The sequence below is a fragment of the Meriones unguiculatus genome, chromosome 8 (genome assembly GCF_030254825.1).
Source record: "Meriones unguiculatus strain TT.TT164.6M chromosome 8, Bangor_MerUng_6.1, whole genome shotgun sequence".
NCBI lineage: Eukaryota > Metazoa > Chordata > Mammalia > Rodentia > Muridae > Meriones > Meriones unguiculatus.
This window is the reverse complement of record NC_083356.1, coordinates 5,321,131-5,463,323: the sequence shown is the minus strand read 5'-3', so window position 1 is coordinate 5,463,323 and position 142,193 is coordinate 5,321,131. Positions and strand designations below refer to the sequence as shown.

The window sequence follows — 142,193 nt, the reverse complement described above, 5'->3', positions numbered from 1 at the left end:
AAAAACATGCAACGAAAAGGAAATGCTTTTTCTTTCCTGGCTTTCCAGAACTCTGTGAGGACTCTGGTCTCAGGGCAAGTTCCAGATACCTTCCCCTAAGTCACTGTGGGTGACTCCAGGATCTTTTCACATTCTCCAGTGCTGTTCTTAAAAGCTGCCCTGCAATCCTAACCACATTTCCAGAACAATCATCACATGCAGGACATCTCTCTACAGTTTCATTCCTCTTTCCTGATCTAGGGAGATGCACTTCTGATAACTTACTTCATCTTTGAAGTCTTCGTGCTATCGTGTTGCAGCCCAAACACTGAATCCAGAGGGCTGTCAGCATAACGTCTGTCTGCTATGATTACTCCCTTTTCTCCCCAAGGGATGGGCGATCTTTAACACCAAGCATCTACCTACCTGAATTCCATCTTAGGAGCCCAAACTCTGTAACAGTCTCCTTAGTCAGGTCCCATTTATTCTTTAGAATGGTTTGAATCTCTCTTGGAAGATGACAGTGGTTCTTAACCATAAGATAGCAGGAGGCACAGCTTTGGGCAAAGCTGTGATCACAGCTGGGTAGGTATAGTTACATCACTTTGGGGCTCATTGTTTATGCAGGAGGTTGTGGTTCTGATGTTGAGGAAAACTTCTGTGCAATAACATTTGTAGTTGCTCCATCATCATTTTTTATTCTTCTGTCTTAGGGTTTCCATTGCTGTGAAGAGACACCAGAGCCATGGCAACTCTTATAATGGGAAGCATCTAACTGGAGTTGGCTTAGAGTTCAAAGACTTACTCCATTACCAGCATGGTGGGAAACATGGCGGCATGCAGGCAGACACAGCGCTGAAGAGGTAGCCAAGAATTCCACATCTGAATCAGCAGACAGCAAGAAAGGAGTGCAGTGCCACACTGGGCCTGGCTTGAGTCTTGGAGACCTCAAAGACCACCGCTGATGACACACCTCCTCCAAAAGAGCCACACCTGCTCCAAGAAGGCCACCTCCTTATAGTGCCACTCCCTTTGAGCCCTATCAGAGCAATTTTTATTCAAATCACCACATCTTAAATGCATCTGTGAATCACTTCTAAGCTGCCCACTGGTATTTCTTTACATACACACAGTTTTAGCTCAGAACAAAAGCTGTAAGATAGATTTATAGGTTAGCAATGAAGAAAGTCAAACCATCCTGTTTGAGGGACAATGAAATGCAATGATGTGGAGAGGAAGCTGAGGGACAGCAAGGTTTTGCCTCCAGCCTGGTTCAGAGACCAAGAGGAGGTTCTGAAGTGGACAACTGTGTGTCAACTCTCTGGTCAGGCAGCTTTAAGAGCCACAACAGTGCAGAAGCTAAAGGGAAAACAGAAGCAAAAGAGATGTATGTTAAGTGATGCATTTAATAGGACGCTAATGCACCCTATTCGCTCACAGAGTTTTGTTCATTGATAGTGTGTGCTGGCTGGAAGTGGTCCTTGTCCTACTCCACGGTTGATGCTTTCAGAGTAGAGGGTACAGGAAAGATCAGAACATGGCCCAGTAAGAATTGCCCACTTATAAATGGTCAAGGGATAGGCCTGAAAAAAAAAATGGCTCACTCAGGTCAGGCAGATGCCATGGTGGATAAAAACAACAACTGGAAGCTTGGGTGAGATTTTGCATTTGGTCAGCCATGGGACATGGGACCAAGAGGACGAGTAGCGGTGACAGTGACCCAGAACAGGTAGAGGCAAGAAAGGTAAAGGAGAGGTCCAGCCATCGCCATTCTAGCTCCTTGGGCTGAGTAGGTCACAAACTAGGGCACCAAAAAAAAAAGGAGGCAGACAAAGAGGAAGTGGTGTCTCAAAGGTATGGTGAGCTCATACAGAAGGAAGAGTATGAAAGAGAGTGAGACTAGCTCATCCGGTCAGTCCCTCCCCCTGCTGTGTGTTTGTGTGCATACCTATCAATAATTTCACTTTTTTATCAGTCTGCCACTTCCACACCTAAAACCCCAAACAAGTCCCTGTTGGGGGTCAGTCTGGATATCTATTCTAATATTAGAATATTTCCTCCTAAAACCTGCTTGTTACATGTACCCTAGATGACTTTGCCTCTCTGTTTAACCAATACAATGCCCACACACCTTGGCAAGGTGGAGAGAAGGTGTGGCCAAAGTTCTTGGGCTTTGGGGAGACAGGAGAGGATCATGGGAGAGAAGAAAGGTGGAGGAGAGAGGACACAGCTGCTGTGGGATAGAAAGAAAACCACGTGGGCTGGGAGGAAGGACTCTGAGGGTGGAAAGAACAGCCCAGATGAAGATAAGCAAGAATTTATGGAATTATGGACAGGAAGTAACCCACAAAGAAATTATTAGAGTAGACAGTGTGAGGTGGGGGCTTGAAGATAATGAGGTAGCATAGGTGGAATTATCTGCCCAGCCCAAGGTGAAATAAGGCAAATCTAAAATCTAACAGGTAGGTCTGTGTCTTTATTGATTGTAATAATGGGTTAGGATAATACTGCCATGATACATATAGCTAATAATAAACATTTTTAGCATGTACTTTTAAAATTACCACAAGTCTAGAATTTCAAAATTCTAGTAGACAGAAAAGCAAATAAAATAAAATAAAATAATACCTACAGGCACAATATGAATGATAAAGAAATGTCACAGAGCTAGCGGTGAATGCCAGATAATCTCCGCACAAGGGAAGCTGAGAGAAGACAGACTCTTCAAGTTCTAGGACAGCCTGGGCTTCAGAGTGAGACCACGTACCAGAGCATAAAACCAAAAAGGAAAGAAAAAAATTATTAAAAAAAGCCATTGTGGCAGCGGCCTGTAATCAGCCCTTGGGAAGTGGAGGCAGGAGGAATATGCTCATCCTCTGCTATACACTGAGTTGGTGGCTAGCCTCTCAGGGATCAAAAAATAAAAGAACTGGAACCACTGACTGAGGGATCATCTGAGACAAGAGGTAGAAATTACTTTACTGAGCCTGGACCCTGTGGCGCTTGGCCCTGCAGGTCTACAGGACATCCCGGCTGTAGATTCAGAAAGCGTAGGAGCCTGGTTTGTTGAGCCATACCATTTCCACCCAATGACATCTGTCTTGGGACCCACCTGTTGAAGCAGAGACCCGGGAGCCTTGGTAAGCCTCCAGAATTTTGGTGAAGTTCTGTGCTGCAGAAGGAAGACAAGAGTATCAGGCCACAGCTTTTAGTGGCCCTATGGGGCGCCAACATCTCGGTGGCAGAATCAGCGGCTCTGCTCACAGCTGGTCAAGGGCTCCGAGGAAGCAGTGAGAATGAGTGTGGACCACTGCTTTGTGACTGGCAGTAGGGAACCTTGTGGTACCCACAGGACACTGTGTTGAGCCAGTGGGAGTGGTACAGGTGGCCACAGGGACCGTTTGTTCCAAAGAGCTCTGAATGAACTAAGTCTCAACCTTCCCCTCCTTAGATTGAGTCTGGTGACCAGGAGCTTTCATGCTCTGAGGTTAGCTTGGTGTGAGACTGTGCCTCCTAGAAATGTCAGAACCTACAGCAATAAACTCTCACCAACATGATTACATAACCATGAGTTGACCAAGGACGAGATACATGCCAAAGTAGATGAGGGGAAAGAGCACGAGAGCTCAACCCTACACAAAGACAGATGGACAGGCATCTAAGGAGTGATGAGAGCAGGAGAAATAGTTTCCTCCAAGGAAGAGCACAGCAATTGGTTACCCAGCACCAAATGGTCAGTCCTAAAAATATATATTATACAGTCCAACCAGGAACTCCAGAGCTGCTCCAGTCAAGATGGAAGCGCCTTAGCATTTCCTGTCTTCCTGCTTTGGGCCCCCATGACCAGAAGTACAGCTGAGGGCAGTGCTGAGAGCTACAAAGACACTTCAAAGTGGAACCACACCCTGACCTGGAAGAGTCTTCGTGGTACATTGAAACTAGGCACAAATCCCGGGGGAGAGTCCTCGAGAATCAATAGACCTTTCTTCCAGACACCCATCCAGATGGTCAGGGTCCAAGTTCTAAGAGACTTCCAGGTTTCTACATTCAGGTAGCCTCAGCTAGGCTCTATCCATCACCTTGAAGCTTCCTTCAGGCTTTTACATGCAGGGATTGGTCAGAAAGAGGAACACGCTGGCAGCTGGTCAATGTTCCAGGCTCCTCCCAAAGAGGAGATCCAGAGATTGGTCAGAACGATGCAGGGCAAACCTTACACCTGAGTTTCAGATTATCATCCACTCTACATGCTTCAAACAGCAGAAGCATCCCATAAAGCATGGGAGAAGTGGCCTGGTAATCTAACAGGCTAGATGAGAACGAGACTCCTCAGAGCTCATATTTTGGAGAGTGATCTGTGGATCCCTGAACAAGCCCCCAAGATGTTGCTGCATTATTTTCACCTGATGAGGTGTCCCATAAGCTACAAAGAATAAAGCTCACAGACTTGAAAGAGCATCCAATGAGCAAATTTGCTCAAGAGCAGTGGTATTCAGCCTTTCTAATGCTTTAATATAATATGACCCTTTACTGTAATTCCTCACATGATCGCCAACCATAAAATTATTTTGTTGCTACTTCATAACTGCAATTTTGCTAGTGTTATGAACTGTAACGTAGATATCTGATATGCAGGGTCTCTGATATATGACTCCTGTGAGAGGGTCTTTCAATCCCTGTGGTGGTTTGAATAGGAATGGCCTCCATAAACTCATGTGTCTGAATGCTTGGCCTATAAGGAGTGGCACTATTAGGAGGTGTGGCCCTGTGCAGGAAGTGTTTCCCTGTGGGAATGGGCTTTGAGGTCTCATGTGCTCAAGCTACACCAAGTATGGCACACAGTCTCCTTCTGCTGCCTGTGGAGGAAGATGTGGAACTCTCAGCTCCTTCTCCAGCACCATGTCTGCCTGCACGCCGCCATGATTCTCGCCATGACGATCATGGGCTAAACTTCTGATCTGTAAGCCAGCCCCAGTCAAACGTTTCCTGAGTTGCTGAGGTCATGGCACCTCTTCACAGCAATAAAAACCCTAATTAAGATGACCCCCCAAATGAGCCCCAACCCACAAGTTGAGAACTGCTGCTCTAAAGCAACAAAAAGTCCTGCTCATTGGAAGAGGCTCCAAAAGTGGGAAAACCATTTGAGCAGAGGGTCTTAGGGATTTTTCACTCCTTGAAGAAAACTGGTGGGGTAAAGGATCATTGTTTTCTTCCAGGACACAAGATGGGTGACTTCTTTCTGCCCCCAGATTTCCTGAGATGGATTGGTAAGTTTATCAAAGGGCCATTTTGTTCAGGGCCCAGGAATAATGAAGTAGGGCTGTTTGTTTTCATTTTCTTATCCTAGGCTTACGGGAGAAGTTTTGTTTGTTTTCTTGAAGGTTTTTGTTGTTGTTGTTGTTGTTGTTTTGTTTTGTTTTTGAGATGTGATCTAGCTACACATCTCAGGTTGGCCTAGGCCCTCTACACTTACTTTACAGTTGTGTAGCTTGATTTTCATGTGTGACTCCTAACAGTGCGAGCAGGGGCTATCTCGGACCCTGTTGTCTGCCTTGGGACCCTTTCCTCCTACTAGGTTGCCTCGTGCAGCCTTAATCCGAGGGGCAGCATCTAGTCTCCCTACAACTTGACCTGCCATGGCTGGTTGACATCCATGGGAGGCCTGCTCTTCTCTGAAGAGAGATGAAGGAGTGGATGGCTAGGGAGGAGAGGTGACGGGGAAGGACTGGAAGGAGAGAAGGGAAACTACAGTTGGGATGTAAAATAAATAAATACATAAATACATAAACAAGAACTTTAAAAAAATTCAAGATCTTCCTTCCAGTGCTTTCCAAGTGCAGAGGTTACAGGCATGTGTGCTGAGGAGGTAAAGGCCACTTTCAAAGAATCAGTCCTCTCCTTGGACTTCCTGTCTCCATGTCTCCTCCCTCAATCTCCCTTTATGCATAAAAGATTTCTCCCTGGTTGGCCTTTCCTGTCTTTCAAGCCTCATCATTTCTTGCCTTCCTTATTCTCACCTCCAACACGTGTTCTCACCCTAAACCTATTGAAATTCCCCAGCATCCCCACAAAAACATGTTCTTTATGGTCTGTCTCCCCTTGTTAGTCAGTAAGGTAATGCAAGTAGGCGCTATCTGCCTCACATATAGATGTACTGTCAGAGTGGGGAATGACCCAGCACTTCTGTGATGACTAGCTGAATTAATGAATGGCCCAATGCCTTTGCCCAGGCTCTCTTTCTCTATAGAAGATATCCTTTCCCTCAGCCTTCACTGCTTAAGTCACATTTCTCTTCTAATGTTCAGTTTAAATATAAATTCTTCTGAGAAATCTTACTGAAATTTCCTGTTCCTCTCCCACCACCTACCCACATGTGTACCTACGTACACACACGAGCACACATACACACACACACACAAGGGCGCACAGTCAACTGGGTTTCTTTGTCTTCTGAATTGTCATTACACTCCAACCTCATGCATGTGTGACAGAGACCAGTGGCCATCCAGAAAACAGCTGCCTTTCCTGGTTCAGAGCTGCTGTCAGAAAGTGGCAACCTGACCGGGACCCTCCCGAGGCCAGTATGACCAAACCCTGACCAATGACTCGTAGGCATCCTTTCTAACCAGCCCCACATCCCTGTCCTGTGTGTCTGGCTTCCTCTCTCTTACGCCTGCTCACCAACTTCCTGGCTCTGTGGAGAAACTTGGTGCAGACTGCCTGCCAAGCACCCCCCACAGTGCTCTGAAGTAAGAACCAAGTGGCAGAACCGTGACTCATAAGGCTTTGGGGGCTGCCATCATGGCCTCTACCCCGGCCTCACATACGCCTACCACAGGTCAGAGGACCATCCTTATCCCTACATCTGTCTCCTCTGGAGAACTTGTTTCTTGAGCAGGTGGTGGAGGTCTCTGCCCTACATTTCCAAGGCCTATAAGGCTACTGTTGGAACCTGGTGAACAGCGACTTGGGGAACTGAGAAAGGCTCCAGGAAAAAAACAAAAACAAAAACAAAACAAAACAAAAAAAAGCCAGGGGCCTTTTACCTCAGGCACATTTTGTTTCCTGGATTATTTTTGGGTGTGATTTCTGTGCCTCCTGCGACAAACATTTACAGTCAGTTTCTTAGCCATGTTCTTGCTGGATGCCGGAACATAGCTGTAGACCTCAGGTTGGGTCGGTGTGCCTGAACGCGGATGTGGCCTTCTGCCTGGCCTTTGGGCTTTCCCGGCTACACTCTGTGGTACGTGCCAGGCGACTGCGTCCTGAGAAAGTTCTGGGAAAGGGCTGCTCTGTTAATACTTAGTGTGTGCTATTAGTGTGGATTCACATGTTTTTCTGATCATGGTTTTTAGAACTCAAACAACCTTCCTCAGATCACTGGGGTTTTATTTTGTTTGTTTGGTTTTTGTTTTGTTATATGTGTCTAGAAAAGTACACTGATGCCGAAGAAAGTTTGTCTCCAGCATTATGCTGTCGTCCGCCCCATTTTTTAGGGTCCTCAAATCCCAGGTCTCACAGACAGATGCGTATAGGTGGGTGAAAATTGGCAGCTGCTGTACCTGGCAACTGGTGCATGACTCCAGAACACAAATGGAAACCCAACTCTTGATTCCCTCCCTAACATACCTCCTCACATAAGTTCCCACCCCACTTCCTGTGACGGATCCCTCACATGTATTTTACCCTGGAAGATCATTTGAACTCACTGCTCCCTAGGGAGAGACCTTAACATTCTGCCCAGGACCTCTGCCCTGTGGACCTTCTTAGCAGGTAGCTCAGCTTTCAACCTCCATCCAAAGATCTCATGGATGAGAATGGCTTTTGAAAGCAGCGTCTCTGCCTGAGGCTGATCCTACCCTCCTCTAACATGCTTTGCTTCGTTTGGGTTTTAAATGGCACCTCTTCCCATTAATGAAATAAATGCTGTCTACTTTCCTTTCTCCCGTCCAGCCTAAACAAATCATTACTGACTCTGAATTAGAAGAATTTATCCTAGCAAGTTCTGCCTTTCATCGAGAGTCTGAAAAGCCGAGGTGGGCATTAATCACATTTCTGAAACAAACAATAAACCTAAGTAGATTCTGGGATTCCACATAGAAGTGGACTTTTTCATCCCAAGCTCGTGTCTAGAGCGACAAGCAATGTCTAGGTCCATCATGCAGGGTCAGAACAAAACAGCTGTGTAGTTGAGGTAGAGCAGAAGTTGATTTCTCATAATTCTGAAGCCTTGGAATTCTAAGACCAATCACATAGGGTCAGCACTACTCAATAAAACATTTTCACAGAAGGAGGGCAGGACCTCTCATCCAGATAAGCATCAGCTGGTCTTGGGCAGCCAACAGCATACCACAGAAGAGACATTCTCTCCATCCAGTGAAGTACAAAGAGAGCTCATCACTTCTATCTGTCATTCATCAAAGGAGCAATATTGTGTACAGTTGGATAGATGGGGACTCTGCCTTATTTAGTTCTCCATAACCTACAGTCTCCATCCACGAGCTAGCCAGCCTCCTCATGCTGAGCTGCTACCACCACCACAGACTTCTGAGCATCTCCCCACCCCTGACGGGCTCAGAAGGGCTAGCTTGCATGACTTGACCCAACTCAAGCCCAAGGATTGCACGGCAGCCCACTACGCCTGGCACTGAAAATGGCTTCCCAGTTCTGAGAGGTTCTAGCCCAGCACTGTGGCCCTTGTCATCAGTCGCACCTGGCTGTGGAAATGGTCCAATATGTTTTACATCACATACTATGGGGTCATAACTGCCCACCCCTAGGTCAAGGTTAGTCTTTTTTTAAACTCTGTACTTCATCATGTATGTCTTCTGTGAGTTCTGGCAGGTCACCAGCACAGCACTTGGCTTTCTGTTGACTTCTCCCTGGGAGCTTCACACAAATCTTGTCACATTTGCCTCAAGTGGACAGACAGGACACACTTCTTCACTTCTCTATTTGTTTTGCTCTTCTCTCATCCCACTTTAGTTTCTCTCCTCACTCTCTCTCTCTTTCTCTAGCAGAATGCTACCTGTCATGTCCTTGTTTTTTAAGTAAGAGAGAGAAAAAGTTAGTGGGGAGAGGGGGCCCAGATCCCTTTACTTCTTCTGGCTAGTTACAATCAAAGGGTTCTTTTAGGGTCTATCCCAATCTCCGTCAACCGCAGACACAGATAGCAGGCTTCTTCATGCCGCTGCACCCTGAAGCTGTCTCCATCTGTCTACTTCAAACTGCCACACAGCCTCTGGTCTCTGCATTCTGCTCCATGCCACACACCAACGCTGAAAGCCACACTGTCACTTTCTCAGCCTTGTATTTATACTCTCAGAGTCCTAGACCACGACTCTCCCTGTGCCACAGGTGGAAGGCTGTTACCACCTTCTGCAAAGACCATGCCCCACATCCAACAATTAGCTATGGACAAATGAGCCCAACTAAAATCCAACTTGGGATTAAAACAAAAGTATATTTACATAACATACAAAGAAACAAAAACTTTCAATACCTCTCTCATTCTCTCTCTCTCTCACTCTCGCTCTCTCCACATATCTGGATGTCAGTGAAAAACTTGTGGGAGTCAGTTCTCTGCTTCCACCATGTGGGGTCCAGGAACTGAACTCCCAACTGTGTCCTTTCAAAGGGAAGACCACCATGCCCTCACATGGCCAAAGAGCTGGAATGGCCTCCCCAGCCCACCAGCCCTACAGGAGCAAACCACAACTTCCATCACTGTTGCACTGAGGCTCGTGAATCTGGGGAGACAATTCAGACAGTAGTGCGTCCTTCATTTCCTTCTGAGACATCATGAGAGAAGCCTTTATCATCCCTGTGTCTACAAACATTCTACTTGTGTTTATTTATATATTCTTTAGAAGATGGGAACTTTCCTGCTTTCCTTTTCTCTCTATCTCTCAGCAAATTCAACTTCAAAAAAACCCTGTCATGGAGGGCTGGAGAGATGGCTCAGAAGTTAAGAGCACTGGCTGTTCTTCCAAAGGTCCTGAGTTAAATTCCTAGCAACCACATGGTGGGTCATAACCATCTATCTGGTGCCCTCTTCTGGTGTACAGGCACACATGTAGGCAGAATACCGTATAAATAATAAAATAGATTATTTTTTTTAAAAAAACCTTCATGGCAGCTCTGGCATTTATCAGTGCTGTGTGAAGAGACACAACATGCGTATCTACTCACCCCAGACAAAAGCCCACAATGGACCAAAGTACAGATACCATCAAAGAGCAACTTGGTGAACCAATGAGTTTTATTTACCCATAGTAGTCTTCCCTTTCAAGGCCACAATTGGGATCATAAAGTACAAAAATAACTAAAATGGGTGACTAACAGGAGCAAAAGTGATTCAAAAGCGGCTGCATCACCAAAGCTTACACCAGCATGGGTGGCTGCTCACAAAAGGGACCCGGGAGCACACTGCGCAGCCTGCAGGCACCTCAACAGTTTGGAGAGTGTCCTTTCTGGGGGACTCAGATACTCTAAACCTCTCCCAAGCAGCTTGGCTTGTCTGAGGCGGACTCTTACCAATCTTTATTGCTTATTCTGGAAGGGAGGGGCCTAATGAATCTGGTTAGTTTCAGGGACTTCCTGAAGCTATTTTGAGTTGTTTACCCTCCATTTTAAGGAGCTTCTCTGGTAGAGGGAATGTTCCAATGCTGTAGGAAACTGCTATGCAAAAATAAGCATTCTTCCACTAAAAATGCCTCTAGTCTCTCCACATTAGCCAATTCTGGAGACATTCAATAATTTTAAGTATTTATCTAAGTTGCTTTCCACATCTGGTGCCAATTTTCTAGTCCTTCCCAATCAGTTCCAACAACCGGGGACCAAGATTCAAATCTATGAACCTCTGTCGGCCATTCTCACTCCGAAGTGACTGATATAACACTATCTTGTCCTGATCTTACTCTGGTTCCATTTCATGTCCACTCAGGTGATTTTCAGCCCGTAACACCCTAAACAGTCACATCTGTCTTGGTAACACATTTAAGACTTTCCATGACCCTGAACATGGCATAACCAGCATCTCTGCTGGTCAAGACAAATGTTACCAGGTACTCCAAACCTGCACCTGTCAATGCTGTCATGTGGGTCTCGCCTTGAAGAACACACTTAGCTGTGGTGCTGAGAGTCTGTTAGGGACAAGACTTTGCTGTGTCTGTAGTTAGTAAAGGCTCTAACTTGGCCCTATGTGTGTGGTCGTCTGTAATTTTCTCACCAGAACTATAATAATTCAACCCACCACACTGGGTGACTTTAAAAAGAGGAAAGAAATTCGTCTCTTAAAGTTCTGCATTGCTGAAAGTTTCAGGATCCATGCATGGGCAACTCAGTGTCCCATAGAGCACATTTCCTGGGCTGGAGAAAACCATTGGGTTACATAGGAGAGCAAGATTTGTTCAGTTTTGCTTTGTTTTGTCATCAGTATTAATGGCATTCATGGGGGTCCCACCCTTGGGACCTATTCACCTCCCAAAGACCCATATCCTAACACCACACACTGGAGCCAGGGTTTCCACATACGAATGTCAGGGTAGGAACAATTCCACCATAACACAATAACACCACTGAGGCCTCAGAAGGGCTTACCTGATGAGCCCCCTTCACCTGAAAATGTCTATCATTAGTTAAGAAAACACATCTGCTTTCTGCAGGCTACATTACCTCAAAGCAACTGCTTTTTAAAGAAATGTTTGATTAATGTATTTAAAAGTCACTGATGTGCCTTGATTGCATCTGAAGAAATATGAAAGAGAAAGAAGTGATGGGTTCAACTAGGAAAAAAAGAAAAACTTAAAATAAAACTCAGTCATTCCCAAGGGGCAGCTTCATGTCAGTTCAAACTGTGCAGCTTGATTGATGTAAATCTGTTTGTCTCCCCTCAAGTGCTGTACACAGATACTTACCTCAGCCCGCCACACTCTCCCAGAACAGTTTGCAAAATGTGTAATTATTTCAGCAATTAAACCTAGCAAGTACTAAAAGTGACTTAGAAAGCAACCACATGGAAATTGGATTCTGAAGGATTTAGAAGATAAATACTTGATGAAGAAAAAAAAAAAAACAGAGACAAAGACAGAGAAAAGAAATGAGAAAGGCAACAGAAAGAAAGACCCAGGGACATGTGTGGAGAGTAGATTTGAGCCTTAAAGAAGGATGAAGAGGAGGCTGGGTCTCCTGCTGGTCAGCTGGGGCTCCCTCCTGTGGGCGGTTCACTTTCTGTTAAATCTCTAAGGTCCCTGAAAAGACAATTCTGGTGGTCCATGAAAAACAGTTAAACAAATAGTCACATTTTAAAACTAAAAACTCATTTAAATTACTGTTAATGTGCCTAATATCTGGATCCTCTTTCTGCAGGTCTGTGCAAAATAGGAAAACTTATGTTTTCCTATTTTGAAAGTACCAGAAACACCCTGCCAGGCTTTGCTTGATTAATTTTTTTATCTCCCTCTGAGTTCAGGGATCTAGAGAAATCTGGCAAGGCTGGCTCCCCCATTTGCTAATACTCTGACCTAGATTGGGCCTATTTCATTTAATAAACAGGGAGAGTTGTAGCCTCAGGCTGTCAATTCATCTGAGGCCGCTGTGGGCCTGTGGTTTGTTTATAAAGGATGTTTTAGCCCGAAGTAAATCAGGCATCAGCTGTTGGTTTCTTCTGAGGTTATAGAAATAGACTGAAATCTGGAGAAAAACTGTAGGCTCTTCAAAAATGCTCATGAAGGTGTTATTTTTGTCTCTTAGCATACTCAGAAGGGGAAAAAAACTGTAAATGTCTCCCCCAGATACCTTTGACAGTTCCTTTCCCCTTCTTATAACTAACTAGAGGCAAAATACATCACCCATAGCATTTAGCACTCAATAAACCATCCTTGGCTCATCCATTCCCAAATCTCCTGGATTCATCCTGACGCTATTACACTACAAACCCACAACTGCAGTAGGAGCCAGCCAGCACGGGTCGGGTGTTCTTTAGCAGACCAGGTTCAGGGCTAAGCTCTTTGCCTTCATTATCGCATTTAAGGCATGTAAGAATGCTACGAGGTAGATGCCATCACCGCCCCACTTTATGGCTATCCAAGAGCACATATCTAAAGTAAAACTACCACAACCAGGTTTGTCTCGCTCTGTGTAGACTTACCTCATTACAACTGTGATCTGCAGGGCACCAGGCCACAGGGCCTCAGTCATCATCACGGCTTTAACCTGGCCTGATCTTTTTCCTGGCTGTCTTACCTGATCATGATCCTTGGCTCCTCCCTAGCATGATGTAGCTCTCGGCTCTGGAAGGCAGTTGTGATCATGTTCAATGTTTCGAATGAAGAAATTGAAACTTACAGAGTTTGTGTGACTTACCCAAAGTAGAACCGTTCACTTGTGGAAGACTGCTCAGACATGGGTTTAAGCCAATAGAAAGTCTTTATTAGCCAGTGGTGAGATTATTGGGCATTCTGGATCCCAGAGTAGCTCTGAGCCTTTCTCAGGGTGAGCTTTTAAGCACAAAAGCCATGTTCTGGGTTGACATGCTTCAGTTAACAAGGAAAGTTAGACAGAAGCAGAACTACAGAAGCCAAAAGGTAAGGTTAGTACATTAAGAGTCTTTCCCAGGACTATGGGCTTTGTGGGATTAGGTCTTTGTTTTGGTTCTGGCAGGTGGTGTTGTCTACATGCTGAGTTTTACAGCTTGGATGGTACTTCCATCATGGAGTCAGTTGTGCTAAGGTCTGGGGCCCATTTAGAGTGGGGAGAGAGGGGTGGGCACAGAACATCTGGCTAAATTAGAATTTCAGATAATGAGCAATATTTGGATTGTATTTATACTAAAAAACAAATATGATTTGTCTGAAATTGAATGTCTTGTGGAACTGGTAAATTCAAAAGTAAGTACCAAATAACCTCTTAGTATAAATGCATCCTAACTCTTATCCAAAATTTAAATCTAGCTGAGTGTTGTGTATTTATAAATCAACCTTATCCTAAACTAGATTACTGGAGAGGCAATGCTGAGACTGTGAGATGGGTTTTCTCCCCAGGCTCAGGCTTCCATCCCACCAAGGAGCTCACATCCCAAGAAAACAGACTTTCACCCATTAGTCAAACAGTCATGTAAATTAATATTTTTTACTACAGATAAATTGACCTTAGAACAGGTATGAATCTCGTCTATACATGCTGGGGTCAGAAACTGTAAATTTATTTTCTATAACATAACAAGTTTCTGCTTTGTGGCCTCCTTCTCCTGAGCTGATGGAAGTACCGCTGTGAGTCAGGGGCGTTCTGACAAACACGGCTTTGGGAAAAGTCCCCAGTGTGTAGAGTGATCGTATTCATTATAACTTCCAGAGTGTGGACTGCAGGGTGTTAAACGGAGAAACTGCAACATATAAACCTCTTGTTCTCCAAAGCAGGACTGCTGTTACCATGTGGCACAAGGCTAATTTCACACACTAGTGGGTCGTTTCTCTTCAAATGTCCTTGTGTCTCTCCTCCATCAGCTGCTCCCACTTACTTCTTACTCAAGGAAGATGGAGACCTTGTCCCTGGGCTGATCTTCCGTTCTGGGTCTTACCTGGTGCCAGGTGCTTTGAGAGAAGAGTCCTCTTGGGTCGGTGTGTAGTGGCTGCTTGTGACCCTTGAGTCCTGCAGAGCACACGTCAGGAATGATTGGGTTGCAGGCCCCCGCAGAGCCTCTGGGGGAGTCTAGCCACTGCAACCTGTGCCTGGAGGACAGGCCATTGGCCTCTTTTTCTCCTCTCACCTCACACTCTCTCCCCAAGCTAGACACAACCTGGAGTTTTTCCTTCTTCCACTCCTTGGAAAATAACACTTTTCTTCACTCTCTGGTCAGGAACGTTTGTCTATTCTTAGAATCTTTTCCATGTTCCTTGTGGTTTGGACATTCTAAACCAAAAGCCGGGGGCTGGGGGGGAAGCAGGGAGAAGGAAACAGAAAATTATATAAAAAAGCAATGATACAAAGTATTGGTTCTTTGAAAAAATAAATATGATTGAAAAACTTTTAGCCAGACAAACCAAAAAAAATAATAAAAATCAGAGGTAAATATGAAGACATTATTACAAATACCAATGAAATACTAAAAATCACTAGGACTTGCCTTACAAACATTAAAACTCTTCAAAATTAGAAAATCTAAAAGAAATTAGTAAATTTCTAGCTGCGTCTATTTTATGGCTTTTATCACAATGAAACCAAGATGTGATAGTTTAAGTAAATCTATAACAAGGAACAGGATTGAAGTAGTAATTAAGCACACACACACACACACACACACACACTTCCAACTGAAAAAAACTCCAGGCCCAGAGGGATGCCCAGATGAATCCTACCAGACGTTTAAAGATGAACTAACACCAATGTTTCTTTTTTTTAATTTATTTTCTTTTACAAGGTTCTGCCTGCATGTACACCTGCACACAGGAAGAGGGCAGCAGATCTCATTATAGATGGTTGTGAGCCACAATGTGGTTGCTAGGAATTGAACTCAGGACCTCCAGAAGAGCAGCCAGTGCTCTTAACCTCTGAGCCAGCTCTCCAGCCCCCTTACCAATGTTTCTTAAACTATTCTATAAAGTAGAAAAGAAAGAAATTTTACCAAATTCTTTATATGAAGCCAGTATTTTCCTGATAATAAAACAAGATAACCACAAAATAAAATTTATAGACCAATCTCCCTGCTAGAAAAATATGCACAATCCCTCAATAAACCAAATTTAATAACATATCAAAGATGCTATTCATTATTTTCAAGTTGGTTTCATTCCATAGTTGCAGGGATAGGTCAACATATGAAAGTCAATACAGGTAACATATCACATAAACATGATTATCTGAGTTGATGCAGAGGAGGGTTTTGACAAAAAGTCAACATCATGATAAAAACCTTGAAAGTAGCATATTTCAACAAATTAAAAGCTATATATGATAAGTTCATAGCAAAGATTACACTAAATGGGGAAAAAGAAATATCTCTCCTAGAATCAGGAACAATGCAAGAGTGTTCATTTCTTTGCTAAATGTAACACTTGAAGTCTTTACTGAAACAGTAAGACAAAAGAAGAAAATAAATTCATACAAGTCAGAAAAACAGAACCTAAAATATCTATTTGAAGATTATATGACTCAAGACACAAGAATCCTTAAATATTCCACCAGTAAATTCCTACAGCTGACAAGCCGTTTCTGCAAAGTGGTGGTAAACAAAATTAGCACACACAGAAAATAATGGTCACTCTGTACAGCAACAGCCGTGTTAAGAAAGAAATCAGAAAAACAATACCACTCACCTAGTCTCAAAAGCATAAAATATCTGGCTAGTGACCACTGGTTGCTGACTGGTGACCCGTTTATGCTTTTCCTTCTAGCACTTCTTAGCCAGGCAGTGGAGGCACTCCATTTAATCCTAGCACTCAGGCAGACGCAGGCAGATCTCTGAGTTCTGAGGCCAGCCTGGTCTACCAGTTTCAGGATATCCGGGACTACGCAGAGAAACCCTGTCTCAAAAACCTAGAAAACAAAACAAAAAACTTTCTAGCAATTCTCTTGTTCTTTGTGATTCCACCGACCTGCAGAACCTCTCAAAAGACCTAAACAAAAAAAAAGAACAGTTTACGACAAGACCACAGCCAACATTATCATAAATAGAGAGAAACTCAAAGTATTTTCACTAAAATCAGGAATAAGTCAAAGCTGTCCACTTTCTCCTATACCAATTCAATATGGTACTTGAAATCTTAGCCAGAGCAATAAGAAACTGAAGGAGAACAAGATACAAAAAAGGAAAGGAAAAAAAAAAACAATGTATCTTTACTTGCAGATGATATGATTTTACACATAAAAGGGCCTTAATGATTTTACTAGGAATCATCTACAGATAATAAACAATTTCATCAAAGTATCAAAATAAAAAAATTCATAAAATTCACATGGAAACACGAAAGAGCCTGGATATCTGTAAAAGTATCTTTTATTCTCCTAAAGTAATTGTTGCCTCTGAGGCTTACTGCCTCTGTCTGCTAACCTAAGCCTAGTCCTGGAAGCTTCTAGCCTCCATACAATCTCATCTAGGCCTAGAATGTTTTCAGCCTCTGACTTGCTGTTGAGTAAGCTCACCCTTTCTAGCTCTTTCTAAACTCTGGCTGGCTGGTTCAACTCAGCTGTTCTGGCTCAAAACTCATCTCCAAGATGACTGATTCAATCTGGCTTTTCTAGTTTCTCACTGAATTGCTCTGCTTGACCTCAAACTAACTCTAGCAATCTCTTCTAGGCTTCCAGCTCCTTCTCATTCTCTGGCTTGTTCTGTCCTCACCTGTGTCAACCTGCCTGTAAAATTCTCCAAGTAAAAACTGCCTCTGAATCCCACAGACTGAACTGCCAGGAATTCAACTCCACGGCATTGCCTTTCAACTCACTGACTCAACCGAGCTGCCCGAGCAGAACTCAGAGATCTGCTTGCCTCCGTCTCCTGGGATTAAAGGCGTGTCTATATTCCAGCCAGAGTAGTCATGCTGCTGGATTAAAATCCCTCTATAGATACCCAGAGTATTTTGGTGCAAAAAGAACACTAGAGGTATTGCCATGCCTGACTTCAAACATACTGCCATACTAATAAAAACAGCATGGTGCTAGCACAAAACAGATAACCAGGTCAGTGAATACAGTAGAAGACCCAGAGTAACACATGTATACCTATAGCTGTCTGATTATTTTTTTTGGAAAGTTGTAAAAAGAAAAAAATACAGCGGCTAAAGGACAAATCTTCAACAAATGGTGCTGAAAACTAAATATCCACATGGAAGAAAATGAAACTAGTCTCCTATTTCTCACCCTGTATTTCAAAAACAAAACAAAACAAAAAAAAAACAAAACAAAAAACCTCCAGATGGATCAAATACCTGAATATAAGACTTGCAACTCTGAAACCATTAGAGGAAGAAGTAAAGAAACACTTCAAGGTTACAGGCATAGGCAAAGACTTTCTGAATGGGACTCAAGTCACAGGAAATAATGCCAGCAACTGACAAATGAGATTTTATGAAATTAAAAAGCTTTTGCATGCCAGGTGGTAGTGGCACACACCTTTAATCCCAGCATTTAGGAGGCAGAGGCAGGTGGATCTCTGTGAGTTCTGAGGCCAGACTGGTCTCAGGCCAGAGCAAGTTCCAGGACAGCCACGGCTACACAGAGAGACCCCGTCTTAAAGAAAAACTGTTTTTGCACAGTGAAGGAAGCAGTTAACTGAGCAAATAGCCTACAGAATGGGAGAAAAATCTTTGCTAGCTACACATCAGACAAAGGATTAATATCTAGACTATACAAAGAACTCAAAAGCTAAACAAGACATTAAATGGACAAGTGACACAGACAGACAATTCTCAAAAGCTGAGACACAAATGTCTATCTAGTAAACATGAAAAATTCTGACTCAGTGGCCACCAGAGAAATGCAGATCAAAGCAATGGACTTATACAACAAAAACTGAAAAATAGCTAAGGTCGTGGACTGATGCCAACCACGAGAGCTTGAGGCTCAGAGTTCTCTATCGCCACGTAGTGTCCTCAGTATTGGACCCATAGCCTCTCTAAGTGTTAGCCAAACAATCTTCTGGTTATAAACCACTCAGTCTCTGCTATTGTAGCAGAAAATAGAGTAGACAAGGGCTCAGACACACAGCGGCTGGCACCAGCTTGGGAATCCCAAGAGGAAATCACAATGGCATCAGGACATGGACTCATAACAAATGGCAGTTTGTCCAAATTCGACATAAGGTGCCAAAAGAAAGTGTTTACCCCTGGGCCCAAGTTTCAGTGCTTAATCCCGCCCCACCCGCCTGTTAGCCAGGCTCATCACTACGAGAGGCATCTGGGCATGAGTTCTCTGGGGGAAATCAAGTCAGGCATGCTGAATCCCACCACACTTCCTCATCTGCCGTGCCTTCTCAGACCCACAGGGAGGTCTCTGCCCGCGCTGCCTGTGGGCAGTTCCTCCACACAGCTCTTCCAACAAGTATCATTCATTGCACACGGGGTCAGAGCCAGGGACCAGGCTGGTAGCTGCTGGTCTTTCCCAGCACGCTCAGCGTCACAGGCGACCCTGAGCTCTCAGTTCACTCTTCCCCTTCCAGGCCTTGCTTCGTTGAGAGTCGATGTACTCGTTCAAAAGGAAGCCGGAAAGACTGGCACTGTTGTCAGTGGGGTTGTGGCTTCAGAGCCTATGGGCGGAAGGGGTACCGGACAGCTGCTGGGTGAGGGCTTGGCTTCGTCTGTGGCTCAACATCTCCCCCATAATAGGAAAGAGGACTAAAGAGCCTCAAAGCCACACAGATCTGGTCAAGTGTGTGGAGCAGGGGGAGCCTGGGAAGCCCAGACAGTGGCAGGAGCCCCGGAGCCTCCTTTTCAGTAGACTCGGGCCTTGAATGCTCTTCCAAAAATAGGACCTAAAAGCCAGAGGGCTCCCAAGTGAAGGAGAGATTTAATTTAGATAGCACGGCAGAAAGAAGCATGAAATCGGAACTGACAGCAGGCAAAAGGCTAGGCTGCTCCCTCCAGGATGTGACCCTGACTCTGAACGTGACTCTCCACCAGAACAGAGCGTTACAGTCGTCGCCAGCCTTCCCCATCCTGTGTGCCCGCAGCCCCACTCCGAAGCTCTCCGCTGTGGGTAGATGAACAAGAGCTGCTGGGGGGCATCCTTTTGGTGCTGTGTCAGTGAGGACCCTCGTCATCAAGGTTCTTCCTTCGCTGGCTCGTTGATTTGGGTCATGAGAAGGACTGGTTGCTTCTGGCTTCTTAAGTCTGCCTGAGAAGGGCCTCACCTCGTCTCGTTCATCAGTGGCAGCACCGCCCACACGTCCCCTCTCAACATCTCACTGCATTCCTCTCATGTCCTACACAAGGTGTGCTCACACCCAGTGATAAGCCCCCACTGGCTCGCTGACCGTTTCTCTTGCTATGACCGTGACCAACAGCAAGTTGAAGAGGAAGACGGCTGGCTTCCATTCACAACTTACAGTCCAGCATGAAGAAAAGCCAGAGCAAGAACTCAAGAGAAACCGGAGGCAGGGACTGAGGCAGGGGCCGGGGAGGGGTGCGGCTGCGCTGTTTTGCCTCCCATGACTTGCTCCGCCTGCTTTCTTCTACAGCCCTGGACCACCAGCCGGGGGGGGGGGGGGTGGCACCACCTTCTAGAGCTGAGCCTCCCACCCCATCGGTCATTCATCACGAAAATGCCCCAAGCTTGCCTCAGTGCCAGTCTGATGGAGGTATCTCCTCAGTGGAGATTCCTTCGTCCCACGTGACCCCAGCTCAAGTGGGTGGGTGTGGGAACTAAACCCCATGCCAAGCATTTATTTTAGTTAAATAATTTTTTTTTCCTTTTTTTTACTCTATGAAGTGGCATTTTTTTTTTTTTTAATTGGCAGTTGGGGAACTTTGGGTCACTGGCCCCAGAGCTGGGGCTCAAACATCTGAGTCTTCAGTCTAAGCTCTCTGATGTTGTTTACTGCCTCCTTAGGCAGGATACACAGAAGCAGTGATGTCCTCCATTCATTCGCTCAGGAAATAGTTACTGAGTAACTACAAACCATTCTTGCCGGGTGAATACAGTAAGCAAGTGGGATTGCTATTTTAGAACATAGGGAAAAAAAAAACATAAGAAATGAATGCCCTGATATGTAAAAAAGCTAAACCGTGTCACAGTAGGATGTGAATGAGGGGAGGCAGGAGACAGTTAATTCTTAAATTGCCATATAGCCAGGACTCTGGATTGGACCACACTGGCGCCCAGCTGCTTTCGCTTCGATCCAAGGTGGGCTGCTTTCCAGTTCTTGCTCAAAAGAAGCCCACCTTTCTAGGCACTGTTTTCACAGGTGGGTTTTTCCTCTGTGGGGATTTCAGAGACCCTGGCTCTTGCCTCATCCAGTCAGGTCCCTGCTGTCACTTAAAACGGCCCAGCCCACAAAGTGCGGACTGCCTGGTTCAGTTCAAGAAGGAGAAAGAAGTCCTGGCCCTGGTCCTTACCCTACAGAATGTGTGTGTGTGTGTGCGTGTGTGTGCATGTGTGTGTGTGTGTGTGTGTGTGTGTGTGTGTGTGTGTGTTGGGGTGGATGGCCTGCTCACCAATGCATCCTCACTTGACTGAAGGCACAGATCTCCTCAGTCTCTAAAGAACGAAACCTATACAAGACACAGAAAGGACCCTTACACCTCTTGACTGTAGTCCTCATTTTTAGGTCACAAATTCTCAGGAGCCAAGAGATCCAGGCCTGAGTGGGTTGGGGATCGTTCGAAGAGTCACACCGGCATCCCAAGGACAATGGACAACAGGCTTAAGCCAGCCTAAACTCGACATAGTTTGCTCCAGTTCATGCCCTTGGGTGAAAGGCTTTACCAACTACCCCAACCACACACTCAGCACAGGAAGCAAGCACTCCGGCCGGTGTGTAAGTCCACCCTGCCTTGTCTCCCCATCCACATGCTGCCGTCAGAGCCCTTTCCCATAGAGAAGCTAATTAAGGAAAGCACACACAAAGCCTGGAAGAGCCGATATGCGCCAGAGAAAACTTTCACTGACTCTTGGAGATATATCAGAAATGTATTCACTGAGAAAATTGAGTCTATTCATCCAGCTCCTTAGCCAAATTCACTTTTGTGCTAACATTAATATATGCTGCGACAGTCCAGCTCATAGCCGACAACTCCGAGTGCATCTGTGGGCCTCTCCCTGCTTTCCCCTTCCCGGCTTGCTCTTATCTCCTCTTCCACACCTGGGAAGGCCCTATTCATCTCTGAAGGCCTCGCTCACATACCATTCTCTGCGTAAGGCTTTTTAAAGTCTTCCTCCCATCGTCCAGCAAGAAGCGCGTCATTCCCCATCCCAGCTCTTCGTGCTCCCTCCGACATCACCCGCGCTGCAAGGCCAGTGGCTCATGCTCTCTTGGGCTGACACTAGCCCATGATCGGAGCGAAGGTGAGAGCCCTGGTGAGAGCCCCGCCTCGTTCACGCTTGTAGCCTGGTGCTGTGGCATACAAGTTTCCCAATGACCTCCAGGCCTCAGCTGCTCCTCTGCCTCATCCTCCCTACCTCACCAGGAGCTCTCCTGTCACTCACCTCTTCGACCTCCCAGCATCCTAGAGAACAGAAGGCAACCCTGATGTCATGGAGGTTAGACCTCAAATCAGGGAGGAGAGGCACATGCAAGCAGATAAGGAACTATGGCAGAAAGTGCCAGAAAGCTTGCAGAAAGTGAAACAGTGTTTAAGCACTTTTTTTTTTTCACCAGTAAGAGTAGTTAGGCGCTCTGCTCTCTCGGAGGAGGTAAGCTCGGGGCCCTGAGGTGATATGAGACAGAGCTAATGAAGAGAAGAGGGACTGACGGTGATGGGGATGTCGTGACGCATGGGAAGAATAGACAAGAGTTAGTGGCAAAAGCAGACAACTCGTAGGTCATGTGGAGACTTAGGACACTATAATAGAGAGCCATATTTGGGGGCTGCCATGGTCAAGAGCAGTTGCAGAGAACCCCACGTTGGGTTCCCAGCTCCCAGCAAGTGGCTCACTACCACCCATGACTTTAGTTCTAGGGGATCACGTGCCCTCTTTTGTCCCTGATGGGCAGCAGGAACACACACGATGAACATACATACACATGGGCAAAACACCCACACACAGGAGCTTTAATTACTATTTTCAAACGCTTAAAAGAAGGTATGTTGTACTAAAAGCACATGGCAATCCTCTTTCCGAGTCTCTTTCTCTCTTTGGCTTTCTGAGACAGGGTTTCTCTGTGTAGCCCTGGCTGTCCCGGAACTCACTCTATAGACCAGGCTGGCCTCGAATTCAGAGCTCAATCTGCCTCTGCCTCTGCCTCTGCGTCCAGAGTGCTGGGATTCAAGGCTTGCGCCACCACAGCCAGGTAACTTTTAGATTCTTAGTCCAGGAAGTGGCAAAAACAGATTTGTGCTTTTAGATGTTTTGTGGTAAGTAGGTAAAAAAGATGCTTGCTTGCCATGAAAGCCTGACAAACTGAGTTCTTTCTTTCCCCAGAAGTGGGACCTAGAAGCGGAGAGGCCAAATAGCATCCAATGGCAGGCTAGGGAGATACTGACTTTATCTCCTGGGTGGAGAGAAGGGCTGGAAGTGCATCTGAGTGAGCGTCAGAGAGGGAACCAAGAGGATTTAGGAGAGGCCAAGGGCAGTGAGGAGTATCTCTCACCATCCAGGTTGCCCTATTGAAGTACCAAAGACTGGCAAGTCTGGAAGATTCAGCGACTGGTCAGAGCCTATTTTCTCACATGGTATCTCTTTACTGCCCCCTTGTGGTGGGAAGGAGCAAGGCAGCTCTCTAGGGCTCTGTCCTCCAGACCTAATCTTTTCCTTTATCTCTTTTCCTACTTGTGGTGCTGCGGTGGTAATTGACAGAGGGAGGATTTCCCTCGAGAGGACACTGTTCACTGTGGCAGCAGTCACAGCCCGGCAGTGGGAGACTCAGGCAAATGCATGTTATATAGCATCAACCAGGAAACAGCTGGCCTATAGCCCTCAAGATCCAGCCCTGTATACTGTCAGCTAGGCACAGTGTCCAGAAGATTCCACAACCCCCCAAAAAAGGACAACCAGGTGGACACCAAATGTTCCAAAACATGAGCCCGCAGGGGACGTTTCACATTCAAACCGTAACATTTCCCAAAGCCAGCCTGTCACCTTCGAGACCCCACAGAAACGTGTGGGGGAAGACAAACAAACAATAATCTCGCCTTAAACTTCTGGGTAAGATTAAGTACAGAATGGGTTTTTTTTTTTTGTTGTTGTTGTTGTTGTTGTTGTTTGTTTGTTTGTTTTTTGTTTTTTGTTTTTTTTTGTTCTTTGGGTTTCTGGGTCTTTTGGGCTTGGGTTTTTGTTTTGTTTTGTTTTGTTTTGTTGTTTGGTTGGTTGGTTGGTTGGTTTTTCAGTTTGGTTTGGCCTTGGCTTGATTTTTCTGGTTTTGCAAGACAGGGTTTCTCTGCGTAGTCTTGGCTGTCCTAGACTCACTTTGTAAAACAGGCTAGCCTCGAACTCACAGAGATCTGCCTGCTTCTGCCTTCCAGAGTGCTGGGATTACAGGTGTGGGCCACCACACCCCGCTCAGATATTTTTAAATGATTAACTGTCCATGCGGTTTTGCCTAGTTTAACTGCTAAGAACAACGGAAAGGTCGTTGTATACAGATCAATATAAGAAGGTTCTAAAAGCCTGGTGCAATGGCACGTGCCTTTAATCCCAGTATTGAGGAGGCAGAGGCAGGTGAATCTCTGTGAATTCCAGGCCAGCCTGGACTACAGAGGGAGATCCAGAGCAATATGAGACCTTGTCTTAAAAACAAGAAAAAGGAGAAGGAGGAAAAGGAAGAGGAGGAGGGGGGAGAAAAAGAAGCTACTGATAAAGTAGAGAAAAGAAGGCAGACTGGCTAGGAACCTTGGGATATGAAGGCTACCAGCATCCCAAATGGAGGCTACAAACATCCCGCACATCCCAAATGGAGCTACAGAGGCCAGCGAACTGGAGACACCAGTGGGCACGTGCTGAAAGCAAGTGCTAGAGTCGAACTCTCCCAGCCAGAGGACTGGCAAACAGGCCCGAGCAAGGCAGGAGCTTCCAGAAAGCAAGCCCTCTACTCCAGGCAAACACCACAGAAAACTCTGCGGCCCCGCTGTCCTCCACGCCAGCAAAGGTAGAGCAGACAGCGAACACTCCTGCGGTTGTAAGACTCTAAAGCAGAATTCTCACACCCATGTGGACCTGATGGAGCAGCAAGGAGCAAGCAGTGTCCCTGCTGGCCAGTAAGAAGCACCTCAGGCCTCCCACGGTGCACCTGGAGCCATGCCCTCTCCAGTAAGTAATGCAGCAACCCCACCCCCCCCACCCCATTCCCAATCCGACAGGGAACCAACCCAGTCAGGACTTTGGCAATCACTCAGAAGTGAGGTGAGCAGAAAGATCCGGGAGAAGTTGAGAAGAAGAAAATGTTTGTATGAAATTAAAAAAAAATAAAAAAATAAAAATGGGTTTAAAAGAAATAATGAGGTCATCCCCTGTCAATGCATCATTGGCGACCATATGGAAAAACAGATGCCTGGTTCCACCAATCAGCAGTGAGGAACCTGCAGCCTCCACCCACTCCACCCAAGCTGAACCGGATCGGGGACTTCTGTGGCCATGTGAAAACTGCAGGGAGTGACAACCCCTTTCTTGAAGAAGATACGGCACATTAAGTCAGGTGTCTGTTTACATTTCACTGTGTGTGTGCATGTGTGCACATGCGCACACACATATGTCCAAATGTGTGAGCATACTTCCATATGTCACAGAGAGCGTGTGGAAGTCAGAGGACAGGATACAGACGTTGGCTCTCTCCTTCTGCCACTTGGTCACAGTTGGCGGCAAGTACATTCATTCACCTCACCAGCCCTAAAACAGTTGTTTTTTTAAAAATAAGGTTTGAATAAGATTTGAAATTCTATTAGACTATGGAAAAAAATCAGCAAAGAAACTTTTCCAACTGTGTCATGAAGAGACAATTAACAAGATGGCTCAGTGGTTAAGGGCAGTGGCTGCTCTTCCAGAGGACCAGGTTCAATTCTCAGCACCCACGAGACAGCTCACAAAGGTCTATAACTCCAGTTCCAGGGGATCCAGTGCCGTCTTTTGTCCTCTGTGGGCACCAGGCATACACACAGTATGCAGACACACATGCAGACAAAATACCCCTACACATAAAATAAATTAATTAACTAGTTTGTTTTTTTTAAAATCTCAGTGAAGGGAGCTGGGGAGACAGCTCCATCAGGAAAGTGCTCTCCATATAAGCATGAGGTTCTGCTTTCAGATTGCCAGCACCCAGATAACAGCTGGGCATGGCAGCACCTGGCTCTAACCCAGCACTGGATGCTCTAACCCAGACTGGAGGACCCCGGAGAGAAAACAGATGCAGGAAAAATGAACAGCCTCAAGGACATGCAGGGCTGTAAGAAAAAAGCCAGGAGTAGTCTTTGGGGTTGCAGAAGGAGAGGAAATGACAGCGAGGCTGAAAAGGTATCTAAGAGGAAACAGCTGAAACCATTCCAAAGTTTGCAAGAGATGCTACAAATGCAAAAATACGAGCAATCCTCGAACGTGATAAGGCATACCAGATCTATGCCAACACCCATCATGATTAATTGAATTAATTAAACTCACTAAAACAAACAAAAATCTACTTGAAAGCAGCCCAAAAGAGATGGCAGCTCACCACAGGGGCAAAATAAGAGCTGTCACGTTAGTCACTGAGGCTCAGAGGGCAGCAGGGTGCATAGGGAAATTCCTCAGCCTTGGAAAGGGAAGCTGTCAAGAATTCTGAATCAAATCAAAATATGATGCATGTAACACATGCTTGTTTTGGTTTTAGAGCCACATGTAAGTCCACATGTAAGTTTCTGAGGAGTGGTGGGTTTTGAAGTTTCTATTTTGGTACCTGAACATCGAGTACCATCTTGTGTTCGTTATTTGATTGATATTAAAAATAAGTAGATCCTTTTTACGAATGTGTATGACCCCATTAACTACAGCTCGAGTTTTTCCCAGTGTTTTAATGTCGTGTAATGTCAACGGACAGTCATGTAGAACACCACCTTACGGACTCAAGGGTTTATGGCGTAACCAGCCAGCCTGAGACTTCTCACCCTGCTTAAATGAAAAGCACAGTGCCATCTCCTGGTCCAGAAGCTAGCTGTGTCACCATTTAAGGGTGCAGTTCTGGATTCACTCAAAGAGAAAACAATACTAGCTCTAAGCAGGGTAATCTAATTAATCAAGAAAAGGAACCTCTTTGTTTTTGTAATAGCTCATGTAAAGGTCAACACAATTATAATCAGTGTCTATCACCGTACTAGGAAAATCTTGGTCCTGAGTTCGGGCCCTCTTTAGCTAGTTACATGACCTTTTAATAGGATCTTCAGGCTTGATCAAATTCAGGTATCAGTGAGTGTGTCATAAGGTTGGTTTGTGAAAGCTTACTTCTGGTGCCTTGATCTACCATGAGTAATGACAAATCACGCGCCGAGGAGTGCTGTGGAAGGCATGGACCCTAACTGTAACGTGGAATGACTTGGCCGAAGGAGTCTGGGCTGAACCTGGTGACTGATGTACTCAGATTATCCAAGCCAGGTTTTTGAGGGGGAGATGTGACAGGGTGAGTAGGTAAGGGCAAAATGAAATCCCAGGCACACACTGAATCAGGCGCTGCACTGAGGTACAGGAAAAAAAAAAAAAAAAAAAAAAAAAAAAAGATAGAAAGCCAGGTGGTATCCATACACACTTTTAATCTCAGCACTCAGGAGGCACAGGCAGGTGGATCTCCGAGTTTGAGTTCAAGGCCAACCTGGTCTACAGAGTGAGTTCCAGGACAACCAGGGTAACCCTGTTTAAAAAAAAAAAAAAAAAAAAAAAAAGGCTCGTGGATGCATGTCAGATCCATTTTCTGTTCACAGCTTTGTCGTTTCCTTGGGAAGATTCTCCCAAGGGAATCTTGGGAACATAGAATTCGCTCAGCCAAGGGCTTATCCTTTTGTCTGGGACGGCAGGGAACCTGGGAGCACGTCCCGCACATTGGCTTCAGGTGGAGATGCATTGAGCCCCTGCAGAGAGCAGCGAAGGGAGGAAGGAAGGAAACCGGTTTCCATGTTTGCCGTGGAAGGCTGGCTCTGAGGCGGGTGTTCGTGCAAAGCAGCAGCCTGTGGAATACAGGAACTCTAACCCCAACACTGAAGCTCTCTTCTGTCCCATAACACCCAAATGACATCCCCAAGGGATCAGAAAAACTGCTGTGTTCTACTTCTGGTGTCCTTCAGGTTTCACTGCTGTGAGGAAACAACATGACCAAAGCAATTCTTAGAAAGGAAAACATTTAATTGGGCCACGTGTACAGGTTCAGAGGTTCAGCCCTTTATCATCATGGCGGGAAGCATGGTGCTTGCATGGTGCTCTGGAGGCAGACATGGAGCTGGAGGAGCCAATAGTTCCTCATCTTGATCCAAAGGCAGCCAGGAGGAGACTATAGCTGATTCCACACTGGGTGGAGCTTGAGCATAAGAGATCTCAAAGCCCAGCCCACAGTGACACACTTCTTCTAACAAGGCCACACCTACTCCAACAAAGCCCCACCTCCTAGTGTTGCCATTGCTTGTGCGCAAAGTATTAAAATCAAACGTAGTCAAACCACCACACAGCGTCACCTGTTCTGGGGTCTGAATCCAGGTTATTGGAGGAGAAGGAGGAAGAAAAGGAGGAGAAGGAGGAAGAGCAGGACAGAGAAAAGGAGGAAGAGGAATAGGAAGAGAAAGAGAAGGAAGAGGAGGAGGAGGAGGAAAAGAAGGATAAGGAAGAGCAGGACAAAGAAAAGGAGGAAGAGGAGGAGGAGGAAAAGGAAGAGGAGGAGGAAGAGGAACCTAGGGAAGAGGCTTTAGTGTGACCACAGAGGACACCACTTGCCACCATGGAAGACCAACACGGAATAGTCAGGACCAATTCACACATATGGCCCAAGAGGATTCCTTTGAGGCATATGTGTGAACATATGCAGGACAGTAGGTGCTGCTGGGCCCCATTAAATCTGGTGGCGTCTGGTTACTTAAGAAGAGGCATCAAGGGCCAGGGAGATGGGTCTGCGGGTTAAAGCCCTTACCGAGAAACCCGAGGATCTCAAATCAATCCTCCGTCAATCCCTGAAACCCAGGCAGTGAAAGGAAAGAACCTAAGCCTAAAATTTGTTGGCCAACAACAAGGTTGTGTGGCTCCCCCCACCCCTTCTCTCATACCCACCCATATATATAACAACAACGATAAAGTCTTAAAACAGGCCAGGAAAAACTAGTTCAGCAATTAACTATTTTAGCAGAGCTTGCAGAGGACCCAAATTCAGTTCCCAAGCATCCACACTGGACAGCTCACAGCTGCCATGAACTCCAGCGCCAGGACCTAATGCCCTCTTCTGGCCTCTTGGGCACTGCACTTATCCAAACACAGACACACACGTGCACACACACACAGTTTGGGCACTGCACTTACCCAAATATGGACACATACTCACACACAATTATTAAACATACATACATCTTTTTAAAAAAAACAAAGTTCTCTTCTGATCACACACACACATTGGAACACCTACAGCTCAAACATGCATACACACACATCCCAATAATAATAATAATAATAATATGATGATGATGATAATTCTTAAAAGAGAACTGACCACACTGTAATCAGAAAAGTCAAAGCAACAACCACAAAACCATGCGTCTTTTTGGTCTCTCTAAGCTGTTTGTCATTGCAAATAACTTCTTCACCATAATTCGAAACCTGCCTCCTTACAATTTTGGTTTGATGACATGCATATTCATTTACCTCAGTGGGAATAAATACCAAACTTACCATATTTCATTATTTAAATGTGCCTCACAGAGTAAACATCACAGCAATTTGCTGCTGCTGGAAGTTGAGAGGCGAAGGAAGCAAAGAGGAAGTGGGTGTTTCTAGGTGACCATAGCTAGAAGCCCTGACAGCCAGGAGTGACATTCAGCCATTGTCCAACCCGACCCCCACCGTGAGGAAACAGCCTTTCCACATGCTCCTGCCTGCCTTCATTTTTATAATATCTCTATCTTTCCAAAGTTCAGTCTGATGTTTGTTCTAAATCTGGGAGGCGTATACAGAAATACCGGGGGGATGCTTCCCCCAAACACCCTCCAGGTCCCTAAAAAGACATGGTACACATTTACCAAAGAGGTGTCCTTTGGGGCAAGCAGATGGCATGCCTACCTAGCTGTGGCTGGACACTGGCTATGAGTTGTGAGCTGTGTGCCTGTCTGGATAGGCCATCATGAGGCCAGCATCTCTGTCTGACCTGCCTATGGCCCAAGGTTAAGGTGAGTGGCCTTAACATGGCCCTCCTTCTGTGCTGACCATTAGGTCACACGACCACAGTGACTGGCATAGGGCAGCTTCCGCAAGATGCCTCTGGTGTGAATGAGTCAACAAACTGCTTCTGTCGCTGCCTCTACAATCCTCCCACTGCACCTTGGCCTTTTTCTGAAAAACACATTCAAAGATCATGCCCTAATTTTGGCTGTATACATGCAACAGATAATCTTGTTTGTCAACTTGACTGAATCTAGAATTAACTAAAACCCAGACTACTGGGTACTCCTGTAAGGGATTTCCTTCCTTCCTTCCTTCCTTCCTTCCTTCCTTCCTTCCTTCCTTCCTTCCTTCCTTCCTTCCTTCCTTCTTCTCTCCCTCCCTCCCTCCCTCCCTCTCTCTCTCTCTCTCTCTCTCTCTCTTTCTCTTTTAGTTCTTCTCTCTTATATTACATTCCGCACACAGTTTCCCTTCCCTCAGGGCTTGCCAAGCTCCACCTAATGTCTGACTGTGGGACTCTGCATCTGTTCCCACCAGGTGCTGGGTGACGTCTCTCTGGTCACATTGATGATGATTTCGATGGGCTCCAGTCTGAGAGCACTCTCCAGTCAGGATGAAATATCGGTCGCAGGTTCTGCGGCTGGGTTGGTGTCCCGATCTTGAGAGATTTTCTTATTCAGGTGAAGTGAAGCGGGGAGGCCCGCCCTAAATCTGGGCCATGTTTCTGGTGGCGGCTCACGTAACGGACACAGGAGGAGGAAGCTTTGCCGTTTGCCTGCTTGTCCCCACTCTTGCTGGCAAGCTCATCTATCCTGTTGCCGCTGGATACATCCTGCTTCTTTAGCTTTTCAACACAGACTGAAGACTGGCAGCTCTCCAGACCCTCCAGGGCTCCTGCACCAGATCAGAACTGCAGAGACATCCAGGCTCTGGGGCTGAATGACAACCACATTCTCAGTCCTTCCGTCAAGACAGCCATTGTTTGACTACCAGGACCATGGGCTGTAAGCCAGCCTAGCAAATCCCCTTTCATACTCATTTTATGCTATTTTATTTTAGAGCGCCCTGACTACTGCTACCACACTAAAATAAGATCTACAAATTCCACAGCCGGTGTTTCCTAAGAAATGAAATTCACTTTCACCATGGCTTTCAAATGCTGGCATAATGTGCTGCTGTTTTCTAAAAGGCCAGCAGGTGGAAGTAATGCCACCAGAATGCCAAGCGCCAGCCTGAGGGCTCCAGCTGCTGTGCCTTTGTGTTCTCATGGCACCCAGTGGAAAAGAAGAAAAAAACACAACAGTCTAAATCACAGTAGCCTCTGCTTGACCCCCAAGACTACCTGTCCTCGGATGCTTTTCTGGGATTAAGCATTATATGCAAAGCCCTGGTACAGTGACTGGCACTGAGTTAGGAACTGTATAATGTAATCGTTCCGCTCATTTGAAGTGCTACAACACACAAAAGAGAGTTCTGCTGAGAAACAGACACGCAAATCCTATCCCTTCGTACTCACTCAGTGTTCCAAACATGTTTGGGAGGAGCAGCTCTCTGAACACGATCTTGTAAAAGAGAACTGAACCAATATCCATTAATGATGAGGAAGGCCTTTAATGTTCAGACAAGGGTTCTGAGAAGGTTCAAAAGCTTTCCATCTGGAGACCTTGCTTTCATTTGATAGCATTTGAATTCACTCGGTGTTCGTTTATTTCTCAGATAGCCAACTTCAGATCACAACTAAGCACCGCCCTCTGGAAGCCATCTTTAATGTGACTCTATAACCACAGAGAGAGCAGAGTCATTCTACTTCCTGCCTGCCTTAACACAGGCTTTAAAATAGACAAACAAATAAATGGCATGTTTGTTTTGTTTATTAAATGTTTGTCAGGGTGCAAGAAATGACCACAATGTCGCAGACGCTGTGCCTGGTGAAGGTCCCTTGGGTTGCAGGTGGCCGTGTCTCTGCACTCCCACTGTGTAGAGGAGAGAGTGAGCACAGAGCAGAAAGAGCAAGCTGTCTCCTGTCTCCTCGTAAAACCAACATCTCCTCAGTCCAGCCTTGAGACAAAGGTTCCCAGAGGCCCCATCTCCGAATGCCAGAAATTGAGGCTTCTGGGCTTCCGTGTGCAAATCTGAGGTGGACAGAAGCTTTCAAACCCATAGCACCGCCCATCACACTCAGTAAAGTCCATGCACTTAGAGTCTCAGAGGGGCCGGAGGGAGGTTTGCGAAGCGAAGAACACTGAGTGACGCACTATTTACGTGACTTTGGTTTAGCTTCTCCATACCCGTTTTCCTTTGCTAAAGACAACTGTTGTGAGCGTCTCACTGGACATCTGCAGGGGCTAATAGGACACTGTGATGTGCTTTTGTTCGGCCCTTGTCTGTTTTCCCTCTCCAGCACCCAGCATGTTGTTGCAATCCCTACATTTCCACTGTGGCCTAATTCTCTGGGACAAACTTCCAAACGTAGCTCAGGGACATTGTAATTGTGTCCTAGTCTGTGATCACGGTAGCAACAGAGAGAGGTCTACATCTGGCTACAGGATGGTGGGGGGTTGGGATTTGGGCTTTGTTTTGTTTTCTCTTTTTTTTTCTTTTGGGATCTGGTTAACTTAGAATTCAGAGCGCTGGGGCAGCTGAGCTAAGCGATTCTTACCATTTGGCAAGTACAGAGAGCCCAACACGGCTCTGCTTGGGCAGCTTGTTCTCCACACTGAGGCAGAGAGGCAAGGCTCCATATCAAAGGCCAGCCAGGCTAGGGCTTCAAGACACTTTTAATGTATTGCAGTGACAACGGAGAATCCTTTATTATTGATGACATTTCTGCGTGTTCTTCAATTTTTCTGGTAGCTTTGTACAGCCTTTATTAATCTCATTTTCCCCCGTTTTTTAATCTTCTTCCCCAACCCAAGGATCAGCACAAGTTTCATAAAATAACGTTTTCCCTCAGTGTCGGGTGATCACTCATTAATGTGTTCTCTGCCTTGGGTGCTGGGCTTGGATTTAAAACGCCAGTTAGCAAAGCAGACAAGAAGCCAGATATTAAAACAGGCCTAGAACTTAGGCACGCCCCTTCTGTACTCCCAGCGAGGCAATAAACCCAAACGTTGAATCTCATGGGCCTAAATATCTAGCTTTATTTTTCTTAACTGCACAGACATATTCCCCCTTAATCTCCACTCCAACCCCTCAGTTTGCTATTTCTAAAGCAGGAAGCTAAAATTGTGACGTACCCTAATATAAGACCCTCGACAGGGGCTGTTGAGATGAGTCCGGGTAAAATCTCTTCCCAGACAAGCCTGGCCACCTGAGTTCCACCCCTGGACTCCACAGAAAGGTGGAAGGAGAGAATCAACGCCGTAAAGTTATCCTGTGACCTTTACGCCCACTCTGTGGCACATTCACCAACCCCTCACGATCTACCCAGAGCCAGTCACGGCAAAGGCAGGGTGCAAGGCTGACTCTACTCCACCGGGAACCAACAGGCTCCTCCCCACATTTGTCTGATCCACTGTTGACCAGAGAAGTCAAACCAGCAAAGGAGCATTTCTGCTTACACACGTTCCTTAGACGAACCCCCAGGGCCCCGGAGGAGGAAGGGCCAGGGAACAGACGCCCCCTGGAGGCCCAGTGTGTTGGCTATTTTTCCTGCAGAGCTGAGCCGAGCAGACCGGTCAGGGATGGCGCAGACAAACGTTGGCCGTGTTGCTGATATAAAACAGGTGTTCTACAATTATCTTTCTCCGATCGGGCTGCTCTAACAAAATACCATAAATTGTGTAACATAACAACAACAGAAATTTCTCACACTCTGGTGACAGGGAAGGCCAAGCTCAAGGTAAAGGGTGTCCAGTGAGGGCCTGCCTCCTGTGTGAACTCACAGGGCACAGGCAAGGCAGCTCTCTCTGGGGCCTCTAACCTGGTGACCTGGGCACAGCCACAAAGCAGCTTCTTCATGAGGGCATCACTTAAGTAGTTAAGTAGTTGGTTTTCCATGTATGAACCCGAGGACACACAATTCCACCATGATATACATATATACATACATATATACGTAGCAAATGAATATTTATTAAACAAAATTACCCATGGGTCTTTTTTTTTTTTTTTTTACTTATTTTAACTGTTCTCCCAAATTTTTAAATTAATCTCTAGCATATAAAGAAACGGGTTTTCACACCATGTATCATTGATCGTTACGGTGTTTTCATCTGTCCCCACTGCCTGTCACCACGCCCTTCCCTACACTTCCTGCTGCTCCCTTTTCTCCCTCCTGACAGTCCTCTCTCGGCTTTCATGACGTAAATATCCCATTACTTTCTCTTGTTCGCGTCTTCTCCCTCCCTGTAAACCTCTTTCCTCTTACCACAGTCCCTTCCCCACTTCCACGCCTGACGTCTGTGTGGCTTTACATCTAGACTCAGTATAGGAGAGAAAGCAGCGGTATTTGTCTCTCTGAGTCTGGCTTGTTTCATTTAAGATGACGAACTACAGGTCTCTTCGGTCTTTGTGAATTTCACAACCTCATCCTTCTTTCCGGATGAGTGAAATTTCCGTCGTGTGTTCGGACCACGTTTTCCGTCTCTACCTGCCTACCACCGAACACCTACGCCGGTTCCATATCTTGGCTACGCTGAATAGAGCAGCAGTGAACACGAGTGTGCCCCCTCTCTGTGGGACATGAGTTAGAGTCCTTCGTGTGCGTTCCGAGGAATGTAAAGCTGATACACAGCTTCTGGAAGAATCCCCTTGCTGATCTCAGTAGTGGCAGCACCAGTTGACAGTCTGGCCAGCAGTGAAGAGGGCCTTCTTTCCCCAAAGCCTCCCCAGCGTTCGTGGTCACGTGTTTCTTGATGCTGGACATTTTGTCTGGGATGAGATGGGATCTCAAAGCAGTTTGGATTTGGATTTCTATGATGGTTAAGCATGTTGACTGCGTTTTCAAATATTTACTAGCTAAATTTGTCGCTTGCTTTGAGGACTGTCTGTTTAATTCATCAGCCTTTTTATTCATGGGATGAGTTGTTGTTTGGGGCTTCTATTAGAGATATAGCTATAGATTCCAGTGCTACCCTTGGCACAGTTTCTCTCATTCTGTAGACCGCCTTCCTCTAAAGCTGGTTTCATGCAGTCCCTCTTCTCTGATGACTCTAGCTTGTGTCAAGCTGACATAGAACCAGCCAGTACAACTGACCCTTGTCAACCTGACGCACAAACACATCACTGTTAAAAGCCACAACCTTTCCTTTCTTATTCATCCCCAAAATTACACATTAACATCAACATCACAATATGAAACATTCTACAAACTTAAAAAGTCCCACAATCCTTACAAATGAAAATTTGTAAAAGAAAAAAAAAATTTAAATTCAGTCTTTTGAAAATTCAGGGTTTCTTTAAAAAAAAAACTAAACTTTCTTTTAAAATTTGATTTCTCAACTGACGACTCCTACAAAATAAAAATAAAGAAATAATTAAATACATCCTTACTTCAAGAGGGAAGAACCAGGCACAGGCACAATCAGATGAAAGCAAAACCAAACCCCACTAGTGTAAATAACTCAATGCCCAATCTCTGGGATCCACTCGGGGTCTTCTGGGCTCCTCCTTGGGATTTGGGTCACTTCTCCAGCTCTGCCCTTTGCAATACTCACAGCTTGTCTTGCTCTATTCCCCACTGGTCATCCCATGGTACCAAAATCTCCGAAATGCTGGGATCTTCTGCTGCAACGGGGCTGCACTTTCACCAACAGCCTCTCACAGGCTCTCTTCCTGGTGCCAAGCCTCGACTTCTCTGCATGACCCCCTCTGTGTGACCCCCTCAGTCCTGGGCCTTACACTGCCACTGAGGTTGCAGCTTCCCCAATGGCCTCTCCTGGCCTCTCACAGTGCCAAGCCTCGGCTGCTCTCCACGACCCCTTCATGCCTTCAGAACCGGTACCACCTGGGTGACTCTTACACTACCAGGCTCGGCTGCCAGCGTGAGGCACAACCTTGGCCTCCTCTGGAACACAGCTTCTGTGTGCTGACTCTCTGGAAACACATCCCATAAGATCTCACCCCAGCGATGCTGGTCTCTTCTTCATCAGCACTAACTTCCCAGATCCAGCTAATCAGCATCGATTGTCCAAGTAAAGCAAAGGTTTCACTGCAACGGTGCCTGGCACATGCCAATCACAGCTGCCTTTTCAACCCCAGCTGACCAGACATTACAAATTATTCACGGAAAATGCACAGTAGGGTTTTTAATTCTCTCTGAAACTTCACAAGCCAGGCCTCCATCATCTGCACTGCTCTCCACATTCTTATCTCCCAAGCTCCCACCGAACACCCCACTGAGCTCTCAACACTCGTTGGCTTTTCTAGCCCAAAGTTCCAAAGTCCTTCCTCAATCCACCCCAAACATGGTCAGGTCTGTCACGGATGGTACCAGCTTGTCTTGGTTAGGGTTTATAAAGCAAGCTGGGGAGGAAAGAGTTTATTTGGCTTACACTTCCAAGTTGTTGCCCATCATTGAAGGAATCCAGGATATGAACTCAAACCAACAGAGTAAAAACCCGGAGGCAGGAGCTGATGCAGAGGCCATGAAGGGGTGCTGCTTACTGGCTTGCTCCCCCATAGCTTGCTCAGCCCGTTTTCTTGTAGAACTCAGGACCAACAGCCCAGGGATGGCACCACTCACCATGGGCTGGTCCCTCCCCCACTGATGACTAATTAAGAAAATGCCTCCCAACTGGACTTCATGGAGGCATTTTCTCAATTGAGGCTCCATCCTCTCTGACGTAAAACTAGGCAGGACACACTACAACCTGAATGTGTCCCAGCTCACCAAAATGCGAGGACGTCTCCGTGTTCACTGACCTGGACCAGCCATATCATGGTTCTGAACAGAGGATGAGGGTGAAAAAGAAATAGACAACAAAAAGAAAGAGTCAAAAGCTGGGGTCCGAAGGTCTGATCACCCAGGACAGCAAGTTTATCAGCAATTCTTTACATATAAATATACATATATATATAATTTATTTTTTATTTCATATGCATTGATGTTTTGCCTGCATGTATGTCTATGAGGGTGTCAGATCTTGGAATTACAGACAGTTGTGAACTGCCATGTGGGAGCTGGGAATTGAACCTACATCTCCTGGAAGAATAGTCAGTGCTCTTAACCGCTAAGCCATCTCTCCAGCACGGCACAATTCTTTTTGTACTCCTCAAGGGGGAAGCAAAATGCTTGTTAGTAAAAAGCATCAGACAGTAGAATTATAGGAGCTAAGACTATCCCAAGTTCCCCCTTTATCAAGACACATTATGGGATGGTAAACAAAGCATTTCATATCTCTGTGTCTGGAACACATAACTACATACATGTGAGGAAAATGTCAAGTATCAGCTTCCAGACTACTGTCCCTGCACTCCAGGCCCTGTCGTCAGTCTGTAGGTGGCCTTGCCTGGCACGACCCAGCTATGCCAGGGGCAAGACGGCCACATCCTGTCATCAGGGCCGCTGGACAGTCTCCAATCCAGTCTAGTGCCCAACAGTTCACCAGTGCCCTGGTTACTTTCCTAATAAAAGATTATAACAAAGGCAACTTAAAAGAAAAAGAAAGTTACTTCCTCGTAGTTCAAGTCCCTTGTGAAGGGGAAGTTAAGGCAGGAGGAGCTTGAAATAGCTGGTCCCACAGACATCCAAAATTAAGAAGCCGAGATAATGCGTCTGCTCCTTGGGTTCCTTCTCCATGTCCACACTCCGGGAGCTCAGCCAGTACAGTACAGCCAACAGTGGGTGGGGCTTCCCACCTCAAATAATAGAGTCAAAATAACCCCCTCAGCCGTGCCCGGAGGCCAGACCCTCTCCCAGGTGGCTCTAGGCTTCACGTTGAAAACTGAGAAGAGCCAAAACCAGCCTCATGAAGCCTTCAAGGACCATGGACAAATAAATACCTGATGGTACACTACGAGACTTGGCCAGGAAGACCAAGAAGATCGACGGTTTCCTGCCTCCTATTTTATGTTTCTTCATTGGTGTGTGCGTGTGTCTAGTGCACATGTGGAGGCCAGAGGCTGTCCTGTGGGAATCAGTTCTCTCCTTCCACCCCGGGTCTCTGAAGATCGAACTCAGGCCTGGCAGCAAGCACCTCCATCCCCTGAGCCGCCTGAGCAGGCTTTGTATCTTGGGTATTGCGTTGAACAGACAAATAGCGCCCACTGGATGCGGAAGATCAAGTATTGAGATCTCTTCACCAATCAGTGCCTGGAAATGGTTCGCTCTCCTTGGAGACACAGTAGGTAGGTAGACCAGGAACTCTTCAAATGCTAATTTCCGGAAGTTACTGATTCCCTTGATGTTTGACAGCAGAATGGGACAGGAGTGGGCAAGCGGGTGTAGTCCGTCTAATGTAACAGCCCCCATGGAGGCCTCCAGTATCGGGACCCTTGGCCATACAAAATAGTACAGTCCCTGTGCAGGATTCAGGTACAGGGACTCGTGGGTACAGACAGCCAATGGTGCAGCTTTCTCGGGCTCTTCTGACAAGAAACAATGCAGATTCTCTTCTCTGGCTCCCTGCAGTCTACTCTATCTTGTCTCCTGTCTTCTGTCTGCTTCCTCCCTGGCCTCCCTTAAACTCTTCAAATGCTATTTGGTTGTTAATGGCCAAGACTTACGGGTACTTGCCTCTCTGGAGACAGCATATGAGAGCCAGGGTATAGATACTCAGGATCTGAGGCATCTAGAGGAACATTCAGGAACTGGATGCTGAACAGGGCTGGGCTCAGCCAGGCATCTACTGCCACAGAGCACAGGAACCCAATGGACTGACGTGACTCCCAAGCAGAATCAATGCAATAAGTGGCCCTGCACCAGAGCCACAGACGGATGTGAGCCCCAGGTGATACTGCTAGGGCTGAGGCCTCTGCTGGCAGAGGCTTCTGCTGCTGCCATACGGCCACAAGCCTCCAAGGCCCATGTGCCACTGCATCCCCAGCAGCCCAACAGTGGCTGTCAGCGAGCTGTGCTGGAGAGCCAGGCCTGAGGCTCACGATCTGGGCGGCATCAAGTCCCAGCGCTGGGTGGTCATGGGCCTCTCCAGTGTTCAGCTGTCAGGCCGCGAGGTAGTGCTTGTGGCATCCATGCTGCTCGGCTCACAGTGGCACCTGCAGGAGCATCACCTCCCAAGGCCTGAGCTTTCCCAACCATCCAGCTGCTACCTGAAACCAGCACCCAGGCTGGCGCTCATCCCACTCTCGGGCCATGCCTGCTGCCACTGTCGCCATGGCAGCCATTCTCCACCGTCTCTGCCTTTTTTTTTTCCCACCAGCTCAGCCCGTGCTCCCAAAAGTAGGCAAAGAAGAGGCTGCTCAAGAGAAGTCTTTATTACACCTGTAGTGGCAACACCAAGAGAGATGGCACAGGAGGTTCCCAGCAGCCTAAGCCACCAACTAACATGGTCCAAGAAGGGGTGCTGAGACTGGTCGCTTTCTCTGCCCACCCGAGCTCTGAATAATGATGCGGGGACTTGCATTTATTTATCATATCTTTACGCCTTAGCTTGGTCTTGCTGCCAACTACCTCTTATATTAACTTAACCCGTTTCATTAAACTGTATTTTGCCATGTGGCTGTTACCTGTCCTTAGCTTCATGCATCCGACTTCCTCTGTGTCTCGGACTCAGATCCTTTCCCAGAGTTTCTATCTCTTCAGAAGCCCTGCCTATTCTCTCCTGCCTTTGCTACAGGCAGTTTGGCTTTTTATTCAACCAATCAGAAGGTGATGGAGAACAATGTTTCCAAAATACCGAGGCAGACGATGTTTCCTAAAGATCTGAACACCAAAGTCCAGCCTGTGCTCAACTCTCTGGGCCCAAACATCAGCGTCTGAATCAAACAAGGGCAGTCTTTACACAGAGCATAAACAGACACTTGTCATGGTAGACCCTCCCGCAGGGGACATGCTCCTTCTCTGGACAAGGTGGAAGGAAGTGTTTTTCTAGGCTGTGATTGCAGAGAGCCTAGCACACACGGTTTCTAACAGCCTTGGCAGAGGCCGTGTGTTCAGGAGCCAGGGCAATCGGCACCGCCAGGGCAGTCTTTCACGTGGTTGTGTCAAGGGATCCATGGAGTGTTCCAGATGGCCAGTGCTGCCAGAAGGGGAGCCAGGCTGGCCGTTAGACTTGCAGTCTTCTGCTCAAGACAGTTCAGGCTGCACAAGAGCCCTGTAACTGCGCCTCAGATAGTCATGTGACCCCATCCCCATTGCTGGTGCTTACATATGGGAAAACAAATATAAGGATGCTTACAAACAGAAAGAACTCCTAGGGCCAACAGTGAGGTTCCCCCAATGGTGAATTAACAGCTTTACACCTGCTGAGTCCCTGGGGACAGCAGGATCCCAGGTCTGTCCCAGCCCAACCTTAGGCAGGCACTTAAGGCACCTGTGCAACTCAGCGACCACAGGTGATAAGTGACCGTCACTCACTCCCTGGGACCAGAGAAACCGCCCCACCCCCTGCCCATCCGTGCCTGTTGGTGAGTAGGTTTTTGCTGAGGTGAATTAGGATATTGTTCATGGTCCCATCTGTGATATCCACCCTAATCCCAGCAATGTCCCTCCCAAATCCCAGCAATGTCTGAAAATCTTGGGAATCTGATTGATCTCGGGATCCATCTGTCAAGAGGTTTTTGTGCCAAAATGAACACAATTTTCTTTTTGTAAATAAAAATGTGCAATAAAAAATCAATTAAAGCCCACAGCAAATGGCAAAACCAATGCGCATTGAACCGAAGTTAAAAATCATTGAAGGTAAATGAAGAAATAGTTAACAGATGAGATAAAGAAAAGGGTGGGTGGGAATGCAGAAGAGAATCAAAGCTAAAGAAACCAATAAGAAAAGTAGAATATTAGGAAAGAAAAGAAAAAAGAGCAAGATCAGAAAAACTTAAATTAGAAGACAAAAATCACAATGAGAAAATTGGTAATCAGAAAAATGAAGGGGAATTTTAAAAAACAAACAAACCATAAATCCTTTTTACAAACCACAAAACCTGGGGCTCAGCACTTAAGAACATGTATTGTGCCTGCAGAGAAGCTGAATTAAATTCCCTGTCACCCACATCAGACAGCTTACAAGTACTTACAACTCCAGTTCCCGGGGATGTCCCTAAGCTGAGGCACATGCATATATGCAGATACACACACATGTGCATGTAAATATATAATAATAAATTAATTTTTAAAAACCGTAAGATAGTCAAGTATTTAAGAAAATGAAGAAACAGAGGGAAGGGGTACAGGGCCTAGGGCAGATGTGGGGGGGGAAGAGTCACAATGACTACTCAATAATTTAAGTGTAAATTGGTCAAATGTGTGAAAAGGAACGAAAAATAAAAATATTTTTAATACAATCCAGTAAAAACATTAGCAAGTATAGTTGTTGTTTTGTCAAGGATGGTAAATGTAGGGGCAGAGGCGTCCCTCTTCCCTATGGTTTATGCTGCTGCTGAGCCTGACTACAGCCTCCCATGTCTGCCCAGGCTGTCTTCACTCCAGGAGCATCCGCTGGTGTCTGTCAGGGACCCCTGCTGGTCACACTCGGCCTTGCTGGCTGGGCAGGCGCTCCTACCCTCCCTCAGGCTCCCCAGTTCCTCAGCCCTGTGCTGAGGAATGCAGCTGAGGGCGCCTCCCCAGGGTTAGGAGGGTGGGAGGGGCACCTCCCAAGGGTTAAGAGGGTGGGAGGCAAGCACAGCACTGAGACCAGCACAGGCGGACGTGTCTCCATGCTTTCAGGGTCAAGCAGCAACCGGCCTGCTAGAGGGCCACAGCTCTGCCTGTCCAGAGTTGTGGCTTATGAGTTCCGGGGCTGCGGCAGTGGGGTGGAGCCTGCTGACTTCAGGCACAGGCTGTCACACCCGCTAGTCTCAGTCGATGAGGTCGCTCCCAGACACCAAGGGCAGTTACCTTTCCCTAAACCATCCGCTGCCTGGGCCGACCTTTACCGGGCCATCCTGCTCTCCAGAAACATCTCCCAGGAGTGTCTCTGGTCCTGGGGCCTGAGCCTTCAGGCTGACTGGATGGCTCCCCCTCTTAAGCAGGTTCCCTCTCAAGACTGCAAGCGGCCACAACCTTCTCCACGGCTGACCTGTCTCAGCGTCACATCTGGAGCTGGGTCTCTTGAGCTGAGGGTCGAGGTGCAGTCTCTTCCCCAGGCTGCCCAGCTTCTCTTTGAGACAAGGCTTCTGCTTCCTCGCCTGACAGGACGCTGAGGCCGGCCCTGTCTGATTTGGCCATCTTCTGGGTGTCACACTTGTTCCTTCCCAGTTTTCAGCTCTTCCTTCCGTGGAGTTCTACAACCCTTCCTCTCTTGGGAAAAGGCTACTTTATTTTACCCAACAGTCGTGACACCGAGAAAGCAGCTAGCCCACCACCTTACCACATAGCCCAGGCTGGCCTCAAAGCATCTATGTAACTGAAGATGACCTTGAACTCTTGATCCTGCTCTCTCTGCCTCCCCAGGACCACAGGTTTGCACCACGTCTGGCATTTCGCTGACTGATCTTAAACCTGGTAGAGAACATCAGTTGCTGAGGTTTCCAGGTATATCAGGTGTTCCTGTGTTAGCTGTGGCCTTTTCCACCCAGGAAAGGAACGGACTCCTTCTGCTCCCAGGTGAGCATGTGGGCTGCGCGCTGGACTACAAGAAACGGTCATCACCAATCTAGTAAAAGCCTTAGGGACAGACGTGCCGCTGTTGAGGCCAAGGTGAAGTGTGGCTATCTATCCTCAGATGCAAGGGCAGAGCGTGTGAGTGTGTGTGTGTGGTTTTAAACTTACCTAAGCTCAACAATGTGGAAAAGAACTTGTACTGTCTTTTTTTTTGCCCCAAATTATTCAACCATCGGTGTAAGCAAGTGAGCTACACTATATATAACCTCAGTTTTCTACGTGATTTCTCTTTAGAAGTTGTGGAGTATAATTAAAAAGTGAGTTGATTTGAGGATCCTTTATAATGAATATCCAGAGTGGGAAAAGGAACCCAGTAATTCTACCCTATGAGACAAGTGATGGTAACTTAGACACATCAATTCATCAACACTAACTTCTGTCCTGTACAAGGTCAATTTTAGTACTAATGACATGCTTAAAAAACCTTACGATACACAAGCAGCTACAAGTCTAGCATGTAGCCAAGATGTATACATATGAATGAAAAACTAGTGAGAAACAAGTCAAAAGGGGCACAGTGGTGTACTCCCATAACCCCTGCAGCTGGGAGGCAGAAGCAGGAAGATCAGGAGTTCGAGGCCAGCTGTTTTCTGTACTTTGGTCTCCTTTTTCCCTTCACTGGGCACTTTAAAGACATTCAGGAAGTGACTGGGTGTCTCTATCAATGCCATCAATCCACGGAAGTCTCTCTCCTCAGCACCACCCTGTACCCACCCTTCCTTCAAGAGCACAGTACACGAGGGTAGCAAGCGTGCAGCCTCAAATCAGTGTCTCTGCTCCAATACTCATTCATCGGGTGACACTGGGCAAGGTAAATAACCTTACATATGCCTCCATTCCCTTACTTGGAAAGCAAAGCCCATGGCTCCTGATTCCTTTCAGAAAACCTCCCTGCTGTGGCTCCCACCCTCATCCACCTCCCCACACATCCACTGCTGCCAGCAGATCTCCCACAGGGCCGGGGCTCCCACTCCTCCCAGACTATGCTTCCTCCTCGAACTTGATTGTTCTTCCCAATCCTTTCAGTCTGAACCTAACGTCTCTTCCATCTTCGCGCTTGTGACCGTGACCTCTAGTGGCCAGGGGCTTAGTTTACCCTACACAATCAGTTTTCAGAGAAGAGCTGCTTGGCCTCCCTCCAGTCTTCTAACAGGCGGGAAGTGGCCACGTGGAAGCACTGCTTAGATCGCCCTTGACCTGGGCACACAGACCCCTAATGCTTGTTCTTGCTATTTCTGCCTCTGGGGACTCTGCGAAGCACTTTCCATGGACCACTTCCTGCAGCTCCCATATAAGGTAAGCAGAGGCTTAGGGCCAAGCCACACCCCAGTCATTAGACTTCCAAAACAGGCAAGGGTTAGGGCATGTAAGGGGCTTGCTCCAGGACTCGCCACCAGACACATCGATGCTCAGCCGCATCTGACTCCACAGTGTAACTTCCAAGTCTAGTAAGCTGTGAGCATCACAGAACAGAACCCCTCCCAGGAGGGGAGAACCCCGTGTTGGCCCCACTGTCGGTAAGTTGGTCTTTTAGTTTAGGTGCAGGGGAATGGACGGAGGCAATTCTGTTATCTATTCAATGCTCTCTCTACAGAAATCACTTTATTAACGTGGTAATGAAGTAGCTTTGTATTGTGATTACAAAAATTCATGAAAATGTAAAAATGCTACAATTATGAAACACTGAGGAATATAACTAAATATAACATTTAAAGTTATTTATAAAATAAAATACTGACCCTTAAAAATATCTCATCACTTATATTTTTATTTTCATAAAAACTTAGTTTATTTGAAGCATTTCTCACTAGTTAGGCAACAGCATACTTTACAGTGAATTAACATCCATCCAGAGAGAGGAGAGTCTTCCTCAGATGTGATTTCATTTTCTTAAAAAGCCAAACAAAACACTTGATTTCAGTAAGAAAAATAAAGTACACATAAAGGCAAAAACAACATCAGTGATCTTAGAGGTCAGCCACTGTATCTTTTCTTGAGTTCTTCAATAGAATCCTCCAATTCTGATTTTTCTAAGTGATTGAATAATACGTTTATGACTGAAAAAGAAAAAAAAAACTGTATATCACTCTCATTTTATAAAACTATGCAAAACATAAACTCAAAAGATAATCTGACCTATCAAGTAAAATTGTCACCAATTTTTACTAATAATTACCATTTTTCAAAAATTCTAATTTGTACATTTAAGAATGTTTGTCTTTGCTTTTTGAGATAGTGTTGCTTTATGTAACTATGGCTGTTCTGAAACTCAATCTGTAGGCTGGCCTTGAACCCCAGAGATTCACCTGGCCCTGTCTCCAGAGTGCTGGGATTAAAGGCGAGTGCCACCATGCCCAACTAGTTTGTGTATTTAAAAAGTAATCTAAAAAGAAAAAAGCTATATAGCAATCCGATAGTATTTCTCCAGACAGCACATCTTGCCAACAGCACAGATCCCCGCATCTGCACGACACTAATCTAAGAGGGCACGCTCAGCCCCGGGAAGCACCGTCACAGCCCAGGCTTCTCTTTTTTAGTGTATCAGTGTTTCACCTGCATGTACATATGTCACCATGCCTGCCTGGTGTCCACAGACAGAAGAGGGCATCACAGCCTACGGAGCAGTTACAAACTGTTGTAAACCACCATGTAAGTGCTGGGAACTGCTCTCAAGTCCTCAAGAGCAACAGCGCCGTTAACCACTGAGCCTTCTCTCCGTCCTAACTCGACTTTAATCCTTAACTGCTGTCTACTTCCCAGTGTCAAGCTGTCTTTCTCTTGCTGCTGTTTACTGTTTTGTTTTTAAAAGGGTCTTCCCTGTTGTAGTCTAGGCTGGCTTCAAACTCCAAATCCTGGCTCAGGCCCCAAGGGTTAAGATCACAGTGCATGCAGCACCACATCCAGCTGAGTGCCTACATAACGACTCAGCCTTGTGCGTCATGACTAGAACAAGGACCTAAGAGGAGCTCAAGGATGCTCAGGGCAGAGAGTACCTCAGAAAGGCATACTGAAGGGCTGGAGAGATGGCTCAGAGGTTAAGAGCACTGGCTGTTCTTCCAAAGGTCTCGAGTTCAATTCCCAGCAACCACATGGTGGCTCACAATCATCTCTAGTGAGATCTGATGCCCTCTTTTGGGACACATTCTGACAAAATTCTGTATCTGCCGATTTTTTCAAGGCAGGGTTTTTCTGTGTAGTCTTGGCTTTCCTGGAACTTGTTCTTAGAGCAGGCTGGCCTCAAACTCAGAGATCTGCCTGCCTCTGCCTCCTGAGTGCTAGGATCAAAGGCATAAGCCATGATTTCCAGCTTTTGCTAATTTTCAAAAGTAAAAAGAAAACTGGCATTCTTTGTTATGCATGGGGGCACATTCCTGTAATCTTAGCACTCAGCACTCATGAGGACTGCTTCAAGGTGAAGTCAACCTGGTCTACTTGGTAACTTCTAGGCCAGCCAGAGCTACACAGGAAGACCACATCTCAAAAACAAAGCAAGGCCTGGAGAGATGCCTACAGGTAAAAAGTACTTGCTGCTCAGCAGATGACACAGATTTGGTTCCCAATGACTAAAACGTGGCTCACAACTGACTCTAGCTCTAGCTCTGACCCCATCTCCCCAAGAATCTAGCACACACATGGTACGCATACATATAAAAATTTTTAAAGAAAATTTGCAAAATAATTGCATCCTTATAATCAAATGATTCATCTTTTGCCTAAAAATATAAACAGACCCCAAAACTCTGAGCAACTGAAATTTTAGAGTTTGATTTTTATGCCAGACTGCATATAAATAAGGAAAGATTTCAGGGTCATCCTTTGCCATTCTTGACCCCCACCCTGGACTCCAGCTGCACTGCACTGGTAATGCTCTGAATGCTACTAGTGTGTCTGTCCAGAGCCTCCAGGGTGTTGATCCCTCTGGTGGAGGCCTCTATTCCCCACCCACTTTTGGTCTTCTGCACTTTAGAATTCAGCACATTTTAAACAGACTCAAGGGCAGAGCTTTCCAGACGTGCTCAGACACACCCTAAAGCCAGCTCTGTGGTGGGACCCTCGGCAGAACTCAACCTCTGCACCACTGATACATTCCAAGAAGAGTCCAGGTTACAGCTCGGCAGCCTGAGCTCAAAGCTCTAGTATGGTTTCCTAACTGTGTGACCTCGGCAAATGCCTTTAACCTGCCCATGCATTGGCTTCCTCTTCTCTTTGAGGAGGGCAGTAACAGTACCTACACTTGAAAATATTGCCAAGAGGGCTGGAAAAATGGCTCAGCAGTTAAGGACACTGATTGCTCTTCCAGACAGACCCAGGTTTAAATCCCAGCACCCACATGACAGCTCACAATTGTCCAAGATCTGACAATTTCACATAGACATACATGCTGGCAAGACACCAAGGCACATAAGATAAAGATGAGTAAAAATGGGAGGGAGGAGAGAGAAAATACTGCCAAGAAATACAACCCACTTTAACTATATAGAATTGAACTGTATAGAGTCAATTATTTAACTTTAGTATCTTGCACATGGTAAACAGCAGGTGGTTAAACTTCAGCCCAGGAGGATGAGAAGCGGATAGAAAGCTTGCTTTCTCAAAACTTACTCTTTCTCTCGGTTCCAGACATAAACATGACTGCCATGTCAAACCTTTTCAGTTGAGAAAGTCTTTGTAGGACTTCAAAGATGAGAGATGGCTTTTCCTTCCTAAAACAGTCCAAAAAGAAACATAAACGATCAGCTAACGGCAGCTCTTCACCTCCAGTAACAAGGTCTTCACTGTCCCCACGGTACGCCTGTATTTAACGGCACAGAGAAGTATACCCCGCCAACCGCAGACACTGCAGTAGCTCAAACGGGAGTGCACATGGCACACGGCTCTGCTCTCACTGAGCTCTTCATGCACTGCCTTTCTCTAGAAGGAAGTCCTTCCCTCATTTAGACTTTCCCTCCATCACTGTTCATCATCTCATTTCCGTAACAGTAAATCGTACTAGGAAGTTAATGTTGCCATGTACAAAATATTAAGATCAAAGAGAGTGAATTTTCTAAATCATTGGACATAACATTATAACGTGAGAATACAACTAAAAACTTCAACTTACTCAATGTAGAAGTCATGTAAGATTTTAATGATTTGATTGAATACATCTGGATCTAGGTTTCTCTGAAACAACTTCGGATACAAAGATGGTTCGATTTTCTTGGGAAAATAAGAGTTAGAAAGTTAAATTTGATAACATTCATATTACATTATTATGCAATAATTGCTCAGGTAAAATATTATGAATAATTACTAAACACCACTACTTAATGAGAAATAGGTTTTACTTGGACATAACTCTGAGAGGAGGGAAGTGATAGGGACAGAAGATAATCAGGGCTCCAAGCTGGAAGGTGCTCAGGATCAAGGGTGCTGCTCCCTGTTTGAGCAGAGGACTGGGGTTCAACTCCTAGCACCCCATGGTAGCTCATAACTGCTATGACTCCAAATCCAAAGGGTCTGACACATTTATATGCGCGCGCGCGCACACACACACACACACACACACACAATTAAAAATAATAATTAAAATAGAGAGACCCATGAACTGAAGAGATAGACCCCCTATGATAGAGCTCCCAAACTCCAGCTACAAACAGAGATAAAGGTGGACTTGCTTGAGGTATTACTGGGGGTCACTGTTGAAAGTGTAAGGCAGTGTTCCTACACTTGAAAAAGACGCTAAGTTCATATGATTTAACTTATGTTCCTGACGCAAGTAAAAGCTCACTTTCAAGAAAACAACTGTCCAGATTCTGTGAGCACTGCCCAGTACACAGAAGACCTCAGGATTTCAGTTTCCTTCCCCCTCTTGAAGAATTAAACATTAAAGCTCAGGATATAAAATATAAAGTTAGACTTTAAGTCATTTTAGGCCCTGGAATTTCACATACAGCTCACTTCTCAAAAAGAAAATCAGGTTTCCTAAATAAAGGACAACGTACACCAGAAGGGAGAGGCATTTTCTGCAGCTGTCTTACACAAAAGGCAACAGCGCTGAAGCGCGCAGAAGACTTTCTCTGACTACTTCCAGGAGCACGGTGGGGCCCCTCCTGCTTACCTGCAAGTACTGATACAACATGTCTGGGGAGCTTCTCAGCTGTCTGAAATCAGACTCGAGCTGGAAGGAGTTGGCAGGAACTGGAGGCAGAACAGCAGTGGCAAGCTGACCCGGCGTCTGCTCTGCCTTCACAGGCATCTTCTCACTGAGAGGCTGACACACGTCCTGCTTCAAATCACCCTGTGGTCTGCAATAGTCAACCAGCAACAAAACAAGCAACCAAAACTCAGTAAAGGAGAGAGTAATGGGAAACTTCTAACTTCCACTTTGTTAATACTGTGTTCTCTACCTGCATTCTGACAAAGTGCACACAACATACATGTTTATGACATGTATGTGTATGTTCTTTCAATGTTTGCGTAAAAATATACAACATGTATCTTTAAAACTTGTGCATATACCTTGCAAATCTTCATATTCTAGCTATGCAGTGGCTGGGGATGAGTGGGCACCCTTTGAGAACATCATCTCTATCTAGCAAAACTCAGCCTTTCAAAGTCTGAATTATCACAGCTTCAAGATATTTCAAAAAGGAAGAAATACTTCACTTTAAAGCCAACCCTTCAGCATTTCTGAATAATCCACACAATATCTTAAATAAAACTTCTACTACAGTCCAGTGTTTAACATAGACAAACTCCATGAGTTTACTGAGTGGCAATGTAAGACTACCCAGAAGCCCAAACCAACCCAGTAGGCCTGAATCTTCCCCAGCCATCAGTAAGGGAACCATGTGACCCGAACTACCTCCCCCCTCCCTCTCTCCCTCTCTCTCTCCCTCCCTCCATTCCTTCCTTCCTTCCTTATTAACTCTAAGTTAGAACTTCCATTAAGGCATTTTCACAGAGACATATCATTATACTGTGTTCTAATTCACCCAACCCCTACCACCACCCTGCCCCCACCTCCCTTGCTGAGGTCCCTCCTTCCTTCCATATTTGTTTTTGGATCTTAATTCTAAACTATATTTATAGAGTGCTCAGCATTCTTCAGTATTGATGGATATAATGGTAACATTTAAATTCTTCATTTCTTATGGTGCTTCCTTCTATCAAATTTTCTCTCTTTCAAGCTCTGTCTTGCTAAACAGTAAAATAGATGGAAGATCTAGAGAAGAAAATGAGCAAAATCAATCTGATTAAGAGTTAAAACACAGCCAGGCAGTGGTGGTGCACACTTTCAATCCCAGCACTAGGGAGGCAGAGGTAGGGGGATCTCTCTAAGTTCGAGGCCAGCCTGGTCTACAGAGCAAGTTCTAGGACAGCCAAGGCTACACAGAGAAACCCAATCTCAAAAGGAAAAAAGCCTGAGAACACTTTGTTTATCTGTAAGTCACCTGTAGTCGCCTTTGGTAAAGGAAGGATGATGTTCCCTAGGCAAAATCTCACCGTGCAGACGGAAAAGCAAACTAGATCCCTCAGGTAGTTACTGCTCAGATGTGAGTGATAAGGATGAGTCAGAGCTCTCTGCAGTACCCCTGCCTGTGGGGTCACCGTCACTACAGAGATGTCACAGGGCTACTCACAGTGGGGCCGAAGCGTCACTCATTTCTTCTATTTTCAACATTTTAGCTCTGGGAGTATCACCTGCAGGCAAAGGGTCCCCCTGGCTTGAATTCTTCTTGCTTGGGGTGCCCACAGCTGCTGGTGGATTTGCTCGGTCACTCTCAGGAGCAGTGGCAGTGCTATCTGGCGCATCAATAGTCTCGATTAAATTGCCAATTTCTTCAATAGAAACCTTCTTGAGTGCTTTCTAAAACAATTAAAATTGACTCTTTAAATCAGTATATTAAAAAGTTTTCCCATCTTAAGGTCACAAATTTTAAAAGACTGCTATGTCCTTACAGCTAACATCCCAGTTAAAAGTAAATTTAATTTGTTGGCCAGACAGACTTAGGACTTACCCTGTCTGAGAATACAAACAATAAACAGCTATCTGCCTACCAGGGACTTCAAAATGGGAAGTAAGGGTGTACACAGTGACAGCTGCAAAGGTGAAAGCTAAAGTGTTGAGAGAGGAGAGGCAGAGCAGAAGGCTGTAAGGCAGGCCATGGGGAGGAAGGAGGGAGCCGTGCAGACGCCTGGTGAGGGATTGAGGAACCTGTGTGCACATCACAGTTTGGACTCTACCTTCAAGACAATAAGGGAAAAGGATAGGACACCCTAACAGCAGTTCTGTGGGCTGAGAAAGAACAAGAGTAGACTAGAACCAGCACCACATAAGAAAGAGTCTGGCTCGAAACCCCAAGTACACTCTTCAGGTGTGTGACAGCCCACACTACAGACTTGCCAAGTCATGCTTAAGAAGGTGGTAGGGGCTATCCAAAGTGATGTTCCAGCTTAGTAAGTACCATCCACTGTTGACCACGTAAGCACCAAACAGGCAGTTTCTCTTGTTTCTGCGGCTGTGCTGTGCTCTGACAGCTGCCCGCAAGCTTCTGTCAGAGTGCTGGGACTACGGCTGTTCTTCACTGATCCAGCTTTCCATGGGTTCCAGGGAATGAACCTGTGTCCACAGCCTGCATAGCTGTCCAGCCCTCTCCTGGCCCGACTGCCCACTTCTGTTTCTAAGACTTCAGTCTCTTGTTACCTTTGTCTATTAGGAGGGTCACGTGGAGGTCAGAAGACAACGGACAAGTCAGTCCTCTCCTCCTATACAGATCCCAGAGATCACACTCAGGGTGTCAGTGGGTGACAAGCACGTTCACCCACTGGGTCATCTTGCTGGTCCCTCTCAATCTTTAAGTGTTCTTGCCTTATTCTTTAATTTTTAAAAAGCTTTGCCTTATTAGTATTTATACTTTTGTACTGTGTCAGCTGGTTATAACTTGTATCTCATTGGGAAGGGCATTTATGTCTGTCCTGCTTTCTCTAAACCTAATATGCAGTACTTTCTCTACTGCTTTCCATACCTCCCATAATCTCTTCCTCATTCTTTAACCCCTTTTCTGCTTTCCCATGCCCCTTATTCACTACTTAAATGCTGAAACAAAAATGCTGTAAACTACATTTTCCCAGCCAATACCCTAGTGGTCTCCTGGCCCTGAGCACAGAGAGATGCCCAGTACCTTCCCCTGCTGTCAGCTTTCTCCTGTATATAACAAGCAGAGACAATCCATCAGCACAAACAAAAGCAGGCGGGGGAAACCAAAATCCAAAGAAGCTTATGTCCCAATGACACACAAACACAATAAAACAAACACCAATTCTGCCACAGCAAGTTCTCACCAAGCTGACACCTTCTTGATAAGAAAAATAAAGATGACACGCCTGGAACGCCAGAAAAAGCTTCTAAAAAGGATCAGTGATCATCTAAGGGACCCAAATATCAATTCAGAACATAGACAAGAAGTTACCAAAGAGGATAAGTAATCGGTAACATGAAGGAAAAATTCACCAAGGAAACTGACACTAAAAAGGCACCAAACAGAAATTCCAGAAGTGGAAGATCAGGAAGCGTCAATGGACAATGCCAACCAGAATTTCAGAGATGGAAGACAAAGTTAGACAATAAAAAAATATAAAACTGACTCAAATTCCTTTATATAAGAAAAATGTAAACATGTGTAAGTGAAACATACGTTACACAGAAATGAAGACAGGTGAATTCTCCCTAATTTTGTCAATAAATTCTATGAGGCACTTATTAAAAGAGAATTAGACAGGTACATCAAGTTTTTCAACATTTTTAAGTTTACTAGTTCAAAGGTTTGTTTCCAATTCTAGTAATGTAACAGTGTAACACATTAACGGCTGGGGGAGATGATCAGCTTTACTTACAGATGGCCCACGATCAGCTGGGTAAGCTACAGGTTTTATCACGTTGTGTCTCTGTGTGGAGTCAAGAAAGACATCATCCCAATGTCCTTTCTCAATTAATTCCTTGAAAACAAATTTGGAAAGACTATGAAAATAGTCTTGAGTTAACTGTATAACCAACAAATTCATGTATGAGATAGTAGAATACTTTGGTGAAGAAAGTGTTACCTTTTTAATTTTGGAAAGCTCGGTCACTGCTTGCTTATTTCCAGGTTCCAGAAGCAAAACAGTTTCAAAATCTGAGAATTAAAAAAATAAAGTAACAAAATAGTAAAATTATTTTAAAGATGACTTCTTTAGTTAATAATCCCTGTATTTATTTATTTATTCATTTATTTATTAACTTATTTAGGCTCTTTTGTAGCCCAGTTGTCCTTAAAGCAGCTATATAAAGATAACCTGATCCCTGATCATCCTGCCTCTACCACCCAAATGCTGGGATTATAAGCATGCCACCACACCCAACAGAAATCCCATTTTTATCTCAGTGAGTTTTACTTGGGACACTAGGAGGGGAGCAACAATAAGAACAAGTGTTGTTAAGCTGCCCACATGAATTTTCATGGAACTCTACTATACCCTTGAACTGTAGATGACACAGACTTACGGAGCCCTGAACTTAACCACAGCTCACACTTTAAAATGATGGAGTTCAGACGGGATGAGGCATGTTCAGGATGTGCAGGGATAGAGAGGGAGAATGTGAGGGAAGGGCTCATCAATGCCAGGCCCAGCTTGAGACCCATGCAACGAGACGGAGCCCACTCCTGACACTATTAATGATACTCTGCTATACTTGCAGACAGGAGCCTAGCATAAATGTCATCAGAAAGGCCTCACCCAGCAACTGATGGAAACTGATGCAGAGACCCAACATTAAGTGGAGCTTGGGAATCCTGTGGAAGAGGGGGAGGAAAGATTAAAGTACCCAGAGGTGTCAAGGACACCACAAGAAAATCCACAGAATCAGCTAACCTGGGCCCATAGGGGCTCACAGAGACTGAACTGCCAACCAGAGAGCATGCATGGGACTGACCTAGGCCCTCTGCACATATGTAACAGTTCTTCAATGGAGAACTCTTAAAACGGAAGGAGGGGCCATCTCTGACTACATATGCCTGGTCTTGCTGCAACTTGATATGCCAAGGCTAGCTGATATCCATGGGAGGCCTCCCCTTCTCTGAAGAGAAAGGGAGGAAGGATTGATGGGAGGAGGTGAGATGACGGGAGGGACTGGGAGGAGAGGAGGAAGGGAAAGCTGCAAACAGGATGTAAAGTAAATAAATAACAACAAAATTAGATAATAATTATCATAATTTTATTATTATTACTATTATTATTATTATCAGCAAAGTGATGACATAACTCCCTTGAGAGAATACCATACCCTAAAATATTACTCAGTTTTTAAAAGGCAATGAAGCCAGATGTGGTAGCACATTCCTATAATCCTAGTGCTTGGGAGGCAGAGGCAGGACTGCTATGTTCAAACCTAGCCTGGTCTACATTATCAATTGCTGGGCCAGCCAGGGCTAACACAGCATGCCCCTCTCTGAAAACCCTGAAGGCCAGTAAAGTTGCTCAGCTGGTACAGGCACTTGCCACAGCCCGGCTGATCTAAGTTCTACCCCAGAACCCACACGGTGGAAGAAAAGAACTAACTCTTTGCAAATTGGCCTCTGACCTCCACCTGCGTGTCTGTGACATGTGGGAGGGCTTTGCTCACTGGAGTTTCCTCTTCCCAAATGACTCTGGCTTGTGTCAAGTTGAGACAAAACTAGCCAGGACAGATTTCAAAGGAAAACCAACAGTGAGAAAAAAGAACAAGTGAAATCCAAAGATGAACGAACAAAGGGCAAAAAGCAATGAAAGAAAACACAAGTAACAGAACCAAGTTAGTTTTCTGAAGAGTGATAAAATGAATCCCTAAAGGACAAAATCATAAAGGAAGAGGAGATGAGAATGAGAAAGAATGAGAAAGGAGGGGCTAGAGAGATGGCTCAGAGGTTGGGAGCACTGCTTGCTCTTCCAGAGATCCTGAGTTCGGTTCCCAGCAAACATACGGTGGCTCACAGCCATCTGTGGTGGGATCTGGTGCCCTCTTCTGGCAATCAGGTGCACATGCAGGCAGAACATTGTATACACAATAAAATGGATAAATGTTTAAAAAAAAAAGAAAAAGAAAACTACGCTTAAAAAAAGAAAAGAACAAGTCATTTATTTAAAAAAAAAAAAAGAATTAGAAAGGAGAGCCAGGTGTGGTGGTGCACACCTTTGATCGAAGCACTAGGAGACAGAGGCAGGTGGATCCCCACGGGATGGAGGCCGGCATGATCTACATAAGAGACCCTCTCCCACATAAAGCAAAAAGAACAAGAGAGGAAATCACTATAGCCGTCATGTTGGTCTCAATGCTGCAGCTGCTGATTCCCTCTCTTCTCGACTATTGTTTTTCCTATTCCTCTTCAATTGAAATGTTCCTTTCAGCTGGCGATTAACCAGAGTATGTTATTAATAATCCAGCACACTATGCACGGTCCAGTTTTCAAACTCACCCTTGATCGCCAAAGTGTGCTTTGTTTCCAGGTCCCTTCTACTGTGGGAAACTATGGGAATCTTTGCTTCTACTCTTGGGAGTCTTAACAGGCTGAACATGTCAGTTATTAAATAGCCGTACCTTGCTTGGCCTCAGTAATCTTTCCCAAATATGTTCTTGCAGTTCCTCTTCTAGCAAAAGCTTTTGAATATGAACCATCTAGGAAGATCGCTTGTGTGCAGTCTCTTTCAGCTTCCTCATATCTATTGAACACAATAAAATTACTACCTGTAGCTTATAGAAAATATAATACTGGGTCCGGCAAGATGGCTAAGTGGGTGAAAGTGCTTGTTGTTAAGGCTGAGGACCTGAGTCTGTTATCTGGGACCCATACAGTGGAAGGAAAGAACCAAATCTCAGAAACTGACCTCCGTCCTATGTTGCCATCACACACTCAAACACACACACTCTCACCTACACACAGACACATACACCACACACACACAAATAAATAAATAAATAAATAAATAAATAGAAAAAGGAAGAAAACAAAATACAAGCTAAGCTTTTCTTGTTTTGTTTGAGTCCAACATCTTATTATGTCGCCCAGGCTGGCTTAGAACTTGTATCCCCCCTCCCTTTTCGGCCTGGCATATATAATTTCAGTTAACAATTCCTAAGATTCTGTTTAAGAGGAAGGACTATTTTAAAAATGTCTCATCCCCACTAAATCTTTGAATCACCTGGAAAGGAAGGAAAGAGTACCCATCTAGGGGCAGTCAGAGAAGGGTGGCGCCTCGGCCTTATAGCAGACAAAAGAACCCATTGCTGCAAGACATCTTTCCAGCCCTGGTGTACAATGGGGCTATATGAACGTCACAAACGGCACCACTGGCTTTCTAAAAAACCTTGTCATTGTCCAGAACAGCTAACTTTGTTTTTTTTTTGTTTTGTTTTGTTTTGTTTTGTTTTTTGTTCTGTGTAGCCCCGGCTGTCTTGGACTCACTTTAAAGACCAGGTTGGCCTTGAACTCACAGAGATCTGCCTGCCTCAGCCTCCTTTGTTTTTACCTTCTTCTTCTCTCTTCCTCCTTTTTTCCCCTTTTTTTCTTTTTTTTTTTTTAAGACAGGATCTCATGTAACCCAGAATAATCTTGAGTTTCTGATGCTCCTGCTACATGCTAGGACCACCACACCCAGCTTCTCTGATTAATTTTCTTCACTTTTTAGCAAAATGAAGATCATCTGTCTTCAAGTTCTAGTAACCTATTTTCTGTGTGAGTGCGTCAGTCTCCCATTTTGAGATGCCTGCACAGGACCTGCACTTCTGAGGATGCCAGTCTTTAGAGTACACAGTGAGGGAGCGGAGTCTTCTCCTGTCACCTCATACAAACCACTCCCACCCACACCAACCCTAAACATGCAGCCAGCAGCTCATTGTTTCACCTCACTGGTGCAGGCTGCCTAGGCAGGGCTTTCCTCACTGCGGCTCCTCAGCTAGGTTCCGCACGTCCTCACACCTGTGCTCAGGCCTCCTCCGTGTCTTCCAGCCTGTGTCTCATGTGCCTGCCCCTCAGCATCATGTAATTTAATTACATGTAATGTAATTTAATTAATTACTGCCTCTTTCATGCCTCCCCCTCCTTTAAGAAACTTCATGTTTATTAAAGTAACTGAACATTTACTTACTATCTGCATATTTAATACCTTTCATGGTGCTACAGAACACCTGACACATTTTAGCTCAATAAATGCTTGCTGTATACATAAACCACAAAACCATACTGTAATTCAAAGAAAATGAAGAAGATAAATGTTTAGAAAGAGAAGGAAAAAAATGTAGAAATCAGACTAAAAATGTAAATTCTCTAACAAGACGGATGGCCACTGTTGTCAACAGACTCATATGAATCATTTAAAAGCACCGAATATCCCATATGTTCTGCAAGCATAAGCTCAATTTAGTAACTTTCAATTCATAAAACCTTTGGGATGGTGGGAAAAACTAACTAATAAAAAATAAAGACAGTTCACAGAGTGACGAAGTCTGTGCCTAGCTGTGGACACTCTTCTCCCCTCAGTTGGGTCTGCCTGCTCTAGACATCCCACAACACAGGCGTCCATCCCACCTGCAGTCGGCAGAAGTGACTGAACCAAATCATGGCGGACTTCAGTTCTAGCAAGCAAGGGTGGCTCTTTTGGGGGACCAATTCCTAACCCTGTTTCCTGTAGCTAATAGTCCTTAGTTATTTGTTTTACTTTGTTTCTTGAGACAGGGTTTCTCTGTGTAGCCCGGGTTGCTCTGGAGCTCACTCTGTAGGCCAGCCTGCCTCTGTCTCCAAGGGCTAAGATTAAAGGTGTGCACTACCACACCCAGCACACTAGAGTTCTGGTACCTCAAGACTAGGACCCAGATTTGTTGTGGATCTACTCTGTTCAAGTACTGACGTCCTGCCTCAAATGTCTGGCCACTGTATTTGTTAACTTGGTGCCTCCTTAGCACTTCTGAAGCCAACCATTTACCAAACTACATTCCACAATTTGCTGCTTACAGACCTTCCCTCACTGTAATTCAAGGTTGCTTTGTTCATCTCCCTGAAATCAAATAGGGATACAGCTACAGTCTCAAGATATAATCTTTCTGATCTACTTTAGCTAGCCTAACAACTTGACTTTCTTTCTCTTTCTGTGTGTGGCAATGTGGAAGGCAGAAGTCAGCGTGCAGTGTCTGAACCCTCTCCACCTTTATGAGACAGGATCTTTTGCTCAGCCTGGGGCTCACCAACTGACTGGACTACTGGCCTGGCAAGCCCGTGCTCCTCCTTCTGGGGCTGGGATTTTAGGCGTTGTGCTATCATGCCCAGCTTTTTATGTGGGCTCCAGGGATGCACGCTCAGACTCTCCTGCTGGGAGCTGAACTAATTCTCCCCACCCAGCCCACTGTCATTCCTAGTTCTCCCTGTTCTGTTCCACCCACCTCATCAGCATTAACTTGACATGGCTGTAACCAAGCCACAAGACTGCTACCTAAACAAAGAGTTGTTGAAGCCTGCGGTGATGCTTTGTGTTCTACATTAGCCTAATACATACCACACACACATAAGTAATACACAGTATACCTACCATCAAACTGTGCAATGTCTATTACAAACATAAAGACAGTAACACGCACATGACCGTACCAGGCCACATGTACACACACTCTCCTTGTCTCTACTCTCTCATTAACTTCAATGTAATGCCAAAGGATAAGTCAGGCAGCCGCAGGCTTGGCTCAACAATGGAGCACTTCTGTAGCATGCAAGAGGTCCTGGATTCTAACTCTAACATCATTACCAAGAAGAAAGAAGAAACTAGAGAAAAAGAAGGGAGGAAAAGAATCCAATAAACAAGTACCATGCATGGAGATAACCTAGAACCCCTGCACAGATGTAGTCCATGGCAGTTCAGTGTCCAAGTGGGTTCCATAGTAATGGGAACAGGGACTGCCTCTGACATGAACTGATTGGCCTGCTCTTTGATCACCTCCCCCTGACGGGGGAGCAGCCTTACCAGGCCACAGAAGATGACAATGCAGCCACTCCTGATGAGATCTGATAGACTAAGATCAGAAGGAAGGAGGGGAGGACCTCCCCTATCAGTGGACTTGGGGAGGGGCATGCATGAAGAAGGGGGAGGGAGCGTGGAATTGGGAGGGGAGGAGGGAGGGGCTTATGGGGGGGATACAAAGTGAATAAAGTGTAATTAATAAAAGTTAAAAAAAAAAAGAATCCAATAAAGAGATAGACAACAAAAATGCTAAATCAACTGAACTTAACTTAGTTAACTGGTTAATTACAGATGCAGTCTCTAGTAAATTTTACCCTGAAAGCAAAACATAAGCAATACTCACTTCTGAATCTTAAGATAGGCCATTGCTCTGTTGGCTGGAAGTAGGGCATTGGTGCCATCTGCTGCTATCCCTCTAGTGTAGCATTCAATTGCTCTCTCGTATTTTCCCTCTTTGAAAAATCCATTCCCCTATTATTTTAGAGAGAAGTATGAAAGTCAAAACATGCTGGAAAATTAATTCAATTCATATTTTAAAGAAACATACCAAGCTGGGCATGGTGGCACATGTCTTTTATCCTAGCACTCAGGAGGTAGAGGCAGGCAGATCTCTGTGAGTTGGAGTCCAGCCTGGTCTACAACGCGAGTCCAGGACAGCCAGGACTCTGCTACACACAGAAATCCTGTCTTGCAAAACAAAACAAAACAAAACAAAAGAGTAAGCATGAGGACCTGAGTGCTCACGTCCAGAGCCCACATTACTCTACTGCTTACACAGCAAAGGCCTAAACATTACACTGACTCTTCACTCACATTAGAATTTGACAAAAAATGGGCTGGGGATACAGCCCAAGACAGAGAGTTTGCTATTGTGCCCAAGGCCCTGGTTTTGGTTTAGCACTGAAAAGCAAGAAAAGGGGAAGAGAGGGGAAGGAAAAAGGAATGAAGGAATAAGGAAGAAGCAAGGAATAGAGGAGAGAGAAGGAAAGTATACAAAAGAATTGCAAATGCAATTTTCCCCACAAGGAGGTGGTTTTTGGAGACAAGATGTCCTATAACTAGACCACCTCAAAACTCAGCAGGTAGCTGAACATGGCCCTGAACTTCTGACCCTCCAACCTCTCACCCCTAAGAGCTAAGATTACAGACATGCACTAACACGGCCAGCTCCAAAGTCAATTTTATGGAAGAACACAGTAGTAAAATTACATAGCTAACTCTTAATAGTAACATTCCTAAATGTAACACATTTTGAAATTGAGATTTATTCATTTTTATTTTATGTATGAGTGTTTTTGCTGCATGCTTTGTTTATAGATCATGTGCGTGCCTGATGGCCATGGAGGCCAGAAAAGGGTATAATTTTCTAGGACTGGCATTATGAATTGTTGTGAACCATGATATGGGTGCTGGGAATCAAACCCAGGTCCTTTGGAAGAGCAGTCAGTGCTCATAACCAGTCAGCCATCTCCCCAGCCCCAATATAAGCTAAACTACATTGACACAGACTTTCTATTTAGATCATTCAAATAATATTCCAGCCATTGATTTCATAAGAATATCTTAGGAATCCTCTGTGGACCCACAAAAGGTGATAAATTCATTAATTTGGGGACTAGAGAGGTGGCTCGGAAGTGTAAGGCACACATGCATACATACATGCAAGCAAAAGTGTAATTTGTTTATGAATATGCACATAAAATAAACATTAAATTAATTTTCTTCTTTTTTCTTATTTCGGGATAAGGTTTCTCTGAGTAGTCCTGGCTATCCTCAAACTCAGAATCTGCCTGCCTCTGTCTCTGTCTCCTGAGTGCTAGGATTAAAAGTGTGGGCCACCATGCCTGGTTACCAAATTTAATTTTAACTAAAATATAATTAAATCATTTCCCATCTAAAAATTCATTAAATCTTCTCAATTGAAAATTTATAAAGAAATTTCAATCAGAAAGTTTTGTAACTTAGGTCTGTATTAAATTTGTAATTATATATAAATGTATGTAGCTTGTTCTCTAAACCTAAATGCCCTTATAATTATTTCACATGTGATTATTCTTATGAATAAATCATCAATAACTCAAATTTTGAATTAGTAGCCACCAAAGGTTTTAGTGTACTTAATTTCTACTTCCTACACACACACACAATTTATGTTAGAGACAGAAATTTAACTGACATACAAGAAACCAGGAGAAAGCATTTCATTGGACATACTCATTACACATCAGAATCCCACTGGATTACCAGATCTTTCTCTGAAATGGCCTTCTGCTTGTTCTGGTGATCTTCAATTTGTTTTTTCTCTCCTTCAGTTGGTTTAATTACTGTAGCAGCTTCCTTGGGACGGGAGTTTTCTTTGGATGTTAAAGCCTACGAGACACAGCACTCAACTAAAATAAAACAAGTAATGCAAGACGCATCTATATTAGGTTTACAATGTAAACTATTTAAATATATTACAATTTCTGTTACACTCATAATTAAAATACTTTCTATTATAATTCATTCTTTCTACTTATTAAAGGTAATATATGTCTATATATGTAAAATAAATTTAATATGCTTCCTCTTTCAAGTAAAATAAGTAGTATCCAGCAAATAAAGTTTGTCATTTACTTAATCTACAAATATTTGCCAAATGTCTACACAATCCAGGCACATTGCTAAAATTTCCCAAATTTATTCAGTTTCTATTTGACCTAATATACAAGAAAATATACTTTGCAACTATAATGAAGTTGATTATTTACCAACAATTTTATGTTCAGTAAATAATAGTTAAAATCCGATTTCTCCAATCACTGTTACTTTTTTACAATATGCCAAATGGCAAAACAATAGCAGCTTTAATTAGTGACAGGAGTATGCAGCTGCTGTCTATTGTCTGACCACTGTTTTACGTTTAAGTGATAACTAGTGTCTATTTTTCTTTTAAGATGTGGTCTCAGAGCTGGCCTCACATTTGGGCTCTCCTGCCTCTCTTGGTCCAAGTGCTAGAACTACTGGAGTGAGCCATCGTGTCTGGCTATCCCCTTACTGTTAAGAAGTTAGTATTTTTACTAACATACAGCTTACACAGCACAGAGCCACATAATATACAAGCATTCATCACATAAGAGCACACAGAAACAGTCAGTGAAACAATTTAAAAAACTGGGCGGGAGGGATGGTTCAGTGGTTAAACGTGATTGCTGCTCTTGCACAGGTTTGGGTCCCAGCACTCACATCAGGTGTTTCACAACCACCTGCAACTCTAGTTCCAGGAGGTCTAATGCTCTCTTCTGGACACACATGCACCTAATTGAAAATAAAATAAACTAAAAATTATTCTTTTTTTGTTTGTTTGTTTTGACACAGGGTTTCTCTGTGTAGCCTTGACTGTCCTGGAATCACTCTTTAGGCCAGTCTGGCCTTGAACTCACAGAGATCCACCTGCCTTCGCCTCCCTGAGTGCTGGGATCAAATATGTGTACCATCACATTCGGACTTTTTCTTTTAACTATTTCCAATTAAAAGAAAGGAAGAATGAATGAATTTTAAAACTGCCTTTGTGTGAAAAAGCAATAGTCCTGGAAATCTCAGCCAACTTTTTCTTAGAAGCATATTTTATTTTATTTAGCAATATACTTAATATATGATAAAATGATTTGATGGAGTTTTAAACAGAACTTAAAAAAAATAAAGAAATTAAGAATCATTTTTCCTAAGTGGGTCAATGTTAGCCAACTTATAAAGATGCTTACCAGTTAGGGTCAGTATCACTGCATCTCTGCCTTACCACTCTGGCTAAACTGTGTGGTACAGGAAATAAAATTATAAAGCCTCTGTTTCGCTCCAGAGCTTGGAAGGCTAATGCAGGAGGACTGCCTCAAGTGTGGAGCCATTCTACACCACATACTGAGACCCTGGGAGGAAGCTATTGGGCATGAGGGCTAACAAAATGGCTGAGCGATTAAAGAGCACTGGGTGGTCCTCCAGAGGACCCAAGTTTAACTCCCAGCACCCACATGGCAGCTTACAACCATCTTTAACTCTAGTTCCAGGGCATCTGATGCTCTTCTGACTGTCACAGGCACCAGGTAAGTACATGCTGCAAACATGCAAACAGGCAAAATGCTCACACACATAAAAATAAATATTTTTAAACATCTATAGTATAGGGGCTGGAGAGATGGCTCAGGGGTTAAGAGCACTGGCTGCTCTTCCAGAGGTCCTGAGTTCAATTCTCAGCCACCACATGGTGTCTCATAAAAATCATAATGAGATCTGGTGCTCTCTTCTGACTGGGAGGCAGAACAATGTATATGTAATAAATAAATAAAATAAATCTTAAAAGAAAAATCTATAGTACATACAAAATCTAAGCAAAAAGTTTCACCTGCATGATATAAAAGCCAAACCTAATGCACTTAAATGGCTATAATTTATTTATTTACCTGATCAATTTTCCTGAGTTCATTTGTTGCTTCAAAGTTATTTGGTTCCAGTTCTAGCACTTTTTCATAATCTAAGTGAAACAGAAGACAGAGCATTTCTGAAAAGATTGTTCAACAACTTCTACAAAACCATAGCCATTTGCTACATGTGACACAAAAGCCACTATTCTATGACATGAACTATCGACAGCTATTAAGCCACTAAACATACTTCACTGTCTCCCAGGGCAGACAAAACCCTAAGAAAATCCCTTCACAACCCACCCTCCGCCAGCTCCCAGGTGGCCATGGCATCAGAATGCGTGCGCCACTAAGGCACCCAGGGCAAACGCCATTCAACTTCAGCTTCTTCAAACTGTAATTATTACACAAGTCTTGATATGGAATAACAGACAACAATACTAATATTAAAACATGTTGTGTTTGCCTCCTGCCCACAGCGAACAAGATGACCTCATCGTTAGTTTGCAGATAGACACCAAAAGTCGGAAGACACGGGTCACACACGCTGCGGTCATGTTAAATTAGGCAAAAATCTGAAACAAAGCTGACTGACCAGTGGCAAACAAAGCACTGTTTCCCAAAATTAGAAGAATCTTGTAAGCTGCCAAAAAAGGGCTGTGAGACGGCTTATCAGGTAAAGGACCCACCCGCAAGCCCGACAAGCTGGCTTTGATCCCCAGGACCCGTGCACTGCGTGGAAGGAGAGAACCGACTCCCTTACGTTGCTCCACTTCTGTGCTGTGGCTCACACACATCCAAACATACTTGTATTTTTTTTTAATTGTAAACAAATATTTTTAGTTGCCAAGAAAGCGAGCTTTGTTCAAAGCAGTGTGTAAAGGGGGCTACACTTACTTAGTGCCCGCTGTGTGCTAGTTAATGACTAGGGACATACTTCGGTGATGACCTGGCAAGATTAGTACCTTTCCTGGCATCCTCCAATTTCTGCAGAGCAAACCGAGCAGCACCTCGTCTGGCGTAAGCCTTGGTGTAATTCCTGCTTAATGCAATTGCCAAATTACAGTCTGACTCGGCAACAGCGAATCTACAATTAGAAAAATAAAATAAGTAAAATTATAAATATTATTTAATAAACAAAAACTTCAAAATTTATTTTTTAAATTTCTAAGAGAAGATTTACTTCCCAGGTATAGGAGTATCTCCCATTTTCTTTTATTTAATTAAACTTAAAAATAATCTCTTCTCTTACCCCATCCCATGCTGGGAATAGAACCCAGGACCTTGCATACACGCTACTACGCTACACACCAGTCCATAAAAGCAGTAATTTTTTTCTTTTCCTTTTTTTTTTTCCTGAGACAGGGTCTCACTGTATAACCCTAGGTGGCCTAGCCTAGAACTCAACATGTAGACCAGGCTTGCCTTGAACTCCCAAACTCACAAAGATCTGCCTACCTCTGCCTCCTGAGTGCTGGGATTAAAGGTGTGTGCCACCACGCCAGGCAATTTCTTGGTTTTATGGGATTTCAAGAGTCTATAAGAAAAAAAAAGACAAGCTACAGAACTGTCAGAAGACAGCTTTTATAAACAAATGTCAAGCTGGTCATGGTGGTGCATAGCACTCAGGAATCAGAGTTATAGAGTGAGCCCAGGACAGCCAGGGCTACACAGAGAAACCCTGTCTCAATCACAAAAATACATAAATAAATAAATGTCAAAAAGTTAAGTTTCCAGAATAAAGAACTTTTAAAAGTCAATATGACCAAAAAAAAAAAAAAAAAGTCAATATGCATTTAACAGGAAATGGGTAAAATATAAAGCAGGCATTTCACAGAAAAAAAATTAAAAATTTTAATTTATAAAAAAAATTATATAAATATACTAAATATAGTAAAAAAAATTAGTATATTTATATACTAAATATATAAAAATATGTCCAACCTCATTAACAGCTTAAAAAAATACTTAGGCTAACCCAGGCATGGTAGTACATGCCTTTAATCCCAGCACTCAGGAGGCACAGGCAAGCAGATCATTGAGTTCAAGGCCAGTCTGGTCTACATAATTAATTCCAGGTCAGTCACAGTTACATAATAGGAACTTATCTCAAAACAACAAAAGAAAAGGAAACTACATCTACCACCAAAACAAAACAACCCACAGGCTTGACATACAGCTCACCAAGAGTGCTTGCTTGCCTATCAGTACGCATGAGGCCCTACACTGAAGGCTTCAGAGGAAGGACATGAAATCAGACATAACAGAGGGGCTAGGAACATAGCTCACTTGCAGAGTGCCTGACTACCAAACACAAAACCTGATTCAACGGCCAGCCCCACAGCTGGGCATGGTGGGGCATGCCTGTAAAGAAAAGAAGAGGCAGCCAGGAGGCAAGCAGGTCTCTGAGCTCCAGGCCAGCCTGGTCTACAGAGTGAGTTCCAAGACAGGCCAGGCCGCACAGAGAAACTTTGTCTCAAAGAACCAAAAAAAAAGAAAAAAAGAAAAGAAAAGAAAAAGAAAGGAGGCAAAAGGATCAGAGGCACAGGCTATCCTCAGCTATGATGAGTGCTGGAGCCAACCTGGGTTAGAATCCCTATCTTTAAAAAATTTTTTTAGAACACAATGAAATATTTTATACCCAACAAACAATTAAGTCAAATTTGTACCCATGTTGATATGGATTGAGAACAGGTATTCTTTTTTATTTATTTGTTTATTTTGGTTTTTTGAGACAGGGTTTCCCTGTGTAGCCTCGGCTGTTCTGGACTCAATCTGTAGACCAGGCTGGCCTGGAACTGAGATCTGGCTGCCTCTGCCTCGAGGGCTGGGGTTAGCCACTCCTGGCTCAGACATTCTCTTGCGATGCTAATGGACACAGCAAGCAGCACAACTACCTTACTCATTTACTCATCAGCACTTAAGGCTAAATGAACACTTGCCAACTTCATCTGCCTATTCAGGTGTGCCAAAATGCTCAGCAGGAATGAGCTACATTCCCAGCACTCTTTTCACTGAGCTGCCCAGGCAAGCCTTAAACTCAGAAGGCTCTGTCTCTGCTTCCCAAAGTACTTTGGATGATAGGCCTGTCACCAGGACCAGAGGGAAGCATTTTTATTTCAAATTATTCAAAAAGTAAAATGAACAGCTCAGCAACATAATTTCTATTTCCAAATAACTAAAGCAGTAAGAGTAAAGGATCCCTGGACAGGTCAGCTATGTGCGTGTGATGATCCTCAACATTAGTTATTGCTAATGCTGGAATATAATTTAAATTTACCAGAGAAATGTCTGCACATCAAAGAGCAAATATACGGTTTTTCAAATAATACGAAGAAACTGCCTATTAAAAACGTTTACCAAATTAATTTTTCTCTCCCCCCACTTTTTTGTTGCTGTTGCTAGCACTGGGAGTAACTGGACCCAGGCTACAAACATGCTTGTCAAGTAACCCTCTACCACAGCAGCTGTTTGTTTTAATGAATTAGGTAAAGAGCATCATGACTTGACTTTCACAGAAGCTCATTAGTACACAAACTCTGAGCACCCGGTCTGAGACCCAAACGCTTACAATGGACTAAATAAATTACCCGATAAGGTAGTGACCTACAAGAACATGCAGAGTAAAAGAAATGAGATCGATGTGTTCAATCTCTCCAGTAGAAAACTAATCTCCGGGCTGGGCATGGTGGTGCCACCTTCAATCCCAACAACTGGGAGGCAGGAGCGGGGCGGGTGGATCTCTGGCCTACATAGTTCCAGGACAGCCAGGGCTACAGAATAAGACCTTGTCTCAAAAAGGAAAAAGAAAAAAAGAAAGAAAGAAAAGAAAGTCCTCACTTTTTCAATCTAAAGTAAGCTGATGCTCTGTTTGTTGGCAACACAGGATTATACGGATCAGCATCCATGCCTTTTGTGTAGCATTCAATTGCCTCGTCGTATTTTCCTTGCTTGAAGTATTTATTGCCCTGAAAGAAAAGAGAATTAAGCAAAATGGGTACAATCCAAGTGCTCTGCCAGGAGCTTTTCCTGACAGTGCTAGCTCGCGGAAACCCAACAAAGGCAGCAGTGTGAGCTAACCTGACAGAGAAACAGAGCCTTTCAAAGCCACTGCAGATTTAAAAAAAATCCAGTATTTTAGACTCTGCTCCCCCACTGCCTCAGATTTAGGAGACCAGGGGACAACAGGACACCTCCTAAGTGTCCTAAAGCTCCATCACGTCACCTGTCCTCTTGATCAGAGAGAGAACGCAGAGATTTCAGAGGCTGGACTCTAAGCAGTTCACTCTAGGAACTGCCCAAAGAAAAACGCCCCCGTGCTTCTCAGGGAAGTTACATTGCCATGAAGACCTTGACATATGCCAAAAGATGCCACAGTGATAAAAGGACACTGAAAGAGTCAAGAGACCTAACTTAGAGAAAAAAAAGTTTGATTTTTTGTTTGTTTGGTTTGGTTTGATTTGGTTCACCTGTATAGGAAGCCAAACACCCAGCAAGGAATATAGCTCAAGCAAAATAACTGGTAATAATAAAAACAACTTAACTAGACTTTTAAAAGGGACAGACAGTAATTCAGGTCTAATAGGCATTCCCATTTAGCCCTAAGTATGACCTGCTAACATGGCAGGCAGACACTCACAGCAAAGCTAGCAGCAATACAAAGGTACATTCCATTTCTAACTCACCGGTGGTTACAGCCTTGCTTTGTGTTTAGGTTTGTGGCACTGCCGATACGCATCAGCAATTATAATCTCAAGCTATTTGCCTTTTAATTTATTCTACTTCTTAAAACTGTCCTTAGGTTTTTGCCACAGCAGTGATATGTAACTATCAATGTGTTCTTTTTACTGTCCACGGCTCTCACACTTAAAGTTAAGACAATAACAGCACATGTTCTACAAACCTGATGACTCTCAGCATTCTGACGAGAGCCTATGCTGTCATTAAAGAAGGGCCACGTGTTTACCTAACAACTGGGACGGTGTGTCCTAGTCTGCTAAGATTTGCATACCCAAAGTAAATTTCTGCCAGATTCTACATTATGCTTTAATGATTTACTAACATCACAGTTCTCAAGATGACAGGTCCTGCTATTTAGTCCTAATCTTAGGAACAGCAATTCTCTGTATGCTCAATTACTTACAGACAGTTTGATGTCTCAAGTAATGACATCCTCTCTTTCTGATTGCCTGCAAACGACAACCCACAAAGCCTCAAGCTGAGATCCTCTCAAGTTTCACTTAGGGAACATGGCTGAGACTTCTGATCCCTGGATCAGGAAGCTCCATGTCCCTGGTCAGCATTAGACGCCCCAAATCACACTCTCAGAGGGGCAAATTTAGGCAGGACAAAAAGACCAGGAAAATTATTGAGACACGGGAGGGGGACTGAACCTTTCACCCCATAGTCTCTGACTAAAGCCTCACACTAGCTGAGATTCTAGAACAATTAACATTTGCTGTGAAGGTTGCTAACATAAAAATAACATTCTCTTACATTAAAACAGCAGTGGCCCACACTTAAAGCCTGAATGTGTATGACCTTGGGTAGGGCCTGATTCCTTCCCTACACAACCCTGAGAATCTAGTAGTAGTTAGGAAACTACTATGCTGTTATCCACCACATAACTCTGCCTACAGCAGAGATATCCTACCTTCTTGCATCCCTGTGTGTGGTCCAAACCCTACCTCATCAATAGCACTTCTGTCAGGGACCCGCCGGAACCACTTTTGTCGTCTCATTTGAGTTTCTTGGCGATCCTTCAAAGACACCTTTAAAACCCACCAAAATCCTACATCTGACTGTCAAACCTACATCTATGCTCTGGATTGTCTTTCCTCCCGATTACCCCTCTTTTTCTTAACTCTTCTGCTTAAGCCTGTGTTAAAATATCTCCTCCCCAAAAAGAAATGAGAGATACTGAACATTTCGAAGGTAACCAAAGATGGCCTGTGATAAGAAGTGGAAAGTAACGTTTGTACCAGTAATCACACACTCATTTCAAGTTTCTTCGGTCTACCACTAGAAGCACAAATAATCCCAGGTGTTGTCCAAGCACCTGGAATCAACTCACTGAACACACAAACCACTGAGGTCAGAACAGCTAAGACAGTGAGTCACAGATTAGAACCACGTAATTAATCTGCTCTAAAGAATCTGCTCCTGGCGACTATACACACTGCACCCAACAGGATATAGCCAAGAACATCTGAAGTGTGAATATCCCCAGAGCAATGCTCAGAATTTTAGAACTCGCATGATTTTATGCACAGCCTTCCTCCCTAAAGGAACCCAAAACTAACCTAAAGTACCTTTTCTTTTAGAACAAGAGCCTTCTGGGAGTCTACACGAATACCATCTTCTTCTGAGTCTGATTCCTGGGACACAGAATCGTGGGTATTATCTTCTTTGTCGAGTTCATCAAGGATACTGTCCTGAAAGCAGTAGAGCAGTGTTCACAATTACCCGAAACAGACTTTAAATTGTTAGGAAATAAATGGAAGCCAAATACTCTCCACAGGCAAGAGCTGGATACAGGTGTTCACCTCCACACCTAGCTTTGACACAGTACCTCTTTATTTCAGTGGTGTGTGCGTGAATACACTCACACATCTGAGTACATGTTTGTGTACATGTAAGCAGATGATTGTGGAGGCAAGAAGATGAAATCAGATCCCCTGGAACTGGAATTACAATCATGAGTTGCCAGGCAGGTGCTGGGAACTGAATCTAAGTCATCTGCAAGAGCAAGCTTAGCAGCCCTTAACAGCCGAGCCATCTTGCCAGCTCCACCCACTACTATTTAAAAGACTACATTGACTGTCCTCCATGCTAAGCAACCAACATTTTGGGGAGCTCAGGGGTATGGTGCCCCCGCAGACCCCCAAACACAGGTTATCCCCGCTGGGCTGGCTGACAGTTTACAGCCCTTATCTCCATGGAATAGGGCCGAAGACTCTCCCCTGAGTATCCTGCTCCCTACCACCTGGCAGTCTGCATGTGGCCTGGGACTAACACTTGCAGAAGTAAGGGAGAGTAGGAGGGGCTCTGGGAACACCCTCAGCCTTGGATATGGTTTTCCAGAGGCAGCTGGCTTGGAAAGGGGTGTTTACAGCCCTGTAAGTAATCCCTTACCTCGGCTCTCTAAGAAAACCCAGAGCAAATGATGGCAGAATTGTGCCTCAGCCTTGTTTTCCATCTCCCCAAAGAAGAAATTTTAACAAAAGATTAAATAACTCTTTTTTAAGATAAACAAAAGACCAGGCATAGTAGTGCATGCCTTTAAACCCAGTATTTGGGAGAAAACAGCAGGCAGATCTCTGTGAGTTAAAGGCCAGCCTGGTCTAAAAGAAAATAAATAGGAGGAAAGACGTGAGGAGAGGAGAAGGCAGGGGATGGGAGGGGAAAGCAGGAGAGGTGGGGGGGGGGAGGAAGAGAAGAAAAGGCAGGCAAGAAAATAAATAAATGGAGTTAGAGAGATGGTTCGACCATTAAGAGTGTTCACTGCTTCCTCAGAGGATCCAGGTTTAGTTACCAGTGCCCACAGCTCACAACCACCTGTAAATCCAGTTGCAGAAGCTCTGACCCCCTCTTCCGCCCTCTGCACACACGTGGTACACTTACACACACATAGGCAGATCATACACATAAAACCAAGCAAATCTTCTTAAAAAAACAAAAACAAAAACAAAAATAAATGTGTATTCTAAGCTGGGTTGTGACTTCTCTCCCCCAATACACACACCTCTCACCATATCACCTGAAGGAGCATGAGTCCAGAATAAGGCGGGCCGACTGGCCAGCAGGTTTCCTTTTACAGGCAACATGCCAGTAGCTATCTGGAGCTTTGGGAAAGGTTCTGCGGTGGAACACGTCTAATCACAGCATGTGGCATGCATGGGAGATGGAGCACACCGAGTACACGGTGGCTATGTAGGATCTAGGAAAGGAAAGCCCTCTTACTGGCCTTCCCGTGCTGGTTAGGTTCTGTCAGCCTGACACAGGCTGGGGTCCTCTGGGAAAAAGAAACCTCCCCTGAGACAATGCCTCCATCAGACTGACCTGGAGGCAAGTCTGTGGGGTTGTTATTAGCCTCAGAGGGCCCGGCCCCCTGTGGGCACCACCACCCCTGGGCAGTGGTCTAGGGTGGTGTAAGAAAGCAGGCTGAGCAAGCTCTCAAAGCAAGTCAGCGGCCCTCCATGCTTCCATTCCCACCACCAGGGGAATGTCTGAGCTCCTGCCCAGGCTTCCCTTGATGCTTGACACCAACCTGTATGAGGTAGTGAACCTTTTCCTCCTTGAAAAGCTTTTGGTCAGGATTTTATCACAGTAACACAGAGGCACATTAGGACACCTACTTTCAGCTGGCCCGGTGATATGAACCTGCCTCTAATTCGGAACTCCTGAGGCTGAGGCAAGAGGATCACAGATCTGAAGCTAGCCTGAGCTACATACGATCCTCCTCCCCACCACAAAAAGAGAGAAAAGAAAGCACGGGCCATAGGACACTATCATGTAATCTGTGACTAACTCCAAGAAATAATTATCTAATTACTAAAAAGTAAATAACAAGATAAACTTACCACATCAAGTTTTGCCCAGGCGTCATAATCATAAGATTTTATCCTGTTTTTTGTGTTTTCCTCTTTGGTTTTTTTTGAAGAATCTTTGGCTTTACTTTTCTTCTTTTTCCTAAAATTCCCATTTCGAATAGGAGGTAAATTCTAGACAGAAGAATAGAAGGAAAAAAAAAAGAAAGAAAGGAAAAGCTTTGAGCACTCTGGCACCTTGCCCTGTTGCTTCTGTTTGAAATGATCACCAATGATATTTTCTTTTTCTTTTTTTTTTTTCTTTTGGTTTTTCAAGACAGGGTTCCTCTGTGTAGCTTGGGCTTTTCTGGAACTCACTCCACAGGCCAGGCTGGTCTCCAAACTCAAAGATCAGTGTGCCTCTGCCTCCCCAGTGCTAGGGTCAAACATGTCACCACCAATGCCTGGCACTTAATGGTATTTTCAAATGAGAAATTTTTTCCATTTAATTTACAAGTGCTCCTTTTTATAATATTGATTATAGGATCTGGAAAATGGTTCAGTGGGTGGGAACACTTGCTATACAAGCAAAAGGACCTAGGTTTGAATCCCCAGCACCCAGGTAAAAGCCAGGCATGGCCACACACCCTGTAATCACGGCAAGAAAGAGACAAGGAGATCCCAGAGCTCTCAGGCCAGTCAGCCTAGCCGCTACACCATGGTTATGTCAGCTTCACTAAAGCATCCTGTCTGCAAACACAGGGCGCCCAGCAGTAAAGGAAGGCACCTCCGTATGGACCACATGGGCACATGCACACAGTCAGCACATGCCACACACAAACACACATACATATACGGAAACACAAGACACACACACACACACAAAGCAGCAATTATGCTTACAACTTCAATTCATTATTCGATGAATGTTGCAGGTTGTTCAGTCATGAGAAGTACAAATTTAAAATCCGAATTACGCCTTTGAATGACAACTCTAAATTCAAACACGGAGGACTACATGACTTCCAAGGCAGCCTGGCATGCCTCTAACGGCTGCATGAGACACGAAAACCTAGCCACATTTAAAAACACTGGCTTAATAAAAATAGTTCAGCCTAAGCCTGACCTGCATTTCAGTGCCAATACTGTGTTAAGAAATTGTTAAATACATGACTACATTATTTTCAGATATTCAGACACACCTACGTATTTTAGATTATTTAAAGTACTATCCTATGAGGACCCCGTCAATAAATACCCACTAAGACTTAGAATAAATATCTTAATTATTTGAATAACACAATTATTCAAAGCTCAGTGAGAAGCAGAATCTCTGAAAATGTTAATAGTGATGGTGCAAGCACTCCAGTTCAGGGTTTATATTTTCGTTAACAGGATCTTACGCAGCCAGGCTAGACTGAAACTCTCTCTGAGACAGGGTTTCTCTGTGTAGCCGTGGCTGTCAGAACTTGCTCTGTAGACCAGGCTCCCGAGTGCTGGGTTTAAAGGTGTGCACCGCTGCTACCACCAAGCCCGAACTCTTGACCCTTCGGCTCCACCTCCCAAGTACTAGGATTGCAGGCTTTTTCCATCACACTTTACAAGGTCATGCTTTATTTCAAAATAAGTTTCTGGACCAGTAACAGGACTTGGCAGGTGAAAGTGCTTGTTACAAGCCTAGTGACTCAAGTTCAATTCCTGGAGCCCACAAGAGAGAGCTGAACTCCAGGAGTTGCCCTTTGCCTTCTACTCGTGCGTTGAGGCCTGCCTCTACATGTGTATGCACACATACACTATATGCACACTAACGGTGAATTTTAAACAACAAATAGGTTTTTCTGCATGTGAACGGAAACCCTTCACTCACCTCTTCAGGAACTCCACTTTGTCTTCTTAGTTCCATATCCTTCTGTTTAATGTCATTCTCCCAGTGCTCTAAATCCCTCATGAAATCTTGCAATTCCTCTGCGTTATGCTTCACTTGTAGCTGCAATTCAATTGCTTTATTTGCTGAAGTCATTATGACCTGCAAAGTTTTGAGTACACAACCTCTGGTAAGAATCAGGGTGGCAGTTGCTTCTGTTAAAGATGGGGATGCAGCCCTGTAAACCCACCACAACTGAAATGTACTGTTAAATGGAAAATTGCATTTAAGCCTGGTATGGTGGTGCATGCCTGTGAGGCCAACACTCAGAACACTGAGGCTGTAGTATCAAAAGGTTCCGGCTCAGCCTCAGCTGCACAGCAAGGCCCACAAAGAATTTAGCAGGCCTCGGATGTGGGGCAGTGTCAGCTGCTCAGTGTTACGATGGTATAGCATAAACATAAATCACAGGGTTAAATAGTCAAATAAATGTCCAGAGCTCAGCTGGGCTTCAGAAAGGGGACTAGTCAAGTAAGGCACAGGAGGGAAAGCAAGCAGAGAGAACTCCGTGGGATGATGAAGAGGTCAGAAGCAGACACGGCACACATCTTAAAATGCCAGACCATGGGGTGTTACGAACTTTCTAAAAGCCACATGAGGGTATTGACTAGGAAAATAAAAATAACCTGATGACTGGGTTAGGTTGAGAAGTTGGGGCGTAGAAAAGATTTAAATGGTTTCTAGATTTCTGCTTGGCAGAATCTAGTAGTGTCCATTTGAGTCAAGAAATACAATTCTTTCGGACTCGGCGAGGTAGCTTGGTGGCTGAAGTGCAAGCCACTCACACCTGACAGCTCCAGTCCAATCCCTGGTACCCACATAAAAGTGCACAGGGAAACCAGCTACACAAAGCTGTCCTCTGACATGTGTGCACACGCATACACCATCACACATCACATACACAGCCTGGTAAAAATGAATAAAATTTTGAAAAGGAAACGCAATTTTAGAAGGAAAGGGCTCATGTTGCAGGGAAGTAAGTGAAGAGGAGGATTATTTCAGCTTAGAGTATATTGACTACGTGCTAGAGGCCATCAAAAGATATGCAGTAGGTAAAGGCCTGCAGATAAATGTGAGTGACACTATAATAAATAAAGGTAGAAACTCATCACGCGTTTGAACATGCTTAGCCACTGTAACTAATGGAAGCTAGGCAGAGCGTGAAGAACTCAGAGAACAGGAAGAGAAGTCAGAAAAACTAGGCCTCAGCACCTAGGGACCTGGGAGGCTATGAGAGAGAGCACTACCACTGAAGGCCTGAGAAAATCAGCATGTTACATGGCAAAGGTTGGCAGTGCCAAATGCCATGTGCATTAGGATGTATGTGCATTACATTAGGGCATATAGAGATTGAGAATATTCACGGGATTTTTTAAGGGTACCAATGAGTTAAATTAATTATATTTTATGGGACCAGGGAAGCTTTGTCTTTAATCATATTAAGACTCAACCCACTGAAGGCACATGGAGAATACAGCCGGGCACAGTGGGCCATTGCTTATGATTCCAGCAGGAGGAGGCAGAAGGTGCCTCCCAAACTAAGGTCAGCATGACAACCTGGTAGACCCTGTCTACGAATCCTTTTTAAAGGGTTGGTATATAGCGTTTGCCCATAATGTGAAAGACGTTGAGTTCAACCCTGAAGACTGCAAAATAAGTAAGTAAACAAACAAGTAAAGGGGATAAAGTGATGTGACGAGGTACCTAGGTGAAGAAAAATATGGATGGGGTGGGGTGATATAACAGCTCCCCCCCACACACACACTTAACAGAGACTGTTTTAAGTGCAAATGGATCTTCTGACTCAGCCTCAACAACACAGTTTAAGCTTCATGCGGTGTCAATAATTTGTTTATACGCACGCATTGCATTCATGAACAAAACTAGCACAAATGCTTTGCTGGGGACAAACCAGTCCAGAAGCTAAGGAGACCCTAAGTGCCTATCCTGGCAAGGATGCTGCAAGCGTTTAACCACAGCACTCTGGCGAACCGCAGGGAAACCCTGCCTCCTAAAGCAAACAAAACAAACAAACAAACAAACAAACAGAAAGACTGAGAATGCTGCGGGGGCGAAAGCTGCCCTTCCACCATCACCCACCCAGCCCCGGGTCCTACGCAGCCCACGCCGACAAGACGGGGTTCGTTCCGCGGTCAACCAGCAATTCCCAGCGTCTGGGCCAACACACGCCCGGTATCCAAGCAAACCCCGCACGCCGTGGCCTGAAGGTCCCCGCCACCGAGGAGCGCCCGAGCCCGGACGGAGGGGCAGCTCAGGCCGACCCCGGGCGGCGCGCGAAGAGCCCACTGAGGAACCGGCCCCGCCGCCCGGCCGCCCGGCCGCCGCCGGCTCCCGGCCAGGCCCGCCCGGCCCCGCGTCCCGCCCAGCCCCCCAGGCGCCCTGCAGCCGACGGTAACGGAGAAGCCTGCTCACCCGCCCCGGCCGTCACCACCCTCAACGCAGCCAGGGAGACGCGCGGCGTCACACGCCGCCGCCGCCGGAGGCCTGCGCCTTCCCACAAGGCCCCGCGCGCCGCCCGAGCGTGCGCAGAAGGTCCGACTCCCGCGCAGGGCTGCTGTGGTTAGGCTGTTGCCTTAACCTGCTCCCAGGAGAAGGAAACTAAGTGTGAGGACCCCCAAAGTGCACCTGTCCTGACGTGTTCCGACCCCAAAGCAAAAAGGCCTTTGGCGTCCCTCGATCGTGTCTCAGCTGCCTTGCTTTTGCCTAACGAGAAGTTTGTATGAGGATCCTAGGAGAAAGTTACTTAAGTACTGTCTACGCTGGTGACACTGCTGCTTTCCCTCTGAGTCCTTCTTGCTCGTAACCTTTCTTCTATATAAGAGTATCTGTGGATCTCAGGCTGGTGTCCGTCTTTAGATAGACCCTGGCTTAGCTAAAATAAAGACTTTGAAACCTGTTTACACTTGCTTGCTCTGATTCCTTGACGACTCCAAAATTGTACAATAAAACAAGCATAACTTTTAAAGTCCACAAACATAACCCAATTTTTCAAATTGAATCGACTTTTTTCATCTTAGTTAGGTACTGACAGTGCTGACAAAAATGACTCAACTTTTGAATGGCCCAAGGAGGCAGGGGTGTGTGTGTCTCTCACACATGCTGATTTATGAATCTAATCCTAGATGTTTGACTTCATTAGTCTGTGATCCAACCTCAGCACCAGACGTTTTCAAACACATCATGCAGCTATGCCATTCAAGCTGAGAACCACTAACCTAGTTCCCAGCCAATGAAAAACAACAAGGCCATATCATTAGAACCTTTCCCGGACTGTGTGACTGTTGTGTTTTAAATTAATTTGAAAGTAACGATCAGAGGCTGGAGAGATGTCTCCAAGATTAAGAATGCTTTCCCTCTTGCAGAGGCCTTGGTTTCTCAGCACTCACATGGCAGCTCACTACTGTCTGTAACTAATTCTAGAGGATCTGATGCCCTCTTCTGGTCTGTGTAGGCACCAGGCATGCGTGTGGTGTACATACATGCAGGGAAACACTCTTACACATACAAGTAAATGTTTGTGAAAATAAAAGAGCATAAAAGATTTTGTTGATGGTTTTGTGTTATACAGGCTTTTAGCAAAGTGTAACCAAGACTGGCCTTGAGCTCATAATTCTCCTGCCTCTTTAGCAAATCCTACTGTGTACATGGCACCACAAACAGCAGGAGCCATTGCAGGGAAAACTAGCTTTAAAAAAAAAAATCTTAATGTGTCTACATGACAGGCCACATCTTTAATCTTAACATTGACGAGGTAGAAGCCGGCGTATCACTGTGAGTTCAAGGTCTGGCTGTTCTTCCGGAGAACCTGCTCTAATTCCCAGAGGTGGCTCACAGTTGTGTGGAACCCTGGTACCCAGAGAACTAACATCTTGGGACACCAGGCACACACAAGCGACACACTCATGCACATGAAATAAAATTTTAAATATTATAAAATTAAAATCTTAATGTATGTTTAAGTAAGTAATAAATGTATTTAAAATAGATGTTGACGTTCTTAGGAAAACAACTACATGTGTTTTATTAATTTTGGGCAGAGTTGATTGAGACAACAGGGCCAACCAGCTGCTCCAGTAAAACTTCATAGCACCCTGGGGTGGTGAATTCACACACACCCCCATGTGTGCACTGAATACAATCAAAAGGAGAAACATTCATTGTGACTGAATGATCTCCATGGTCATTGCTTCCTAATATTGAGGTACTGTTGTCCTACTCGTGACAGCCTTCTCCCCTTCGGAATGCCTCTCCACTGCTATTGACAATTGCCTTTAAATAGGCTTCTGTAAAAATGGCCAACCAAGGTTTTATTTTTTTCTGTGAATAGATTCATCCTCTTAATTGAATTTAATGTTAATCTCTAAACAGTTATTCTCAAAGAAGCAGTCCTGTTATGTCGTTTATATGTTGAAATTGTAATGGCCAGTGGAAATAACCAAATATTTATTGCCACATAAGTGAAATGCTGTAACGATTATTGCAAATGCTATTAATTCCATGTCCCAATGATTGAGCTCTTTCAAACAGTTAAGGGTGGAAGGATTCTGACAACTATTAAGAAAGGGTGTATTAATTAATTTATTTGTTTACTGGTTGGGTTGGTGTTTTTTAATATTGTTGTTTGTTTTTCTGACAGGGTCTCACTGTGTAGTCCAGGCTTGCTTAATCTGGAGCTTAATCTGTAACTAGACAAGTCTTAAACTAATGATCTTCCCACCTCTTTGATGCACACACGTGGCATTCACACGTTCATCAGTCACACAGATGAAGCCTCCTGAATACTCTGGGTTATAGGGATGAGCCGCCACAGCCAGCTCCTAAGTGCCTTTGTGTGAGCCGTGGGACTCTGCACCCTATGTGGAAGAAAACCTGAAATCAAAATAATGTAAGCAGGACAGGAGATAGTTCTCTCTTATTCGTTAAAAAGACTTATTTACTTATCTTTCAATGTGCCTGCATGAGGGTCTGCATGGATATATGTGTGCCACGTGAGTGCCTGGTGCCCAGGAGGACAGAAGAGGGTATCAGATCCCCTTGGAGCTGGGGTTACAGGGGCTTGTGGGTCACCTGGTGTCGGTGCTGGGAACCGAGCCCAGGTTCTCTGCCAGAGCAGCAACTGTTCCTAACTGCCCAACCAGCTCTCCAGCCCTGCTCTTTCTCTCTCATATAAGACCAAACATAAACAATCCAGGACTGGTGTGACAACCAGTATCAGACATAGGTCCTCCTAACTCTGCTCTCTCATAAGCACATAGCTTTCCCTCACAGTACAATCTCAAGCTCCAGCCAATTGTCTGAAATCAGGCCAGCAGGAAGAGACAAAAAAAAAAAAAAAAAAAAAAAAAAAGAATAATAACCCCCCCTGCTTTTTGTTTTGTTTGTTTGTTTTTGTTTTGTTTTGTTTTTCGAGACAGGATTTCTCTGTGTAGCTATGACTGTTCTGGACTTGATTTGTAGACCAGGCTGGCGTGTAGCTTTTTAAGAGCACATCCTCTGCTTTTTAAGAATGCTTCCATGGGGGATGGAGAGATAGCCTAGCAGTTAAGAGTGCCTGCTTCTCTTTGAGAGAACCAGAGTTCTGTTCCCAGCACCCACACCCACAGTGAGCAGCTCACAACCATCTGTAATTCCAATTCATTTGCGCTCAAGTGGCACTCACACTGATACAACATACGCACACAAATAAAAATACCGACTTTTTTCTTAGAAATTTCTTCCAAATGAGACATTGTATATAAAGGGAGTGTTTAACATAGGCTGAGACAGGCTAAAACGTAACAAATGTTATTTCACCTTTGCACTTACTTCACCCCTGCCTCCTGCAAAGCTTAGGTCTAGACCCTGGGATACAGTAGCTTCTTTGTCTCCGGTGTCTTCCAGTTATCTACCAAGGAGACCTTTAAGGAGAATAGGAGGGACCAGTGGGAGGAGGTTAAAGTTAATTAAAGGTGAATTGCCTCTCCTAGTGCAAAGTAAAGTCTGCATAAGTCAGACAAATAGGAACAGTAAGGCTGGAGAGATGGCTCAGCAGTGAGGAGCACTTGCTGCTCTTGCAGATGACATGGGTTTGGTTCTCAGGACCCGATGGGTGTGGAGCTCACAACCACCTGTAACTCCTGTGCCATGGGCTCAAACACCATCCTCTGGCCTCCTTAGGCACTTAGTGGGCATACACGCAGGAAAAATATGTATGTATAAAATTAAAAAGTCAGAAGTGTGGTGGCATACACCTTTAATCCCAGTGCTAGGGAGGCAGAGGCAGGTAGATCTCTGTGAGTTCAAGGCCAACCTAGTCTACAGTCAGTTCCAGGATAGCCAGGCCTACAGAAACCTGTCTAACAAGAAAAAAAGAAAGAAAAATCTGAGAAGAATGACATGTTGTTTTCGCTTTGCTAATTTCACCCTGGTGACCATTATCTTCCTTGTGTTCCTGTTAAAGACACTGATCTGAATAAGAAGTTTGCCCGTGTGGCTAGATCACACGCATGTGACCATGTTGCCCTGACTAGACTCGAGGCAACCTGAAGTATCTGTACCTCAACCACCATATCCTGCCTAACCTTCCCTCGCCCAGTGGACCAGGAAAACTCCTGAGGAGGGCAGGACAGGGCCCTGCTTCATCCATCGAGGCGCGGTGTCTCACAGGGGTTAGTCCTGCCTGACGTCCTCCTCAAATTTCAGCCTAAATAATCTGAGCAGCCTCTCAAGCACCATTTGGCCAACCTCTGCAGCCACAGAAGCTGTTTCCAAGCAACCTTCTGTCCTCTCTCTCTCTCTCTCTCTCTCTCTCTCTCTGTATGTGGAGGGGGTGCACATATAGGCCTGCAAAGGGACTGGTTACTGGGGCTGAAGCCACAGTCACCATTCCATTCTCACAACACATATGTGATGTTACAGTTGCACTGGGAAGAATTCTTTTCTTCCTTTTGGTGGCGTAATGACCCTCACAGGCTTCAGCCAGACCCCACATTCTGTGAGCCAGGCTGCAAGGACCCCCAGTCCTGCTCCAGTCAAGGCCGACATATACAAGGATGAGACGCATTTCGGGATTTCTCCAGTGGCTTTAATTTGAAACTTGATGCTTCTAAGCTGTGGTACAAGCCTGGCTCTGCAGGGCCACATCTGGCTCCTGAGCATCAGGAGGGAATAAATACGTCACTGGGGTTGAAACAGGAATCTGGGGTCCCTTTTCTCCCAGCCTAGAGTGTTTCAAATTATGGCAGCTGGATAAACATTAATATAATTGTCTGTGACACCAAGCTATAGATTCTTTTCTTCTTTTGATGTTCAATCTTCCCCCTTACAAGGGGAATTCGTTCAAAACAAAACAAAACACTATGTGGGATCAAAATACGGGCGTGTAACTGCACTAAACATCTGTAATCAGGGAAACTTCTAGAAGCAGATGCTGAGTTGGACACACAGGCATTTAGGACTGAGGAGTCCGCCTGCCCTAGCCCTCTCACTGCCCCAACCCACAACTCTGCACTGGCATGGGGCTGATTCCCTGAGATTCGCCTGCTTGGTGCTTAGGGGCCCAGCACAAGGCTGAGATGCAGCTGCAGAGCTATGTGCAGTGACAGCCATTTGGTAATCCCGAATTTCTACTACCTGTTCTTCCTACAAACACCTGAAGACCCCTTCACAGTCACAGTTCTGAGAGCATTACCCCCTCCCCAAGCTCCAAGGAGGAAAAGGGGAAGACCCTTCCCCTTCACATTAGGGGCAAGTGTGAGGCCAAGGAATTGCTCATGGCCTCACTGTACCATAGAGCTCTTGAGGGCTGCTACCCTCTCTAGGCAGAGAGAGCTCAATTTCCTAGTTCATGTTGCCAAAATACAAGAAGACAAAGTTTGGCTGATTTTCTGCCTTCTCTAATTGCATCTTCTTTTCTCTCCCATGTGGGCATTTCTAGAGTTGAGGTTCCTTTCATAAAACTGAGCTTTGGGGTTCCTCCCAGATCCTCCCTCCCCTCCCCAGTAAAGAGCAAATAGCACCGGGACCCTTCTTGGCTCTCTGCCCTCGTACCCCATCTGGCTGCAAGCTCTAGTGGGTAGAGGACACCACATAGGCTGTGGCAATGTACTTCTTGCCATTTCCGTAGGTGGTCTTATCCCAGGTGTAGGTCTGGATGGCCAAAGGATAGCCACCCAGGCTTAAGTGGCACCTGGAGGAGAAGATCATGAATCGAATCAGCAGAGCCCACAACTTCACCCACCCCTGTTTCAGATGGGAGAGACCTAGTCATCTCTCGCAGAAGGGCCCCGGCCTCCCAGACAGAGGTGCCTGCATTCCAAAGCCTCTACTCCAGCTCCCTGTGTGCAGCGAGCTTTCCAAACCTGGACCTCGGTGTCTCTCTGCCTAGGAGACCATGCTCCTCGTCCTTTCCAGAGAAATACTCTCAACTCCTCAAGCTGAACACTTCAGAAATTGGCTGTTCGCTCTCTGCTTCGGAAGTAATAGGACCAGAGCTAGGCACTGTGGCACATGTCAAGAGGCTGTGAGGCAAGAGAATCTGTAACCCCAACTACACGGTGAGAAAAAGCCCCTCTAAATAAAAACAGAAAGTATTGGGACCCAAAACACATTCTCAAGTGACAGAGGCCAGTTATTATCAACTGTTCTCTTTGGGACTCTGTGGCTCTCTCACGTGCCTCATGTGCCAATCAGGGAGCCTCGGGGATGCAGGACAATTGCACTGCTGCCTTCTTGGTGGATTACAATCCGGATGTTTCACTTGAGGAGGAAGGAAGGGGGATGGTTCTGCTGCCAGAGGAAGACTGGCAGCCACCACTCTAAGCTAACTCCTTACTAACATTGTTGAAGGTAAGAACAATGGTCTCTCCAACTGCCCCAACCACTATGCAGCTATCCTGGATGACAGTGGTTGGAGAACCCCCCTTCTGCCCTAGTCCCATGGCCACCCCCAATACTCACTTTTTGCCTGGCCTGGTGATGAAGCACAGAGAGTAGAGGGCAAACTCGAACTCAGGGCTGCTGCCAATGAAAACGGAGCCCACTTCCTTGTAGTAGCCATCCCAGTTGAACTGCATGGCTAGGACATCGGGGTAGGAATCCCACTGCGGAGGAAAGGTCAGCAGAGGTCACGAGATCGAGCCAGGCACCAACAGTCAGCTAGTGTTTATGGGGCGCCATGAGAAGCCTTCTGGAGACACTGGCTTCTTTAAACAGACAGAAGGGACAGTCTACCGTGCAAAGTGCCCAACTCCCACTCAGACCCGCTGTCTGCAGCTACCAGTGGCAAGGAGGTCAGAGTAATGTCCACAAGATCAAGGCAGAGTGCAAGAACACAGCTGTTCACTCTGGCCCTCCAGATGCCAGAGGCCTTTGCTGCCCCAAATCGTTTCCTGGTGTAGGACAGCAAAGGTTCCTAATGCAACATGTGGAGTTCAGCTCAGCTAGCCAGGCCAACGAATGCCTCTAAGGACATTCAGGCAGGGGTAGATGCACGCCTTTGTTCTCCAGTCTAAGCGTTGGCCCTTGGCCTTGGCCTCCCACCGGGGTGTGGTGCCCTCTACCTCCTGTCCCTGGCAGTTTTGGAGGCTTCACTGCTGGGAGTGGGGTGGAAATCTGCCCTCTAGCAGATGAGGACGGGGTATCCACAGTCCCTGTTGGGTGGTTGTGAGGGCCAGAGTGAGAAGCAAGTCTGATTGCTTGGAAGGCAGAGGCAGAGCAGGAAGTGTGGGCCCCAAGGACTCACAGGCCCATCGTAGTTGTGGCTGTAGTAATCAAGAAGACCCTTCTTCTCCTGCAGGTAGAAGCGGATCCAGTTATGGAAGCCAACGACCTTGCCCTTTTTCACTTCGCCTGTAATAAAGAGTCAAGGCAGGTGGTCTGGGCTCCCTTCCCGGCCCTCCCCCGCCAGCCCCCTTTCTACCAGTCCACGCCAAGCCCGTCTCCCATCCCCAGGCTCTGACTTCTAGAATACTCAGCTGAGTATTTAGCTGACTATTCTTACTTAACCCCTTGCCTGACGCCCTGGGATGCTTGTCTTCTGTTTTTTGGCTCAAGCCTCGGGAGATTCCTTCCTCCTAGACAATCCACTGCTCTATTTCCACAGGATCAAGCCGGGCTCTCAGGGGACTTTGAGGGATGAAGGGACACAGTAGCCTTTATAGGAAGCCCCTAACCGAGCAATGGGAGCAGAGACCTGCTCAGAGGCAGACATGCCAGCAAATGCTTGCTCATCCTAGGTGGCACCCTGGGCACTCCGGGACTACTGTTCTTTCCCTCCTAAGGTATTCCAGAGCGACTGTCGTTCCTCAGCATGATTTCGCAGATGCCTTCATAATTGGCCTGGGAGTCCTTCGCTGCCAGGTGGCTTCCCTGCCTGTTAACCGACGCTCAGGACTGTCCAGCCCCTGAGCAGAAACATTCTCCTTCACCTTTGTCCCTCATACTCCCCTCAGCCAAGCAGAGAGAGCCTACCTGAGAAGACGTGTTCAAAGCCACTCGAATCCCTTTCTCCATTGCCCCTTGAGTAGAGCCCAAACCACATGTTCTCCAAGTCGTCCACGAACTCTTGTTCAGAGCTGTAGCGGTCTGTGGAGAGAAAAACAGAGGACTCTGTGGGAAGGAAGTGGCTCAGGTTCTGGGGAGCAAGAAAGGGTACCTGCTCCAGCACATCAGGAGAGATGAGAGTTCAACAAATGCTACCAGACGTTTATTCTACATGGTCGATGGACTGAGGAGTAGTGCACACACGTGTATGCTTGTGCACGCACACAGACACACGTACAGAGACATACACACACATACATGCACACACACAGACACACAGACACACACACACACTAACTACTTTTGGGCTCGGGGCACGAGAACTGATGGATTACAGTGATGTTTATGAGATGAGAAGACCAGGGGAGGAACAGGTCTGGGGATGAGGCGGGAACAGTGAGTTCTCCTCACAGTGTTATGTAAACAACAGATAGCCAAGTGGAGCTGTTGAAGGGGCCACTGGGGAAGGTCAGAGCTGAAGTTTTAAATCAGGGACTTCCAGAATTATGTGGAGGATACAGACCAGATACCAGGAATATTCTCTCCTTTCAAGGGCTTGAAACAATGTTGGAAAACAAGACTGACTACACATGAAGCAACAGAGCAGTTCCACAGACCAAATAGTTACCCTTATTAGTACTTGCTGGGTGTCCCCTTTCGATGCTCTGTAAGCATCAGTTTTCAGAGACCTTATGTCACAGATAAGACTCCAGAGGTAACAAGGGAATGGGGCAGGTGCGTGGCCTGCCACGTGCTGCCCAAACTACATCCCTGCTTCCACATAATTTATATTGAATAGAAGTGTAGGTGACTTCACAGTCTGAAGTTTAGGAAATCAAATATTAAGTGCTGGCATGTAAGAAGGGCCAGGGAGGAGCTGGAGAGATGGCTCAGAGATTAAGAACACTGGCTGCTTTTCCAGAGCTCCTGAGTTCAATTCCCAGCAACCACATGGGGGCTCACAACCATCTATAGTGAGATCTGATGCCCTCTTCTGGCCTGCAGGTGTACACGCAGATAGAGCACTCATATGGAAAATAAATAAATATTTAAAAAAAAAAAAAAGAAGAGCCAGAGAAAACTTTAGAGGTAGATTCTATAATAAAACACTCTTGATAATCCTTGAATCCGAAGCTGAGTCACCTCCCAAAGTTCTCCTCTCTAGATATCATTAACACACACACTAGAGATTATGGAATGTTTGTTTGTTTGTTTCTTAGTTTGGGCAGGGAGTCTAAGACAGTTTCTCTGTGTAGACCTGGCTGTCCTGAAACTCACTCTTTAGACCAGGCTGACCTCTAACTCACAGAGATCCACATGCCTCTGCCTCCTGAGTGCTGGAATCGAAGTTGCATGCCACCACCAGCTGAGATTGTTTTTAATATCTAAAATTTTGGAGCCTCCCTTAAACTATAACACCAGAATCACAACCAAGAGTTCAAACCAAGCCTGTCTGGTTGAGTTTCGGGCCATATTCTAATCGCTTAAACTCCGAAGGGATGCTGGAATGAGCCATTGGGGACTAGGATTCCTACGTAGCAGGATAAGGGGGATCTGGGGTGAGAGAGGGAGGGTGATTGCTGGGAAGCCTGCTCTGTGTGTTGGAAGGCTGCTTCTGGCTGCTTCTGGCTCCTTAGCTCTTCCGGCCTGGCTAAACTTCTATTTCTCTTGCTGAAAGAGTGGTTCTCAACCTGTGGGTCATGATCCCTTTGGCAAACCATTATCTCCAAAATTACTTACATTAAGATTCATATAAGTAGCAAAATTACAATTACAAAGTAGCAATGAAAGTAATTTTGACAACATGTGAACTGTATTAAAAGATCGCAGCTCTAATGAAGGTTGAGAAATGCAAACACAGGCTGTTCGCATGTGTTTACCAGAAAGCAGGCACCAGGGGGCGTCACAGGATTGCGTGTATCTTCCAGACTCCCTCACGCGCTCCGCCTCTTAACAACAGAGTTGGTAACTATTGTTTTCTAAGGTTGCAGACAGAAAGTACCAGGTTCGCCTGGACACAGTCCCCAGGGCCAGCAAGGGAGACTTACACAGATCCGCCTCTGAGACAGAGTCCAGCTTGCCAGAGTTCAGGAAAGGAATCCAGAGGAAACTAACAAACAGGACCCAGAGCCAAGAAGTCCTGTAGCCGAAACCTTTTTTGGTCTGATTTGCACGTATCTGTATCTGGAGGTGGTCCAGCCAGACCACTTGCTGATAGAATGTGCTCCCTGAGCCTTTGCTGGCTCTCTGTTGCTGTCCAGGCAAAGGAGGCATTGGGAACTCCACTTCCCCAAAAGCACAGCTTTGATGTGATTCTGGCTCAGGGTGGGAGTAGAGTTGGGGTTGGGGGGCCCTTGCTCCATTCAGAAGGTAGGGAACTCACAAGATAAATGACATTCAGTCAAAAGGTGGGATGACCCAAGCAAGCTAGCAAGCCAGAAGGTCATTCTGTTCCTGCTAAGGCCCCCAATCTCTGTGGCGTCCTTCTAGCCTTGTCTCTGGTCCCTTCTAGCTGTTACTAGCCTCCACACAGTACTTCCTGCTCCATTACCAGCTCTCACACCCTGCCCTCACACACACACACACACACACACACACACACACACACACACACATACACACATACACGGAGACCTCAGCAAGCATCTGGCTCTCTTGAAGACACCCCACCCCCCACAGCTTGTGCAGCAGGGAAGGCTCACTCACTTTGGTGATGGAGAAAGCCATAAAGCTCCTTCATGACAGCCGTCTTCATGACTTCCCTGAGGAAGATATCCTGCTCCTCCATCTGTTGAGCACTGAAGTGCTCCCCAAGGCCCGTGGCCCGCTGATAATTGTTGAGTAGATTGATAAAGGCTGCATAGGTGGGCTTGGAGAACAGTTTCTCATTGACGTAAGTGAAGAGCCTGGGGCAAGTGGATGGAGACCATTAAAAGGCCTGAAATGGCTGAAACTCTCCCCAAAACCTTCCAGACAGGCCAGGGGCGCACATAGAGATGGGTTCAGGAGTAAAAGACAAAATGAGGTGGGGTTTTTTTTGCGGGGGATACTGTTTTTTATTGTTGTTTGGGTTTGGGGTTTTTTTGGTTTTTGTTTGTTTTGCTTCTCTCGTTGGTTGGTTTGGTTTTTCAAGACAGTTTCTCTGCGTAGCCCTGGCTGTCCTGGAATTCATTCTGTAGACCAGGTTGGCCTCGAACTCACAGAAAACCGCCTGCCTGTGCCTCCCAAGTGTTGGGATTAAAGGCGTGCACCAACAGTGCCCCACTAAAGTGCTTTTGAAGGCCAACTGTGAGGTCTGTTTTCTTCTACCTCACCTCCTGGAAAGCCAGCCACAGAAATCTCCCAGCTATACACCCACCTAACCTAACTCTGGATGTCAGTTTTTCCCCTCTCCCTTTGAGCTTGCTTGATTTGAGGAGCAGAGGTCTGAGGCATCCACAGAATGAGAGTGGGGAAGAACAGGGTGAGGGGTTGGAAGGAATGAGGGGCACTCACGGCTCCGGGCATCGATCCACTTGGTTTCCTGTCTCTGACTGGGAGATGTGGTTTTGACTGTTGATGACAATGTCTTTCTTCTGGGCTTTATTGATATCCACCCTGTAGATCGTCTCAGAGATACTCTGAAGTTCCTCCTTGGTTACGGCGTCACTGCTGTGGGAGAAGCCCTCTGAGAGGAATTGGAAGAGGGATGGTCTGAGAGCCAGAGGGAGGTGGGTGCCACCTGTCTGAAGATCAGTAGCATCTCCCTCTTGGCCCCTCTGGAAGCTTGGTCTGGTGAGGGGGACACCACCCAATACTCTGCAGTTAGAGTGCCAGACAGTAGAAGACCGTCCGGATAGGCACATGGCATTGCCACAGAATGTGCACTTAATGTCCACATCACCCTTTTTGTACCAAAGGCGGGCGTGAGGATGCCCTAGAGGGCTTATAGAATAGTGAACCTAGTCTAGAGTTTCTGGGCAGCAGGCCTGGGCCAAGGCCTAGGGTTCCTTGCCTCTCCTAAGGATTCCCAGACACTGCTAATGTTGCTAATCCAAGGGCCACACGGGGAGAGCTTCCAGAGAGTTCCCGAGTGTCCGGGGCTGTGCTGACGGAGCAGACTGACCGTGGTCTCCACACACACTGTCAAAATCCTCACAGCAGTCCCCAAACTCTTGGCAGCGGTCATTGCAGTGGCAAGCGAGGTGCTTGTCATAGTCTTCCCGGCAGCGGCCCTGGCAGGAGCTTGGCGCAGAGTACAGATCTAAGAGAACAGGGGAGGGGTGTGTGTGTATGTCCATCTGTCTGTCTGTCTGTCTGTCTGTCCCTGGCAACCTCTAGAGGGTGTGCTAGGAGCCTAAAGACCAGCCCATCTACCCACTCTCTTAGCTGGGCTCCTTGCTAAAGGTCTCCTGGAAAAAAACCACCACAACAAAACAAGCTCAGTTCCCTGCACACCCTGCACTCAGGAAGTCCTTTGCTTTCTGATGCTGGACTCAACTCCCTGACCTGTTGTTTTTATAATCTCCCCACTCTAAAAATAAAATCTCTTTCATTCCCCTCCCCAGGCCTCAGATGTTTTCCTGGCCACCCCTCCCCCTGGCTGCTTGGATCACACCACTGGATCCCCTCAGCAGATCCAGCCTCGTTCTTCCGGCTTAGGTCTGGCTTGCCTCTGGTGTAGCGCGCCCTCCCCTTGTCACCCTGTGGTGTCCCATCTGGGCTTCAGGCTTACGGCTGGCTGGTGTCTCATCCTCTAGGTCCAGGAACGCCTTTGGCTCTGGGGGGCCTTCCTCAGCTGTAATGTAGGAAAATAAAGTCACCCAAATCCTGGGATTTTCCTCAAGCTTATACCGGGTTCTGTGCTCCCAGCCTCAAGGCATGTGGTATGTGGACAAATCCCTGACACTGAAGGCTGAGGACTGAAGATGAAAGGAGGGCTTTCCAAGGTCAGATTATGGAAAATTTAGGGAAAACTAACAAACATAATTTCCCCAGGTGACAAGTTTCCTACCATTCTGATGTTTGGTGCCCACTGTGCTCAAAAGAACTAAAAGAGGAAGAAGAGAAAAATGAAGAAGAAAAGGAGGAGGAGAAGAAAAAGGAGGAAGAGGAGGGTGAGGAGGATGAAGAAGAGGAGGAAGAGGAGAATGAAGAGGAAAAGGAAGAGGAGGATGAGGAGGACAAAGGAGAAGGAGGAAGAGAAGGAAAGGGAGGGGGAAGAGGAGGATGAGTAGGATGAAGAGGAGAAGGAAGAGGAGAAGGAGGAGAGGAAGAAGAGGAGGAGGAGGAGGAGGAGGAGGAGGAGGAGGAGGTGGGGGAGTCCCTTCTAGATTGAAAGCCAATTTGAGTTACTACATATGAATAGAGTATTTTAGCATTCTCCAAATGACAAGACTCCTCAGTTCAGAACATCCTGTTCCTATTAAAAGAGTTGAGGGGAGCCACCTCTCCCTGAGGGGCTGGGCAGGTGTTAAGTATTTTGAAGCACTGTTAAAATCTGTTCAAAATCACGATGATGGTAGGGATACCATTCATCTGTAAACACTCCTTCTGATGTTTTCCTGTAAATCGATGGGGGTGGGGCAGTTTGAGCCCCTAACTGGCAGCTACTGGACTCTCTTGCTGCCTTAGATGCCTAAGACAGCTAGCCGTAGCAGCCACACTAGCCATGTGCCAGCTCCAGTGCCTGGCAATCGCTTACTTCGGGACCTGAAGCCACAGTCCCTGGCACAGCCCTCTCAAAGAGTTTACCACACTGTGTGCAAACACAAGCTTCTGAGAGCCCTGGCTGACAGAGGCAGAGCATTCCCCACTGCTGGCCCGACCCAGCTTAACTGTGGGTCCCAGCCTCATATGGGGTCATAGAACTGAACGTGAGGTCATGAAGAATTGGCCAACAGCAACGTGTTTCAGAACGGGCCATGGACGAAAATGAAACCCCAAATCAAAGATGTAATGAATCTGAGGCGTTTCCTGGCAGGAGTCGAGCATGTGTCATGTGACCTCACCGCATGTTTTGGTTCTTAACATACAACATGCACTGCACATGTGGTCACACAAGGCCAGCAAGTCAGCTCTGGCCCAGGACTGCAGTGTGGCCTAGGATTTGCAGGGTCTTTTGTTTGGTTGTTTTTCTTTTTTTTTATATGTTGTGTGAGATGGCCTCTCAGGTAACCCAGGCTGGCTTTGAACTCACTATGTAGCTGAGGATAGCCTTGAACTCCTAGGCCTACTACTTCCACTCTCCAAGTGTCAGGGGTTCCATATACTCAGCTGTAACAGTAAATGTTTGATATGTTTCATATAGCTACGGGCCCAAAGTCTCATGAAAGTCTCTCAGGCATAAAGTAGTGCCAAGTGGAAAAGTTTGAGACCCACCAGGAAAGTCACTGTTTCGGTGATTCTGAGTCTGTTGGTGAGCTTGCTGGGCAGCTCTGCACTGTCACCATCAGGGCCACAAGTCAGGTTATTCACTCACATGAGACATATCCAGTTGCCTGGTACCAGGCTGTGCTCTAAGCATTGGCAATCTGAAAGCTTCTTAGCTGAATCCTACGCTGCCTAGACTTTGGTGAGCTGAGACTTTCAACCAGCTCAAGACATTTTCCATGGAAAGAAAAGCTCTGAGCTGCGAATCAGGAGCAGGGGGCCGCAGTGGTGCTCAGGCTGGCTTTGCCTCCGTCTTCAAAGGCTGGCATGATGGCTCAAGGTGAACAGATCTTTCCTCGACTGCCGAGAGAGAGCCCAGGCCCAGCAGGAGCAGCTGGACTCTGAATGTGCCAGCTAGCTCTGGGCCTGGGCCTCTGCTAGTGGATCTATAGGTGGATTTTGTGTAAACTGAAGAAAGTTTTGTGTGAGTGGAAACGTGGCAGCACCCTGCTGGGTCAGCAGATGACACCTTTGAGCAAATTAAGAAAAGGCATTCTGCCAGGCGGTGGTGGCACACGCCTTTAGTCCCAGCACTCAGGAGGAAGAGACAGGACCTCCAGGTTTGAGGCCAGCCTGGTCTACAGAGTGAGTTCTGGGATAGCCAAGGCTACAAGAAACCCGTACCAAAGCAAAACAAAACAAAAGAGAAGTGGGGGGCATTCCTTCCTCTTAGACCTGGATCTTCACTAGCGCTCACACCTCCTGAGAAGGATGCACACTGGGCTTTGCTCTAGCTCAGCCAGGTGGCCTCATGCAGTTCACAACCTGTATAACCACATACGCTGGTCCCATCCCTACGGCTGTGCTCTCCACCTCCTGCAACTGTGCTTTCCTGGGAGTCGGGAGCATGGCTTGCCAAGGAAGCCAGAAAGGCTTCCTGTCACAACAGCAGATGATCTTTCTACCAGGGAGTGTGCAACACCAGGAGCGTCTAAACAAAGGCCTATTCAAGCGTGACTTTTCAAGGGCTGGAGAGGTGGCACAACCGTTAAGAGCAGTTGCGCTTCCAGAGGAAGTTGGGTCCCCAGCACACAGGTCAGTTTGCAACTGCCCATAACTCCAGTTTTAGGGGAGCCAACACCTTTCTCTGACCTTCTCAGCCACACAATTGCAAAAAAAAAAACAAAAAAAAAAATTTAAGAAATGATCTGTCAAAAAGTATTCACTTAGCGGGGCCTGGGTATAAAAGTCTGTAATCCTAGCTACTTGGCAGGCTGCAGCAGGAAGGTCACAAGTTCAAGGCCAGCCTGTGCTACATAGTGAGCTCAAGGCTGACCTTGGAAACCCAGTTATAGCCTGTCTCAAAATAAACAGTTGAAAATGAGCTGAGAATACAGCTCAGTGGAAGAGTGCCGTCCTCGTACATCTGAGACCTGTGGTTCAGTCTCCAGTACAGAGCGGAGGAATTTGTGCTGGGAGAGAATTAAGTGGGCTTTTGGGGAAAGGCGTGTTGTTGTTTGTTTGGTTATCATTGTTGTTTTAAGACAGATTCTCACTATGTAGTCCCTGGCTGTCCTGGAACTCACTATGTATATACAACAAGCCAGCTTCCAACTCACACCTGCCTCTGCCTCCCAGAGTGCTGAGATTTAAGGGTGTGTACCACTACACCCAGCGTGGGAAAGGCAGCTTCAAGCGGTGGCTTCCCCGGAGAAGCATGGTCTCTGCTGATGACGTCACGGAGGCCATGCCTTCATGCCTTCTTCCCCGAGTCGTGCAGACTGTGAACGCTGCCTGCCACTATGTGTGTGCTTTCCAGCGTGACTAACGGGGAACCTCAAATAGACCCAAGTAGAATTTTGTTTCTCCTTTTTTTGGAATAAGGTACTTAAGCTTTCAAGATCTTGTTAATCCTGACAGTTCCCACAGATTGCCCAGGTCAATAGCATCTGCCCTACTTTAGTTTAAGAACTTCTTAGAAAACCGGGAGGAGTGATGGCTACATCCCTGACCCTTGTCCCTGTCCTCCGCATTCTCTCTGGGGTCCTGGAACCCTCTCCTCCGTCTCCAGCCTTGCTCTGGCCTTGCGGACGCCAGCTCGGACTTGCGCACAGACTGGCCCGCTGTGTCTCCAGACCCTTCCTCTCACGAGGTGCCTCACCAGCGCACAGATGCTCGTAGTCGGCACAGCAATCGTCGTGGTAGGGGCACCGACGGTCGCACTGGCAGGCAGCGTCGCGGTTAAAGTTCTCGTTGCAGCGAGATGCGCACGATTCCAGGTTTCCTGCGACAATCAAGATCAGCAGTTTAGTGCTTCGGGGACCCCAAGCTTTTCCTAAACTGCCCCTGCAGGAGGGCTCAGGGAAGGGATAGCAGAGGCCAACGCTGCCTACAGGACAAGCATGCTCACAGCTTCCTGACTCAATGTAGGCCTTCCCTATCTCTACTCTTAGTCTGCCAGGCATGCCCCGGGCTCAGACCACCAACCAGGGCCTCGCACTCTGGTGCCTGTTTGCGGGACCTGTGACAGAAACAGGCAGCGTGTGAGCAGTAAGAAGATCGCCACAGACTTGACGCCGACGGCCTGGCTGGAGTATACAGCTACTGCCCAGCCACAGATTATGTTCTCCCAAAAGGCTGAAGAAAGAGGTGGGTGGCCAGGACAAGGTTCGCTGTCCTGTCCTGTAGATGAAGGACAGTCACTGCAGTGGCATCAGTGACTCCTGACACCTCTTGAGCCCACCCCTCGCTCTACTCCTACCCCCTTTCTGTTCTTTGTTCTCTCCTCCTTGACCCTTTCTCGTACTCTATTTCCCCATGTCACGTCTCTGCTCTTTCCAGCCTCTGGAATGCATTCTGTGCTTGGGTGGGGAATGAGGCCGATGTGGGTGAGAACTGGGCTTTGGGACAGGATTCTGTTATGCAACCACAGACCACATCCCTCGCTCTAGACAAACCATTTACAGAAGCAAAGCTTTTGGTCACAAGAGGCATATGAGCAGAACCTTGTTTTGTTTTGTTTGTTTTGTTTTGTTTTTCAAGACAGGGTTTCTCCGTGTAGCCCTGGCAGTCCTGGAACTCGCTCTGTAGACCAGGCTGGCCTCAAACTCAGGGATCCATCTGCCTCTGCCTCCACAGTCTAGGATTAAAGGTGTTTGCCAGCACACCTGGCAATGAGCAGAACTTGTGCAAAGAGCAGTACAAACACATTCCCACTCCAAAAGAGAAACTGGGTCCCACTATCCCTACCACAGCAAATGCTGGGCAGACAGTGGGAGAAGGGTCTCTCTACTCTTGAACTAGGGCTGTTTTTGTGATGCCTCCTGAGGCCTGGGTGTCAAGAACACTGGGCTTGTAGGTCAGGGTGAGGTCTGTGCAGAATGTCAGGGTCAGACTCAGAAGCCGGGCACGTGTTTGTAATGCCAGGACTTGTGAGATAAAAGCCTGGGCTGCATCCGATTTTGTCTCAAAAGAAGAAAAGAAAACAAACAACAAACAAAAAAACAGCCACAGGAATCAGAACTGCCATGAACATCTGTATTGGGCCAATGAGAAAATACAAACCTAACTTAGACCAGGGCTGAAGCTGTCCTTGAATTTAGAGCTACAGCAAAGAGGAGCTTGCACTAAATTGATTGCTAAAGTAACACTTTTGTATTGACATTTGGGTAAGGACTGAAGTAAGATTAAACTTGACATTCAGGGCTGAGCATGTACCAGGACTAGAAGGGGAGAAGAATGTTCTGAGTAAGGTTAGCTTTGGTGTTGCGTTTATATCATGCCTAACAAGGGGTACACAGCAGAGCAGGGCTGGATTCTGGGACCCAGCTGCCTGGGTTGAAATCCTGGTTATTATGCTTTTCAGCTGTGTGATCCTGAGCATGTTATTTAACTTTCTGTGTCTCTGTTTTCCTTATCTGTAAAAATAGGAAAAATTTAGAGTCTGTCTCGTAGAATATGTATACGAAGTAAATGAGCTGGCAAAGGGCTTCCTTGTGGTGTGTGACACAGACTAGAGCCATTTCGGTATTTGTTACATAAATAAACAATGGCACATTCCACATCCTTATCATCACAGACGGCAAACGTCCAGACTGGCTGCAGCAATCATCCCTGGTCAGGGAACCTGCCCACAGACTGCATTGCCTGACCTTCTCCCTTCCCCATTTCAGCTGGGCCATGCTGTGAAGTGGGTGGTTAGCACATGTGTGCTGGGATGGTTTCCCAGCTGACTTCATCGTCATTATGAGCCTCTTCTTTGCATCAGAGAGGTGTCAGGTCAAGGTTAAACCAGATCCTGAGGCCATTGCATATTGCGGGCTCAGCCTCCAAAGTATTCAAGAAGAAAGGGCATCACTGCTACTGTTCTATCCAAGCACACAGGGAACCCTTCGTGAATCTTAAGTCATCTCAGTTGGCACCTGAACGCTAAGGTCTTAACAAAAAGTGTTCAGTACAGGAGGAAGGCTGGTCAGCTGCTTGCCCCAGCAGCCTGGCAGAACACCAGAGTCCTGAGGGAGTGAATGCAAGCTTGTGAGGGCCCTGCTCTTAATGGGCCACCGAGGCCGGTCCAAGGATGGAATCCTCCCTGTTCTAGGGCTGGCAGGAGTTGAGAAGGGCAAGTGAAAAGCTGGCTGTGGGGTTCAGGAGAGCTCTCCCACCGGCCCATGCTGTGCGGATCTGTCATCCCTGCCTCAGCGCTTTGTCCCCAGTAAGAACCTGATGCCAACACGTCTCACAGGCAACCGTTTTTCTTCAAGGTAAACTTGGGTCATGGGGGCAGGGGAGGAAGGGGTTTTTCCTTATAGGAACCTCAGCGTGTTGTACTGGGGACACCAGATGACCCCTCATTATGACCCCAGGTCCTCCACCCAGTGCCTTCCTTTGTCACAAAGCTTTCGTGTAAGCCTCACTCACCAAGCTGGGGCCCACATCACTACTCCTCTGCCCCATCTCCAATTCTCCTCTGCTCTTACTCATTTTGTCTCCCTCTCTGCCTTGGGTTTGCCTTACACTTCCCACCCAAAGCTCTGACTCCCTCCCCTGTGAAAAGCGACATTTCTCTGCATCCCTCAGACCTTAGCATGCTACAGCCTATGAGCCCTCTCCCCACTGGCCTTCAGGACAGGTTGGTACCAAACCTGGGTGAGCACAGTGTCCTCACCTGTCAGACCTCAGACCCTTTGACCACTGAGGCATCCCCACATGCTTGTCTCTCAGGGAAACCCAGACGTTATTTTCATGGAAACCTAGTGAACCAAAACCCTTCATCTCCAAGACCAACTTCCTGCCCCTGTTCATTTGAAACAGCGCGGTCCTTGGAAGAAGATCCCTGGCTTGTAGACCGTGGCCTGTGCCATGACTCCCGGCATGGCCCACACTTTGGTATCCAAGTCCGAAGATGCTGGATGCTCACTCCTGCCTTCTGGTGTCTCTCCACCCTACCCTCACTTCCAATCCACCTCACAGCAGAAGCTAACCAACACTTTCACCCCTGGTAGCCCAGGGCCGCCTGCGCCTCTGAAACCACTATGGCCATGACCTTAGAAACCTCCTGTAAGACCAGATCTCTCCCACAGAATCCTCTCCTGGGGCTGGCAGAACCCACACCCTCTGAGCATCCTTCTACACTATAGAGTCCCACAGGCCCTCTTCATCCCTCCAAGGAGCAGACTTGCGGTAAGATCCCGGGCCTACCCTTCTCTTTCCTCTTCTCCCATTCCAGACCCAGGACCCAGGCAGAGCTGAGTCCTCAAAGAGGCGTATACAGCGTTGAGGACCACGGAATGGCTCTTTGTCCTCCATGCCTTATCTATGTGGGAATCCCACTGGGGTCTCCCTGTACACAGCCTGATGACGAAGGATACTAAAAGTCAGTTCCTTGGTAGAAATATTTATGCTTCAACTCTGACAAGTTCCAACGGGCTGGGCCCTCACTTGGTCCTCTGCTTTTAACTTATCAGATCCTTTCACCAGTCAGAGGCAAGAACAGCCTGGGAGGGTGGAGCCGTAGGAACTCTGGCGCTCCTGGGGCAGAGAAGGATACTGCCCACACCCCTCAGCTCAGCCCCCTCCCTTGGCCAGCCCCTGCACCCCACTAATCACTAACTGACACAGCAGCATCGTTTTGCACAGTTACTGAATAGGATAGTGTTACTTTCCTTTTTCCAGCACCTCCTCCTTCCCACACTGCCTGCCAGAGCAGGGCCCATCCCTTCTCTACTGTCTGGCTCCCCTAACCTGAGGTAAAAACCCATTTCTCTAACCCTTGTGTAGCCCGGCAGGGCTCACCTCTGAGTCAGGGGCTTTGGTTTCCTCCTGAGCCCATCCATCCCCTAATGCCCACCTCACCAGGCAGCCAAGGGTGACCAAGGGCAACCAGGTAACCCCAACTCAGGGACCTCCTTCCCTTTTACACCATGCGGCGGCCCCAGGAAAACAAAGCCTTGGCCAAGTATGGAGTCAGTTTATTCCAGTGATGTTGGAGCTGACCCCCCCCCCCAAGACTTGAGCTTGGCAATTCCTCCACAATCACTAGCCAACTTCAGAGACTGATCCTGTAACCTCAAGCAAGGACAGGCCAAAGTGGTCCACTGGGTTGGACAGCATTTATCCTCTGTCAAGTGCACCAGCCCTCTGTTCTTTAGGCAATTCACCCTCCTCCCATGCCCAACAGAGCGTGACTTACCAGCCCAGGCCAGGCCACAGAGCATGGCCACTATAAGAGGGACACAAGCCTTCATGATGCCAGCTGCAGCTGAACGGCCGTTGGACTTGCCACTACAATCAGGGTGAATGTCACAATGCTCAGAGGAGCCAAATTCCCCAGGAAGATCCTTTTAAAGACCTCAGGACTTGTGGATCTGGTGTGTCTAGATCCTTCCAGGAAGGAGGGGGGAGGGATGAATCGCAGGTGGATAGGAGGTGGGGCCCCGCAACTGTTTGAAGCCAGAGAGAAAAGGTGACTAAGCAGGCAGGTAGTGCCAGATGTTCAAAACAGGTAATGCTTGCTATTTGTAGCTAGAAAATAGGCCACACCAGCAGACGCAGCAAGATGGACCTAGTTTGGCAGGTTCTTTATTCAAGTTAGGGACACTGATGTGCTCATCTCTGGGTGATCTAATCTAAACTCCCACCTAACTCCAGTCACAGACCTGGCCTGCTGGGGACTGTAGATTCAGATTCAGATTCGTTGGGGTTCTAAGAACAGGTTACACGGTCCCGCTTCTCCTACAGTGTAGAAATCCCTTCCATGGTCCTAATGCTTGCTGGACTTTCACTGGAATGCCTTCCCTCCTGGGCAGATTCCCTCCCTGACATGCTCTTCAACTCCCTCAGATCTCATTCCCCACCTCTAGGACTTTACAACCTAAGATGTGCTGGTATAGATAAAGACAGATAAGGATACAAGGATACGTGGTGGAGAAGACATCACATCACTAAGCAAGCACTCTTCAGCTCATTCATGCAGAAGTGACTTGTGGAGGAATCTGGATCCTGTGCTGGCTATGACAACATGACACAAGCTAAGGCCATCTGGGAAGAAGGAATCTTGGAAACCCATAGGATTGGCCTATAGGCAAATTGGCACAGTAATTTCCTGTTTGATGATTGATGTGGGAGGGCCCATCCCACTGTGGGCAGGGGCATCCTGGGGCAGGTGGTTCTGGGTTGTATAAGAAAGCAGGCTGAAGCCAGATGGTGGTGGTGCACACCTTTAATTTCAGCTCTCAGGAGGCAAAGGCAGGCAGGTCTCTGTGAGTTTGAGTCTAACTTGGTCTACAAAGCAAGTCCAGGACAGCCAAGGCTGCACAAAGAAACCCTGTCTTGATACAACAAAACAAAAAGAAAGAAAGCCTTTCCCCTTGATGTTGCTTTTTGTTGTGTTTTCTCATAGCAATAGAAACCTTAACTGAGACAGGTACCCATAGACTCATGTATCCCCAGCAGGTTTCTCTATCTGCTGGCCCATCTAAAGGGAACCCCCACTGCCCCTCATCCTCATCTCTCCTTCAGCCAAATGCTCACATAGGCTTCCATCTTGACAATTCTTTCCAGGGAGCCACCGTGGAAACTCCAGAAGGCTGAGACCTGAGTGGGGCAGGAATGAAGAGAGATGTGTGATGAAGGGTGAAGGGAAAGACTGTCAACAGATATGATGAAATGGGTGGGGTGTGGCCTTTGCGGTGGTGTGGAAGAAGGGAAAGGCTGAGGCTGCCAGGGCCGGGGCCAGGCAGCTTCCAGAGATGTGGAAAGAGGGTATTCTGTCAGGGTATTTATTAACCTGCCACTTTATGCTAAGTGCTATGTTGTAACTGGGTTTAGGCCTTTAAAATATTCTCTCTCTGTGTGTGTATGTGTGTGTTGTGTGTGTCTATAGCTCTACATATCTATCTACTTATCTACATATCTATCATCTCTATATCTATCTATCTCTATCTGTCCATCTATATCTGCCTTTCTTGTCTGTCTGTCTGTGTCTCTCTGTCTCTCTCTCTCTGTGCGTATGTTTTTGTGTATGAGTACAGGCACATGCATGCCACAGTACATGTGTGGAATCATAGGACAACCCGTGTGTTGTCTGTCATTTAAGACAAGGGCTCTGTGTCTCCCACTGCGCTCATCAGACTCACTGACCTGGGAGCTTCCACGGATTCCCCTGTCTTCACCACCTCCCGTACCCACAAAGGAGTTCTGGAATTGCAAACTCAGCTCTACCGTGTCTGGCCTTGACACAGATTTTGAGGATCCAAACTCTGATTCTCGTGTTTTCACAGAAAGCTATCTCCCCGGTCCCTGGGCCCTTCCCGAAACCACTGACTTCTTGCTGGTAAAGAGTACACATGATCCAGCAGGGGGCCACTCATCTCTGGGCTCACTGGGAACCAGGACTTGGCAGGACCAGAGAGCTGAGAGAGAGAAACTGGCCTCAGGAATATAAAAAGGGACCCATGCCTCCAGGCCAGCCTACTCCACCATGCTGGTCCTGTGAAACCACGACCAAATAACGTCAACAGGGAGCAGAGCGTGCAAGGACTTTCATCTGTCCCAGCCCCAGGAGGTCTGGATTACATTTCCAAGGGGAGAGGGTGCAGACTCAGCTTCCAAAGGGACCCCAACACATAAAGACGCTGGACCTCCAGGCTGTGGCCTGTGAGTGCTGTCCTGACCCTAGGAAGAAGGCCCAGCACAGCCCTCCACATCTGATCTCACTAAGGCTTACCACCGGCCACATGTGGGTTTTGCAGTTTGAATGTTCTGCAGCACACACCACTTTCCAAGCTTTCTCCTTTGAAGTCTGGGGCAGTCTGACTTTCAGCTTCACAATTTGTTCCTGCCTGGGCCCGCTCTTCTCAGAGTCCCAGGCCTGGAGATGGTTCAGCCAGCCACACCCACGGTGACCTCTGCCTAGAATGCCCTCTTCTCACTGGCTGTCCATCCATCAGTCATCCTCAAGATTCCAGGAACCCCTCCTGCTGTAGACTCTCTTCTAGATATGATCTTGTGCCTCCAACACACCACACTCACCTCTCGATGGCACCAGGTAACCTCTGCCCTCCCATTTAATCTTTTACCCATCAGCCTGTTTCTGTAGCTCATCTCTGAAATCCCTTGAGTTGGGGATCCCAAGTTGTCCCGTTGGCTGCTTGGTACAGCCATCCCACACATGTTAGAGAACAGTCAATATGTGTCCAGGAATTACCATGAATGCACAAGGGAACTGGGCAGCCTTCCACCTTGTTTCTTCTCACTAAGGCCTAGAAGGAAGGTTTTAGCAAAACAGAGGCAGCAGATGAATTATCCTGTGCTGTGAAGACTACAGAGTTGGCACCAAAGGGAACTGGGTAGGATTCATGCTGAGGTTGTGTTTTTGTAAAAAAGAACAAAACTGTTTTAGCTATTGTGTGAATGATTGTATCGTTTTTCTTATTGGGGTAAATGTGTGTGTGTGTTGACACAGGGTCTCCTGTAGCTCAGGCTGAACTTGACCTCACTATGAAGCCAAGGATGACCTTGAATTCCTTATCCTCCATCTCCAAGGGCTGGGAGCTGGAATTACAGGTGAGAGGCTCCTGGTACATGTATTTGTGGCCAATGGAAATTGTAGGTGGAACCTAAACCCTCAAGCCCCCTGCGATGGCAGGGTTCTGGTTTTTGCGAAGGGCCCACGCTTTGGAAGTTTACGTGTGTTGACATAGAGGCAGTGCAGCTTTGTCTGTGGGACAGAGCCCAGTGCACAGTGGCTGGGGCACTGTCTGCAGAAGGGATTCAGCGCGTTCTCAGCACCGCGGCTAGTGCTCCCAAGGTGGCTGTGGTCCAAGAAGCAAGCCTGGCCCCTCCACCTTGTCCAGAGCTCAGATGGCTAACTCCTTCATTCACTTCCTTAGGACGCCACACACCACTGGGCCGGCTCCAAAGGCTGAAGCAATGGAAGTCCACACCCTCTCCGACTTCCAGCCTCCAAGCTCTTTTCTAAGCCACACATAGCAAGCTTAAATCCCAGCACTCTGGAGGCTGAGGCAAGGACATGAAAGTATCAAGATGAATGTTTGTTAAACATTTCATAGTGAAACCTGGTCTCAAAACAACAAGAACAACAACAACAAAAATTAGACTTCTTTGTAAATGTACCCAGTGTCTGGAGCTTTGCCACAGCAACACCAAACTAACTCACACACCACTAGTAAGTTAGTTTTGGCGCTAGAACTTCAAGGAGCAGCCAAAACGGGGATAGACAGAACCCAGGATTCCAGCAGCTTCTGAATTTGTGACGTAACTTCCTTTTTTTTTTTTTCCTGGACCCCAGGGTAATGACTTGCCCACTTGAAACACTTGCAGAATGGTAGGCAAAAGTGCCAATGACTGTCTTATACACCTCAACAGTGATGGTGAAGCAAAATTACTATGGCAGGTCCTCCACCCACTTTGAAAAGCGCCTAAGCTCAGCACACACTCAAAGACGTGGATGGGACTGGCAGAGATAAGGAGCCTGGAGGAGACAGCAAGGCGGCGAGCAAACGTGAGACAAGGAGAGAAAGAGACCAGCCCTAGGCTGACCGAGCCAGGTGCTCACACCTTACCAGCTTCTTGCCCCGGGTGTGTTGCCATAGTCAAACTGCTCTGGCTTCTCAAGGGTGATGACAGGACACAGCACTGCCAGGAGCAGTTCCTGATCCATATGTGAAAATCTACTGTCAAAATTACCATGATTATTATGCCAGGGAGTCAGGTTATGAGGAGTTCCCCCTTTCTCAAGCATCCCTTCGTTTCTTCATGCACTGAGCAGATTAGTAATGTCGCTGTGCCAGACACGTTGGCACAGGAGATACAAGGTGTGTTAGCCAGAGTCTGGGAGATAGGAGACATTGGGATAATTATATTTAAAGTTTTGGTTTGGGCCACTGGGTCCTAGAGACCAGCTCCAGCATGCAAGGTAAACCACAGGGCCACAGCGTCGGGGTGCTGACCAGCTGGTGGCTGGTGTTTCTCTCTATACTTTAACTCTTAATCATTCAAGCTGGTAGCCTTGTTGTTCTCTATACACACTTTTACTCTTAAACTTCCAGGCTGAGTCGCCTTGCTATTTGGGGCTCTCTCTATATACAGTTTAATTCTATATGTACAGTTTAACTCCCAGGGGCCGCTGGTCACAAGAGCCTCTAAAGGAAAAGACAGCAGAGGGTCTTAATCAGTCAAGCCAGGTGGCTCCTCTAACTCGGAGCGCAAGCAGCAGCAGCCCTGACAGTTTCTTGAGGTAAATACAAGGGCTGTAAGAAGAAAAAGCTTAGTTCTTTTTAACTTAATAGCTCAGCAGTGAACAGTGGCTTACTGGAAGGTAGAGTCCCAGCTAAGAAGGCCGATAAAACGCTCCAGACTGCTTATCACTTACTAAACTCAATAACTTAGAAACATGCAAAATTATACAGCTTTGGAGACAAAGCAGGCAGATATTTATAAACAAAAGGCATATGCACACATACAGTCAATAGACAGTACGAGGGCGCTCCCAAAGACACCATCCATTCACACATATATAAACATAAATGTACACAAACACAGTATAGACAGACAGACAGACACATTTTCGGATGAAGTGGGTGGCCTCAACATGCTTAAGGGTTTTTATACTCTCTAGTACAAAGGTTCTCAATGTATGGAAAAATTACATCATTCAAAAATAGATACAATCGTTACATCAAAAAGGGAGTTACGGCAGGACTGTTGATCCTAGTATCTAATTAGAGAAGTTTAAAGCAGTCGTGTTTTAAATATGCTCATTAGAAATTCAAAGCATAAGTTTTATCTTTTTATTTCAAATGTCCATTGTGTATTCACAGCAAGTTTTTTAATGTCAAGGTTTTGTGGGTTTTTTTTTGTTTTTTTTTAAGAAACAGGTGTTTGTCTTGTCTTACATAGCTAACCATTTATTTTTTGTTTCTATATTCATATGGTCTTTCTTATAACATGGGCCTCTTTCCTGGTTTAAACCTAGAATGAATGTAAAACAAGCACTTGACATATGGAGGTTCATAGAGCTCCCAGCAGTCTTAGTGACACTGCAGGAGCGTTTCAAAATTACTTGAATCAAGTCAGAAATTCTTTAGAATCATCGTCAGGGGTTATGAAACCATCAAATTTGTTTAAACAGCTCTATGGAGGTACATCTTCAAGATAATCTGCAGGAAATCTGCCCAACAGAGTGAAGCCATGAGCAGTGAGGGTCTCTGCCATGCCTGGTATATGAGACACACATGGAAAGGCAGTATGGGAACAATAAGCAGTCTTGAGGTGAAATCCTTGGGGCCTTGCCTACATCAGGAATACACCCATTCATCAGTCGAGAAAGGAAAAAAAAAAAAAAAGAGGGCTGCCTCCAGGAAACTCACTCGCTTGCTTCTGCCAATCCAGTGTGCAATTGCTCCCAGCAACCAGGACACAATACTAAGACACTGACCCTCAGGCTGCCTCTGCCACCCCAGCTCTGCCGTTCACCATCCTGTGCAACTCCCATGACCCCTCAGTCCTCGGTTTCCCCTGCCAATGCAAAAGGGAGTAAGCAAGGGATCCTAACAAGGCTGCCAGGAGGACTGAGTGACTCAGTACTTGAACCTGCAGAACCGTGCCTAGCACGTGACAAAACTGGGAAAGCGTTTTTTTAAAAACTGAAGTAGGGGCTGGGGCTGTCACTGTCTGTGGGTAAGTGAGTCCCTGCATCCCTTCCGCACCCTCACAGAAACCTGGCGCAGCAGTGAGTGGTCTGTATGCCCAACACTCTAGAAGCAGAGGCAGGAGGATCAGAGGTTCCTAGTGGGAGTGGGGGCTGGGGGAAGAGAAGATAATGGAGTGACTACTATAAAAATACCGTGTGTGTGTGTGTGTGTGTGTGTATGTGTGTATGTGTGTGTGTGTGTGTGTGTGTGTGTGTGTATGTGTGGTGTGTATGGAAATGCCATCATAAACCAATTGTTATGTATAACTAATGTATGTTCAGAAAAAAAGTTTTTTTTGTTTTGTTTTTAAAGTGCTTAGCTGGGCACTGTGGCACACGCCTGTAATCCCAGCACTCAGGGATGCAGAGGCAGGTAGATCTCTGTGAGTTTGAGGTCAGCCTGGTCTACAAATTGAGTCCAGGACAGCCAGGTCTACACAGAGAAACTCTGTCTCAAAGAAAAAAAGAAAAAAAACAGCAGTGCTTACTGTTCTTGCAAATACCTGGGCTTGGTTCCTGGCATTCAACTGGCAGCTCACAGCTGCCTGTAACTCACTCCAGTTCCAAGGGATCTGACTCTTCCAAGGGAACTCTTCTGAGTTCCTCTATGCACATAAAACTCACAGAAGTGTACATATACACAAATAACAAACACACCAGCGCACAAGGAAGGCAGTCTTTAAAAGAAGTTTGAAATTATCCTTAGTGACATACCAAGTTCAAGGTCAACCTAGAATATAGGAGACCTACTTTCAAGTGAGGGGAGGCTCAATGACTAGAAAAAGCCTCTGGGGGAGAGAGAGAGAGATATTTAAAATGGAGACTCAAAGCATATTATGTCTTAAAAATAACTGTAAATTTTAAATGTGGAGATGAAGACTGTCAGTGTTTTGGTTTTGGGGTCCACTGGCCCGTCAATGAGCCACACTGCCTAACTCACTGGTTAGAGCCCGCCTTCTGAGGTGCAGCCTGCGGCCTTTGCATGCTCCCTGGGAGGCTGACGTCCCTAACACTGCTGAGGCACACCATTAGCTGCAGTCACCTGCAGCTGATTGCTGTGAAGAGAAGACACAGGGCGCCTTCCCACCCACCTGCTCTCCTTGCAGGACACTGGGTACATCTCAGACTCCCTGGCAGAGCTGAGAGAGGCGGGCTCTGCTTGGCCCTCTGGCTCCTGTCCTGCAACTCCCCAGAGCTGCTGCGACACTCCATCTCCCCAGGCAACACCCTGGGCCTTGTCCCAGGCACTCCTCTACTGCTATCGCCTGGGAGCAATTCTGTTTGTCCCCTTCTAGTGAACACTAGAAATGTTCATTAGCAGGTCACTAGGTTACACATGCACAGAAGGCTTTCTCTAGACAGCCCAGACTCCGAGGAGGGAAAGGTAAGCAGTCACCCACCCAAGCGGTGGGCAGACGTAGGAGAGGACACTCCCTAAGGAACAGCAAACGTTTCAGGCTCCTTAAAAACTTGTCTTGCAGGGGACAAAAACTTTGTTCATCAGTACCCACCCCCCGGTTTTGTTTTGTTGGGGTTTTTTTGTTTGTTTGGTTGGTTGATTGATTTTGGTTTTGGTTTTTTGAGACAGGGTTTCTCTGTATAGCCCTGGCTGTCCTGGAGCTCACTCTGTAGACCAGGCCAGCCTCGAATTCACGGAGATCCACCTGCCTCTGCCATCCTGAGTGCTGGGATTACTGATGTGTGCCACCACACCCATCCAAAACCATGTCACTTTTAAATTAGCACATCCTATGAGGATGTGAGGCTGAGCTCGGACCTGTCAGATTAAGGTACAGGACCCCTGTGTGGGAATAAACGCTACCACTCGGCATGCTTGACCTGGGACTATGCAGCTTTTCGTGCAAGTATACGGTTTTTCACATGCTTTGGATTGTGTGGTTACTGTTCTGAGACCCTCCCACCCATTCATTTCCAACACCATGATCCAAGGGCTGCATGGCCAGCCCTCATCCGCACAGCCACCAGGATTCATTGTTCTCAGCACAACCAGCTCAAACTCTTAAGCTTTCTTCCTGCATCCAGCAGGGGTGCGTGCATGCGTGCGTGCGTGCGTGCGTGTTCAAAGGTCCCTCTGTGTTCCATTCACCCCTTCTACCCCATCAGTGCTCCTTCTCCAGGAAGTCCCCTCAGGCCTGAGAGAGAGACTGCTCCTGAGCAGCCGCGTCAGCATAGTCCAGCTTCATCACTAGTAAGAGGGGCACAACTACCTGCCCTGGGCCATAAGGCCCTTCATCCTGAGGTGTCAGCAAGCTAGGCTACAGCTCATGGGGAGGGTCCAGGATGGGAAGAGAGATCCCCACATCAATGGGCATAAGTAGACAGGCCTGGGCGAGCAGGCCCACGGCCTAGCAGACACGTGAGAAGATCAATTCTTTGTCTATGGACATGTGGAAGGGAGGAATTGTGAATAAGAAGACCAGGGCTGGCTCCAGCCGCTGACAGCCGTACCTGTCAGAAGCTCAGGCAGCTCACACCAGGGATGAACTGGGAGCTCCCTCAGCAAGAGACAGCGCTCTGCAAGCTGATGAGCCGGGCCCTGTGAGCATGTGACTCAGTGTGAGAGCAGTTCTCTGGCCTTCCGGTGAGAGGTGAGACTGGGCAGGCCTTCACAACCCTCTGAACTTGACCCTCTGCTGTCTGTCTTCTCATGGTTTTGAATGGTTCATTCCAGAAAGCTTAGGGCAGCTGTTCTCATTCACAGAGCCCTCACTCTCTGTTTGGAAATCAGATGCTGCCAGGCAGGAGCAAGGACCCCACGCCTGGGCTCTTCCTACAGGAGAAGAAAATGGGGTTCGGGGAGGTGACATGGCTGTTACTTACACAGTTATTTCGCCCAGCCACCCTGTCATTAAGCCGTTAGGTGACCTTAGGCAAATATCTCTGTCCCTCAGTTCCTGACTGTGAAACAGGGTGAAAAATAGCCTGCAGTTCCTATTCTGTCGTGAGGATAAAAATAAGGTCGTAGATGTGAAAGTGTGACAAAGAGAGAGCAGAGGCAGTATTCAAATCTCAGACTATTATTATCCTGACAAATCTCATGAATAACAGCAACATCAGAACGTCTACTTTTTGCTACTGGTGAAGAAGAGTGGTCTCTGGGTCAGGGCTGTTGGGGACACAAAGCTGAGAAGCCTGTGAAAACCTGCTCCCACCCAGCTGAGTTCTGAGCAGGTCTCAAGTTTGTGTTGATTTTCCTGAAGTGGGCAATAAGGCTTGAAGGACTGGGGAGGGCTGGCTCCAACTTCTCCTCAGGCGCTGATCACTGCTGGAGGCATAACTTTCCCTAGTGAAGCCCAAGCCTGGCCCAGCCTGTGGCTGTAGCCCTTACAGGGACCGCAAGGGGAAGGAGGGCCCTTCCATTCTGCTTTTCCTCACAAGACACACACACACACACACACACACACACACAGAGGAGAGGAGAGAAATGAGAGAGAGAAAGGAGAGAGACAAAGAACTACTCTATCTCTCTAGGTAACAAGGTTTTTTGTTTTGGTTTGTTTTGGTTTTCTGTTTTTCTGAGACAGGGTTTCTCTGTGGAGCCCTGGCTCTCCTGGAACTCACTCTATAGACCAGGCTGGCCTCGAACTCATATCTGCCTGCCTTTGCCTTCCAAGTGTTGGGATTAAAGGTGCAAGCAACCAAGTTTTCTAAAGGCTAGATGTCAGGTTCCCTCGCTTGTTCGGTCTCTTAGGAGGCCTGTAATCTTTGCCTCCTATTTTGGCCTCAGAAGCATCCATCACCACCCACATATACACACAGGCCTGGGCTGCTAGGGAGCAGGACAGGTTCCCCGCCCCCCGCTGAATGGCAGGAGACTGCCACTCCAAGGACTCTGTACTCTTCTCTGCCTCCTGTCCTCCCGTGGTGACCTGGCTTGGACATCGACTCCCCAAGTCCGTGTCCCCAACAACCAGGGCATTGCTCTCCTGCCAGAACCCCTCCCAACGGGCTCAGAGGTCCAGCCTGGAGCGGCTGGGAAGCTGCAGCCTGTCTAGTGAGCTGCAGACCCACAGGAGCCCTGAATGTTGGATCAGAAGTTAAGTGCGACCAGCGAGAAGAAATTAAAGCAAGTGAAGGACAGTCTGTCTCATCGCCGGGCTGGTGTGACCCTGGAGCCGGTGATGACAGCAAAGAACTGAGGGTGCCTGGCACTGCCTCAACTAAAACATTCACAGTGGTCTCAGAGGACAAGGAAGCTTTGGGGACTCCTGACTCACTGAGGCATGGGCCCGGATTCATGATTGCTCAGCTCTGCACTCTTCCGTCAGATCCTCCCTCCCTGCCCACAGGCGAGGGAACTGGTTTTGTCATTTCTGCCAGCTGACTCCATCCTGAGAGCTGTCTCAGACTCCACTCCGGGAGATGCAGCGTGTCTTCCAGGCCTCAGACATAGGACGGTGACAGATGACAAAGGCAAAGAATGCACACGGGTGTGCTCAGGCTTATTAGACCCGAGGTGTAACGTCCCTGTGATGCCCCCTTGCCAATGGCTTGGCTCTCTTCCTGGGAGCAGCTGACACAGGTCTCCATGGCCTAAGGCTGAGGAGTCGGGCAGCGTGGAAGCCGGGGAGAGGCGGAGCATGTCAAGTCTGAGCCTGGCAGCTGCACCTTCAGGACAAGTGCCTGCCACCCTGACGCGCTGCGCATACCTCCTCCAGATGCCTGAGAGACCTACCTGCTGCCCTGGAGTTCACTCAGGGTCATCCTGGAGGCTGTGAAGTTTCTTTCAGATCAGACAACGTGTCTGGGGCTGCCGGGCTCCCAACAAGGAGAGCAGAGAGGGTTAAAGCCCTGCAATGGACTTTTCAGGTGTGAAAACTCTGCCCAAGCAGGTACTGAAGAGACAGGGAGAAGAGGGCCTTAGCAGCCACAGAATGTTTGGGGGGTGGGGATGGGGGCAGGACATGACGCTCATCACCAAGGACAAATTATTCCTATTTCCTAGGAATCAGTTAGGCCTCCCTGACCTCACCCTAGGTCTCCTCCCTCTGCTCAGCATATACGCCATCCAACAGGATCAAGGGAAGATGGAGAGAGCAGGGCTGGGGAAGGGGAAGGTGGGAGATGTTAGGGACAGCTGGACTCTCACAGTTTTTGTTTGTTTGGTTGTCTTGGTTGTTTGCAGAGAGCTGACGGTCCCTTGAGTGCCTGGGACAACACAGGAGCCCGACTGGGCAACCTTTAGCTTTCCCAGAGCCCAGCAGGAGATGGTGGGGCTGCTTTTCTGCACCCAGGGAGCAACCTCCTCCACCCGCTTTCCCCGCCACACACCCAGGCTGTAGAACACACATATCTTTGTTAATTTATGGGAACAGCGCGGCTCCACAGGGACGACCACTCTAGGCAACAGCCCTGCCTACACCCAGCTGTTTATCTCAGATATGTGGAGAGAAGAGCAGGACTCCCCACCCTCTCCCAGGCAAGGTCCCACCCAGTGTGCACACGGAACAGATGTGAGCTCTCTGGCCCCTCGAAAAACAAGCCCCGGGCCTGGCGAGCGCTGGGCGGCACGGTTGCATGTGCGAAAAGCCTGGTGGGAGAGCTCTCCACTGAACCAGAGTCCTGCACCTCCCAGCTCTCCTGCCCACTCCAGGGCCTCAGTGTCCCCTTTTCCTTGGCCTTGCGGCCAGCTCAGTTCCACACCAGAGCTCTCCATAGCTGACAGTCATCACAGCAGGGACAGCTGCCTCCACACTGCCCACTCCAGGGCCTTGAGTCCGCTCGTGGAGAGCCCCGCCCAGCTGTGGCTGGCCTCTGGACCTCTTGGCCCCCCAGGCTCTGGCTTCCTCTGAGAGAAGTGCCCGCTGCAGCCCTCGCTCCTCACGGCTCCAGCTCCCGGGAGAGGCGGGACAGCTCCCGCTGGTTGTCGATAACCTTCAGCTGCTGGACGTAAGCCCAGGTGCTGGCTGGACTCCGGGCGCTCAGGGACTGCTCAGAGCCTGGAAGAGAGGAGAGCCTTCAGGGAGGCACCACAGCCACTTCACCACACCTCCGGCTGACCTCTCCAGGGAGCAGCCTCCGTGTCCCCACCCCCCACCTTGCACCCTCTCACACCAGTCCCCAGACCACTGCCCTTCCATCTCTCCCACCACAGAGTCAGGAGGGCAGTAGCTGCCAAGCGTGAAGGAAGAGGAACCCCCACCCCCTGATGAGCAGAGCAGCTCCTCTCTAGTTCAAAAGGAGCTAAAAAGGCTGGATGTGGCAGTGCGCGTTTATAATCCCAGAGCTTCTGAAGCTGAGGCAGGAGGATGGAGAGTCATAGGCGGATAGAGAGCTCTGTTTCAAAACAGCAACAAAATGGCCAGCAATGGTGGCGCATGCCTTCACTTCCAGCACCCAGGAGGTGGAGGCGAGGGGATCTTTTATGAGTTTGAAGCTAGCCTGGGCTACGTGATGAGTTACAGGCCAGCAACGCCAAACAAACAAAAGGCTCAGGGTATGAACCGGTTGTCTTGCCAGGTGTCTTGTGAGCGCCTGTAATCCCCATGCTGGTGAGACAGAAACAGGCCGATCTCTGAGGGCCACTCAGACAGCCTGGGCTCCTTGGTAAGTTCCAGGCCAGTGAGAGCTTGTCTCACAGAAAAGGAGAGAGTGGGTGCCAGAGAAACAGCACCCAAGGTTGTTCTCAGACCATACACACATACACACATACACATATGTACACATACATGTATGTACATGTATACATATGTATGGCATCTATCCCTACACATGTGTACATGGGCAAACACACACAAAGGTAAAACCTGAACCAAGCTTACTGTAATCTGTATTAAGCGTGTGGATGTGAGATTTAAGAAAGAAACAAAAAGCACACCGATAGGAGGCAATCTTGGAACCCCAGCCTGGGCCATGAGGCAAGACTGTGTCAAACATCAGCCAATCCATCCATAAACAAAGTATACAATAAAAAAAAAAAAAAAACAAGTGAGTAACTCAAAATTCAGTGTGGTGGCTGCGGTGGGGAAAGAGAGGCAGCGGACAGCAGAGAACCAGGTCATCATCTGTGCCCTATTTGGACTGAGCCAAAGGCTCAATATTTTATCAGCATGGATGTACCTGTGGACACTGGACAGGCATTATGATGCGAGCCCCATGCCGTGGCTCTCCCTTAACCACACGCAACTCCCATAGAAAAATACAAGGGCTGGAGTCAGCACGCCAGCTCCTCCTCCGTTACTTCCTCTTTAACGTGGGCTAGGAGCAGTGCCTGGCTCTGCCCCTGGCTCTGCCAGCTGCTGTCAGCACCCCCGTCCCATCTCTTACATGTGGAGATCCTTGACGCCTGGCTGTCCTCGTGGATGTGGGAAACTCGGCTTCTTAGTGGTGACAGAGGCACTGAGCAGAGGGAAAGGGCGGAGTCAGGGAGATGGCCAGGCTGGGCCTCCCTGGGAGAGGGGAGAGCCGAGGGGCCCTCCCCCAGGGGACCACCTCTTACCAGTGCCGTGGCTCCGGCAGTGGTGGAGCATCCGCACCGTTCTGGCCATCATTCGCTGCGGACAATACAAAGACATGAGAACCGGCCGGTGGCCCCGGAGTGTGGCCTCCGTACGGGAAGCTGGGAGTCAAGCTCCCACGGAACCACGGTCATAGGGGCCGGGTTTCTAGAAAAGACACGGGTGCGGCTGCTTCAAGCCAGCACCCCCAGAAGCTCAGTGGGACCTCAGCAGTGGCTGGAAGACAGAGACTGGGGAAGGCTAAGAAGAAAAGGCCGGGAAGGGGCTCTTCTTGAACACTGTCGTGTTCCAGGCTGTCACCCCCGTAGCTCCGATGGAAGGCAGACCCTCCCATGTGCGGCGGAGTAAGGAACTGTCTAACAATAAATATTCAGTTCTTTTTTGAAACAAGGTCCCTGTAGCCCAGGCTGTTCTTAACCACAGAATCCTTCCATCTCAGCCTCCTGCGCATGGGGTTGGGGGTGGAGCGGATGCGTGTGACTTGCCTGCACACGGAGGCAGGGGGCGGCTGGGGTTCTCCCGCCCACCCCTGCCCCTTCCTAGGCCGGCTGTCGTAGCGCCGGCCCACAGGGGAGGTGGGGGCCCACTTTTCCTGAACTCACCATCTTCTCAAAGTTGATGAGATTCTCTACGAGCGTGTGGTTTCCCTCGTGAATGAAGGTCATGTCTGCAAAGGGACGGCTTTGCTTGCGGGTCCCCAAACTCTCCTGTGTCCCAGGAAAGGTGAGGGACCAACAGCAGGAAGCATGGGACACATCCCACCCACGCTGCCCTCAGCCTCCAGCAGTGTCCGGCCATGGCAACTGCCTATCTCTCGGGGCTTCAACCACCCGCCTCCGGCACAGCCCTGATAGGTTTCTGTCCCTGACACCTCTTTCGGCTTGTCAACTCCTAATTTACCTCAGCCCGCCCTGTGTGTCAGCTCTTCAGCTGTTATCGCCAGGGAGTGCTGAGGGGACATGAGAATGAGCCCAGGGCTGGAGGCAAAGAGCTCAGGTCCTACCTTTGAGTAGCAGGGGCATGAAGGGGATGACGGGAGGGGAGAGCTTGGTGAGCGCCAGCCGATACACTCGATGGTTCCATGAGGGGTCCTGTGAGGAGAAGAAGCTGCACATGATAGCCCACCACTGACCCATGCTCACCTGGTCCCAGGCCATACCGGGAAGGCTCCAAGCCAGCCTCCCTAACGTAGGACGGCACTGAGGCAGGGTCTGGGTTTCTCAGTTCCCAGTAGCCCCAGGGAATCTTCATGGTGATTGTTCACAGAGGCCTCATGGGTTCTGGGAAACCTCTCTCAGCCTTTCTCTCTGATGGGTGTGTTCCCCTGAATCCCTTGGAGCCCACATGACCAGTTTTCTTGAGAACACCCAAGGCTGAAAACACCTTGGTGCTTTTCTCTCTAGAACACTACAAAACCTTCAAAAGCTCCAGGAGGCTCAGCCCTGACTCATTCCTCACTTTTGTCTTATAGACCTGGCCTGCAAGCCCTTGAAGGCTCCTGGAAGGGCCAGTGACACCCTCCATCCTCACACACAGTGGGTCTTCCGTTCACAGAAGATCTCAGTTTTGTCTTTGCTGTCATGCTTGGCCATCAGCCTGGGGCAGAGCAGCTAGAGTCTGGTATGTTCTACCTCCTCCTAAATCTTAGACCCAGGATGTCTCAGGGCCTGCTTTAGTCATATCCAGGGCAAGTGTCCCCTACATGAATAGCAATGGGGACAGTATACCACAAGGCCTCTATCACTATGCTGATGACACACCCTCAGCCAGTTCCCACAACTACAGAGGGATCCAGGCCCTAGGTGAGCACTGAAAGCCATGAAAGGCCAAGAGTCGGGGTCCAGAGAAGGTGGGATTGGGCCCAGCACTCACCAACAGCCTCTCCAGGGCAGAGTACAGCTTCCGGACTTTATGGGGCAGACGCTGTGAAGGTGAGACAGGGGAGAGGCCATGGCTGGGAAAAGAGAGCCACCCTAACATCCCCCAGGAGGGATGAAGCCTGGCCCTGGCAGCTCTGAGCACCTACCTCCCAGGTGTGGGCCAGGCGGCTGATGGCTGAGTTGCTGAGGCCAAACATGACGGCAAAGAAAGAGTTGAGATTCTTCTGTTCCTTGAGGCTGTGAGCACAAGACCCAGACACCCTCAGGGGAAGCAGCCACATCCCCAGTGATGTCTTTGCAAGGGGGGTTAGGGGAGTGGATTAGGATGCAAAGGCTCTGGGGACGGGGAACAAAGGGAAGGCAGATTGGGCAACGCAGTGGGTAGGGAAGGGGGGTAAGAAAGGATGGCCGCAGGCGTGGTAACACGCCCTACCGTCTCCACACATCCCACTATCCCTCTGCACCCCGCATACTCCGCTGTCCCAATGGGCACTCACTGGGCTGCCAGCTTGATGAACTTCCGGAGCAGCTGGGCCCGGGGCCCCGGAACAGGGCAGAGACAGAGCTCCGTGGCCACCCAGTACTGTAGCTCGTTGAAGCGGCGCATGAAGCGCTCCAGGTTTGCAGTGGTGACATCCCGCAGGTGCTGGGGGCCCAGGACATAGTGGATCAGCTCCACCTGGACGGGGGCAGAGGCCAGGTCAGCATGCTAGGCCCGGTGTCCTGCCCACAGCCTCCTCCTCGGCTCTACCCCCTGCACCTGGTGGATCCTGTTGAAGAGGTTCCAGTCATGGTCTGTCAGCTGGCCTGCCAGGTCCTTGGCGCTCACCAGGTCCAGCATCTCAGAAGAACCCAGCATGGGTCCTAGCTGCTCAGGGTGTGGGGTCTGCAGGGGAAGAAGACTCAGACACAGGGAGGACCCGGGACAAAGAGCCTGCCTGTGGTGAGAGGGGCAGTGGATAGACAGGGCACTTCGAAGTGGAGGGGTTTCTTGGGTCTGTGGCCACTGGAAAACCGGCTCTCCTGAAGAGGTCACTGTCCTGACAGCTCCCTCATGCTGGGACTCTGGCTTGAGCCCCTCTTCCCCCTTGGAAGCTCCAGGCGCTAGGCCATCCCTCCCTCTTCCCTGTGAAGACTCAGTAGCAACCAGCACAAGACACCGCTCTCTTTTCTCTGTGGCCCTCCCCCAGAATCCACCCCACCTCCCCACCCCATCCCAGCTCCTCAGGCGCTGGCAACCTGCCTGTCCCTACCAGCTTATGCACTTCCTGTGGGTCGACAACAAAGAGCCGCTCGTTGAGACCCAGGGATGTGGCCACACCACGGGCATCTGGCTGCAGGCCAACGACATCTGTGGAGACAGCAGGCGCTGTGCTGAGGGGAGGTGGTTGGGAGGGAGGCCAGGGACCAGCTGGAGGCCCTGCCTATCTGAGAGTTTTCTTCTTCCGGCAATGGCTGGAGAGAGACTTTAAACACACAGGTGTGTAGACACGGCCTGCAGCGTCCACTCAGGCAGCACCTGAGACCTGTCAATCCGGATGAGGCCTCCACTTCCCTGGCCCTCAGTTTCCTCCATAAATCGAGGCCTGTGGGACTCACCCTAGCTATTTCCTAGGTCACTATTTTTTTTAAGTTATCTCTTATTTTTATTTAATGTGCATTGGTATTTGTTCTTCATGTGTTTGTGTGAGGGTGTCGGATCCACTGGAACTTGAGCTACAGTCCGTTGTGAGCAGCCATGTGGGCGCTGAGAATTGAACCCAGGTCCTTTGGAAGAGCAGTCAAACCTCTCAACCACTGAGCCATCTCTCCAGCCCCATCTTGGTCACTTTTATAAGCATGGCTGGTGCAAGTAAAGGATGAGTATAAGAAACCCTCTGAGGGCTGGAGAGGTGGCTCAGAGGTTAAGAGCACTGGCTGTTCTTCCAAAGGTCCTGAGTTCAATTCCCAGCAACCACAGGGTGGCTGCAACCATCTATAGTGAGATCTGGTGCCCTCTTCTTGCCTAAAGCCATACATGCAGGCTGTAATAATAATAATAATAACAACAACAACAACAACAACAACAATAATAATAAAGCCTGAAAACTAGGAAATCTACTATCTACTCCTTGGTGTTGACTTCCATCAGCTGTGGACTGGCCAATACTTTGACTCTTTGAGTCTCCAGGTCCTTGACCAGTGGATTTCAAAGTATGACATCCATGTGTGGAGAGAAAAAGTTAGCTCTTCTATTTAATCCATTTTCTCACCTCTTTTGTATTTCTATTTTGTGTACAGCTTTATAACCACAGGTTGATGAGGTGATTTTTATATTAATTTTTATAGGTAATTTAGGAGATTCGTAATAGAGCATTCGTTACTAGCATAGGCGTCCATCGGTAGGGTCTCAATAAATGAGACTTTAGCCAGTGGTAACTCACCAGGTAACCAGCAGAGGGCAGTGCCTCCTGAGCTGAGCCCACAGGTGAGCTCCAGTCTCCGGTCACTCTTGAAAAGAGAGGGCTTCTCCCCTGGCCACCCTTGCCACAGTTCCCTGATGGCCCCAGTTCCTGGCCATCAGGCCCAGGCTACTACTCAAGGATAACAATGGCTTTTAACCTGTCAAATTTTCCGAAAGCACGTCCTGATAACCTAGATGGCAGTCTGGGCAGAGATGTGCTACACTCGGGTTGCATGCCTTGTGGGTATCTAGCAGCTACAGCAGACGCTCGGAACGGTGTGGTGACAATGCTCACTTGACAGACAAGGACATGGAGACTTAGAGGCCCAGGGTCCCCAGCTGTTAATGTAGCGGTTAATGTGGAATTCTCACACAGCTTGGGGAGCCCAATCTGTGTTCTCCACCGCCTCATCTGTCATAGCTGCTGTAGCGATCCTGGCATCTAACAAATTGCTGCTGCTACATAGCTGACTCTCCAGAATGTTTCCTCCTGAGGGCTGAGGAGATGGCTCAGCAGTTAAACACACCGGTTACTCTTCCAGAGTTCCAGGGTTCGACTCCCAGCTTTTGGTGGGAGTATCTCCAGTTTCAGGAGATCCAACCCCATCGTCCGACTTTCACGGAAATCAAACACAGACCGCACATTTAAGCAAAACACCCACATACATAAAGTAAAAATAAAATGATAAAAAGAAACATTTTGAAAATGTTTGCAATGCTGCTTAGCTGGTCATTTTGGCACAAGCCAGGCTCATCTGGGAAGAGAAAACCTCAACTGAGAAAATGCCTCTGTCAAGCTGCCCTGTAGCAAGTCTTCGGGGTGGTTCATTGATTAATGATTGATCTGGAAGGCCCACGGGGATCAGAGCCACCCCAGGCAGGTGGTCCTCGGTCCTATAAGAAAGCGGGCTGAGCAAGCCATGGGGAGCAAGGCAGTAAGCAGCCCCCCTCCACGGCCTCTGCTTTAGTCCCTGTGCTACGTTTCTTCCCTGACTCCCCTTCACAATGGGCCGTTAAGCTGTAATGCACATTTGCCTCACTGAATTTCTTCTGAGCAGGCTCTTTATCACAAATCAGAAAGCAAACTAGGGAATCTGCTGAATGCCTTCATGAGGGAGGACTACCTAAAACCAAAGGCGAGCCACACGCTCCCTAACTCCAATAGCTCTGGGAACAGGCCAAATTCTCTTGAGCTCTGGTTTCCATGGTTGTAAAAAAACAGGTCAAAATTTCCTCTCAAGAGATAGTGATTAGGAATAAATGAGTATGTAAGAATGACACATGTCAGACAGCATTCTAAAACACCACGCTCATTTAATTCTCACAAATCCCCTCTAGGAGGCACGGCATCTTATTATCTCTGTTTAACATATGAGCAGCTCAAACAGAGAGCTCACACCCCAGGCCCGGGAGCCACAGCCAGTGAGAGAACCAACCGGCTGGGCCTTGAGCATTGCTTCTGAAGCAGCCAGAGATGCGGTCATCCTGCCACAAATCTGGGGCATGAACACACGCTCTGAGTTCAAAGGTGCGGGTGTGGATCTGAGGGTGCCCTCCCAGGATGGAGTGTCCATCCAGAGGCATACTCACCGCCTGCAGAATTAACCTTTACCAGCACCTGCCCCTTGGTCCAGTGGTCCTCGAGGGCCAGAGCCGCCATCACCTCTCTCACGGAGGCTGTCACAGGCAGCTGCAGGGTCAGCACTGAGTGGTCAGGTCTGCAGACGTCGTAGGGGACTGGAGAGGAAGAGAAGGAGGAGATGAGCTGGAAGTAGTGCCTGGCCTCCACATCCCATGAGGGGCAGGGCCCTACTAGCATCTGGAAGACTCCCACAGGCCAGAAAAGGAGATGCAAGGAGAAGCATAGTAGGTTGGTGCCAAGGCCCAGTGGGGAGCCCTGGGCCTGGGGACGGAGCACAGGCTGACTGCTTGACAGTTACAGCAAAGGACCCGAGGAAGACCGCATCCCTGCCCGGCCCAGAGTACCAACAGCCAGGCAAAGGAGGCAGAGACAGCAATGCTGATCGATGTCAGTCTATACTTGCTTGGCTTGCTCAGTCACCCACCTTTGTCCCCAACTCGGATGGCACCAGTGCTGCTTGGGAGGGGCTCCTCCTGGCTAGGGAACCAAACAGGTCCATTTCTGGCCTTGGAAGGAATAGAAATAAGGCTTCAGAGTCCAGAGGTAACACACGGGGAAGGAAGAGGCAGGGAGGGCCTTTGTCATCCCCAGCAGGGAACCCAAAGCATCCTACTGCCAGGGGCCCTGCTGGCCACATGAGGGCAAGGAGCCAGGCTCAAGGAGACACAGAGGTCAAATGCAGGTCAGTCATCTGATACAGGGGCAGGGATGGAGGGGGGCGCTCAGCCACCTCCATAAACAGGGCCAGAGCTGTTCTGGGATGAAAATGCCTGCGCCCAGTTTTTTTTTTTTTTTCTCCGTCCCTTAGCTAGCATTTGCTACAAAGTGGGCATTGTTCTGGGCACCTAAGTATTCACAGTAGTCCTTGGAGAAAAATACTTTTAATCCTAGTCTTATGGAGGTGATAAATGAGGCTCCCAGAAGGTAAGTCATATGTCAAAGGCCACACAGCCACTGTTACATGGCCAGGCTAGAAACTTGTGGTGCTCCCTGGGACCTCGTCCTTCAAGAGCTGCCCTGTCACAGTGGGCTGCAGGTGCCAGAGAGCCTCCCTGAGGAGCTGTCCTAACGTGGGCTCATCTGGCCTTGACACTCTAAAAATCTGACACTTGCTCTCTGCTCTAAATGGAGCTGGTCCCCTGCTCCCTGCCTCTTGCTAGACAGCTTCCTCGGAGTCCCCACAAGGCCAGCCACCTGAACACAGACATTGTTCAAAGCCACCACCACCTGTGCTGGATTCAGGAAGGCCCTGGCCTTAAAGTTACATCCACATCCACGATTCATTGCCCCAAACTTATTGCAGCCAGGGGTCCCCTTGTCCGGCCTTCTCTACTCCTTCCTTTCTGCAGTTCAGAGCTCAGGCTCCTCCCTACTTTCTTCCAGGTTCTCCATTCGAATGGGTCCCCAGCCCTCTCCCCTTACCCAGGAAGATCTGTTACCTGCCGCACCCCTCAGGGGCAGCCAGTCACTTGCTCTAGCACACCTGAGCAGAGCCACACTGAGCCAGGGACAGAAATCATCACTGCTTGTCCTATCACCTCTCAACAGTTCATAGCAGGGACCATGGGAGACCTCGGTGGGCCTTCCTGGCCTCCCCTCCTGCCGCCATTGCTGCCTTGGGACCCTCCTCGTCCTCAGCTCCTGGGACACTTCTCTAAGCCCTCGTGGTAAGTCAGCCAGTCAGCTTTTCTCTGCTTGCTTTCCCAGCCCCCTCTGACTTCACACATCGGGACACTATTTCACAGCTCTGCTTCTCCAGTGACTGTGAACCCACAAGCCAGGGGCCCCCTCCTGCCAGGATCCAGCATAGTGCCTCACAAGCCGGGGTGATTGACACTGACTCCTCAGTGACAGCCACATGCAGTGTGTGGCAGAAGTAGAGGCGCCCTCGTGCCCACCTCCTGTGACAGACAGGAACACACAACACACCACAAGTTCTGGGGTGTGGAGGGGAGTCCGGTCTCGGAAGAGCAGAAAGGAAGGGGAGTAGAAAGCAGGACAAGGGGAACCCTGGGCATGAGAAGTCCGAGGATATGAGTCAAAGGGAACAGTCAACGTGGTGAGAGTGCTTTGAAGAAAGCACAGAGCACAACTGGGGGTGCTGCAGATGTGGAATGGGCTTCACCTCGGGAACACACATTCTGGCTCTATTCAGAACAAGAAGGCACTAAGAAGGTGAAAGGGCAACAAAAGGAAGGCCCATGCAAAGGGCCTGCAGTGAGGCCAACTTTGGCTATAGCCGGAAGTAGCCGGTGGGAGCCTCGGCTGATGGAGTTGGCTGAAGGCAATAAAAAGTACCGGCTTTGTGTTCCCTCGCAATGCATCATTCCCCAGGACTGTCTTCCAGCCTACCTCCTTCCAGATCTTTTCTCCTACTCCCCTTCAACCAAATCTCGGCTCCAGTCACAAGTGGGCTGGCCACGTGCAGCCCCGGGACAGGCCGTATCAGACTAGCTCAGCTCCTCCACCCACCAGAAAGCCTGGGCCCTTGGAGATGAAGCCAGCCACTTGTCTCAGCTCCCAGCTACAACTGCAGGCACGAATCGCCCACCCCAACCCCGGAAGGAATAAAAGCCCCTGGGTAGGGCTGAAGGTGCCCTACGGTAGCTCTCACACAGGACGCATCACAGGTCTCGATCCTCTGTGTGCTGGGCTTGGAGGGGCAGGGGGAAGAAGCTGGGCCAGGCAGAGGGAAAAATGTCAAGAGTCTGGGCAGGCACCTTGCTCTGAGGAGATGCGTTCCCACAGCCATTCTCCACCCTGCAGAGAGCAATGAGAGAGGAGGTGAGGGGGACGCTGAGGACCCCTGCAGGCAGGACACGGGCAGGGCCAGTGGCCACAGTGGTCTGGATCCCATCTTGCCCTCCCCACAAGTTCAGAGGGGTGTGGGGAGGAGGGTACACAGGGCAGGGGGAAAGATGCAATTATGTCCCAGATTGGCATCTGTGATTTCCAGAGGCCAGAAGGGAGGGAGAATCAGGAAAGAGACTCGAGCTCCGGATTTCTGAATGAGCTCTTGCCCTTTAGCCCCAGCTGCCCCACAGATGTCCGGGGAAGTGAGAGACACTCAAAGGAGTTGATGGTCAGGGAGGATGACACCGGTGTTTGAGGCCTCAGTAACTGGTCAGATGGAAGGCGTGAGCAATGAACACAATGAATAAGTGAATGACTGTAGTATACGTGGAACTGGAATGAGGGCTGAAAAGAACACCCAATGAGATGAGCCAAGCAGCCTAGACCCCCTGGCTGGGCCAGCTCCAGCAGCTCAGCCTCTGCTACACCAGGATGACAGACAAACTTTAGTCAGGGGGTCACCTGTGGTGCCGACGCCTCTCCGGATACTGCTCCCTCAGCAAGTTGCTAAGTCGGGCGTCCCTGCTCACCAGGTCTGAGACTTTCTGTGAAGGGCAAAGAGTTAGCCCCTGGGAGACGGCTGCGGCTGCACCTTCATGGGCAGATCGGCCACACCCCCAGGTACCTGGAGGAAGCTGGTGGCCACAGGGTCTGAGTGGAGCATGGGGCCATACAGGGCCACCCAGCGGCTGACTAGCCGCAGTATCTGCTGCCTCTTGTTGCAGACGTACGTGCTGCGTTCCTGCTCGCTGCCTCCCGCAGGCTCGGCCGGCTCCACGTGGAAGGTGGGCACCAGTCAAGGGAGCCACAGCGTGCCACTGAGGCCGCCCACCACACCACCTCCACACGCCATCCCGTCCCCTACCCACATCATCCCGGGGGCCAGAAGGATATTGGTGCAGGAGGGCAGTGAAGAGCTGGGTGCTGGGCATGAAGACACTGTGGGTCAGCAGGAAGTCACTGAGGAATGTCTCTGTTGGACAGGGTGAGGGACGGGAAGGGACTTCAGAAGCCACGTTGTAGCACAGCTGTATGCGCAACTTCAGCGTACCTCCCCAAGTCCAGGACAAGCAAGGGAAGCAATGCCCTGCCCCTGTGACACTCAGCGCTCTCCACCCAAGCCAAGAGCACTTCCGGCCAACTGCCTGTCTGGACTAATCTAGCGCCTGATGAGGTCAGGCGGCAAAGACCTCCTGATGACTCACAGAACAGGCAGAGTGTCCTCTGACTCTACCTGTTGGGTCATGGGCACTGGAATCTGGTCGCATAGCCTCCAACAGGAGTTCTAGGATCTTCTCCGGGGTGCCAGACATCACCGTATAACTAGGGGGAGAAGGGCCGATAGCACACGCCTCTCCATCGTCGTCCCTCCCCAGACAGACATCAGTAATTGACCGCGTGGTTTGCCAGCCCTAGTCTATCTTGGAGAAGGGGCACTGATACCGCCCCCCATCCCCAGATAGAGGCAGAGGACAGGAGCATGGCATAAAAAAGGGAGCAAAGGCTGGGAAGTGGGTGTGGCGCTGTGTAGGGAGAGAAACAGTGGGCTTGTTACCGGTTCCTGCCTGGGGTCGGGGGGCGGGAAGGGCCAGCACCCTGAGAGGTTCTCTCCAGAACCAGCACCACTTTGCCGTGTTCTTCCAGCCTCATGGTTTTTGCTTCCACGTCCTGGAGAAAGAGCCACGTGGGTGCTCAACACACACTAGGCTTCTCTTCGGAGCTCCTGCACCACATCCCGAATCCAGAGCCCTAGAGGCTCCTAGGGACCCCAGCTCTGCTCCAGATCCGTCCTTATCAGACCTCCCAGCTGCAGCCCCTCCACAGACCCAAACCCCACCCTCCACACCCGACAGTGTCTGCTCTCTCTCACACCAGACAGCGGGTGTCCACTCCCTGCCAATCCCAAGTTCCCTCACAAGTCCTCTCTGACAGCAGTGATGCCACCCCACATGAAACCACAGCCTCACCGCCCCCCCTGGATCCCCCCACCCCACTGCACCTTGATGATGCGGTTAAAGTCCTGCTTGTCTACTCGCAGAAAGTGACAGTTATTTTCCCGAAGGATGATGGTGGCTGCCCGAGGGGCGTCGTTCACCAGGGCCAGCTGTCCAAAGTCATCTCCCTCATGCAGCGTGGTCACCAGCCCCTGAAGCCAGGACTCAGTCACAGCCCACCCCTACCAACCAGCCCATGTTGGGAGGGGCAGACTCAGACACACCAGTGGGCTCAGCAGCAGCCTTGGGGCTATCCAAAAGGAGGCTCATGAGGACATGAAGCAAAAAGCATTGATACCTACCCACCCCCCACGCCAGGGGTGGGCTGTGCTGGGCCAGAGGGAAGGGCTTACCTTGCCATGGGTCACCACGTTGACAGATCCCTTCCAGATAATGTACCATGAGGTACCCTTGTCCCCCTGGCTGAACACTGACAGAAGCTCTAATCAGATATGTCCCTTCCTGACACCAACCACTGCCCCAGGGCTCCTGACCCTGTGGCCAACCCTAACTTACACACAGTCCCTGCCTTGCTGTGTGGTTCAAAGAGCAGAACAGCAGCCAATTCCCGCTTCACCTAAGGATAGAAAGAGGAAGATCAACAGAGGCAACCTTGGGGAAGGAGAGACAAGCCGAGAGACAGAGCATCCCAGGACAGAGCTGTGGCCAGGCCGCCTGTTCCTGGGATGTGGCACAGACAAGGTTAAGGGAAAGAAATGGCCAGGATTTAGACTGAGGACTAATGGGAAGGAATCAGGTGGAGAGACTAGGGAGGCATCTCAGTGATTAAGAGCACTGGCCGATCTTCCAGAGGACCTGGGTTCGATTCCCAGCATCCAAATGGCAGCTGACAGCCACCTGTAATGCCAGTTCCAGGGGACCCAATGTCCTGTTCTAGACTCCATGGGAACCAGGCCTGCGTGCTGTGCACAGACGTCACGTGTGCAAACACGCACACATAAAATAATGATATAATTTTAAAACTGTAGTTTAAAAACAAGATATCAGGTGGGAAAAATCTTCAAGCCACAGACGAAGAGGAGGGAACTGCCGACAACCCCTCCACCCACCCACCCGCCCCCTCTAGCAGGAGGAAGAGGTCCGGCTAGAGAGCAAGCCTGGGTACTGACTGAGTTGGAGAGGTGGGCCACAGCCTTGATGTGCAGCAGCTCCTCGAAGATGAGGTCCAGCTCTTCATCCGTACGCTGACCTGGGCTGCAGGAGCAGAGTGAGCCCTGAGAACTGTGGCCCAGAGCCAGGCAGGAGCTACCCCACCTGCCTGCTGGGGTCTGGGGCCAGTTGGTGACTATCAGTCAATCCACTGTTATCAATGCCAGGCTTGGGCGGGTGAGCCCCAGGTGCCAGGCACTTCGCTAAACGCCTTTCACGCGTTATTTCATCCCACCCTCATGATGCTGACGTGAGCGCTATTTTCCTCGCTCCACTGACAGAACAGGAAGCCAGCTGGAGAGGCCCAAGGTCATCCAGCAAGTAGCTGGTTGGGCTAGAATTTGAACCCCTGACCCGCATCAGTCCAAAATTCATGTTGATGAGGAGGGTCTTCAGACCCTCTGGCCCAACACCCTCAAGGAACAGGAGAAACAGCCTAGGATGTGGGGGATTTGGAGGGGCTCAGATCACTTGGCCAGTCCAAGGCAGAATGAAAGCTGCCTCCATCCTTTCCTCCAGATGGATCTGAGAGACCTGAAGGACACGTGGGAGTCGGGGCGGAGGGCAGGGCTCTCCACTCACGGCTTCCGGAGTGCTACAGTGAGTAGGGCGTCAGGCCCTCTCTGAGAGAGTAGGGCCATTGCCTCAACAAGCTCCTCTTCCACATCATGAGCTCCTGCAGGCTCAGGCTCTGGTCCAGTGAACCTGTAGAATTGGGCATCTCGGTCCTGGAAGGTCCAGTCATGTTTCACTGGGGAGCCAAGGTGTGGCAGAGAACAGAAAATTAGGCCAAGATATTGGCCTTAATTCTAGTACCATCACTTAAGCCACTGGGTCTCAACCAGTGGCTGCCATCCTTTTGGGGGTATCAGATGTCACGCAAAGCAGATTATTGACGTTACGATCCACAACAGCAGCAAAATTACAGTCATAAATTAGCAAGGGCATAGCTTCATGGTTGGGGGGTCATCACAACACGAGGAACCGTATGTATTAAAGGGTCACAGCATTAGGAAGGTTGAGAACCGCTGCCTTCAGCCTCTCCACAGCTCCCAACTCCCAACAGAGTCCACTCCCCAGGTCAGCCCTCCCTAGCCTTACCCAGACCTAACACCCAACCTAAGCTCAGCTCACCATGGCAAAGGGCACCCTCATCCAGCAACACCTGGCATATGCCCACAGCTTGGCTCCTCGAATGGACACCAAGACCCAGAGCCAAGATCCCATCCACCAGCTCTCGGCCAGAGCAACATTGCCTGTGGGAAATGGAAGGAGTCCAGAGAATCAAAGTGGGAGTGAGTTCCTTGGGAACTCTGTCCCAAGGAACCATCCAGGCTCAACTCCAGTTCTTCCCCAAGAAGCAGGGCTGGGCCGGGATGCCCGGAAAAGAGCAGGAGCCGGGTGGGGAGCAATTACCGATGAAGTCGGAGATGGTATTTTCTGTCTCGGATGAGGTTAGGGTAGGTGGCCAGGAGATGCCGGTGCAGCAGCTTCCCTGCCTTGAGCACACGCTCTGTGGTGGCCTGGGACGAAGGCAGGGAGGGCATCGCAAGCTTAGACCCTGAGCTCAGCAGCCTGTTGCCCCTCCCAGGTCTACCTTCCTCAGCTCATACCTGCTCCAAGCTCACTGTGAAATCCAGGGACTCCTCGCTGTTGGTAAGTGGAGTCTGAGGGCAGTAGGGAGAGTTCACAGATCAGTGGGAGGCTTCAAACTCAAGGACTGGGACCCCTCCCTGCCCAAGTCACTGCTGCCCTGGCCCAACTCTAGGCCCCAGTGCATCCGTGTACCCTTTATACCACAGACAATCATGTGTTACATGCCTGCCCAGTGTGCAAGGCGCCACCTGTTCTCCACACTGCTGCCACTCTCACAAAACACGTTTTCCCGCACCAGTGTGCTGCGGGTGAGGCCCCAGGACCCCTGCTCCGCGCATCCGGAGTCCACATGTGTTCAGGCTACCAGGCAAACAGGCCCTGTGTGTGGCTGGTCAGGGTGGAGCCAGAGGAATTTGGAAGACAAGATACAAGATGCACGAAAGGCCAAGGCTCAAGCCTCTTGGGAGGCCTGGGAACACCAGCTCCCAGCTGTTCCACAGGCGTGACCCCAAGCTCAGGTCTGTGCCCCGCCACAGGGCCCTCTCTCCTAGGGCTGTGGCTTACTTAACAAAGACACAAACCCTGGAGCCAGGCTCTGTCCTAACGGTGTGACCCTGAACAAAATCTCTATATCGTAAATCAAAGCAACTCTAGAGCTTTCGGAAGGCTCCCACGAGTCGATGCAGAATGCATGTTTAACCATTACCTGATGTATGGTTGTGTGTGTGCTAGCTTTCGTTATTCAGTGAGACACAGGTGGGCCTGTAGCTTGGAAGGCTTGTTTCTGATACTACAAGCCACAGCCTGGTAAGGGCAGGTAAGGCCCTGCCAGCCCATAAGACTAGTTTACTATAGAAACATTGCTTAACAAGGCTCTTGGTAGCAATGTTGCCAGCAGGGACTCCAGGGCACATGTGCCCTGGCATACCAGCCACGAAGGCTCCTCACAACCCTCTTTTCCCACCGTCTGAAGATGGAGTTTGTGAACAGCTCTGGGCGGGCTGCCCTACTCTCTACAAGCCCTCCCAACGCATGCTTTGCAGGTCACAGAGCGCATCTACCTCCCTGATACCACCACATCCTAGGTGTGGTAGACAGAGCTGAAACTGTCTGTTCCCTTGTGACTGTCAGGGAAACAAGTCCTGAGGTGAATTCAAGCGCCCCGCATAACACAGCCACACACGCACAGAACGGCCAGCCAGCCATGGGTTAATTGGGGCTGGAACCCAGAGTGGTCTCATTACCAGTCCATCCCACCCATCACAACCACCTACACTCAAGGACCTGGAAAAGCGTTGGATGGGGCTCTGGGACTCAAGTACTCTACCGAAGACTAGAAGCTCCGAGGCACATGCATTTTTTTCACTATATCCAGGCAGAGACGCAAGGTCTAGCATGAGCGGCTAGCTCAGCATGGGGCAGAAAAGTCACTATGTGTCCCAGGGGTATCCTTGCCCAGGTCATGGGGCCCAGGGCAGTGCCAGACACACAGCCCTAGAGACTTAAGGACAGGAAATGAGGGGGAGGAGGAGCCAGGAAGGGAGGAAGGGCAGGAATGCTATCCACCCAGGCCCTGTGTTGGAACAAACAGTGCCCGAGTGCTAATGACTTCTTGTTATTCATGTCAAAATGCCCAAGTCACCCCAGTTCCTGCCCCAGCTCCCTTTGGTGCCCACAGCCCGGGCGCTAGTATGGGCTCCATTATTACTGCTGTTAGATTTGTGCGTGTGCCTGTGCGTGTGTATGTGTGTTCGTGTGCATGTGCTCACAGACGATAGAAAAGGGCGTCAGATTGCCTGGAACTGGGGTTCCAGATAGTTGTGATAACGTTGCTGGGTTGCTAGGGACCAAACTCTGGGCCTCTTCAAGGTCAGCAAGTCCTCTTATCTGCAGGGCCACCTCTTCAGTCCCCAGTTTTTTGGTTTTTTTGTTTGTTTGTTTTGTTCTGTTTTTTGGAGGCAAGGCCGCATGCAGTCCAGGCTGAAGTCACTAAGTAGCTAAGGATGACCTTGAACTTCTGCTCATCTCGCCTCACTTTCTGAGAGCGCAGATATCAGGCATTGCCACTACACAGGGCTCTGCGCACGCTAAGCAAGCCGTCTACCGACTCAGCTACATCCCTAGCTGGCCCTTCCTGGAATGATCCTGACCTAGGAGGCCACATGACCAAGCTGGTCACTTCCTGCCCTACCCCACAGGATGGGCATAAGAGTCTACCAGGAGCTTCAGACATGCAACCGTTAGGCATTTTACTTTGCTAAAGAAAGCCAAAGCCAAAACAGTCAAATTCATTGCTGGGGGGTGGGGGTGTGTGACAGAGTTGCCCAGAAAAGGAAGGTTCTAGGTGTTGCCACTGTGTGAAGCAGGTGTTTGTGTTCTATTTCACAGTCAGGAAAAAAAAAAAAGTTACATAACCCACGCTAATGGCTGGTCAACAGCATTCACACCCCAGCTTTCGGCATGGGCCACACCATCTCTCAAGTCCAGGCCCTGTACTTCCTCACTGCGGGTCACAGCGCAGAAACAGCAGACGCATCCCGCCCTCAGGAACATTCTACAGGCAGAGCGAGGGACAAGCCACGACCACAGCCCTTCTGCACCCCTGCAATGCTTCTGTGAATGGGGACCTTGGGATGAGGCGTGGAGCAGGCTGTTCACGGGCAGCAGTGGGCAAGCGTGTGTCCCCACATGCCTGGGTTCAAAGTCTGGTTTCTGAACGGCAGCCGGGCTGTGTAACCTTGTGCTGACTTACGCTCTCTACGGACGAGCTTCTTCTCTGTGAAGGGGACTGATAATCACAGTGCCTGGCCCAGAGAGTTGGCCTGGGATGATTTAGATGGATTAATAATCCCAGCCCATGGAGAGCTGCCTGCCCCCATAACTGCTTGGCAAATGTTAATGCAGTAACCCAGATTTCTTATTTCTTCTTCTTCTCTTCCTTCTCCTTTTTATTCCCTTTGGTTTTTCAAGACAGGGTTTCTCCGTGTGGCCCTGGCTGTCCTGGAACTCACTCTGTAGACTAGGCTGGCCTCGAACTCAGAGGTACTCCTGCCTCTGCCTCCCCAGTGCTGGAAATAAAAGGCGTCTTCTACTATGTCCTGCCACTTGCCTGCCTTCCTTCCTTCCTTTCTCTTTCTTTCTTTCTTTCTTTCTTTCTTTCTTTCTCTCTCTCTCTTTCTTTTTTAGCAAGTTATTATTTATTTTTATTTCATGCACATTGGTGTTCTGCCTGCATGTATGTCTGTGTGAGGGTGTCAGATCCCTTGGCACTGGAATGACAGACAGTTGTGAGCTGCCTCGAGGTGCTGGGACTTGAACCCAGGTCCTATGGAAAAAACAACCAGTGCTGTTCACCACTGAACCACCTCTCCAGCCCATGCCGCTTTCCAATTTCTTGTATGTATGTACTGCCTTGACATATGGGCTTTGGCTGGTCCTGGTTTCTCTCATGACCATGTGAGCTTCTCATTTGGCTGCTGCGGGTCAAGTGGTGACTGCTCAGCCCGGGACAGGGAGGACTCTCGGTGAAATAGGAGGTGCTGGCACTAGCCTGATGGCTGGCTCCACCCTCCTTTCCCGGTCACTGAGTGTCAGGGCTTGGCTGGAGGGACAGCCCGGGAGCCACACAGCCACAGTGTGGGGACCCACCCGACCAGTTCCTTTGCTCGTGGCTCAGGTCCTAGGCCAGGTTGTACATGGAGCAGGGACACGGGGGAAGCAGAGCTATTTCGCAGGTAGACCTTGCTCAGCCACTCAGCAGCTGTGCGGCCCTTCCCTCATCGCTTGACCTCTCTGTGCCTCCCTTTTCACACCCTAAGATGAAACCATTAGGACTGAGCCCACCAGGCTGCTGTGAGCATCTTCAGTACAACAAAGGTGAAGCTGTTACAGGGCCTGGGAAACATGTATTGTGACCCGTAGCCACTATGGTTATTTGAGTGGATTTGTTTTGAGAATAGAGCCACCTCCCCCCAAACTGTCAAGCATTCCAGGCTTGCTTGAGCCTATGGGTCTACCCAAAGTCACCTGATCTTTCTCCCGCTCCCACATATAGTACAAGCCTCATCTCTCCCTCATATTCTTCAAAGGCGTTCTTCACCCATTGCCATACCACCTTAACCATAGTCAGAAAGTCCTTTCTACAAGTAGTCGAGGGCCCTGTGCTGTGCCCTGCTTTCATTTTCTCTCGTCCTGGTCGCTGACGAACTCTTCTTCAGAAGGTGACCCCACGTTCCCCACGTTTCTAAAGAGGTAGGTGCAGTCTTCCCCAGGCTCTAGGCTCACACAGGCGCACTTATTCCCTCACGGGAACATCCATGAGCCAAAGGAGCCATAAGAGAGTCAAGAGGCACAGCCTCTGGGTGGGGGTGGGGGCAGAGAGTTCTTTAAACACAGGTGCAATACACTGGACCTACTTCACTGCAACCCTCCAGGATGAGCACGGTAGAGAGATGGGGTCAGCCGTCTCCTAATCCTAAAGCCCTCAGCGCTGTAGTCACCACCCCTCCCCCCTCCCCCCTCCCCCCAAAACCTGGCAGAGAAGGGCCTATTTCTGGACCTTTGAACCCTTTCACACTCCAGCAGCTCCCATCTTTGTGTTTCCAGCCTCTCATAAGCCGGTCCTTCCTTTCTGAGGTCTGAGGGGAGAAGGCAACTACTTCCTCCACTCTCTCCCCGACTTCAGATCCCCAGAGATTCCCCAGTGACCTCATTGTCCTGGTAACTGACCTTCTCCCCCCCCCCCATTTGGCTTCTCCAAGCTGGGAAGGGGGACAGGAAGTGCACAAGTAATTATAGCCTGAAAGGGAAGGCGTAGGGCGGGTTCCAGCCGGCTACATCCCAGCAGGAGTAAGGACATGGGGCAGGACCAGTCCTACCCCCCCATTAGAAACACCCAGGGAGGGAGGGGCAAACAGGGACTCCACTCCGGCACAGAGAGTCTCTCCCTCTAGACCCACCGAGGGCTTTCTCAACCCAGCCCCCTTGTATTAGAAACGTATACAGTGTTTGGACCAGGTAGGAAAAGGAAACAGTGGTGATTTTCTTTTCTTTTTTTTTTTTTTTACTCAAAAGGACTTACTGGTGAGAGATGATCCTTTCCAAGTTTGTCACCCACTTCTGTCTTTGCTCCACCCTCCAGTCAGTACCCTCTGCCCTCTACAAATACACACACACACACACACACACACACACCCCTACACACAGCATACAGACAGGACTGTCGAGCCTGATGGTTGGGTAGAGAGGATTCCCTAGGACTGGTTTCTATCTCCCCCTACCTTCCCCACTCTGCCTCCTTCAGCAGTCATGCTCCTCCCTGAAACCTCTTCAGTCCCCCATGGCCAGCTGCCAGGCTTTATCCACACAAATGCCTCACCCCAGGAGCAAAAAAAAAAAAAGCAGATTCAGCCCAGTTCAATTGTTCACCAAAGGAGCCCGTTGCCACGGTGATGTGTCAAGAACAGTAACCAAGCTAATTTCACCCCCACTTGACCTGGCCCCACATCTTCCACTGCCTCACCGCAAGAACTCACAACACGTAAGTCGATGCCTGGCATACGGAGGTGATGGGTAAACGATAAAGCCCTTTTGCTCACTGGTGGCTGAATGGGGCAGCCCAGCAGCCATGCGCACAGGGCGTACACAGGCTCCAGTTGTGTGCTCAGCCACTCGCACGGCCACCAAAGTTCCCTGCCTTCTCCCAAGAGCAAGCCGGCTGGCCCATCAGCGACACAGTCTAGACGGACTCTTCCAGCCCTGGCCCAGCCTGGCCGGTGGAAGGTACTCACCCAGCGAAGCCCCTGGACGCAGCTAGGGCGCCGGGGCTCGAACACCAGCTGGTACGAGCAGCACCGGGGCCGGTGCATTCTCTTCAGCACCATATTGAGCAGCGTGCCCTCCGGAACGACGTCAGGGAGACCTCCCACCTGAGGTGGCCCCACGGCCGGACCCTCCAGCACAGCCGGGTCCACCTGCCAGTGGTTCTCACCTGGCCAGCTGACCTGCGACGTGAGGAGAAAAGTGGACAGCCATCGGCCGGAGGAGCTGGACCTCCCCACTACCACCTCAGGCTTAGCGTCCTCTGGACTTGGACTGGTCAGGCGGAGGTGCGGCAACCCTGCCAGGAGCCGGGGGAGGGACAGGAAGACCTGCCCCGGCTTCTGCTGGCTTGGCGCACCTAGGGGTCTCCAGCTGAATCACAAAGAGGGGGCCCTTCTCAGGCCTCGCTGGACTTCTGCCCCACCCCACAGCCCGGATCCTGAAGGCTTGACCACCTTTCCCCGGCGTGAGGCTGCACACACACGCGGCAGATCCCCAGCTTTTCCTCAAACTCTCCTCCCCACCACCCTCTCCCACCCAAACTCCCCCACGTGTCGGCTTCCTCTCCCGCCCTTTCCAGCAGCTTTCCTTGGCCCCGGCCCCACCTTACCTACCTTCATGTTTCTTCTCCAGCTCACACAGCGGCGCACGCTCTAGCAAGAGGCTGGAGGACCCCCCGGCGCGCTCCAGGGCAGCTCCAGCCGGGAATCCTGGAGTGTGAGTGCCCGGGGGCAGCGAAGGGCCAGTTCCCAGAAGGACAGGTTACCCGGAGCAGCAAGATGTAGGGCTAGGCAGAGGGGGCTCGCCCTGGGTTAGGAGAGGGCTGGGGGGCGTGGGGGAGCCCCCGCCCCTCTCCACAGACTACGAACTCCGAGCCTCCGTCTCCGTCCCAGATGTAAGAGCCAGCTGGCACAGGGCGTTCAAGCGAAGCTGCAGCTGGCACTGGTCCGGGCGGGAGCTGTCACACCCCCTGCGCTGCCCGCCCCTTCCCCTCCCCGGGACAGGCCGCGGGGGCGGGGAGCGGGCACTGGCTTTACTGTAGGGGTGGGCATAGGGGAAGAGGCAGGACCAGCCGCTGATGGAGTCCCTACCCGGGACTACGTCAGTGGGCTCAGGCTCCGGGCCGAAGCCCCAGGGGGTAGGAAGTGCTTTAGGGTGTATGCCCCAGTCGCAGCCCCCGTGCTGGCTTAGGGGCAGCGATGGCTGCACTCGCCGCCACGTGGCCAGGAGGAGAAATGCAAACAAGGAAACTAGCGAAGGGGGAGGGAGTGAGTCACGGCGGCCCCACCCCGAAGGGAAATCCGGGCTAGGACCGCTTCCTGACCAGGGGCGTCCGGCCTCCCGTTTGGGTTCAGGGTCTCCAGCCTCCCGGGGCTGGATCTGGGCAGCCTTCCCGTGGGGAATCCCGCTGCCTGGCTTCCCACCTTTGCCCTCCCAACCGCACACACTGGTTCGGGTGGGGAAATTGAGGCCGGAGGGGAGGGACTGACTGCGTTCCAGATGGAGAGAGGGACGAGTGGACGGAAGGACTGTGCTGGGGCTTGGATCTGGAGCAGAGTTTCGGAGACAGGCTGTGCTTTGGGGGGACCGCGCCTCTCACCTCCCAGCGCTCCCCTGTGCCGGGCTAGATGAAGGTCGAGGCCCCACACCTTCCATCGCTGCACAGATGGCGGGCACTCGCTCCTCCTTCCGAGTGGACAGAAACCGATCTGGGAAGGCGATTTCCGCGGCGGCGCCCGGTAATTGCTCAGAACATTAATGAGGGTTTAGAAGAAGGCGCGTGTCCCGCCCCCAGCGTTCTAGGGCTCTGTAGCCTCTTCTCTTCTCCTTCCCACTGCCATTGAACCAGGAAGGGGGAGGTCGGGCTGAATCCAGCAGAGCTAAGACCATTTCCAGCCAGAACTGATTTTCTTGATGCAAAAGTTTCAATCACCATTAAAAAAACCTGAGTTTTAATGTGTGTCTCAACCGTTTTTCTCCCCCAGGGGCATATTAGCATGGCCATTTTAACTCCTCAAATTTTGCTTCTACCCTACTAGCATGGAATAGAAGGTCTGCACTTTGAACCAACCTCCCAGGTGCCCAGCCTTTGAGATGCAGTAGTGAAGATGTCACTGCCCCTCTGATGAAAGAGGGGGAACTTGGGAAGGAGGGGTCTGGCTCACAGCCTAAGTTCCTAGAACTTGGGAGAATAGCCTGGAGAGTAGGCCTACAAGGGTAGGAAATGGGTAGTCTCCGGTGTCCTTGGGGGAAAGAGTTGGAGTTCTCGGATGGAGCTGGATCTGGCCTAGAGGGTCTTGCAAAAGAGCTTCCTGAAACTAAGAATGGAGAAGGGGGGGGTGGGGCACATTTCCTATTCCTGCTGCCCCCCCCCCCCCGCAGGTGAGAATGATGCTGTGAGATGAGGCAGGGCATCCGTTTACCTGTTGTTCTAACCATGTGCCTGGCCCTGATTCCTGTCCAGCCACAATCCTACCCACGCTGTCTGGCTGTCCCTCACCCCCAGGACACCCAGCAGATGCTCTGTCTGCACTGTAGCTATTCTTTAGACTGCAGTGCCTAGAGAAGAAACAAAGACACAAGAAGGGAGGGTGTGTGTGTGTGGCAGCCAGGGCCAGGAAGGGTATGACAGTTAATACTCATTATCCATTTGACAGGATTTAGAGTAGGAGAACGTCTGGGCACCCCGGAGGTGTTTTTAGAGATAAGACCCACCTTGGATGAAGGCTTGCACCATCCCCACTGACCAGGGTCTCTTCATGAATGAAGTGGGAGCCAAGCACCCCCATTTGTCCTTCTCAGTGTGGCCAGCTGCCTAGCGCTCCTGTTGCCACCGCCGTGCCCTCTCCTTGATGGTACCTTCAAACTGTGACTCGGTATAAGCCCTTCCTCAAGTTGCTTCTGTTCGTCATGGCTCAATTCCTTAATGGTCAATACACAGGAAGCACCAGAAGAAAAGCTATTCACATGGGCAACAATGAGTGTCTGAAACCTCCCGGGCCCATCCTGCCCTCATCCTCTCTGTCCTGGGACCCTACAGTGTTGGTTTTGTGTTCACCTAATCACCAGTGGCTCGAGCCACCGAAAGGATTAAACGTCCTTTCTGAGACAGCAGTCAGGTTCCTGGTCTCCTGCCTGTGCAGTGGGTCTTCTCAGGATTCTAGCCTGTGCATTGACTGCTCATTGGACGTTCCATTGAGGCTGAGGCCTGGAGGGTCAGGGGATGGGGAAGGATGTCTGAAGAAGACATCCATCATGTCATGTCCTGTTGCAGCATCCGTCCTCCCCAGCTGTCACTACATGCCTGGTACATGTCTTAGACATAAATAGTAATTATAGTTAGCATGCACTCTAGGCCCTACTCTTAACACTTCATATACACTTCTTAATTGTCAAAACGACCCTGTGAAATGGCATTATCTTTATCCTGTTTTTCAGATGGGGAAGCTGAGGCTCCAAGACGTTAAATAATTTGTCCAATATCTCCCACACATGAGTAGTAGGAGCAATGAGTAACTCTACCCAAAGGGTCACTGACTCACTCTGTGCTCCACCGTTCTGCAGCCCTACCTTAAAAACATTGGGACAGTTCCTACAAAGAGGAGAAGCCCACATCGGGAGCCATATCGCCAGCCCTGGGTATTCGGTTCTGGCAGTCAGAGAGGAACAGGTGATGTGAGAGGCACCTCAAATCCACCTGACACAGGCAGTACCTTCAGTGAGCTTCTGCCAGAACACAGGCCCCTAGAGCCCTCTATTCTCTTCAGGTAAATGGTTGCCCTCCTGGGGACAGAGCAGGGAGTAGGACAGGTGAGGAGGGTTTCAGAGAACACGGCTTTGACTCTGGATTCTTCTTCCGTGTAGGCCTCTTGGCTGACTCTGAACACCCTGAGCCCTCGGCTTCCTGGATTTCTACTGGAGCCTTAAAACTCCACGTGTCCAAACCTCCCTTCCTGCCCCAGGGGGCTCCTCCTCCTGCTTTGCCTCTCTCTGCTCCTGGAGTCTTGCCATTGTCTAAGCAAGAAGCCTGCAAGGTAGCTAGTTCCTTTTTCCCACAGCCGGTCCGGCACCCAGCACACTTGCCACAGCCCAGTGGTGGTCTCATAGCATTCACCATGGGCAGCCTACTCACCTTCCTGTCAGCCAGCTCATAAGTACCATTTTCTTTTCCTCGCAGCTTTTATTTGCAAGTGGGGGAACTGCAGCACAGAGAGATGAAAGTCACCTGCCGGAGGTCACACTGATAGCACATGGGAGAGTCATCCATGGACATGTAATGACAGTCCATGTTCCTATCTTCACGGATGGGAGCTCTTCAACCACCTCTCCCATCCCTGGTTGCTACCCCTGCCTCCCTTCATGCCCCAGTGTAGTCCCTCAGCATCTTTAACCAGGAACTGTGCTGTAAAACTGGGCAGCAGATGCCACTCTCTGGCTCTGGGAAGGGGCTGGTGAGGTAGCTCGGTTGATAGAGTGCTTGCCCCGCAGGCACAGAGCTCTGGACTCCATCCCCAGTACCAGAGTAAATGAGCTGTAATACAGGCCTACAATCCCAGCACTGGGGACGTGGAGGCAAGGCCATGAAAGATCCAAAGTTGTCATCAGCTATGTAGCAAGTTCAAGGCCAGCCTGGGCTGCCAGACACCCTGCCTCAAAGAAAGAGAGAGGTGGTGGGGGAGGGAGGGAGGGAGGGAGAGAGAGCGAGAGAGAGCAAGGCTTTGGGAACATAAAGTGCAGCGGGGTTATCTTTTCATCGCCCTCACAGGCTAATCTGATTGTTCTCCCTCTCCAGCACAGCACATGGCGTAAATAGATGCCCCGTGATTACAGATAGAGACGCAGTCAAGGGGAACTCTGGAAAGCAGATGATGCCACCACCGGCCTCCATTCTGCAGCTGTGGGGCAGTGGGAAGGGCTGGTTTTGTCAGTTTGCTTTCAAGGTGTTCCCTCATCAGTTCTTCCTTAACTCCCTCCTTTCTTAGCCTGTGCTACAGACGTCACTCACAAGGGTTAGCCATTGTGAGGTTAGCCACTGAGGTTGAAAGAAGTTGTTAACTTTTGGCCTTCAGTGGGACTGCGGGAAAGAGGCAGCTTGGAGACCGGCCCTAAATAACATGCTACAGAAGTTAAGGCTTGATGCCAGCTCTCTCCCGGGGTCCCTGGACATCTACCTTGGCTATGGCTAAGCAACCATGGGGAAAGATTAAAGCAAGAACCCTGCCCCCCCTTCCCCCATCTGGAGTTTGCTTCCTGGCTCTGTAAAGTCCTCTAACTTTTTTCCTGGGCTCCTTCTCCCAGGAGTGGTTCCAGTTCATTTACTCATCTCCTCTCCTGCCCATTCCTGGGGTGGGGGCAGAGGCAGGGAGCTGGAATGTTGGTGGGCACTGAGCCAAGCCTTCCAAGGACTAACAGGTCAGAGCCAGCCACTCACGGGCCACTTTGGACAAAGATATGAGCAGAAGAGAGCTGGTTCCTGCCTCCTCTAGGGTGGGGAAATGGGTGAGCAGAATTTACAGGCAGGTCTGGGGACCAGCAGGGAATTTGCTGGAGTGTAAGTACAGACATACTTCTGGCTGGTTCTCTCAAGATCCTGGTGGGTGACTGAAAAGACCTGAGGACAGAGTTGGTGGGAGAAGGGAGGTACACGGAAGACGAAAGGCTGAGTCTGGAGATGCCCTGGAGCGAAGAGCAGCTCAGCAACTCAGAAGACTTCATGATACAGGAATATGCAGAAGTTAGCCACGGCTTCCTACTCCCTGTTTCTGCTGCTCAAGGAGGAGGGGAGAGGAAGAAAGGGACACGCACACAAGCACACACACACACACACACACACACACACACACGTGAGAGTGTGTGAGCGAGCGAGCAAGCAAGAAAGAGAGAGGTGTCCTGAAGACATTGTATTTGATTTTGACCTTTCAGTGCTCAGAAATGGCTACTCCAGTTGTAGACACTTTCCCTTAGGCTCTCTTTCCCCCCCCTCCCTCCACTACCTTATACCTCCCTCAGCTAATCCTGCTCCCACTCCTACCACAGCTGGCCACCTGCTGACCAACCCCTCCTCCCAGGGTCCCTCTGCCAGTGTCCCCAGACTTCCTCAAGACTCAAGTGTTCCCATCCTCACATATGCTGAGCGTTTGACCTCTGTCCAGCCCTCCCTGGCCCCCTGGTTTTGGAAACTGGCAAGTGGGTGACTTCAGGAGCCCAGGACAGAAGTCCTGTCAGATAGGCCTCTTGAGGTATCCATGAGGTACCCATGCCTGCCTGCTGAGTTACTCCAGTTGTCTCCAGAGTATTGGCTGGGGTTGGTCAAGGGGAATGGTGACAACCTGGCATTCAGGCCAGGAATAGAATCTCTTTCCAGCCTCAGATCTGTCCCAATCCTGCCCCCCAATCCCCCTCAGGAAACGCCAGAGAGGAATTTGCACAGTCCAAGACTTCCTGGCACCAGATCTCCTGCCTGTTTCCTCCCTTCAGAGAGGCCCTGGTCGGAGACCAGGGGAGGTGCAAAGATGGAAGCCAGGGAAGCAAGCAGACAGCCAAAGGGAAGTCTACAGTTTCAACTGAGAGACTTCCACGGGTGGCTCTGCCTGGGCATGGAGGGCAGCCTCAGCCATTCAGCCTTCTAACCTTGGGACTACAGGGAGTGCGCAGCCTCCTCCTCCTCCTCTTCCTCAGGGTTTTTGACCTTCAGGGGAAGGGGCGGGTCATCCATAACTTCAAGCAGACATGCTGTGGGAGTGGCCAGAATTCTGGCAAGATCTCCTTGACCGCCCAGACCCAGACTCTTCCAGCCTTCATGGACTCGTCCTAATAGGCCTGGGAGCCATTACAAAATACAGCCACTGCCCAGCTGCTTTACCCCGGAGCCCATATTCCCTGCCCCATGCCCAGCACTTGCCATACTGCACACTATCCCAAGAATCCCCTGGGAAGAACATCAGTAGGCATTGAGCAGGAACTGGCATATGGGGTGGTCCCTCTAAACCTCTTGCCCACTCCGTTGGCTCTCCTTCATTCAGGCTGTGTTTCTCCCATGCTCAAAGAAGCTTGCAGGGAGGGGGGTTTGCCCTGAGGTGAGAGGGCCCAATGAAGTACCCCTTTCCATATTCTACTGGTCTTCTCCTCTCCCTTGTGGCTCCCCCACGGGTCTCTTTTTCTGTGCCTTTTCCCACCCAGTTCATGGCCCAACCCTGCTTCTACGCTTCCCCTCATTGCTGGCGTGTCCCTTCCTCCTCCAGAAGGGGTCATCAGGTATGGCGACCCAGACCTCCCACAGGTCCCGTTCTTGGGTACCTGCTCTGGAAGAAGCAAGAGTCTGACAGAAGTCTCGTCCTTTTCTCAGCCTTTGGGCAGGGATCTGCCCGCTCTGGAGGAAGCCTCCAGGGGAGTTACTCATGCACTGCACCCATCCCAAATTCCAGTCTCCGTGTGAGTCCATCATTTCTTGTGCCAGGCTTTATTGGCTGCCCTTCCTCCTCACAGCCCCAGCCTGGCTCTTCCTTTGCCCACATCAGCCTCCTGGGACTCACCCAAGTGAATCAGCCCCATAGGCCCCAGGCTGCCATAGTCCACGCTGAGTTAAACACAGGACTTACCTGCGCTCTGTTCCTCATGCCTAAGGGAAGGGGGAGGAGATATTGGGACTTGTCCTGTGGCTGGGGCCTCACACTGTACTTCCTGGGCTGTTACAGTGGCAATAACACCATCCCGTTTCCTCCGGTGCTGTTCAGCTGCTGTCAAAAGGCTGGTGACTTCTGCCTGGCGTCTTTACACTCATTTGTCCTCGGAAAGAACCTATAGGCCAGAGTTCCTCAACCTTCAGGTCTCGACCCCGTGAGAGTATCTAATGATCCTTTCACAGGGGTCTTCTAAGGGCATCTGAAAGCACAGGTGTCTACGTTATGATTCATAACAATAGTAGAATTGCAGTGACGTAGCATCAATAGAAACAGTTTTACGGTCAGGTGCCACCAAAACGTGAGGAACTCTATTAAAGGGTGGCATGCAGCACTACGGAAGGTGAGAAACCACTGCTCTAGCCTCTGCATGCCGAGAGAGAAGTGGGGAGACTCCAAGCACTTCTACTTCAGCTCTAAGATCCTGTGCTAGGGGCAGAGGACCTGGGGGACATCATCCTGGAGCCAAGATAGCCTGAGTCTGGGACCTTGCGGAGACTCAGAGCTGGTGTGCTCAGTGACTGGGGCCTCCTCATCGCCAAACTCCTGCAGCCCCCCTTCTAGGCTCTCTGGCCTGGGAGGAAGGTGGGGCTACAGAAGCAGAGAGAGGAAACCAGGGTCGCCTCCATTGAGTCGGGTGCAGATGGGCTGCCATAATCAAGGGCTTCAGTTCTGAACTTCTCAGGGCTGGGGAGGATAAAGGGTAAGGAGGTGAGGCCTGGGCAGAGGGATCTATGATCTCACGTCTGATTTAATAAGTCTACAGAGTTTTAGTGGACCCGCATGGCTGAGTGTGAAGGTGCAAGGCTGCGGAAGGTCGCCCCCTAGAGCCTGGAAGGAGCAATTCTGTATGGAGAGCTAGCCTTTCTTCCCTGAATTCTTGCTGAGTTTCTACCTGGGAAACAGGAGGACTAACCGTTAGGTCTTGCTCTAGACCTGCGGTTCTGAACATTCCTAATTCTGTGACCCTTTAATACAGTTCCTCATGCTGTTTCCCTGCAAGTTTCCTACCCATGTTGGGATTCCCTCAGAGCCCCATATTTCCTGCCCTGTGCCTGGCACTCACCATACTGCACACTATCCCAAGAGTCCTCTGGGGAGAACATCAACCATAAAATTATTTTGGTTGCTACTTCATAACCGTAATTTTGCTACTGTTATGAATTGTAATGTAAATACCTGTGTTTTCCAATGGTCTTAGGTGCCCCCCTTGTGAAAAGGTCATTTGACCCCTCCCCCCAAAAGGGTCACTACCCACAGGGTGAAAACAGCTGCTCTAGACTGAAGGGCTTCCTGGGATGTACGGCTTTCACTAGTAAAATAGGAAAAGTCAGCTTAGCAATTAAAGATGCTTGCTGCCATGCCTGATGACCAAAGTTCAATCCCTAGGACCCACGTGGTAGACAGAGAGCACCAATTCTGTTCTCTGATCTCCACACTAAGGCCTTGGTTAGTGGCCACTGCTTTTGGATGTGATGGCTGGGCTGTGTAGAAAGAACTTGATAGAGTGAAAGTATTATATAGGTATCCTATTTTAGACATAAAGGTCATAAGTAGCCTTTTTGAAGGAGGAACATTTGAGCTGAGGCTTTAATGTGTTAATCCCAAAGATGGGAGAAGAAAAAGCACCAACCCATCATGGCCATATTAATTAAAGTAAGCAATTAATTAAAGCAAGCTTTTTTATTCACTTATGTGGGCTGTCTCCTCCTAAGGCAGGGTTCAAAGAGGTCAGCATTGGATGTGAGGATGACAAGGCTTTCATAGCTCAGGAGTAGGAGGGTTTCCAAATGGGGGATTTGGTGGGCAGAATTTGTGAGGTTACAGAGTCAGAATCGTAAACATAACAAGGTATGTTCCCTCCTGAAACAAAAGTACACCAAAAGTTTCAAGGTGGACACAGCAAGGTAGTCATAACAACAGGTAGTCATAACAAGGTAGTGTAGGCTTTGATTTTTCAAAAAATTTCTACTTTATTTGTGGTTCCTTAAGCCTTTACCACCCTTCCAACCCCCCAACCCTAGGTAGAAGAGAAAAAGGTTAGTAGGGACGGGGATGCGAACCCCTTCAGATGTAGTTTCGGGGGTGGGTGGTGATTCTACTCTTTGTCATCAGGATATACAGCAAACCAGCAACAGTGGCAAATGCAGCAGCAGAATGCAGCAGCAATCCAGCAATAGCAAAAGCAGCAACAAGAACCAGCAGCAGCAGCAGCAAGAGCAGCAACCTCCTTTCAGTGTTCTCCAAACATTTCTCTCTAGGAGCATCTCAAATCAAAGCACTCTTTCTCTCTGGCCTCCTATTTATATCTTCTCAGAGTCGGGACCAGGATGTTTTTTTTTCAACTGGCAAAAAAGCAATGCCCCATGCATGAGGCAGTTTCCAAGATGACAAGGATTGTGTGCCTTCTCACAAAGCTGCGGATTCCTACAGCCCACACTTGGGATTACAACAAAAACATATTTATAAATCATAACCAAAACTTCCACTACAAGGTAGTCATAGGTTGTAGTAGGTGGCTCTTCCTCCCGAGCCCAGGCTCCTGGAATAACGACTCATGAAACTCACTAAATATTATACAAATACCTGGGCCATATAACTAGGCTCTTCTCTGACTAGTTATAACTTAAAATAATCCACTTATTCTAATCTACATTCTGTCACGTGGCTGGTTACTGGAGCTCAGGCACCATGTGTCCATCCACCTCACATCTCCATAGTTGAATCTTCCTACACATGGCTCTATCACAGAATCCTTTCTGCCTGGTGAATGCACCACCTCTTATTTCCTGCCTCAGCTATAGGCCACGAGATTCATTATTGACAGGTGCTACAAACATACAATACACAATATATTCCTTCTACAATAGGTGGTCATACAACCTTTTGAAACAAAGAGAGGTTTGCAAGATGGTTATAACAACTTTTTGAAACAAAGAAATAATTGCCATTCCTGGGACAGACAGTACAGAACCATTTGTAGTTAAAGTTATAGGTGGGGTATAGCCCAATCCTTGAGAAACAGAGGTTTAATCATAAGCAGGAATGAACCTAGTTTATCTTTACTGTAAGATGGCTTTAGCCTGTGATGGAGGCAGGCTAGTTCTTCAGAACAATGGCAAACCAATCTTAGGAGCATTCAAAGAGCTTTCTGGACACACAACACAAAGGCTACAGGCTAGGAACAAACGACACATTTAAGAAACCTCAGTAAGAAAGTGGGGCTAGCAGGAGCTGGCAAAGTGTTAGTCAATTCTCTTACAAGCTATGCAAAGATTGAAGCTGCGATTGCCATATTGCGCTGCTGGGCAGAAACAGGATTCGAAGGAAATGAGCAAACTGGGGTCAGTTAGGAGGCTGCGGAAGGTGGTGATGATGGTGGCATAGAGATGCAGAGGACAGGGTAGATTCAATCAGATTTGCTGGATTTACTAGATTCAGCTAGACCGCACGAGGGGGCAAGGGAGAAGGGAGCCTGGTGAGTAACACCTAGATTTAGTTGTGGGGCCTCAGGAAACTAGAATGTCCCTTAAGGAACATCAGAGGTTCCTCTGTGAGAAATCAGGGAGAGGAAGCCCTTATAAGATCAGTTAACTCAGTTGCCTGGAAGATAGCTCAGTGGGTGTAGCCCTAGCACTGTGGAGGAAGAAAAATGTCTGGAATGTTCCTTTCAGGGAGGGGGGAGGAAGGAATTTCTTAGGAGGCAGGATGTCTGCAAAAGGGAGTTACTAACATTAGTGCAAAAGTTCAAAAGTGACTTTAGAGACTGGTGGTCAAGACAAGTGTTCTTTAGATGGCCTCAAGTGGAACGATGATAGGGCCGGTGTTAAAAGCAACCCCCAGATCTCAGGGGCGTAGCCCAATAAGGTTGCACCACACACTCTTCGTTAGGGTCCAGTGAAGACCTGGGGAGGCAGAGGGACTGGCTGCCTCTGCCCCATTCATTTATTCCTGACCTACAGCACAACGATGTTATGCCTAGATCGTGAGACAGCCCCAAGAGACCACCAGGAGTCGAGTCCGTTGCAAAAC

At 48.2% G+C, this 142,193-nt stretch overlaps 3 protein-coding genes and 1 long non-coding RNA gene across 6 annotated transcripts; 1 reads left to right on the top strand and 3 right to left on the bottom strand.

Moving 5' to 3' along the window:
- Positions 1-44,402: 44,402 nt before the first annotated feature.
- On the bottom strand, positions 44,403-76,063 carry Rpap3 (RNA polymerase II associated protein 3). 3 transcript variants are annotated; one of them, XM_021632839.2, is made up of 17 exons: positions 75,937-76,063; positions 73,447-73,605; positions 71,634-71,774; positions 69,363-69,485; positions 66,892-67,019; positions 64,017-64,138; positions 63,091-63,161; positions 60,899-61,024; positions 58,998-59,125; positions 55,248-55,369; positions 52,739-52,809; positions 52,532-52,633; positions 50,278-50,504; positions 48,753-48,939; positions 47,754-47,851; positions 47,255-47,355; positions 44,403-44,709 (listed from the first exon to the last, which is right to left on the bottom strand). In XM_021632839.2, exons 2-17 carry the CDS (start codon positions 73,597-73,599, stop codon positions 44,627-44,629), a joined length of 1,983 nt encoding a protein of 660 aa, XP_021488514.1. In that variant the 5' UTR covers positions 73,600-73,605; positions 75,937-76,063; the 3' UTR covers positions 44,403-44,626. The 3 variants fall into 3 exon arrangements, with proteins under 3 accessions (XP_021488514.1, XP_021488517.1, XP_021488515.1); XM_021632842.2 differs by lacking the exon at positions 75,937-76,063 and adding an exon at positions 75,621-75,748; XM_021632840.2 differs by lacking the exon at positions 75,937-76,063 and adding an exon at positions 75,604-75,737.
- Positions 76,064-80,571: 4,508 nt separating this feature from the next.
- On the bottom strand, positions 80,572-97,256 carry Endou (endonuclease, poly(U) specific). Its single transcript, XM_021632815.2, has 10 exons — positions 97,085-97,256; positions 92,558-92,680; positions 88,760-88,822; positions 88,151-88,288; positions 87,541-87,712; positions 86,752-86,951; positions 83,974-84,087; positions 83,246-83,352; positions 82,462-82,604; positions 80,572-81,691 (listed from the first exon to the last, which is right to left on the bottom strand). Exons 1-10 carry the CDS (start codon positions 97,137-97,139, stop codon positions 81,571-81,573), a joined length of 1,236 nt encoding a protein of 411 aa, XP_021488490.1. The 5' UTR covers positions 97,140-97,256; the 3' UTR covers positions 80,572-81,570.
- On the top strand, positions 94,964-102,767 carry LOC132655755 (uncharacterized). Its single transcript, XR_009593563.1, has 6 exons — positions 94,964-95,156; positions 95,976-96,075; positions 97,735-97,988; positions 98,455-99,940; positions 100,358-100,458; positions 100,785-102,767. It is a non-coding gene; the product is annotated as an uncharacterized LOC132655755 (long non-coding RNA).
- Positions 102,768-108,917: 6,150 nt separating this feature from the next.
- Positions 108,918-131,233, bottom strand: Rapgef3 (Rap guanine nucleotide exchange factor 3). Its single transcript, XM_021632826.2, has 28 exons — positions 131,097-131,233; positions 130,452-130,664; positions 124,680-124,733; positions 124,483-124,589; positions 124,201-124,322; positions 123,649-123,817; positions 123,027-123,111; positions 122,413-122,473; positions 122,250-122,326; positions 121,902-122,048; positions 121,458-121,570; positions 121,137-121,225; positions 120,797-120,875; positions 120,528-120,687; positions 120,365-120,447; positions 119,770-119,809; positions 117,474-117,555; positions 116,998-117,144; positions 114,218-114,315; positions 113,725-113,850; positions 113,462-113,643; positions 113,111-113,201; positions 112,957-113,007; positions 112,088-112,175; positions 111,687-111,751; positions 111,066-111,120; positions 110,894-110,965; positions 108,918-109,566 (listed from the first exon to the last, which is right to left on the bottom strand). Exons 1-28 carry the CDS (start codon positions 131,100-131,102, stop codon positions 109,448-109,450), a joined length of 2,781 nt encoding a protein of 926 aa, XP_021488501.2. The 5' UTR covers positions 131,103-131,233; the 3' UTR covers positions 108,918-109,447.
- Between the last annotated feature and the right edge of the window lie 10,960 nt (positions 131,234-142,193).

What these genes read in the sequence shown, in the direction of transcription:
- Rpap3 (XM_021632839.2), bottom strand. Translation starts at nt 73,599, where the DNA reads ATGACTTCAGCAAATAAAGCAATTGAATTGCAGCTACAAGTGAAGCAT. An exon ending in GCTTACTTTAGATTGAAAAA is followed by an intron (nt 64,139 to 66,891) that starts GTGAGGACTTTC and finishes TTCTAATTGTAG; the next exon opens with ATTCGCTGTTGCCGAGTCAG. An exon ending in AGTGACGCTTCGGCCCCACT is followed by an intron (nt 48,940 to 50,277) that starts GTGAGTAGCCCT and finishes TGACTATTGCAG; the next exon opens with ACCACAGGGTGATTTGAAGC.
- Endou (XM_021632815.2), bottom strand. Translation starts at nt 97,139, where the DNA reads ATGAAGGCTTGTGTCCCTCTTATAGTGGCCATGCTCTGTGGCCTGGCC. An exon ending in GGATGAGACACCAGCCAGCC is followed by an intron (nt 88,289 to 88,759) that starts GTAAGCCTGAAG and finishes CTGTTCTCTTAG; the next exon opens with ATCTGTACTCTGCGCCAAGC. An exon ending in GTGGATCGATGCCCGGAGCC is followed by an intron (nt 86,952 to 87,540) that starts GTGAGTGCCCCT and finishes CACTTGCCCCAG; the next exon opens with GCTCTTCACTTACGTCAATG.
- Rapgef3 (XM_021632826.2), bottom strand. An exon ending in TGAGGGTGCCCTTTGCCATG is followed by an intron (nt 123,818 to 124,200) that starts GTGAGCTGAGCT and finishes TTGGCTCCCCAG; the next exon opens with TGAAACATGACTGGACCTTC. An exon ending in CTGCCCTGGAGAGGCTGTTG is followed by an intron (nt 112,176 to 112,956) that starts GTGAGTGCTGGG and finishes TTCTCCTCACAG; the next exon opens with GACCCCTCATGGAACCATCG.